At 43.8% G+C, this 144,179-nt stretch overlaps 4 protein-coding genes and 1 long non-coding RNA gene across 10 annotated transcripts in view; 2 read left to right on the top strand and 3 right to left on the bottom strand.

The window, feature by feature from the left end:
• RRM2 (ribonucleotide reductase regulatory subunit M2) overlaps nucleotides 1-2,066 on the bottom strand; it is a 12,093-nt gene extending 10,027 nt beyond the window's left edge. Inside the window, exons 1-2 of the mRNA XM_020796627.3 lie at nucleotides 1,837-2,066; nucleotides 1,046-1,123 (exon numbers count right to left, since the gene is read on the bottom strand). Coding sequence (XP_020652286.3) covers nucleotides 1,046-1,123; nucleotides 1,837-1,953 — 195 coding nt within the window. The 5' untranslated portion in view covers nucleotides 1,954-2,066. The remainder of the gene's footprint in view (nucleotides 1-1,045; nucleotides 1,124-1,836) is intronic.
• A 9,202-nt stretch (nucleotides 2,067-11,268) lies between these two features.
• Nucleotides 11,269-27,390, top strand: CYS1 (cystin 1). Its single transcript, XM_073001519.2, has 4 exons — nucleotides 11,269-11,303; nucleotides 18,863-19,462; nucleotides 24,577-24,623; nucleotides 26,826-27,390. Exons 2-4 carry the CDS (start codon nucleotides 19,070-19,072, stop codon nucleotides 26,920-26,922), a joined length of 537 nt encoding a protein of 178 aa, XP_072857620.2. The 5' UTR covers nucleotides 11,269-11,303; nucleotides 18,863-19,069; the 3' UTR covers nucleotides 26,923-27,390.
• Nucleotides 27,391-34,085: 6,695 nt separating this feature from the next.
• Nucleotides 34,086-47,039, bottom strand: KLF11 (KLF transcription factor 11). 2 transcript variants are annotated; one of them, XM_073001504.2, is made up of 4 exons: nucleotides 46,643-47,039; nucleotides 41,498-41,758; nucleotides 39,573-40,575; nucleotides 34,086-38,473 (listed from the first exon to the last, which is right to left on the bottom strand). In XM_073001504.2, exons 1-4 carry the CDS (start codon nucleotides 46,685-46,687, stop codon nucleotides 38,178-38,180), a joined length of 1,605 nt encoding a protein of 534 aa, XP_072857605.2. In that variant the 5' UTR covers nucleotides 46,688-47,039; the 3' UTR covers nucleotides 34,086-38,177. The 2 variants fall into 2 exon arrangements, with proteins under 2 accessions (XP_072857605.2, XP_072857610.2); XM_073001509.2 differs by lacking the exon at nucleotides 46,643-47,039 and adding an exon at nucleotides 42,907-45,879.
• Nucleotides 47,040-60,172: 13,133 nt separating this feature from the next.
• On the bottom strand, nucleotides 60,173-135,859 carry GRHL1 (grainyhead like transcription factor 1). 5 transcript variants are annotated; one of them, XM_078387961.1, is made up of 17 exons: nucleotides 135,613-135,769; nucleotides 121,310-121,496; nucleotides 116,896-116,960; nucleotides 113,750-114,143; nucleotides 111,795-111,871; nucleotides 110,132-110,288; nucleotides 109,514-109,625; nucleotides 107,486-107,580; nucleotides 76,373-76,531; nucleotides 75,423-75,510; nucleotides 74,099-74,238; nucleotides 72,941-72,978; nucleotides 71,338-71,426; nucleotides 67,107-67,192; nucleotides 65,841-65,869; nucleotides 64,454-64,518; nucleotides 60,173-62,788 (listed from the first exon to the last, which is right to left on the bottom strand). In XM_078387961.1, the coding sequence occupies exons 1-16, from the start codon at nucleotides 135,630-135,632 to the stop codon at nucleotides 64,482-64,484; spliced, it is 1,773 nt and encodes a 590-aa protein (XP_078244087.1). In that variant the 5' UTR covers nucleotides 135,633-135,769; the 3' UTR covers nucleotides 60,173-62,788; nucleotides 64,454-64,481. The 5 variants fall into 5 exon arrangements, with proteins under 5 accessions (XP_078244087.1, XP_078244092.1, XP_072857591.2 ...); XM_078387966.1 differs by having other exon boundaries at nucleotides 75,459-75,510; XM_073001490.2 differs by lacking the exon at nucleotides 65,841-65,869 and having other exon boundaries at nucleotides 135,613-135,859.
• LOC144587403 (uncharacterized) lies at nucleotides 77,027-81,907 on the top strand. Its single transcript, XR_013542553.1, has 2 exons — nucleotides 77,027-79,500; nucleotides 81,635-81,907. It is a non-coding gene; the product is annotated as an uncharacterized LOC144587403 (long non-coding RNA).
• Nucleotides 135,860-144,179: the final 8,320 nt, after the last annotated feature.

Here is a 144,179-nt window from a genome sequence, read left to right as displayed (position 1 = left end):
CAAAGACAGCAGCAGACAAGAGACTGCTGTCAGACTGGAACAATTTCTGGCAGACTTATCTGAGTTGTACCTGGGGAAAATCAGACCCTTAAATTTATGTGAAGAACCCGGTTTATAAGGGCGTCTCACTCCTTCAGGATCTCTGCCTTCCCCGTGTAGATTGCAATGAAACGAAGAAAGCAAAGCGGTCCGCACGGCCACGCTCCTGCCCCCCGTTTACCGTGGGTGGTTTCCAAACCAGGCTTAGGGAGCGTGGCAGGCCTGGTGACTGGAAAACACAACCGGGCAGGAGATGCCACTTGGAAAGGGAAAGAGATATCCTTGCTGCCTGTTTTGAGAGGCCATCTGCGTTTGCCTCTGGCCCAAGGAAGGGTTGCCTCCTGGGGAGCCATTTCCATCCCAGGCGGCCTCTTAGGGAACAAAGGGCAAAGTTAGGAACCAGTGCGCCTGAGCTTCTTTAACTGTCTGTCCCTCTCCTCGCCCCACACCTGTCCCCCTTATACCCTACCTACAGGTTTAAAGGGAGGGCCTTCCCCGAGTCCCCAGGAGCCGATGGGGCCACCCTTTCCATGCATCATGCAAGATTAAAAACAGCCACCGCCCTCCGCGCTGGGGAGCAAAGGAAAAAAAACCCTGAAGGACATCCTTTCCAGCTCCAAGGAACAAGGGGCCTAAGAGGGAGGGGAGCTTCTTTTTTTTTTTACGCCTCCGTCCCGACCAAACGTCAACACACCTGGATTTAGCTGGATGGTGGGGGGAGGGGAGGTGTAAAAAAAATGCAGCGGGGTCTCCAGAGGCCAGGCAGCCCCTCCCGCCCTTTTTTTTGGGGGGGGGGTTCCTCTTTCTTGGCCTAAGCGAGGCCTCTACTTGGCGCCCGAACCAGCGGGGCCGGGAGGTCGCGTCCCAACCCCCCTCCAGGCTCCCGATCTTCCCTCTTCGGGGACCACAACCACCACCACCACCACCCCGGGGCTCCCGATCTCGCTCCTCTGCCGGCTGATCCCCGCTTCTTCTTCTTCCTCCTCCCCCCGGGGGGCGGCCTTACCGGCTGGGCGAAGGGCTCCTGGAAGATCTTCCGCGCCGTTTTGGAGGCCAGGATCCGGGTGGCCTGGAGCGGCGGGGGCTGCGGGGATAAAGAGGAAGGAAGGTCGACGAAGGTCGAGAAAGAGGCCCGCGAAGCCGGACGGGCGGGCGGCCACAGGGGGGAGCGCGGGCTTGGGAGGGCCCGGAAGCGGCCTGGCGGGAAAGGGAGGGGGAAAGGCCGGCCGGCCGCGAAGGGAGGCCTCCCCCCCCTGGGCTTGGGCGGCAGCCGAAAGGGGCAGGGCTCCTCCCCAGCTGGAGCGCGAACCATAGGGGGGGCCTGAGACTCAGCACCATCACCACCCGCCATCATCCTCACCCTCATCCTCCTCGCAGCCAACCCCGACCTAGTGCCGTTTAGGGTTGTGAAGCCGCCGCCTCCACACACACACACACCCCGAGAGGTCTTTGGGGGACCCAAGAAAGGTCTTCGCCGTCCAAGGGCATAACTTTCGCGGGAGGGGGGAGAGAAAGAGGGACTGAAAGGGTCCCCCTCGGAGCCCCCGCTCAGGAGAACTGGCGGGCAAAGAAACCCCCGCTCCCATTCTCCCTCCCTCCCCTCCCCCGGCCGGACTCCGCGGGAAGCTAACCCCTTGAAGAGCCTGGGAGACGTCCTCCTTGGAGGGGTGGGGGCGCCCAGAGTCCCCCCCCCCGCCGGCCGGGCCCTGGGGATTCTGGGCGGGAAATAGCTGCGCCCCCTCCCGCCTTGCCCAAGGCTCCTGCCCAGCGGCAGACCCTCCTGCCCTGCCCGCTCACCGTGTTCTCCTTGTCGCTCAAGGCCAAGTTCTTCAGGGGCGACAGGCGGGCCTTCAACGACAGCTGCTGCTGCTGCTGCTCATCGCGAACGGAGAGGGGGTTGCGCGCAGACAGCATTGCTCCGGAGACTAAGGAGGGGAGCGAGCAAGCGAGCGAGCACGGAGAGTCCTGTTGAAACTTCTGAGAAGGCAAAGAGATCGAAGAGTCTCGTTCCGACTTTATATGCGTTTCGAACTTGGCGCCAGAACGCCCAGCTGTCCAATCGCGACTCAGCGCTGGCCGAGCGGCCTGTCAGAAACCGCGGGAAACTATGGCAACGTCCCGCCCACTCGGCGCATCGATTGGCCCAGCGTCCAAGAAACAAAAGGTTGCCGAACGCGGGAATGGGGGGGAATGACCTCCTTCCTTTCTATTGGCTGCCTCGGCCGCGCCCTTTTAAAGGTGCTCAACCGGGTTGCTCGCTGCACCGTCAATCATCCTGCTGCGTTTCTAATTGGTCAGAAGATGGCGGATGGGAATGTTCACATTGCTTTCCATCCCCTCCCTCTTTCCTTCCTCCCTTTCTTTTCTTTTGCAGACATGTCTTCATGGTGCTTTTGCGCGGGTTGTTTCCAGGCAGAGCTGCGGCCGGGAAACAATGCAGTGGGGTTACTCTCGAGTAAATGCTTTTAGACCATTGGTATAATGCTTTTAGACCATTGGGGTTACTCTCGAGTAAATGCTTTTAGACCTAGGAAAGCAGAGCATTGATTGGAAGAACAAAGTTATATTTTTTGTAAACAGGCTCAAAGGCTATATTAAAAGTAATGATGGGGAAAGCGATGGGGAGAGCATTTCCCTTTCCTGAGAGTGGTTTGCAAGTGACCAAGAATATCTGATTCAGCCTCTGTGTTGAAATGGTCCGCATGTAATCAATGCATATGATGCATCCTAGGGAGAGACACACAGCCCCTCCGTTTCCTTTTGAAAGTTAGTCTCAAGGAAATGTATGGGGTCACACTTTTAATCCCCTAAAACAAATCAGCCACAATGATCTTTCTCCTGCGTGCCATTAATCCTTAGAAAAAATGATTAATTAATAAAAGTATACAGTATAATGTTTGGAATGACCCACAGGAACTTGGTACAGAGCCTGAAGAAGATGAAGTTTCATGGAAAGATTGCTGTTGTTCAGTTTTTTTTGTCTAATACTGTAAAGGTATCTCTTGCTCCTGCATTTCTATCCTTAGAAAAGGCCTCTTCAAATTCCACCTTTCCAGGGTTCAATCTTAATATAGGTAGCTTTTGTCCCATAAATCAAATCAGAAGGATGAAAAGCACTCAGGAATTAACTTTTACAGTGAAAAGGCACAAAACCACATGGGTTTTTTTCCCCTCTAGTATTTCTGGCCATCTGGCAACTGCAGCAATTCACAGAATTCTCTCAGACTATAGTCAAAAAGGGAACAAATCAGTACAAAGAGATCAGTAAAACGGCATGGGGTGTTTATGTAATCAAGCTCAAACCAAAACCTCACATGGATAAGGCTTTAGCAAAGCTGTCCGTTTCCACTGCAACTGTACAGAGGCTATGAAATGCAGAAAGCCAGAAACTGGGTGGTGGTTTTTGTGGTCCAATCGCCACAAGATGTGCCATCAAAGCTATAATGGCCACTTAAGCTCTCCTGATAATTTAAAAAAAACTCATACAGTGGGGTCTTGACTTGAGAACTTAATCCATATTGGAAGGTGGTTCTCAAGTCAAAAAGTCTGTAAGTCAAGTCTCCATTGACCTACAGTGCCTTGAAAACCGATTAATCCCGTAACAGGCCGTTTTTGTTCCATTTTGGGTTTTTTCTGGTCTGTAAGTCAAATCTCAGTCTGCAAGTCAAACCTAAATTTTGCGGCCAGAGAAGTCTGTAACTCAAAAAGTCTGTAAGTCAAGCCGTCTGTAACTCAAGGGTCCACTGTAATAGAATTGGGTGTTTTGAATTATCCTTTTGTTAATGTTAAAAACCTAATCCAATAGACATTGGAAGCGGGAAGCCAAGTATTTTCCCTTCCTACATGTGTGCTTGCATGCTGTGTGAAAGGAAGGGGATAGGAGGAAAACTGCAAACATTTTTTTCTGTTAGGTAACTATACAGGATGGCCGCATTGCCAAAAAGTAATAACGATCTGGTTGATTGTTGCCGTGTTGTTGAGATGATAGGGTGATGAAATATATATGGACCGTATCCGTATTTGAAATATAATGGGGAGCATTCAACGATGCTTTGTGCATTGTAGGCTGTGTACAGAGGTATCTATCCTAACATCCAAAGATTAAAAAAGGTAAAGAGTCTTGTGTTCATGTCTGGTGAAACAGGCTGAGAACCTTGAAAGCTTATGCAGTTAAAATGTATTAAAATGCCTCAAGCCTTGTTCTTGTGTTAATTCAGTACTCTTATTAGTCAAATTCATTGTTTTCCCTTTTCAGGTTCCAGTGCTGGGAAAGAGACAGAAATGAACAGAGTGCAGATATTCCTCTAACAGGGCATATTTTATTTTCTCATTGCACTCTTCATGCTTAGCTACAACCACATTTAAGTCTGGGCTTGTCTGCACAAGCTGTTTTGAAACAAGCCGGTGCGACCTATATAGGCTTGCTTGGGATTGGGTAAAGGTCTGCTGTGCCATATTTAATTATAGAGATAGCTTCAGAAGTTATGCCTGATGTCCAAGTTAATTAATCATAAGTTCCCCACATGTTCACATAATGTGTGAGCAAATATATGTAATCAACTTTCGCTCCTCTTTTTGTAAATGCATTCAAATGTTCCGTCATGCATTTCAAGATGTGGTTTGAAAACAAGATAAATACAGAGTTGTTTGAGAATCTAGCTGAACAGAAACTGGAATGTATAATATGGTGCTTCAGTGAACTCATTAAGCATTTCACCTTCCTTGTAATTTGACTTGAGACTGAAAGAAATAGTCAAGGTTCAGAAGAAAGCAGTTGGGCCCATTTTGCTTCAAACTCTGCAAGCCTCTCGCTGAAGCACTCATTCAGAGAACATGGCTGCTCGTAAGGAAATAGTCCAGCATCATCCAACAACATCATCCAGAAGATGTTCATTTTGGAATTCATTTAAACCAGGGGTGTCCAACCTTTCACCTTCCCTGGGCCACATTAGAAGATGTTATTGTATTTTATCTCTGTTGTTGGCCGCCTAGAGTAGTCCACCACGACTAGATAGGCGGGATATAAATTAAATAAATAAATAAATAAATAAGATGAAAATTTGGTTTGGGCCGCATGGGGGTGGCAGCCCTAGCCATCCTCTGCAGCCCCGTTCCAAGCGCGCTTACCGGCAGCTGCGATCTCAGACAGCAGAGGCTACCAGCTTCGACTCCAGCGGCTTTATGGGGCCACCTATTGCCGGGGACGGCGCAATGCAGTCACGCATCCCCCCTGTCCCCTCCCCTCCCACTCCTTCCTTCCCTCTCTGCCCCTCTACTGTTGTGACATGCCCCAGCCACATTCCGGCCGCAAGCATCAGCAGTGTAACTTGAAACTTTGGAATTTCTTTAAAAATAAAAAATTGCACTGGGCCGCATTATGAGCCAATCTGGGCTGCATGTGGCCCTCGGGCCGCAGGTTGGACAAGCCTGATTTAAACCAAAAAGCAATCTAATAAATAAAAAGCAATGTTGTCTTTTGGAGTATGCTGCTTGGTGTGAGTTCATTGAGGGGATTTGGAGCCATTTATTTCTTGGTAAGTATATTTTTTAAAATATAAACTAGCTAACAAGTAACTTGTTTATAGTGAGCAACATAACATTAAGCCAAGGGGGGGAACCATAATACTGACTGGGAATTGCAGGCAGAATAGGTGGCCATTAGCCAAGTGTCTGCCATTTTCCTGGACTCACGGCCTTTTCAAGGCCTGGCCTGTCATTTGCCTGGATGACTGCGATGCCTAGAAAAGCCTATGCAATGTGTGTGTGCTTGTGTGTGCTTGGACTCCCGGGGGGGGGAGGCACCCGTCAGGATTTCTAGCCAATCCCAAATGGGTTTCAAGGCCTGGTCACTGGACAAAAATGGCAACAATATGGATCTACTACATCATGCTCCACTATTGTGAAAACTGGTTCTTAGTGGTACCCTTCCAGAATAAGAACCTCCACTGTGATGCCAGTCCAGCGAGCAGGAAATACTTGTGCAATGGGTTATAAGGTTGCATTTCGTCTATTTATTATTTGCTAAATTTGTTTCCCAACTTTCCTCCAGTGAGCAACAGAGATGTGATAGGTTCTTCTCCCCTCTCTGCCTTTTCTCCTGACACCAGCCCTGTGAATTAGGTCACCTGAGAGTGTGTACCTGGCTCTCGGTCACCCAGGGAGTTTCATGACTGACTGGGAATTCGAATCGGAGTGCTTCAGATCCTATTCCAGTGTTATAACCACTGCTCGCACTCATGTTTGTGCACGCACACTCTCTCTCTCACACACACACAGAAAGAGAGAGAGGGAGGGAGGGAGAGAGAGAGGGAGGGAGAGGCTAATGCATTTAGTATGTTGCTTTTCTGTGTGAAACATTTAACCCCTTCCTTTGCTTGTTGGCAACTAGTACATACATTGCTAATACATTACAGTACATTAAAATATGAGTTTTAAAAATCAGTTTCCAATACAAAAAGGCCAAAAAACCCCTCCCAGGGTGACCACACCATGACACTTTAATGACTAAAATGGTGTTCCTTCTTGCTTCTGAACCCTCATGGCCTCTGAAGGTAGTTTTCCCAAATAATGTTGCCCATAGTTATTGAAAAGAATAAGATGGTCACGTATTACTTGTAATGTGTTACTTCTGAGGGCCAGGAAAAAAACTGCAGGGAAAATCCATCATGAGATGTGTAAGGTTCAGTTTTGGTTCAGGCTTGCATATATGACATTTAAAGCCTTCTGAAGACTAGCAACAGAGAAAGCATAAAATGGCGAAATTCACTCATTGTTTATAAAGCGCCCAGCCAAGCCTTGGCCTTTTGCTGCGGACCCTTGTGAGTTGAGCCATGCAGGGCTAAGAGGTAAGAATTCCATGGCCAGGCTCTGACCTGAATCTTAGGTGAGAGCCTGGCCAGGAAACTCTTACCTATACAGGTAAGATTTGTGTTTGTTTGTTTTTAATCCTTTGCCAAAAGCAGTTCCCAAACTCTGTAAATTACTTCTGCAGAGCTGGCAGAAGATCATTTGCTATTTGAGACCAAAGATAATTGTAGGTTCTTCCCCAGCATTCTGTACAGACAAGCAAACTGGGTGGGGAGTTGCGCTTTTATTTCGCATGGACGATGGGACAGCTTCCTCCTCTACTGCACCTGAAGGCGGCAGGCAAGCTTAAGGGGCACCCGGTATGTCGTGTGGCACTCCCCTCCCCTGGCTTTCAACACCTTGCTGCTACCTGCCGGCTGGCTCATATGCCTGAGGCAACTGTCTCATGATGGGCCTTCAACACAGGGTTCAATTAAAAGCGAGCATGTGGGAGACAGTTGATGAAGGGAGACTCTCCATGTGTAGCTGTTGTGGAGACTCTCCATGCAACTGAGCCCCCTGACTTGGGACCACATGCTGCTTCCCCTGATCAGACAGAGCTTCATCTTGGGAACAAGCAGGGGTGGTTAGAAGTCAGAACGTTCTCCCTGATCCTGCTTTCAAGCTTTTCCCTCTCTGGGTGCCTGAACAGGGATTCTGCCCAGTGGTATTTCGGAAATAGGTAACACTCATGGGACATGGGCAGCTGCTGCTTTATTCTGCTGGGACCTTGCTACATACCATACTTTCTCTGGATATATATATTTTAAAAAAGCAACCTTGCAGATTTCTACTGTAAACTGGATGTTTTCCATGGGGAAAAATCTAGGTAGGTAACATTCACAGACTGTCCCTAGTTCCCTTATCAACCAACAAGAGAAGAACCCTCAAAGAAGCACACTTGATTTTGAGCACTAGAATCACATTGCAGGGCTAAGAAGAAAATGTCACTTTTATGATCACTAGTAACTATACCATTGCTACCAACAAAAGGAATAATCAGCAGCAGCAGCAGTAGTCACCAGAGGGAGCTCTCTGGATTCAAATAAGATTTCTACAGGGCTGGGAGTGCTTTTCAAATGTAAGAAACATGTCATTTATTTAACATGATTGGGGCAAGGAGGGGGAAAGGTTAACAGAAGGAGGGCAGCGAATTCGGAAGAGAAAGCAAAGGGGAAAAAAACTGTTGTGCCACAACTTGAGAAAGCTAACTCTAGTCTACGCTGACCCAAACTTGCTGTTTGACTTTGGGCTATGAATGTTTTTTTTTTCCAGCCTGACTTACCTCAGATGGTTACTATGACAAAAAATGGAGGGAAGAGAAAGCCATATCGAGTACTCTGTACTCACTGAAGAAGAGGCGGAATATTAATATAACTAATAAATAAAACTTAATGAAACAGCTAGAAAAGGAAGAAGCAGGAAATGACCTGAAAGAGAAAGGAAGCCTCGGATTATCAATCTACATGTAATTCTGGAAATGAGATGGCAAAAGAACCAAGGCTTCCTATCTTTGTATCTGTCCCCTACTTGATTTAATATAATTTGCTGTCTTGACTATTCTAACAAAGATAATATAAATGATTCCTTGTGGTTCTATGTGTGAAATCATTTGATTAAAATTTAAAATAAAATAGCTAAAATTCTATTATCTACACCCGTGGGCATATGTCTCTCAGCATAAAACTTTGAGCAGCAAATAGCCACAAATTGAGAAGTCAGCCCGTCTATTTGGTTTTACAGTATGTCACCAGTTGCATGGCTTAGCACGCAAAAACAAATGCCTTCACCGACTTATTAACTAGCAGCAATCTGCCACCGGCATGTACGCCTATGACATAGTGCCAGTAGAATTCTACAGTTCAATGCCAGCCACTATATTTTGTTTTTGCTTTTTAAAAAATATATATATTTCTGCTCGATTAAAAACCAAGATCTTAATATAACAATAATACTGCAGGCCAAGCTTACCATTTAAAATAATTAGATAGGCCATTGTCACAGTCTGTGTACATTCTGAGCTATCAAGTTGGAACCCTGGTAGGTTGTTTTCAAGGTAAGTGAAATCTTTAAGGAGTGGTTTGACCAATTCCACTTCCCCAACAAGCTTCCATGGCCTAGTGGGGATTTGAACCTGGTTCTCCAGAGTCTTAGTCTTTCACTCTATCCACCACATTACATTACACAGGGAATCCAAACTGTATCACTCTAGAATTCCACGCCAGATGACACTGTTGTAGCCTATCTGCCTAAAAGTACTGTACTGTATATTATAACATGCACATTCAGTGTGCTGCCCCCTGGTGGAAGAGGAACAAAACCCTTCAGTGATACCTTCCCTCTGTCATAAATATTTTTACACAAAGGTGCACTCCATTTTATAAAGGCTTTGCACACAAGTTGAACAGAAATGGGGTGTCATTCATAGAAAACAAGGGAGCTTCCCCCTTCCTCTTCTTTATGTTTGTAATGAATTCACACCCTGTAATTCTACTCCAGAGGCTGAGGATACACCAACTCTCCAGAGTAGATTTGGGTGGGCATGGGGTGTTGCATGAGGAATCCCTTACATACTGGCCATACATCAGGGCATAGCTTTCAACCACTTTTATAAACAGGAAATAACTTTGATCATACCGTGTTTCCCCGAAAATAAGACAGGGTCTTATATTAATTTTTGCTCCAAAAATGCATTAGGGCTTATTTTCAGGGGATGTTTTATTTTTTTCCATGGACAACCATCTACTGTACATTGATTTACATACAGTCATGTCATCTTCTTCTGGTTGCTGCGCAAGGGTGGAGGGCAGGGTTTCACTTAACTGGGGCTTATTTTTGGGGTAGGGCTTATATTACAAGCATCCTGAAAAATCATACTAGGCCTTATTTTCAGGTTAGGTCTTATTTTCAGGGAAAGAGGGTAGGTGCTCCAGTGCCTATGAAGAGTTTTTGAGGGTGACTCAATCTGTATGCCCTTTAGGGCTACACATCTTCTATTTGGAGTCTATTCCACAGGCTTAGCAAAGTCGAATTAATGGAAACTGTATGGGGTTCTATTTATGTCCTGAAGGTGATCTAGCTCTCATATAGGGAGTCTTCCTGGTTATTTTCTAATTATCTTCATTTGCAAGAAACAAGCTACATAAATTACCCTTGAAAGTCATTTCTCTTTCACATCATATAAATTTTATTTCCAAAGACTTTTCAACGCTTTTAAACTTGGGGATGGGAAAACTATCCTTCTACTTGCTTTCAGATCATACCTCCCATTGACTTTAAGACAATTGGCTTTAATGGCTCAGTCAGAATCTCACGTACTGCAGAAGTGTATCAAATATCATCTACCAACATGATGAAGCCTTGGCTTCTCTCTCCGTTTTTAACCATCTGCAAGCAGGGGAAGGTTTTACAGTACTTTGGCCCTGGTCACATGAGGGCAATAGTTATCCCCCAGTTAGCTCATTGCTTTTTTCTTCTGGTCACATGATGCACAGTCAAGATCGAGACATGTTCCCGGCCAGCTGTATAACTGCAGAACATTTCCCCATTGACAGGTTGTATTATTTTGTACCTTTGTTGTACCAGTGCATTCCTGTGTGCACAACCTGCCCAGCTTCTTTTCAGAATCAGAAGCCAGGAATATGGCAGCCATTACTGCAGCATGCACTTTAAAATAAAATAAAAAAATTGTGCCTGATACATCAATGTGTTGGTAAAAGTATGTCATGATGGGGGCCCACCACTGTTACATTACTGGCAAGTAATTTTTTTCCCTATGGGAAGATACATTGAATCATTGTTATGCCAGTGTCACCAGGTGTGTGTGTGTGTGTGTGTGTGTGTGTGTGTGTGTGTGTGTGTGTGTGTGTGTGTGCGTGCGTGTGTGTGTGTGTGTGTGTAATCACCAGTACTGCTGCACGGATATCCCAAATCTATTGTGTGCAATCCATTTCCGCAGGAGCAGCCAGTGCCAAAGGAGGACACTTTCCTAAACAGAAACCCCTTCCCGATTAATGTTCTCTCTAATTTCCACTGCCCCGTGCGAGTCTGTCCCCTCCATGTGGGGTTCCGTGATGTAGTCGGCCATAACAATTGAAATAGGAATAAATAAACTGGTACCATTAAAAGTTCTTGGGACGTTCATCCTGGGATATAAACCACATGACCATGGTTAAGTACAACAGAGGTATGGAAAGTATCAGAACTAGAAAATATTTCCCTTGTGTGACCAGGGCGGAGACATACCTTTTCTACTTCTCCCTGGCAGTTTATAACCAACTGTGGTAGTTCAACCATGATGATTGCATGCCTGGCTTACAATAGCCATAATAACTTTAAATGTTCACATCTCCTCACTTCTTTATTTCATTTTAACAGTTGAGCGACAAAGTGATGCAGGAGCAACTGTTTTACATAAGGTAACCCTTTTGTTATCTATGAAACGAAAAATTGAGTTATTCACTGTGTATTAATGGGTATTTGTGGAACTATGTGGTTGGTCATCAGGACACACTTTCAGAACCAAGCTATGCATTGCAGATAATGTATAACTGGAAGAGGGAATATTTTCCCCCCTGAAAGCACTTAAATGTCACACCTTAAGATTGTATCATCTTACAATTTGCAAATTAGTCTGGTTTGGCTTGTGATTGGCTTCAGCACCTAAGCATGATCTTAATTTAGAAGTCTGATTTCTGTCTATCTGGATCATGTTTCTGGAAAATTAGTTCATCCATAATGGAGCCCTTATTACCTATCCCGAATTAAAGAATCCCATCCACCCCAATCTATTATCAGTATTTCAGCTTTGAAATATTAGATCTGGACAGTGCTGTTTTTATGTGTGTGTTTTTACTATACCTCCACATCCACGGGATCAGTATCCACTGATTCACTTATCCATGGTCTGATAATATTAAAAGTATTTTTTTTTTTAATCCTGGAAATATATGTATTTCTAAAGATGAAGTTACCAGGACTGGCATGACCACATCAGGACAAGCCAAATTCAACCTATAGCCGCTTATCTCTCGGACTCACTGTGCCAGTTGGGTGGACGAAAGAAGTGAGCAAACTGCCCTCGGGATAAACAGGTAACTGCACCCTCCTAAAGAAGGACAGAAGCAAGACTTGTGCTTAGGATGACATTTAACTCTGCGTGCCTCCCAGGCTCTAGTTGCCTGGCAAACACTCCCTCGCATGAGTAGTAAGGTTGTTAGAAAGAGTGTGTTCGTTTGTTCGAGCTGGTTACACTTTAGCTTACGGCAGGGGATGAGGAATGTGATACAAGGTCACTGGAACCAAACATCTAACACACGTACAATGTCAGTGGATTTTGTCGCTTCCAAATGTCCATCTGGCAGTAAGAGAAGACCCACATTCCGGGACTCAGAACTCTCTGATGCCACCTGACCTTGGTTGAAAGGTAGCACAGGTATGGTGTGTGGGGGGTGGGAGAGGGACTATTCTTCCCCTGTTCCCATGGGACCTTTAAAAGGACAGACATTTTAGCAACATGCATGCATGAGTCAACAAATCTAAACCACGCATTAGGAAGGGGCTGGGAATGGCAGGTACAAGAGCCTTTTGCTTTTCACCTAGAATTAGATTTTTATTTAAAGCACGGTCAAAGTAAGTGGCTTTCCTCTGGAGAGTAGATCAGTAAGGTAGACTTCGTTAAATGAAGAATGACACTGCTCAAGTTGTCCATTAACAGGAAAGCTACAGTGTTGCTCTGCTGTAGTTAATCTAGCTAGTTTTGCCAGTAGTTCAAAACAACAAGTCCAGTTTTGAAATCATTAATAGCCAGGGCAGTAGACCTCTCATGCCTTTGATACTTCTCAGGAATTTGATCCATTGGCAGAGACCCAGCGAACCATTTCCTCTCCTGCCTTTCTGTTAAAAGTGGGTCCTTCCATCTGTTTCTGGGTATCTGGGTCATCCTGTCTCCAAGACAGAGAGAACCTAAAACAAAAGCTGGGAATGATAGCACACAAGTCGTAACGCCTGTAGTGTGTTAATGCTGGAGGTAATAAGGGGATAACACAGATCCTTCCACAAAATAATGACTAGCAACCTTATTTCCTTCTTTGTGTGTAAATAGTAATATTTATTCATTACTTTTTCTTTCTACACTTCTTGTTACTTTTTCTTGAGCTAAATTTCTTCTGATTTTAAGACTTTTTATCTTTGTAGTTAAATTTGTTTTCTCAAAAGAGGAATGAAAAAAACAGAAAAGGAATGAGAAATAGATTGATTGATGTGACAAGCTACCACTAGATAAGTGTTTTTAAAGCACCAAGAAATCCTTAGTTACTTTTGGAAGCTTTGTAATGAGTTATGTCACTTTTAAAAATAACTTGTCAAATCCTGCCTAAAAATTCTAGAAGGCTTATTGGACTACCTTTTATATTACTCCTAGTGTTTTTTAAATTACTTTTTAGTAGACTTTCTATTGTGTGTTTTTTTTCACAATGTTTTAAACCTTTTGGTAAGCTCTTTCAATAATTTTATCAAATGGTTGGTATAAATAAATCAATGTAAGGAGATACTGTGCCACTGGGAAAAAAATTTGAGTCCATCTTAATATGGGACATACAAGCAGAGTAGTTAAATCAATGGGACTTCCATAAGTTTTGATTTAGCAAAGTCTTATTGATTCTGTGGGGCTATTCTAGTTAGATTTAGCTCATAATGCTTAAATAGATTATTATGGAAAACAGTCAAGTTAGAATGACAGTTCTCATTGAAATATGAGAACAAGAGCTGGGAACAACCCAGCTTATTAGGCAAAATTCCTTATTCTGGCCTCTGAGATAAGCAGATTTGTGCTCTGGACTGCAATTCCCAGAATTCACAGCTATCCGGGAGTTGTAGTTCAAAAACACAAATCTGCACACCTTTATTTGCTGTGTTTCTAGTCAGATCGCTTAACTTCCATCAAACCATTCTCAGGTAACTTTAATCCTCAGCTTTATTTGACAACGCAAACAGCAACAGAAAATATCTAACTGATAAATGGGAAGATAATTTAAAGTCAGGAGACTGGCTGAAGTAAGACGATAATGAGGAGACTTGACCCTCCGGAGTGCCATAAGGAGAACAGCTGAGGAAAGCCAAGTCAGAGTGAAGAGACAACTTACAAAACAAGACAGCAAAGAGGCAGGCCTGACTATTAGTTAAAAGAGTGGTGCAAGAACAGTGAGATAGTTATTGATCGATAGTTACTATTGTCCTATATTGCCGACGTGGTGTAGTGCAGGGGTCCCCAACCCCCGGTCTGCAGCCCGATGCCAGTCCATGGGCTTCACAGGACCAGGCCACAGAGACAGATCTCCTCCCCCCCCGCATGCATGCATGGTGGGTGTGGCATGCTCGTGCTCATGTGTGAGTGAGCGGGCACGTTCGCAGATGGGCATGACATGCTCATGTGCAAGCGCACCATGCTTACCCATGCATGCGTGCAAGCACACCACACCCATCAGCTAATTGCCACGTCCACCCGCAAACATGCCATGCCCACCTGCAAGCGCAGGGGTGCCCCCACACCCCTGCACATGGACCCTACCCCCCAAACACGTCCAGGGTTTTGAAAAGGTTGGGTACCACTGATGTAGTGGATAGAGTGACAGACTAGGACTTTGGAGAACAGGGTTCAAATCCTCACTCAGCCATGGAAACTGACTGGGGTGTGGAACTGATAAAACTACTCCATAAATATCTCACCTTGAAAGTCCTATTAGTCACTATTCCTAGGACAGGGGTCTCCAAACTATGGCCCACGGGCCACATCCAGCCTATGTTGTTGTTTTGTCCAAGTAAATCATAAAGGTAAATCACATATGAACTTTATCAGGCATTAACACATCTTGGATCATGTAGGCAATCACTTTTATTCCAAACTGCTGTATACTTTCAATCAACATCTCTCTTAAAGTGCTTATAATTTCATTCCTGCTTGTTCAATATTGCTTAACCTTCTCAATTCCCTCTCCTAACACTCTCAGCTCAATTCGCCAACCCTCTCCTTCTCTCTCCTAAACCCTAACTGCCATTCCACATCTCCAACTGTTTCCCTGACTCCGCCCCTCCTGCCCTGTCCTTGGCTCCTCCCTTTTGAGCTTCTGTGATGGACAGGCAGGGAATGACGTCCCCTGTTGGCATTTCGCCACAGTCAGCAACCGCAAGGCTTCTTTCTGCTCTCACTTCGTCTTAAGCTCTCAATCTGTCCGCCTTTTTCATTTTTTCAAAACGCTGTTTCTGCTTTTAAATAATCCAAATAATCCAAACTTTGAAAGCTGCTTCATCATCATTCTCACCCTCACCATCTGCTCACAACAAATTCAGACTGTGAGTACCAACAGGGCTGCAAGCACAAGGCTACGAACGTATGTGAGTGGGAGCGTATTTGCATATTCAGAGGAATTTTAGATTTGCAGAAGTTTGGTGGTGTGTTTTTTTAACCGTACTCAAGCCCAACAAGCTGTTCTAGCTAACCTGCTGAAACCTGAAAGCCGATTCCCCAATTTTGGTGTGTTATGTGACATCAGAACTGACTTATAGCCACCTTTTCAAGGCAAGTGAGATACAGTAATTGAGAAGTTTTACCAGTCCCTTACCCTAACAAAAGATTCCACAGCTGAATGGGCATTCGAACCCAGGTCTCCTGAATTCTAATCCATCACTTTATCACCTACATCAGACTAAGTATTCCACTTCCACTTTATGTAGGCAAAAAAGAAAACCTGAGGAAAACCACAAGGGAAAACCCGAAGTCAGGGATGAAAACACTGGATTGGGGATATTTGCTTAATAGTATCCTGGAGAAGGGCATGCAGGACATTGCTGGACCTGAATCCAAAACAGGAGCATTCCTGCGAGGAAGTGAGGAAGCTAAGATTGCATTTCCCCCCCCCCCACAAGTCCCATTGATTATTCATTCGAAAGAAATAGCTTTAAAAACAGTTGCAAGTCTCTGGGGAGGGAATGTCGTGATGCTCCAGTGACTAGCCAATCAGTGCTGTGCACAATTGAGCTCTTTGCTCAAGAAAGGATTTTCCCTGGAAAGAATTCAGATACATGTGTGACAGTATGGTGGGGACCTGCTTCCAGAGCACAACTCCTTTTATCTGTGTCTGTCCCATCTCTAAATCAATCACAGATGGAAAGTTTTGATTCCATTAAATAATTTAGCGCAATGTTTTTATTCCTTGGTCTTCCAAAACTTGAAAAATCTGCAGACAAAACTTTGTATTTTCAGAACAGTGGAACTATGAGTCCTCTCCCTCAATTTTGGCTCCATCTCACATTTCTGATGGGTGAAGCTCAGCAAAGAATGAAGAGTTTTTGTATGCAATCCAGTCTTTCCTGGATAATCAGCAAATACTTGTTTTAATTTGTACATTGCCCTGCATTTGCCCTTGTGGTGTAACATGAATTATTTTCCTAGTTTCTTTTCAAATTCTTATAAATTATACCTTCCAAAAAAATTAAGAAGAAAAATAAGCTACTTCCTGTAGTCTTCTATGAGCTTTTTGAAAGCTAGAAATTACTTCTTCACATATTTGGAGATGGGATGGAAATGGTGGGCACAAGTGCCTTTTCACCTTCTCCAAAGACTAGCTATTTTCTAGACAGACCCAAGAACAGAATTCTATTTTGTCTACAAGAATTCGAAGTTTTTAAAGCATTGACCCAAAATGTTTCTATAGCATTTGCCTTAATATTTAACCATCAGATATTGTCCTCCATGAGCCCAATATTCTGTGCATATAGAATATGCCCTTTTGCCCCCAAAATAAGACAGGGTCTTACATTAATTTTTGTTCCAAAAAATGCATTAGGGCTTATTTTCAGGGGATGTTTTATTTTTTTCCATGGACAACCATCTACTGTACATTGATTTACATACAGTCATGTCATCTTCTTCTGGTTGCTGCACAATGGTGGAGGGAGGAGTTTAACTTTACTGGGGCTTATTTTGGGGGTAAGGCTTATATTACGAGCATTCGGAAAAATCATACTAGGGCTTATTTTCACCTTAGGTCTTATATATAAACAGGGGTATATATCTGATGAGCAAAAAGTTGGCAACACAATCCAACACGGGGACTTAGGTTCAAGATTGTGCTTCTTGTATTTAATGACTTCCAAAGCAATAAACCATGCCTAAACTGCACAAAAGAATCTAACCACTCATGGGGAAGACATCTCTCCACTTACATGACTGCGATATGAGGCTCAATTGTTTGTCCTTTCCCATGCTTTCATCTCTAGACCACATAGCAATAGACGAGAATGGTATGAAGTGTATTTAGTGCTATAATAGTATCTTCTTGACACACACCCTGCTCTGCACCCATAAAGTAGGCAGCTGCCCTGAGAAACAGCAGAGGCTCAATGGTTCAGTCAGCTTCTGTAGATGGCCTGGGGAAGAGGCACTGTTGTGACATTTTCCTCAGACCACAAACTGACTTGAGCCATTCCTGCACAGTTAATCCACATTCACAGCACCATCTTCCACATGTTGACTCAGTATGAAGCCTCCCCGAGTTCGAAGGGTCTTATTTCATTAGACCTGTCTTCAGAACTGCAGCCATGTTCTGTCTGGCTACCTAATTGTTTGGATTACAACTGTGAAGAATTGGTTTTTCTTCCACAATGTATCATGCCAGGACTGTTGATAGAACAATCAAGCACGAGGAAGAAGCCATTGTCTTCTTCTTTCTTCCTAATCTCCCTGGGACTAGCAGAGTATTTTGTACTTTTGTGCAGCAATAAACGTCATCCACAATTTCAAAAAAAAAAAAAAAGCCATGATGAGTGTAATAGACAAGTTGTTCTTTTAAACTGATTCTAGATTTGGCCCAGATAGATCAAAACTGACCAACAGCACACAATTACAGAACAGATAACAAGTTGACAGAAGCTGCAATGCAAATAGTTCTTAATGGTTGGAAATCAAAAGGAACCCTATTGAATGTCTTACCTATTTCTCAAATGACAGGTGGTTGTATTGCTCCTACCTGCCTGGATGTGTCAGAGCCTCTAATTATAGCTATATAACAGTATCAGTGTGACTCTGATGAGTCATAACGAGGAGGTACTTCTGATACATTCAGAGACATGTATGCTCGTCATAACATGCTCCAGAGAAAAACACTAAAATGCAGCGAGCAAGGCCACATCGTGTACTGATCCAAGCACGTCTACTGTGACCCTGTCTAGACAACTCAGTGCCACCAAATTGTACAAGATGTCCAAGGGCGTGCATATAGACATTCAGCTTCCATTCTTGCCCTGAGTGTAGGCCAGTGGCTCCAGATGTCTTCCTAATTAAGGCAACCATTGTATAAATCACCCTGCTAATTATTATTAGCAGATTGGTTGGCAGCATTGTAAAGACATTAATATTTATTAGATTTATGTACTGCCCATCTAGAACGGGTCTACTCTGGGTGGTTTACATATAATATAAAAAATAAACTAAGATAAAATTCAGATTAATCCAAGATTAAAACTTCTGGACTCACTGTACTGCTTTTGAGAAAAGAAATCTCTTTTGGGACACTAAAGAACAAGGAAAGGAGCTGAACTTCCTCCGGCTGAGCTGCAGTTCGGTTCCTTGGGAGACTTTTCGCGGCCGGTACTCTGACCGTGATGAATCTTATTTATTTTGCCATGGTTTCTGCCCACCAGAGTCTACCACAGATGCAATCTGCATGAGCACTGCCTTTTGGCATTTCCTTCTTTTCTAACCTCCCTCCCCCACCCCAAATTTTAAAATATTCAGGCACAGCTATTTTTGAATCCAGCTTCATTCTGAGGGAGAAGGAGGTTACACCCATTGGGTTTGGGTTTCGTTCAAGGCCAAATTCTTGGGACGGAAAAAGAGAGCTGGGCTCTTCGCCCGAGGTCAGCGACGCAAGAGCAGTTACAGTAGTTCTTCTATTCTAATTTCTCTTTTATTTTAATCCAGGAGGACAAGGGAAAGGGGGCGAGGAGCCGGCCCCGCTTCCCCCCTTGCCCCGCCGTGCCAACTTGGGCAGCTGTAACAGACGCAGCGGCTTTTTCGAACCAGAACTCCGGGCGGCGGCGGAGGGGGGTGGTGGGGGTAGTGGTGGAGCGGAGGGAAGGAGCGGGAGAGACCGGCCCGGGGCCGCCTCGCCGCTCCTGCCCCGCCGCCATGGGCACCGGGAGCAGCAAGGAGCGCCCCTGGAGCCCGGCCAGGCGCTGGAGAGCCGCTCGGCAGGGCAGCGGCGGCGGCGCTCCCGCCGGCCAGGGCCGGGAGGAAGGCCAAGCGGCCGCTCCTGCCGAGGCCCCCGGGAGCCAGGGCGACCCCTCGCCCCCGCGAGACCCCTCGCCGCTGCCGCCGCCGGGAGGGGAGCCCGATTCCGACGCGGAGCTCCTGGACCAACTGCTGGCCGAGTGCCGCGCCGGCTGCGAAGACGACGACGACGGCAGGAGGCAGCTCTGGCCACCGCCAGAGGGCCCGCCCCGCCTCGACGCTGGCGATTCCTGGCCCCGACCGGCAGGGGGCGACGGAGGAGGAGAAGGCGGGAGCCCGCGGGACCCCGAGGTCAGGAGGGCCCCGCGCGCGCGGGAAAGGGGAGGGGAGGGGCGTGACGGACCGTCTCCAGCAATTGGAACGGGGGGGGAGAATAGTCGGACGTGGAAGGGCTGGGCAAGCCGCTTTGGTGGGCTAGCTATTTATTTATCGCTTTCTATTGCTGTCCCCTGTACCCTGTCCAGAGTGACCCCACTGGTCAGACGGGCGAACATCTCGCTTTTAAACCGATCTAGGTAGTGTACAGGGGAGAGCGATAGAAAGCTGTAACGAGGAAATCAACAATTCTACAAGCAGGAGAGACAGATATAATTTATAGAGACAGAGAGAGATGAAATTTGCAGTCGGATTGCAAATTGACTCGAAATCGAATTAAAATCAAAGTTAACATCACAATGTTATTTGATTTTATTTGCGATTCAGGAAAACGAGGAGGAGAGAAATCAGAATCCATCCCACTCTGTTGTTGTTTCCTGCCAGGTTTTTGTTTTTTGTTTGTTTGTGTTTTTTTTGGGTGGGGCTGGATGTTCACAGAATTTGTCAGCTAGTGTGGCAACTTCGGAGTTGCCGCCCAAGAAAGTTATTTTTCTAAGCCTCCGCAGGACAGGGACAACAAAGTCCTGTGAAACTTTGAAGATGGCTAGCTTTTCCTTGGTGTGAGGTTGTGCGGCCTGCAGCCAGGTTCAGATCCACGCTCCCTCTGATGGAAGTGGCTGCACCCCAAAATGACTTAGTGCCAAATAAATCTTGCAAGGTGTTCAGGTGTGACCCTCACAGGGCTCTGTTGCTTTTTTTCTTGCTTGCTTTTCTTTTTTTCTCTCTCTGCCCCCCACCCCCAGGAATCAACATAGCTCCCTCCCTCCCTCTCTCCAAATTTCAGAAAGACAGTGTTTGTTGCACACGAAAACTCTTCATTTTCATTCCACTAGGAAGCTGGGAGGCGGCAGGGCTGCCCCAAGACTGTTTACAGAGCAGCAGATGATTCCCCACCCCAGTTCCTGGTCAAGGTGAATAGTGCCAAAGCCAGCCAAATATTTTGGCTTAAGAAGCAGACAAACCCACAGGTTTCCCTCCCATCACTGGCAGTGACACTAGAAAGAAAGTAACTAACTAATCACAAGTAAAGTAACTAACGATTTAATGACATCTGAAACGCCAGCTGGCATAGACAATGAACAGCTGATTTATTGCATCAACACCCGTGCCAAGGAGTTTGTTTAGCTTATAGAAATCAGTAGAAATGAAGTCCGTGAAATCAAAACAAACCTACACTCAATCTTAGCCAAATGTTACCATAGACCTCCCTAAATAATTCCATCTTTTGTAATCTTCTGAAAGACTGTAGGGAGGGGGCCTGTCTAATCTCTAAAGCAGGTGTCCCCAACCTCTGGGCCACAGATCTCTCACCCCCCGTATGCACAGATGCACGCATGCTCTCCACGCATGCACAGACACACAAATGCCTCCATGCACACAGTTGCACACACCCAGCCCACGCATGGACACACTGGCCCCTGCATGCATGCACAGATGCCCCACCATGCATGTCCACCCCTGTATGCACACTACTGCCGCATGCATACATGCACACACAGACCCCCCCCGCCCCCCCATGTTAAACTGGTCAAAGTTGGGGACCACTGCTCTAAAGCAGTGGTTCTTAACCCTTTTGAAAGAAACGCCCCCTTGAGCCATTGAGGAAGTTATCATCGCCCCCCTCCCCACGGTGATGATATCTTTCTTATTTATTTATTTATTCATTTATTCATTTATTCATTTATGACACTTAAATCCAATGACCCCTGAAAACAAAATTCAATTCCAAGAAAATTTTATTTTTATTTTTTATTTATTTATTTAATTTATATGCCGCCCACTCTACCCAAAGGTCTCTGGGCGGCTTACAACAAAAATGAAAGGCCCCCAAAAAGTAACATTTAATGATTTAGTTGCAAGCGAATTTTAAAACACAAAAAGAAATATTAAAAGGGCATAAAAACAAACCACAATGCAGGAACTAAAAATTTCAAGACGAAAACTCTGAAACTAAATTAAGACTGGAGGAAAATATATATTCATGCACACTGTAAAAAGGCTGCAGCCATCTTAACAGGTTTGGCTCGCTCCAGCGCCCCCCTAGCACCCCCCTTCTGCTCCAGCGCCCCCACGCCGCCCCTTTTTGTTCTACCGCCCCCCTGAAAAATGAAATTGCCCCCTGGGGGGCATTATCGCCCACGTTAAGAACCACTGCTCTAAAGGATGTTTTTTTCCCATGAGGAGGGTGTCACTGATGAAAACACCTGATTCGTAGTGAGAGTTTACTTCCCTTAGGGTAGCCACCCTCAGTAGTGAGACAAGGTAGATATTTGGGGGGAGATGCGCTTCAGCAAGTAATGAGGTCCCAAGCCCTTCAGGGCTTTATAAGTCATAACTAGCACCTTAAATCTGTCATAGTAGCTGAGAGGAAGCCAGTGCAGGCAAACCAGGATAGGGGGGATGCGATCAGACCTCCTTGTCTTAACCTGGCTGCTGCGTTCTGGACCTGCTGAAGTTCCATACCATCTTCAAGGGAAGCCCCACATGGAGAGCATTACAGTAGTCAGTTCTTGAGATTACCAGTGCATGGATCTGGGAACTCTTGTTCAAATTGGACAGTCAGCCTAAGATGAAAAAAAGGTGGACCTGATCATGGTCAAAATCTGATGTTCCATGGACAATCCAGGATGATACTCAAGTTCCAAATCCAACAGTCTTCGAGGGTGGACCATCCTAGTTGGTCCCGTCTCCTCGCAGAGGGAAGTCGCCAGTGTAAGACTAAATTTCAAGAGATAATAATTTGTCTGTGGCACTGGTGAAAAGGACACGTCTCTCGCCTTCAGTTCATGACCTCTTTGCCGAGAAACAAATACCAGATCAAGAGGATGGCCTGCCACATGTGCAAGACCAGTTATGAATTGTGAAAGGCCTGTGTGTCCGATTTGTGAAAGCGCCAAAACTCCAATTGTTTTTTGTATTTTGAATTAACTTTTTTAAAAATACAATGTACATTATGTCTTGAGAAATGTGGCCACACCTCCCATCGCAACCACTTCTCTTTCACTCTTCTGCTTCCCTTGCCTCCACCCACCCACTCTAGCCTGGCAACAGCTGGTCTTTACCCTTTTAGCTCAGCTGTCTCCTGTCCTCTTGCCACCTGAGGCCACCAGGGGTGAGCAAATGGTAGACAGAGAAAGGGGATTCTAAGATTCCTGCAGCTGAACGGTCTCTTTCACCACCACCCCCTTCTGTTTTCTTTCTTGCTAAATGGGACAATTCCAGCAGTTGCGGTCTGTTGAAAGCATGTTTTCTCAGAATCATTTCTGTAGCTTAAAAATGAAATGGTACTAGGAGCCCCATGGTAAATCTGCAGTAAAACTCAGCTCACCTCTTGAGTTCTATCCTGAGCTCAGGTTGACTCAGCCTTCTGTCCTTAAAAGGTTGGTAAATTGAGTAGCCAACTCGCTGGGGGGGGGGGGGGGAGGGAATGTGCAGTCTCCATAATTCAATGGAAAACTGCTTGGAGAATGCTTTAAGCATTGTGGGGTGGTATATATAAGCAGCACTCTGGTTTGTGAAATAATCTAGAAATGATATGAACAGACATGCAGATGTTAAGTGGCGTGCAGGATATGAAATTCAATACAAGAATGGTTTGCTTCCATTTGGGTAGGAGTTGGTTTGGTTGTACAGTAGCATTTATTAACAGCCGTGGTAAACATCCGCCAGCAAATGGCATAAAAGCAATTAGATTTTTTGAAACAAAATAACAGATAGGAAAAGATACTTCTTTAGACTACAGCACATTTTCCATCTCTGCTGAGTGAGTCATAATAGTGTAGAATTTGTCGCTATTTTTTTAAATAAAAATATTTTTAAATAAAAAATTTATTTAAAATTTTTAAATAAAAAAATTTAAATTAAAAATTGTCACTAATTTCTAGTTTTATGCAAGAGATATTTTTTGTTGGCTTTAGCTAAGCTTTTGTGAAACAGCACCACCTATTGACTGCCTTCTTACTCAACTTTCAGCTTTGTTCCTGCATTACTGGTATTTTCAGGAAATCTTAACCCCAGATGTATTGGGGTTTCGTGTGGATAATTTTTTAAAGAGACATGATGCCCCAAGGGCATCATGCAACAACCACAGGTCCTACTAAAAGGCTGTGGAGCATCACCACTGTGCTCTGTAACTGGGATAGATGCCATAGTGAATTGCTCCGAAATGTAGTGAAGAGTTAATATTAGCCCAAAACAGGAGGGCAAAGCAAATGCAAGCACAGAGTGGAAATTGTGTTGTTGTTGCTGGGTGTTGTTGCAACAGGTTATGAACAAGGTTCTGTACATGCTAGGATTTCTGGTAGGCGTAGTTGACTCATGATGATATCGGGGAGTGGAGTTTACGTTGGGTGATGAGCCTCCCCCTCTGTTGGTGGAACTCAGTTCAGACTTCCATCAAAGCATCTCTGAGGGCCGGGATGCAGAATGCAGATGGAGGTGGACTGCAGCTCCCGTCAGCCTTAGCCAGCACTTCCAATAGAGAAGAAGAAGGCTGGGCATTATACTCTAGCAACAGTGGGAGGACCACATATTCCCTGTCCTGAGTCAACAGAGGAGACTGAGATTTGAACCCAGGTGTTCTGAGTCTTAGTCCATCACTCTACACTGGGTCTATGGTTAATTAGTCATAGTTAATTGCTGATCTTAACAGTCTGTGGTTATAAACTTGAGCAAAAAAAAAAGCCTGTCAGTACTGTTAGCATTCATGGTCTCCACTTTTTAGCTCCTATGCATTGGAGGTGAATGGGGGGGGGGGGGGCGGAATGCCTGTGGGGAAGCTTCAACCTCTCCCCCCATGTGTGATGGCCCCATTCATTATTGGGCACACTTACACCTGAAACGGGGGAGGAGGGGAAGAATCCTAAATGGGATGTTACATATTTAACAAAGAAAAGTAGATGCACAGTTATTACTACAAAGCAACATTGGGGACAGAAATTACTGCACATTTTATAGATTTCACTAGTAGTGATCAATTTGCCTTTCATCATAATAGAATATTTAATGTTTTCATGTTCTTTGCATTCCAGGTATTTTTACCAAGATCCACCCCAGAGAGCAGTAACTTTGCTAACCAGTAAGTTACCTTCAAGCAAATGACAACCCCTCCAGCACTGTTCTTCTTTGCAAAAACAGTCATAGTTTTCTTTCCTGTGCTTTCGTGTCTGGAGGCCATGAAAGGAACATCCCTGAATAATGTGAAGACTATGGATACCTTTGGGCAACCTGTATAAAACGACAGCATCCTGTTGGCTGATCTCCTCTGGATTGCTTCTGATACGGACAAATCAGTTCTGTTGTCTAACATAGTCTAGCAGTATTATTTTCCCCGCAGCCTATTGGAGGTCCAAGGAGTGTTGGAAATAACATATTTTTAGTGAAATCTTGTTTCCACTGCTGCTCTGTATACTCTGAGCCAGTACAGGAAGGGAGAGCCTAGCTCCACCTACGTAGTACTAGCTGGGCACTTTCTTTCTCAACAGACAGCTAGACCTGTGTTAGGCCATGTGGCCTTTTCCCATTTAGGCCTTTTCTCCAGGTGAGCCACATTTAGGTACTGTACAGTATCTGTACATATGGGCCTGCCAGGTGGAGCTCCCTTTCCAGAGTCTGGGAGCAGCAACAGAGAAGGCCCTCTGCAGTGTTGCCTACAAAGGTGGTGGAACCAAGAGAAAGTCCTCTCCTGGTGATCTTAACACCCAAGCAAACTTTTAAAGGGAGATGCAGCCCTTGAGACAGCTTGGGCCCAAGCCATATAGGACTTTATACGTTAGAAGAAGCACTTTGAATTGTACCAGAAAGAGTTTGGCAGCCAGTGGAGTTGCTGTAACAGCTGTGACCCCTGCTACCCGCCCCATTCAGTGGACTGGCTGCTGCATTTCAGGCTTGTTGAAGTTGTGAGACACTTTCTAGAAGCAGCCCCATGTCGAGTGTGTTACAGTCATCCAGTGGGTTGTAACTAGGGTCACTGTGGCTGGAGCCGACCTTTCCAGGGGTGGGTGCAGCTGGCACGCTAGTTTTAACTGTGAAAAGGCACTCCTGGTCACCACCAAGACCTGGTCATCCAGGCTCAGAGACAAATCCAGGAGTACCCCCAGGTTGCACATCCGTGTTTTTGGAGGGAGCGTCACCCCATCCAGCACAGGCTGCATCCCTGTTGCTTGATCTGCCTCTCGACTGACCAGGAGCACCTCTGTCTTGTCTGGATTAAGTTTCAGTTTATTTACCCTTATCCAGTCCATGGGCTATTATTTACCTCCAGCCAGTCCATTACTGACCACCAGACACTGATCTAGATTTGTGATCCAGAAAAATCCAATAATCCCATGGCTGGTGACAAAGCCCTAGTATAGGCCTAGTGTGTGAATTCTTCAATAAGCAAAGCAAAGCTTAAAATGGGACTCTGTCTCATGTGCCTGGATAAGAGTTAAGCTCTATGAGTACATCGCTTGCTTCATTCAGATCAGCTTTCCCAGACCAGGCACCCTCCCAATCAGATTAGACTGCAGCTCCCATCCTCTCGGGAGGTGATGGAAGTTCTTGTCCAACATATAGAAGCACCAGGTTAGGGAAGTTTGATATAGATACTGAGTGACTTTCCCTCAGCATGAGCTCTTGTTTCTGAAGCAAGCTGGAAAACATTGATCAAAAGTCTTTGTTGTATACCTTGATCTTGCCTCCCCTCCCCCCACTCTCTTGTGTGATTTCAGTCTTCCTTTTTTTTTTAAGAATCAACAACAACAAAAAGTGAAGCCATTCTGGTTTTCAGCCATTCTCCATACAGTTCAGCTTCCCTTGCTGGGGAAGGGGACTCTCTTCTGCTCTTCAGACATTGAAGAGGCTCTTTTCCAGTTTTGTTCTAGGATAAATAGATATTTAATCTTACAGAACAGTTATTCTCCCTTGTTGTTCCTACAATATGCATGAATCTCTCCCTTGTTTAATTTTACTGTGTCCAGCAGATTGCTCTGAAAAATTATGGAAGGTGGCCAGTGTAGTCAACGATTGAATGGCTTGGAGGATTCTGAGAGTTATAGTCCAAAAGTAGCATCTCCAAGTTCTGATGTAGCAGATTGCCCAGCATAAACGGTGCCCCCCTGCTCTTTGGATTCCATTCCATTTTTATTTTTATAAAATATATATATTTAAAGTAGTGTGTGGATTAGATGCCAGCACAATTTAAAGGAGAAGCAGAGTAAGAGGGACAATGTCTTGCTAGTGGACATTGCCTTTATGCATTTGTATTCTATTGATTATGCTGTCTTTTATTAATTTGTAGGCACTCACTCAAGAAGCCTGAGAGGCAGGCCAAAATTGCCTACGATTACTCAGAAGAGGAGCTGATGGCAACAATTGAGCAAGAGTACTGTCGCTGAAGGCAGGGCTGCGTGGGCCTGACTTTAGAGAGGCACACGGTGGGTCAAGATGATTAAACAACAATGCCGGGTGGGGAGAGACAGGTCCCAGTCTGCACAGGAAAATGACCCTGCCCAAGAAGCTGACAGTGGAGGCCCTGTTCTCTGAAGCATGTGGCACAAAAATGGTGTTTGCACAACTTCTGGTGCTGTGGAGTCAGAATGCCGTTTTGGGGATGGGCCGGTTGGAAGAGGCTGAATATATTTTGGAGAACAAAACCTCAAAGCAGGGACACAGTGACTATCCAGTTTAATTTCTCTCTTAAAATTTGAAAATTGGAAGAGCCACTTTTCTTCACCCTTTGGGGAGATGCTCAGTGAGGGACTTGAATGCGTTATTATGACCTCTTATGCTCTTTGCCTCAGTTTTCTTGGAACTGTGAGCCACGGTGAATCTTTTCTGTCATAAAACCCAAATCTGCACATTAACGTATGTGCCTCTCTGTGTTGTTGGTGGATATTCGCCTCTTGGCAGTTGTAAATTCTCCTTAAAACTAGAATGAATTAGAATGGGTTTAATAATGCCGCCATCCTAATGAAACAAACAAACAAAAAACCAAACAGAAAAGGAAAAACGAGCTATAGCATCTTTAAGACAGATAGAGCTATTTAAACATGAGTTTTTGTGGGTTATCATCCACTTCATCAAATGCATTGAGCCAACCCAATATTCAAGTTTTTAGTGCACACACATAGAATCATGTCACAGGAATCAAAATGAGATGGGATACAGAAAGAGGAAGCACTTACCTATGTAGCTGATTTTCGTGCTTTTTACTGGGGTGTTGTAAACCCAGCCAGAAATGTCTTTGGAAAAAGACGCATACTTAGAAATGACATTTTGGGATCTCTTGAACTATTCATCCCGTAATTCCTTATTCTGGGAGTTTTTTCTGCCTTACGAACACCTCAGTGTGGCTTACTTGGGACAAAAGGCTAAATTGGAATGCGGTGAGGCTTAGCTAGGCCTAGCTTCAGCCAAACTTCCTGTTCCTGCCCCAATACTGCCTGGGAGCATTCATTCTGAACAGGAAGCTAGTTAGAGCTAGGCCTAGCTAAGCCTCACTGCATTTCAGTTTAGGCCTCTTCTCTCAGCTGAGCCACATGTAGGTGTCTGTAAGTGTGTGTAAATTGGGTAGGATTCCCAGAATGGAGAGTTAAATGATCAGTAATCCAAGAAATATGAGCCCCCCATTCCTGGTCCTTGTCTGCCTTCCCAGGCCATTGTTGTTTTGGAAAACAACAGGGTGAACTCCATTGGTTCTTTGCAGTGACCAGTGCAGATGAAAATATCCCTCAAGATGCACACAACCCACAATGACAGTTGAAATGTTATTTCTCAGCAGAGCAATAACTAAGGTGAGGCTGCCAGGGATGTGGAATAGGGAAATAGCAATCTCTGTTGTAGATCCATTCATTACTATTCTGCCTACTACCAGCCCAGATCGTTTTCTGTATACTTAGAAGGAACTAGACTGACTATAATGTACAACCCTCCAAAGCAGCCTCTGAAGATGTAGCAGTGAAACGGATGCCTTCACTCACGTCATGGTTTTACTCTTGTATGTTGAAAGTAACAATTATTTTTCTGCTCTTATCTAGAGGAAAGTGACTGCATGTGTCATCACTATTTCCATGTTTTTTTCTGCTGACAAGACAGTCTTGCAGAAACACTGAATGTAGTTTAAGAATAGCTTTCAGACCACTTCTGAACGCTTAGTGACAAACCTATGGGGAAGACTCAAGGAAGAATCACTCTATCACAAAACTCTGAACGGAAGCTGAATGGGTCAGAGCTAATGTTGTCAAGACTGAGTATGTTTATGGACAGTGCAAGGGTGATACTGTCTAATTCCAGTTTCTGTTGTCTCTGCCATACAGTGGTGCTAGTCCTTCCAAATAACTGGTGCTAAAATCCTCTTGAAGGTCAAGGATGTCACTGATGCAAGTCAGCCTTCCACAGGAACAGATCGCAACTACAGTACTCCATGCATAGTAGCTGTGGCCAATTCAACACTTAGCGGTCATCTTTCTGGTGACAGATCTCATGGTAATTAGCAAGGCTGGCCGTCAGACAACAATCTACCTTTCAGTTCATACTCTTAAGCTTTGCCAGCCCAATGGAGTCTGCTACAGCTTACGGTCCACTGGCGTCGGTTTGAGATCCCTGGATCACATCCCTGCCAAGATCAAGTGCTGAGGAGTGTTTGAATCAGAGGAAAACTGATAAAACTGCATGTATGCCAGAGGAGGAAACACAATAGAAAAAGGCAACATTAAAATACATATTCCAATTTAGATTCACAATGTCATCCTGAGCTCATAAGGCAAGTATACCAGAACTGATTTTAACTTTGAGTGATACTTGTATTTTTTTTTTTACTTTTATAAATATATGCACATCAGGAAACTTTAATTTTTTTAAATAAAAGTTAAGCATTTGATGATTCAAAAACTAAATACAATTTATCTCCCATTCTTGATTATAGCTTTGGTGCCCAAAGCAGTCTAGGAATGGAGAGCACTAGGGCCACTATGTTCTGGAAGCACACTGTGATGTTTCATTGTTAATGTATTCTCAACCCAGCCCCTGGTGCACAAAAGCCTTTGCAAAGTCAATATGACTCCATACAGAAAGATTGCTAGAATCACAGTGACTGATATTCAGTGATGGATCACAACTAGAATAGGCCGGTTGAATCAGAAAGGGTTTGACTAATCAACTTCTCCATGGGTTCCATTGATTCAATGGCATACTCTAGTTGTGACTTACTACTGGATTTCAGCCAGTATTTTACATAGACTACCTGTCCATGCTATCATATAAAAATTACTGCCATAATCACCACATTTTCCTTTCACATGGAAGTGTTTGCTTCAGATGGCAATTGTCTGTAAACAAATTTCCTTTGCAAGAAGGATTTACCCTTCATTTTCTTTGCCCATCCATCTATCCAGTAGTAAGTCGCAACTACAATAAGCCATTGAATCAGTGGAACTCAGATAGAAGCTGACTCACCAAATACCCTCCGATTTACTACTGGTTTTCAGTCAATGTGAATCTGTCAACCTGTCTTTATGGAGTCAGGTTGACTTTGCAAACAGATCTAGCTGTTCTGCTAAGTAGCATTCTGCAAACTAAATGTTACCTATTGTTTAGTTGTTAAGTCGTGTCCGACTCTTTGTGACCCCATGGACCAGAGCATGCCAGGCCCTCCTGTCTTCCACTGCCTCCCGGAGTTGGGTCAAATTCATGTTGGTCGCTCTTAGATGAAACTGTCCAGCCATCTCATCCTCTGTCGTTCTCTTCTCCTCTTGCCTTCACTCTTTCCCAACACCAGGGTCTTTTCTAGGGAGATTTCTCTTCTCATGAGATGGCCAAAGTATTGGAGCCTCAGCTTCAATGTTTCCTATACTAAAAAGCAAAACAAAAAAGCACACACACCCCAAAAAACTTTTTAATAGGCTATATGGATGTGAGGAAAGGTCTTACAACTCTGCTCTTTCCTGGGAACTGTAGTTCCTTATATTATCAAAATGTATTTGAATCCACTTTTTAACTTTTTAGAATGAACTCACTACAGCACCATTCATGTGGAACGAAGAATGGATTAAAATCTTATTTTTTTTTCTGTATCAGTTACATATGTTTACTTGCATGTTTTTCACACAAGGTTCAAGTGCATGTTGGCAAGACAACTGGCTTTACAGGAATGGATATAGAAGGGAAATAGGCTTAAGACAGACAAGGGGAACCATGACCTTTCCTGGTGTTTGGGATTAAACCGCTTCAAAAGCCCCACACTTACCATTGACCATGCTGTCTGGGGCTCCGAGGAGCTGCAGTTTGGAAGACCAGGAGGCCCAACATTTCCCTGCACATGGCTTTAAAGTACCCGAAACGTGGCCCAATTAACACTTCATGCCATCTTCAGCGAGCAACTTCTAACTGGGAGTGACTTCATACAGGATAAAATGAATGGTGGTGAACCGGAATGGGAAGGAACTTCATGATTTAACAGTCTCAGCAAGGGCAAACCTATTTGTACTTCTTCAGGCTTGTTGTGAGATCTGGTGTAGTGGACTTCTCAGGTCCTGAGAATCAGAACTTTTCAATTGGCAGGAAGGATGGCATAGTGAGTTGTGACTCCTACATCCCACCCACCCCAGTTTCCTTGTCCTTCCTGTGTTTAGTCTTAAAGACTTCTGGTTTCTCATAAAGTATTCAGGGCTCACTTGCCCCTGAATGGGCCATTAAGATCCTTAAGAGTTGCAAGAACACAAAAACCAAAACACCAAGTAGGGTTCAGAGAAACACAATGACATCCAGACAGGGAGATTTTCCCACCCCAACTGGCAACTCAACAAAACCTAGCTGATGGGGCAACATGACTTGCTGCCTGTCTGCCTTTGGGCAAATTGCACAGTCCCAGAAGGAGGAATTTGTTGACCACCTCGGAGTACTTCACATCTAGATAACTCTGGGAGGGCCATCATATGCTGGAACTGACAGCACATGATGATGATGATGATGATGATGATGATGATGATGATGATGATGATGATGATGATGATGATGATGATGATGGCATAGATGTTCCCTCAAATGGGCTGAATAAACTTCAGATGATTGTTCGTTGTGTGTATACTCCCATGCTGAAAGTAACATCTATTTAAATATCACCAACAGATGAAGCTGGTTGGAACATCATGGATTGTTTCCCATCAAAATGATCTTCCATTCTGCAAGATGAAGAGTGTGAAAAAGAGGACAGAGTGTGAAGAGTGTGAAAAAGAGAGTTCCTGTTGTGTGGAGCAGTGGTTCTTAACCTTTGTTACTCTGATGTTTTTGAACTGCAACTCCCAGAAACCCCAGCCAGCACAGTTGGTGGTGAAGGCTTCTGGGAGTTGCAGTAACCCAAGGTTAAGAACCAGTGGTGTGGAGGATGCACTTTCAACAGCTGTAGCTTGCGTTAACAGCTCGCCCTGGTGAAATTTCCTTTTCTAAGCAATGGTTAAATGTACAGGAACCCTATCCCCTTTTTCCTCTGGTCAGCCAGAGTTTGAACAAATTGTGTTTTTAATTCAGCTTTGAATGGCATCAACAGAAACGAGCCCCTTATCTAAAAGGCAAGGATGAAGAGTCATCCCAACTGAGAACAGAGGGACAAAGCTTGATGCAGTGAGATCGAAAACACAAAAGGAGGAGAGAAAAGGAGCCAGCTGCCAGCTCCCATTTTTTATTTACATCTGTACTTCCCCCCAACTTCAGTGTCCAAGACAGCCTCCGCCCTAAGCATAATAATGGCCACTGTCCAATAGAGCCATATGGATGTACTTGGGCTACAGAAGCATCCATTTTTCCTTGGCTGGCCTGTTCAGCAGCACAAATAGCGGTTAAGAGTGTGTGTGTGTGTGTGTGTGTGTGTGCACGCGTGCACGCGCAAGCTCTGCCCTCCTTTGCTGGATAGCAGTTGTGATGGCCAGGACTAAAACTGGTCAAAAAAGCTCAGTGTTGTGCTTTTTAGCCTGACCTCTTTCAGCCTGCAGGGGTGAGACTGCAGAAGAGTGTCCCTTCAGTTTCTCTTGCTTGGCTCTGCCAGGATCTTAACAACATTTTCCCCTCAGAGCTGGATAGATTGCAAAGTCTGGCGTCTTCTGGAAAGCAGTATCAAGACAGCTCCTGATAACTGTTACCAGAATGTGGGTCATTATGGCGGTTGGGGAGTATATGGAGAAAAAGGTTCATCTACCTCCAGGTGATACCCAGTGTGGGGTAGTGGACAGAGATGGATTGGGACTCAGGAGGCCTGGGTTCGAATCCCCACTCAGCCAAGGAAACTCACTGGGGGTGCATAATTGGTAAAACACCTTAAATGTCTCATTGACCCTGAAAGCTCTATTAGGGTCACTGTAAGTCGATTCTGACTTGGCAGCACATACCAACACAGTATGTCTCCTGGACACCTTACACAATCAGGTTATCTTGCATGTGGAAGGCAGGCTTTTATCACAGCAGTATCCCAACTCAACATTGTTCCTTGCTCCTATGTAAATGGTAAAAATTGACACCTATGAGGAAACGGAAGCAGAGGTCCTCAAGGACATCATATGTCTAATCCTTGAGAATCAAAGCATCCTGGCTTTTCCTTCTTGGTCACACTAGAATGTGACAGAAACTGACTTTCCAATGCAGTTTCGTGGCTGTTTTGTACTGTGGTGGGATTTAAGAGGATGAACACCGGAAGATGTTCCGTTACAGGACCAACAGGGGCTTGAGGTGCAGAAACCCACACACATCAGAATGGAAAGCAAGCGAGGGAGCAACTTGTGCCTGTTCAAATCCTGTTGGGCTGTTTTTCTCATCAGTCTTAGCCAGCATCACCTCTGGTGAAGAATCACCTGGATCCTCTGCACCTGGAGGGCCATCCAGGAGCCAGAGACTTAGGATGCAAAGGGTAGTGTTCTCTATTATAGAAACAGTGAAATCCAAACAAGCTGGAAGACAGAGGCCGACAAAGCAATAAAGACAAGAAGGGAGATGGGAAGAAAGCAGAGGTTGAATATTACTTACATTGCAAGAATCAAGGAAACCCAGCAGGGTCAACGGAAGCACCATTAGAGCCAAATAAAGAAGAGTTTGTATTTGATTCTTTTCATTCATAGTCTATTATTATTTGCATATTTCCTACACATTTGCAAGAACTGAAGTAATCTTGTGATCTCAGCTGGGAATATCTCTCTTTGGCGCCAATTTTCCCCCTGCCCAGCTATGTATGAACTAATTCTAAATTATTCAATGAGTTAGAATTGCAGAACAATGGAACTGGAAGGGGCCTGTAAGGCCATCAAGTGCAACCCCCTGCTCAATGCAGGGATCCAAATCGAAGCAGATCTGGCAGATGATTGTCCAATTCTCTCTTAAATGCCTCCAGTGTTGGAGTGCTCACCACCTCCTGAAGTAATTGATTCCATTGTCGTACTGCTCTAGCAATTAAGAATCTGACATTCCTGTTACATATATGAGCTAACAATATCAACAGCATTAACCACTGGACTCATCTTTCCCCATTGTTCTGAAGTTAGGCAAGGTCAACCTGAAAGGAGAAAAATGACAACAAAACTGTAATGTAAATATCCACTTTTACTAGAAGAGGAATTACAATGCAGCCCTTGGAGAAATACAAACAGTATTTGCATATACACACACAAATATAGGGATTTCACAATAAATGCTGGACAGAAAAAAAACAAGGTTTATTCATATAAAATATTAGGCACAATATTTTACTACGAAGAACATACGTTCCCATAACCTTGAGTCAGACAGGTAATAATCAGGATCAGATATTAGTAAAGTTTTGAAAGGGCCCTCAAATTATGTTTATTAATATTTTGTACTTATCAATTCGTTTCAGAGGGATGCTTTCCCCACAATTGTGTTGCTCTGATGTGGCCATTAAGATTTATTATGTATACTATAAAAAATTAACAAATGCATAGAGATTGAGTGCAGTTTCCACAATTTGTATATTATAGATGGGCAGGAGTCACAGAACCACATCAGTCACACACCATCAAGGCTGTGGGTGAAAAAAAGGCCCTATTCTAATCTTTGAAAGGAAGCCATTTCTGCATGAAAGCAAGATGCCCAGGGGACACAGGTCTTGTCTACTGGCCTACCAGTATTTCCTCCAAGCTTTTGTAACCACTAAGAGATTTCTAAAAAAAAAGGATTGCACTTCCTGAACTTCCACAATGAAACATGAACTCTGCAGCCTGCATTAAAAAAAGAGAAATAAATCAGGGGACATATGTGACCAACCATGATTTGCATGCTTGCTCAATTTGTGGTTCATCAAATGCATTTAACCACCATGTATATTTTGACAGGGCATTAGAAAAATACCTGCTTCTCCCTGCCACTTGATAAAAGACACAGAGATTCTCAGACACTTGGGAAATTGTGTGCAGGGACGGGAAATATGGGCGCTTCCAGCTGACAACCCAATAATGTTGGGTTGTCAGCTCCAGCTAGTATAGCCATGCAAGGATGACGGACTGTGAACACAGCCGTCCACCAACATCTGGCAGGCAGCCACTCAGCTCTGAATCACTGGTAGTCACCAAGTCTGATGGCCTGGTTTAACCTCATTTCAAAGAAAGCCTAATTACATCACTTGGACTGAGAATACGGGAGAAGCTGAAAAATTTTCATCAACTCAAAACATTATTTACTTCATGTATCAATGATAATTGCTGTTATTTGCTTTTATTTTCTTCAGGACAAGGAAACAGCTGTTTCTATTACAATCAACTTTATTATGAGCTATCATTCAATTCAATAGGAAAAGACACAGGAAGCTGTATGTTTAGGATGGACAAGGAAAGAGTTGTGGCTTTGCAGACTCTCAAACCACGCAGAGGGACCAACCCCCTGTTTTGTCCCTCCTCACCCTTCTGCCAGAGAGCCTGGAAGAATTTTAGCAGCTGAAATTGCTCCTAGCACGCTAATGATGTGGCAGGATAAACTTCCCTTCATAAATTTCTGCAGATGAAGCTGCTGTGGAGGTACAAAAAAAGCCGCTAGCACATACACACATGCCAGCAATCCTGTATATCAACACTGCCTCAGCATCAATCTAGTGCACGTTTTTACAATTGAGCTCAAATCACTTATTTTAAGGGGTACTGCCAATAAATTAACACTAGAGTAAATGTTTTTAGATTAGCTTACGGTATGGCAACTTTGGTTTAATAACAGCGCTATGTGATTACTACAACAGTAATGAGAGATCTATCTAGTTTCTGATACTAATAAAATGTCAGCTATTATTGTTGTTTAATCATTACATTGTGTCTGATTCTTTGTGACCCCATGGACCAGTGCACACCAGGCCCTCCTGTCTTCCACTGCCTCCCGGTGTTGGGTCAGATTCATGTTGGTAGCTTCAATGGCCAGCTACTATACCACAGACAAATACACCATGCTTTCATCTGAGATGGTAGCTGAAGGATCTAAGATGTCTCATAATTCATTTTTCTCTCAATACTCCCAAAAAGACAAAATAACAGCAGCTCTATAATTATCTGTCACTTCCTTGTTACATAGTCCCTGTGCTGTGGACAAGGAGGCCACAAGAACAGCATCATTATATTTTTTAAAGCATTTTTTTTGTTCAAAAGCTGAACATTGGAGGGGGGTGTTCATGAAATAGAAATCTCTGTTGTAGATCCATTCACTACTATTCGGCAGAATTTTGCAATTGTTATAAATTGCTCCCATTTTAAAAGCACACATTATAAGGTAGAGGGTTGCATTCAATGATAATCTTCCATTGACCAAACATCATTTGGACATGGATCCCCCCCTCTTACCCTGTAGTACGCCCATCTGTTCTTAAGGAATGAGAAGCACTGGGTGAGAGGAATGCTCAGAAAAGGTAACTCACACAATGAATGCACTGGATTTAATTTAGCACTACAAATGACTAAATGCTCCATATGGAAAATGAAGCTAACGTGGTTTTTGGTTGCTCATCCTCCATAGAACCAATTAAGCTACACCTGTGGTAGCGGGATGAGAAGTCACCCAATTATTTGCCAAGATTATTTAAAATAGGTCATGCACGAAATGCATGCTTAACTTTTGATTCCAGCTCTTAATTTATTTTAGAGCAATATAATAAGACAATGAAGTTGTTCCAATCCCAGTGCTAGCTGGGAGCTTCTTCTTTTTTTGAACAGGAAGTTAGGCCTAGGTAGGCCTCAAAGCCTTCTACTTAGGCCTTTCTCCCAGGTGAGCCATATGTAGGTGTCTGTCAGTCAGATATAACTCCAGAATGGAGAATCATGGCATCTGTAATTCAAAATATCCCCAAACCCCATCTCTAATCAAGGGAATAATGCAATCAGACTCAAGCCCTTATCTCCCAGTAAATGCAACAGAACATATTTAAAGAAGTAATTCACTATCCCCACTGAAGCCCATGAGGCACAAAAGTCCTGAACGCTGAGAGTTTTGTACTACTGACCAGAGTTTTTGAACAGACTCCTTAAACCAGCATGTCAAGTATTAACTGAGAGATGTGACTTACGTAATCCTCCACCTTATGAACTGGAGAGTACTGCATATTAAATTAAAAAGGACACTTCTAACATCACAGTATCAAAACACAAGGGCATGCTAGCATCCCTCTGTTCTTTCATTACTGAGACAAACTTTACCCTTAGGACCAGAGCCATCTCGCCTGCCCAGCTGAAGGCAAATGAAAATACTGCAGCAGAAATGAGCTCATGTTCTGGAACTATCTGCCTAACAGACACAAGAGGATCACATGCAGCCCTACCACTAATCATTTTACTCGTACGGGGGAACTTTACACAGCAAATGCATTCATTCCTGTGTATGCAGTGTTTGCATGCCAACACTTCCTGAGTAGCAAGCAAATGTCGCATACATATGGAACTGGGGCTAGGGAAAAACATGCTGGAGCACTATTGACCATACAGAATTATGACCCAGGCAAGGCCTCTGATGCTGATGAAGATGCTCTGTGCCACATCTAAAACAAGTTCACGGTGTGTATCTGGGCATCTTATCACCAGACATGGGAGAGAACGTCTGTGCTTAAATCTTGGACACAACAGAAAATCCTGAAGTGGACTCAGTTGCTTGATTGAGATTCAGATACTGTACTATTATAAATTCATTTGGATTGTGTTCAGCAAATAATAATAATATTACTATTAATAATAATAATGACAATAATAATGCAGTTGTGACCTGCAGCTGAACAAATACAAGACAGGTAGGAAAACTAGTATAACATTGGGAATAAAATCCACCCTGTTTCACTTCCTATATACCGCTGTTACTCAAGTGAAAATATGTTTTCAAAGAACAAGCCACCAACATTCTCCTGTGGAAACACCACACCCATTTTTTTTTTTGTTTCCCTGAAGTGCTAGTGAATGTCCCACAGTACAGAAGGTGGAAGAAGGGGGTGACAGAAATAAAACTGAGGTTAATGATTAAATAGGGCTTAAACTGAAGGGAGGGTACAGAAAAGAGGGAGGGACCTTTGCAGTCCTCCTCCCCACTCCAAAATTAGTGGACATTTAAGGGGGGGGGGGGGGGAAGAAATCTATCAAAGCTGTTTTGCTTGGAAATTCCCACACTCCTCTTGAATTGTTCATTTCCGCCAATAGGCTGGTTAGCCAGAAGACAGCATGGGGAGAAGCATGCTCAGCGTGCTCTCGCTTCTGGGTTTCTCTATCGTGGAGATTCTGTTCAGTTTGCCAACTTCCGTCTGCCAGCTAGGCACCTTCTTTGTGGCCATGTGACGACGCGCGTGTTTTGTCAGGTGATCACTGCGCATGAACCGTCGGTCACAGACCGGGCAAGCAAACTTCTTCTCCCCTGTATGAGTTCTGCGGTGTCGAGAAAGTTCATCAGAGCGGGCAAACTTTTTATCACAGCCTTCCCAGCTACAGGTGAATGGTTTCTCTCCTGGGGAAAGAGATTGAAGGGTGGGAGAAAATGAAGTGAAAAACTGAACGAGACAGCTGGCTACATCAAGGAGACTGCAAAATACGTTAGGAGCAAACCAGAGACCGAGATTGGCTTCTCCTCTAGCTGACTACGTGAACTGAGGGGCAAACTAGGTGAGTCATCAATAATGCAGTAAGGTGGTTATGTGGGTGCTTAGGAGCTTGGAAGGACCCCAAGCTGTATTCAGAGAATCATTAACTCTTTGTTCCGCTGTGCTCCTCAGCTAGACCAGAGTCGTCAGTCTTTACAATCTGCATCTGAAGAAAATTTCCAGTTGACATAAATGTGAATTTTTCCTCCCATGCAGATCAGAGATGCTGACTGGGACCACAGCTGGAAGCAATGGGGTTTAACTATATATAACCTCTTCACTCTCTTGAGAGGTGAGGTCTAAGACATGTAGAAGAGCCAATGGTGAGAACCCTAACACTAAACCATGTGAACGGTATCATCATGCAGAGCTCTATTCGGGCATTACTCAGCCCAGCACAAGGAACACACTTAGAGGAGAGCAGTGCTCACCTCGTTCTGTTGCCATGTTCTTCAGAGTTACAGTGCTACATCTGAAGACAAGATGTTGCTGCTCCATGTGAGCTCTACCTGCAGCTGAAAACCCTAGAAAATCTAGATTCTTGCTCCAAATGTAAGGCCTTCATGCGGATAGGACTGCTCTTCTCTATAGAACTGCTGCTGTGACGAAGAAAAAAAAGGATGACAGGTAGAAAAGGAGCAAGTTGCTCCTCTCTCAGTGTGTTCACAGCACTGGGCGAGTGGCAGAGGTCCTTTTCAGACATTCTGCTTAAGACTGAGAAGTCAGGAGGGGGCCAGCAATTTCAATTGCTTTCTAGATAGTCCAGGTACTGTTTAGATGATGCAATTTGGGAGACCAGAAAAGGATGCAGCTGTGCTCTCTTTGAGTATGTGAAAAACAGTCCTTTCTCCCATTAAATGTTTTCTCCAGTCTCACGTTTTCACCTGCTCAAAACTCAGTTCTCAGATATGTTGCTACACAGCCATTAAAGAGACATGTCGCCTTCATTCTCATTTAAATACAAACCTGTATGAGTACGGAGGTGAGCTTTCAGGTGAGAGCTTTTGAAGTATGTTTTCCTGCAGCCTGGAAAATTGCAAACGTAATTCCTTCTCCGGGAAAAGTCCATTAAAGGGGCACTGCTTTGACCGGAGGCAATGAAAACCGGCGCCGGGGCCAGAGGCAATAACTTTGTATTCCCGACGGACATCATGGTTTGTTGGCCTGGCGGTGCCTGGGAAACTGTAGCCTGTGGAAGAACCAACATAACAGTCCCCTGAGGCACAGAAGGTCCCATCAAAACAGGCTGGGAAACAGGGGCTGTGTGGGGTAAGATGGGTTTGACTGTGGCTGCAGGCTGAGCAGAGGGCTTTAGGAAGGCGGGGACCATACCTCTTTGTCCCTCCAAGGGGATCATTTGGCAGATCACCGGTGGGTTTGAAAGCGGGGTGGGCAGCAGGGAGGGAGTCTTGTGTGGTGTATCATTTTCACAATGTTTCGGAAAGGGATTCTGCTGCGGAGAAAGGCTGGGCCATTCGTGTCCTTTACTGGAAAGTCTAGAAGGACCTAAGTTGGGCAAATAAGACTCGTGGGCTGGGGAAGTAACACGAGAGAAGTTGTCTGCAATGTTCTGAGAAATTCTGGAATGTTGCTCTTCTTGCACTTCACGCCCCGCTGCAGGACTACCGCTGCTTCTGCTGCCCGAGACCGTTTCTGCTTTCACTTGCGCGCCAGGAATGCAGGAGGAACCAGAACTGTCGCCTGTGTGACGGATCACACTCGTTGCCATGGCTCTGCAAAGCGGAGGAACTGGCTGCTCAGCTTTGGCTGGCTTCTGGCTAGACTGTCTCTCCATGTTCAGGACAGATGGCTGGGCTGCAGCAGCAAGAGGACAACCTGGAGGCGCGACAATGCAGGCAGACATGTTTGCCTTGATTGTCTGAGATTTTGAGCAACTGGCTTGTTGTGACGAGAGCAGTGATGCAGAGGAAGGCTCGACAAAATCAGGACTGTACGGTGGCGTCATACACTACAATTTTTAAAAACAGAAAAATCGTATTAGGATACCAGCATCAAAAAACTACCACTTTAGGTATGATAATTTCCTAGCACTGATGCTTACGATCCTGAAAGTCATGCTCTCTCTTTTGGACCCTTAAAACATAGCTATTTTGAAAACAGACACTTGCATCAATTTAATTATCTGTTTAAAAGCACCTTTTTCTGAATGATCATTAATAAACGTACTGCTGCATGGCAAGATTCATATTTTAGACTAGAACTGTAATCCCGAGTGAAGTTAAAGAACATGAGGGGCAAACTGGCAGCCTTAAATAGACTTGGTTGCTTAGATTACACCCAATATCAGAAGACAAAAGGAAAGCCGCAGAGTTTCAATGCAGTTCTGATGAAATGGGGTAATCATTTCAGAAACACCTGCAATATCCACTGAATCTAATCAGGCTTTCCTACCTTCCAGTTCTAGGCTAACATTGTTTCTGCCTGACACTTAATGAATGGGAAATCATGTGGTGCTATAAAACAAATAATTCTGGGGCTTATTATCTAAACATAAAACAGTTACACTGGAAACAGATGTCTGGCCAATAACAGAAAAAGCATGTCACTTGTAAAGAATTGCTACTTACTGCAACTACTACTACTACTCTCTCAAGCCAAATAAATGGTATAGTATTAGCAGATTCTCTGCGTACGTTTTATGTATTTTCTCTTTAAAATATCCAGCAAGTATCCCATTCAGTCTTTATACACACAGAACTCAAATTGTAGTGATCAGACGAGGTCATGTGCTTGGTTTTGTATGGCTGGTGCTCTGTCGCAAAACCTTCTGCAGCTACAACTCCATGCACATGTAAACCCTCAACAGGATACTGGCCATTATATTTACTCCATGCACGTTAATCTTCTCCCACCATGTTTTTCCCCCTTACCAGAGTTGATAAAAAGTTATAGTCCTTGGACAACTCCGATGTGGGTTCCGTGTGCATTGCAAAATCTCCTGAATCCGAAACAGGAGTAAGAGGTCTTATTTTTAAAAGGTCACCCTTCTGTGATCTTTGACCCCAGGAGCTCATGCAGACAAGCACCTCCACTGCTTCTATGTCATTCTGCTCCAAGGTGCTGCAAGAAGACCTTTCACTGTCATGCCGCTGTCGTTCCCGTATGGATTCATAGATGTCCACAATGTCAACCTACAAATAAATAAGTCATGTGTTTACCAAGCATAAACAACGGCTGACGCACACCTGTTGTCTGCTTAAAAGTTATTTTCTATCTTTCAGGGGTACGGAATCTGTTGCCTTCTAGACGATGATGGACTACAACTCCCACAATCCCCAGTCATTAGCCATGCTAGTCGGGGCTACTGGGACTTGAGTCTTGCACCAGACAGGCCAAATGTTCCCTAGTCCTGATATATATTTCCATGTTCCAATCTTGCTAATGAAGTCTGCACACATAATCTGGGGAAGAGACCATAAAACAGGAGTGAAGCATATGATCCCTTGCACCTCGTTAAAAGGCTCTCGGACAGCACTGATGGGTAGGACCTCTGGACAGCTCCTGCCAACCAGAGTACAGAGTGCTCAGTCAGACGAACCAGCTATTTCAGTAGCTCCCAACCTTAGGTTTTCAGACGTTCTTGGACTACAACTCCCAGAAATCCTAGCCGGCACAGCTAGTGGTGAAGGCTTCTGGGAGTTTTACTCCAAGAACCCAAAGTTGGGAATCACTGAACTACTGTATTTGATTCAGTGTAAGTCTGCTTCTTCCATTCATAAGGAGACCTGCATGCATGGCCAAAAGTCAAGTAACTCAGATGTGCATATAGTCACATTTCCTGCATTGTTCTTGTTTAAGTGTGCTGACCTTTGTACACCTTCCGGTACACCTAACTATACAGTAATGTATTGTTCTTTCATCTACACTTTTGTTAAGAAAACATAAATACTGACAACACAAGATATAATTGGAAACTTAAGCCACTGAGACCAATGGGAATTCAGCAAACCTCGCTGTACTGCATTCACACTACAGCATCTGTAGCGGGGAAAGGAACCCATTCCAGCCTAGGGATGGAATGCCAAATTGGGAAGGGTCTTGAGAGCTGCAGTCCATCAGTTGGCTGAGTTAAGGGTATAGGATGGGGATAAAGCAAAGTGGGCCGGGCTGGGTATCTACTCAGGAACAATCCCTGGTACAACCATTGGCAGGTCTCCAAAGCAAAGTTCAACGTTATATGTGCCTACTTAGGAGTATGCTCCAGCATACTTGCTTCCAAATCTGTAAAGTACAACTCAGTTCTATATAAGATATTTAAACTTTAAATGCTTTTACATACCCTCTTGGGATACCCAGCATGGTGTCGTGGATAGAGTGATGGATGAGGATTCAGGAAGCCTTAGGTTCAAATCCCCGCTGAGCCATGGAAACTCAATGGGAGAACAGACCTGGTAATGCCACTCCTTAAATATTTCACTTATCTTGAAAGCCTTATTAAAGTCACTATGAGTTGGTTCCAATTTGATGGCACATAACAACAAATACGCTCTTTGCTTCTACCACTCACAGGAGGTAACATTAATAGAAGCTTGTTGACTATATGGGTACCTTTCTCATTCCTCCCGCCCCCTTTTCAGCTGCAAACTACCTTATATATAAAAGATTCTATCCTTGGTCTTTTTTAAAAAAATTTTATATATGGTCTTTTTTTGTATATATACAAAATTTAAATATATACACTATACAAAAACAGAAATAACTATCCCATTCCTCCAAACTCTCATATGCCTTAAGAGCATTAAATGGTAGTACCCAATTAAGTTAGCACTCTATAAATCTGCATGGGAAGCTGTGGGAATGGCTGAAAGAATCTGTATGATTCTTCCAACACTGAATGGAAGGGAGCCAAGTTTTTTAAAAAATTAATCAGTACAGTAAGTTTTTTCCATCAATGCTAATTTCCACATCTTATGTTCTCAAGGGCTTATTGAGATTTCTATAGTATCTTTCCAAGCCTGAGCAGTTGTTTGTTTAGCTGCTGAATACAGAAAGGTGATTAGTCCCCAAGATAATAATCGTTCGTGATGTTATCTTTGCAGTTATACTAAATACTTTATACTAAATGTCCGAAAATTATCCTCCATTGATAACAATTGCTATACAGTACTTCTCTCCTTGTATACAACATCATCACTATTTTTGGCCAGTGCAAGCAAAATATGTTGGTCAAAAGCAACTCCCTCCAGCAAACAACTGTTGTGAAAATTCCTCTCAACCTGACTCCACTCTAAGACAACGACATCAACAGAGGATGGAGTGCTCCTACCCGAAACTCTCACAACAGTGGATCAGAAGCCCAGATTCAGAAGGAAAATGGAGCCCAATGATTGAGTAATAAGCTGCACAATGCTTAGAGAGATAATTCTCAGGCTTTATTAGATGTCCACAAATGCTCTGCACATGTGCACGTGCACACACACACACACGCACGCACACGCACAGAGTACAAATGTTCAGTGAATAGCACAGGCTTTTGTTCAACACCCTGTTGTATACAAGTGAATCCAGTTGTACACAATTAGGCTTGGACATACACAAGTTGTCAGAAACATCACCAATCATAGAACCTGCATTTATACATGCAGGCCTTGGGTGGGCTCCAAATAGTTGCTTGTTTCATAGTTAAACAAAGCTTTTAAAAAAAGTCATTGCTCCTGCAATTAAACCAGTATCAAATTTGCACACAGTCTGCTTGGCATCACCTCTTTGAAAACATTTAAATGGAAATAAAACTTTGGAGAGAAAGAGGAATTTTTTAAAAAGCTGTCTTGAAACACAGCCAACTAATCACAGGGTTTCTTGTTACCTTTTATTATTTAATCTATAGGGGTGATCAAAAGCTGTGTGTAATCATTGCAGTGTAAAAGCAGAAGATACAAGCATGATTAAGGAACAGAAAAACTAAGAAAGGTTTCTACATTTGCTTGCAACTCATGAAAACTATGTCTTTGAGTCTGAAATAAAGCCCATGTTAAACAAGGCAGTACAGCTGTCAAGAAGAAATGATGGGAAATGCAGTCCAACAATATCTCTAAGGCCACACAGCCCCATCTTCCTTCTGTCTATCTGTCTGTCTCTCTTTGTTTGTCTAGAGGGGGATGGAGGTGTTCAGGAGAACAGATTCAAAGGCCATGCAACTGAGGAAGAAAAACATTCCAGGAAAACTTTAGATTGGCTTGGAACTCCTGAACACCATGAAATCTGCAATAAAGGGGGGGGGGGGGAGAGGCAGAGAGAGAAACAGAATGAGAGAGAGAGAGAGAGACTGACTTCCTGCTAAGCACGCAGTGGAACTCAGCCTGGCGGCATGTCCTTAAATCACCTCTTTTCTCCCAGACGCTGCAGAAGCAAGCAAGCAAGCCGGATGAGCTGGCACGCAGCACTGGAAGCAGCCCTGCCAACCCACCCTCACACAGAGCGGACTGGAAATTTCTCACCAGGCACTGGACTGGGGTGGCATGCACATTATCAGATCTGGGGGTGGGGTGGTTGGCTTTTGCTCTGTGACTCACCACGTCCTCCCCTTCCTCCCCCCCCCCAGTATGCACTCTCCAGCTTTGTTATTTGGCGGGGGGGGCGTGTGTGAGGAGCTGAGATGCAGATAAGGCAAAATTACGAAATCGGTGTCAATTGGACTGAAGGAGGTAAAGCGCCACCTTCTCAAGGGGAGGGAGGGGGGTTTGTTCTTCCCCCTCACAGGATCCAGAGCAACCACCCACTCCAAATATAGCTCGGGGTGGGGTAGGGACAGAGCGGGTGGGTGGGGGTGGGTGGGAGAGGAGGCGGGCGACGTCATGCATCAAAATAGCCATGTGAACAAGGGCGGCGTGGGTGGGTGGGTGGTTGGGGGTTTGTTCGTCTCTGGCTGAGCCCAGCCACCCACCCACCGACCGCTGGGAGGAAGCCCTGCGAGGCGTGTCCACACTGCTCTGGCGGGCCTGGCTGGGAATGCCAAAGAGGGCAGGAGGAGGATCGGGCAGCCTTTCCACAACAAAGCTCCCAAAACGACAAAGTTGACCCAGGGCAGACACCCAGGGAGGGGCCCGATTCCTCCGCAACCGATGGGGCGAGGCGGACTCTCCCTGGCACTTTTGCAGTCCATCTCTTGGGCGTGATTTCGTGCCAAGGCGGCAACTGGTGGATCCTGAAGATTCCTCACCCTGGAGCGCTTTCCACTGCTTGCGTCAGGAATGACTGGGTGACTTACTCACCAAGTAAAGCCTCCCCACCCGGAGCACACCAACCCACTGCTCTGGGCCCACAAGATGGGCAAGTCGGTCCCACTGCACTCCCGGGGACGGGGGGGGGGCTTCCCCCAAAGTCTCCTGCCGGGTCCTGGGCTGCCAGATCCCCAGAAGGGCCACCTGGCAGGGAGGCGATCCCCAGCCCTCCCCCCCCCGGGGGGCGCAGGTGGAAGGGGGGAGGAGGCTGTTAGGGTTAGTGACCAGACCCAGCGGGGAGGGTCCTCAAGGCCTCCAGGTGAGGGAGGGGGGCCAGCCACCCACACGCGGCCTCGAGGGCCGGGGGGGGGGGGAAGGGTGCAAAGCGGGCGGCTCGGCTGGACTGGGCTGCGAGTGGGTGCGCGGGTGGGTGAGCTGCGCTGCCCCCGCCACGCAAGAGGGCGAGCAAAGAGGCACGGATCGCGCCCATCGCCTTGGCACCTGGGCAACTTCCCGAAGAAGGGAAGAAAGGAAGCCTATAAAGCAGCCGAGGTTCATCTCAAACCCCCCCCCCTTTTTTGCTCTTTTTAAATTTGCCCCCCCACAGTGGTTCTCCCTCCTTCCCTCCCTCCCTTCTCCCCCTCCCCCCCCCGCGTGCTGCACCTCGGCACATCTGGCGCCTTGGGAAGTGATGGGGAATCACAGAGCAGAATGAATTGCAAGCGAGGAGGAAGGAGGGAGCCAGGATCCAGTCCCGCCGCAGGAGATGACAGGCGCCGGGATCGCTGCTCGGCGCTTCCCGGCGCCCGGGCGGCCAGCCTCCCCGGGCAGCCGGCGGAAGGGGGGGGGACTCACCGTAGGGGCATCTCCCATCTCCTGGGCGCCAGGCGAGCTGGGCATGGTGGTGGAAGCTCCCGCAGGCAGCCGCGATGTGACAAAGCCAGCCCGAGCGATCCCCAGCGCCGCCTCCTGCCCCCCCTCCCTCCTCCTCCTCCTTCCAGGGAGGCGAGCAGCCCAAATACCGAGGGAAACACACCAAAACACTCCATCCAGCAAAAGCAGCTGGAAGGGGAGGAAGAGAGCCGGGAGGAGGAGGAGGAGGCGGAGAGAGAGCGAAAGAGGAAAACGGGGAGAGGGGGGGAAGCGCCTCGCCAATCACAGCGCGAGCTGCCCCTTCGCCGGCCAATGAGCTCCCTCGGGCGGCGTGATGGCCTCGTGCAGCTAGGCTGCGAGCAGGAAAGGCCCCTCGTGGGCACGTTCCGTGGCGGCGGCGGCGGCCGCTGACGAACCGCCCTCTGGAAACTAGGGGAAAGGTCGGCGCGAGGAGAGAGCGCAAGGCGGAGCCAGGCTGGGCCCGGGGGAGGCCAAGGAAGGGCGGGGTAGCTGCCTGCCTGTCAATCAGTGACTCCGCGAGCAGTGGCGGCCAGACAGGGAATGCCCAGACGGGGAGAGGGGGAGAAGAAGAGGGGGTGTTGGAAGGAGGCGTGGCCAGAAGGAGATGGCTCGCTCGGGATTGGGCGGCCGGGGTGTGACATCACCGCCCCCGCCCCAGCAACAACAACGCGGGCTCTTCTGCGGGGGGGGGGGGGCGCCCGGCGGCGCGCGCCTCGAGGCCGAGCGGAGTCGTGTCGTGCATGAGGCGGTGGTGTGTCCTTTCGCGTCTTTGCTCCACACGCGATTGCCCCATTTTGGGTGGCGGCCACAGAGGGGCCTGCGAGGGGTGTGCCTCCTTCCAGGAAGTTGCGGCAGGCTTCGCCCCAGCCTGCCTTCGCCAGTGTACGAGCAAAACAAAAAGTGAACGGCCCCCCTCTCCTTCCCTCTTTATGAGGAAAAGAGAAGGAGGAGAAAACAAAAGTGGCCCCCACACCGCCTCCTCCAGTTCACAAGGGACGAGGGTGCAAGGCCGTCGTAATGGCGCACCCCTCTTCCAGGGGACCTGCGTGCCTCCCAAACTGTTGCTCAAGGGACCTTCAGAGAGGGATTTAAGTGGGTTGGTTTTTCAGTCCCGATTTCGCTTCTGTTTCGGTGCGCGTAATGGTTGGCCATCTCATGATCCTAAGAAGAAATCCTCTCAGCTTGTTGCAGAATGGCAACAGTTCTGCAAGCTCCTCAGTCCTGTGTTCCTGCACTGTCAGGATTTTTTGTTTCCAGGACCCTCAGTAGGATATTGGCCTCAGTGTAAAAGAAAGGTGTCAAAATACAGATTTTCAGTTCTCCACGCTTCCCGCTTTGTAGAACATGTCCCTACTTCTGTGGATCTGTCCATTTCCTTAACGAACCACATAGGCAGCTTCTGCTTTGCCTTAGAGTAGAAAAATAACTGACTAAAATGTAATAAAGGCTAATTCGCAGTCTAGTGGTTGGATGAGATTGAGTCTTCAGTGAGGTGCCATTCTTGTGGAAAAATACCTTCCTCCGATAATGGATCCTGCCCCAAATAGCTGATCCTTGTGTGCTCATTCCAGTAGTGCGAAACACACACACACAAAAAATAGCCATGTGATCTACAAACATTCATAATCACTTTATATATACTGAGATATAGGTACAGTATGTAAGTATGTTTGAAGCAATGGTAAGCAGAAAGGTAAACAGAACATATTTGCAGTAAGATACTACCGCTTAGATAGTGAAAGCTAACAAGTCAAAGTTGAGTACTTACAACATCTCATATCCAGAACATGAGTATGAAAGAATAAATATCTTTTCTGTCTTTGCCAAGAACAGAGCTCAGCTGGCACAACTATGTCTGTAGAAACATTTCTTTATACTAACTTGGAGCTGCCAGTGCCATGTAGTACTCTGTTTATATTAATCTGGATTACAAATTTACAAATTCTGTGAAATAATCCAAATGGTAAAGTCCCAAATAAATCTCCTTTTGGATGAAAGAGTAGAAAACTCATGCATGGAAACATAAAGATGATTCACAAGATCAAATAGACTAAACTATGTTTAAAAACTCGTGTATCTTTCTCTTTTTTTCCTTTTCGTTTAAACCCATAGGTAAAATAATTTGCACTGAATTTTCTCTTCTGCATCTACAACTTTAACATCATAGCATAGTCCAAAACCCACAGCTTTAAAAACACCCCCATCTATCTTAGTTGTTATGCTATATGATACTTCAAGGGTAGCCCACGTGTGAGAACATATGCCTGCACATAATAAAACAATTAGAATTGTAGGTTAAAATCATTTGATCTGTTGTGTGGATTATTCTCTCCTGTAACCCAAATTTCTTTGTTTCTGTAGCAGCTTTTAAAATCTGAGGAAAACTCTGTAATATAAAACACATAGTGTAGTAGCACCCCTTTTGGCCTCACTTTGAGCTTCATTAATATTTGGCTGCTTCCAATTCGGACTTTGTTTCATATACATATTTACTTGTTTTCAGTTGTTGATCAACTGCTTATGATAGGTATTTGTTATTACACAGTGGTATTTCTCAGTACCTTCCTTATATTTCATTTTGGGAGGTAAACATTACCAGTCATTGTCCAAGTCCTGCATTTGCGTCGAAATCATATCACTCAGATTCTCTCTACATAAGCAGAGTAAGGTGAGCTAGATGCGGAATGCTTGCCCCTTTCCACCCAGTAGCTTCATCAGGCTCCAAGGTGGTAGGGTGATGTAAACCAGATGGAAAAGGTTGAGCCCACTGATGTTAAGGCTACTACCAGCACCTGTGACAATGCTGGCTTTTTTTTTGCTTTGTTTTGTATATTGTATGACAGTTTCAATAATGTTGTAAACCACTGGATATCCATGAGAATAAAACTAGATTTTAAACTATATTTGTAATAATAAATGTGCAGGTATCTGTGTACCAATGTGGCAAGCTCTGGAGAATCCTAGGACAATTTTCTGAACTCAAAACTCACTGCACTCCACAGTAGCGCTGTAATTGGGTAGAAGTGACAAAAATCAAAACTAGACTGTGCCTCCATGACAAGGGTTGGGTTCCATGAGCCATAAGATCCCTTCCAGCTCTGCAGTTCTAAGATTATTCTAAGCCTATTTCTGGATTCATGAAAACTCCTGGATGGGTGAGCAAAGGACAGAGAAACTGCACTGTTGCCACTCCAAAGGTTTTTAGGAGCAGGCATTTGCTGGGAATGTTGTTTTCTGTCGGGAGCACTGGGAGGGCTCTGGGAGGGAAATTTTGAATCTGAGAAGCCACTGCAGGAAAGCGACGGGGCTTTCTACTTGGGTTTTCATCTCTGTCCCCTTATTCTAAATCAGCCCAGCAAGCCTTCGGTCCCAAACACAGGATGAGCTCCAAATAAAGGGGTCAGAGGTCACACCCAATATGTCACTGTTGGAAGAGTCCCCTGGTGCCAAGTGGCAGTCAGAAAATAGGGCACAGGTCAGAGCCCAGAGAGGAACAGCTTGACTTGCTTGGCCAGCAGTATTCAAATAGACATGAACCTGGGAATGGAGACAGCTGCCTCTTTACAAATGAGAAGTATTTTTGAATGGTCGCTGGCGAGCTGTCAGAGTGAACCCCCCCCCCCCCAGCAAGCCTGGCATTTTGAGCTGGCAGTTATATGAGCCAGATTCCATACGGTGTTGTCCTGAAAAGGGGGTCAGAGCTGTGTCAGGTTGCCTTGTACTACATTTGAGCACTTAATCCAAACATGACATGGACTATCCCCTCCAGTGATGAGTGGGAATGGCACCCAATTGAGCACTATGTGTGAGTAAAAGGACAGAGTCCTTTCAGTTTCCCCCTAAACACTGAAACCCAAAAGATCAGGGACATGTTCTGAGGTATTCTGAGGATATTTCAGGTTATATCGGACAAAGAGAACTATGTATTATTTTTACAGTGATGAAAATATTTTTCTGAGCTATGAGAAAACAAAACCATAAATAGTGGGTTAGAACGTGCCATAGCTCCCAAAAAGATAAAGTTTAAAAGGCCCCATTGTATTAAAAACATTTTTTTTCTAGTTCTGGATGGATTTGAGCTTGAGTTGTTTTATTTATTTGCAATTTCCTAAAAATTCAGAGGCCCCTCGTAATAAATGTAAGGCCTAATAATACTTTGATTAACTTGTGCATAAATCTGGAATTATTTATCCTAACTGGGAATATGGAGGTGGTACTGTCCAATGAAATCTAAGGAAGCATGAAACGCCCGGCCCTTGCTCTAGTCAAAGCCATAGTGGTGACGTCTCCCCAGACATCTGACAGCTCAGGTCTTCTCCCCCCTCCCCTTCATAAATAAGGGTTATGTGACCTCATCGAGAGAATGCTGATAATCATCATTATTCATTTTTAATGAATCTAAACTTCTGTGTTTCTGCATCAAGAATCACTGCTCTAGGGGAGTGATGGGTGCTGACATAAGTAAGATTGGCAGCTCACACCCGGATTTGATTGCACAGACAGCTTTCCCTGAAGAGCAGGTCGTTCTGTTTTGTAGTCAGGAACTGGAAGATGGAATGTTCTGTCATAAAAGGGCGACTAGACTGGAAATAGATGAATTGGTTGTGAGTGAATTATCAATAATTAAAGAAAGGCTTTTGGGAAGAAAATGATTTTTCAAAAGAGTACAGGGGGTAAGACAACTTTTGTGAAAAGAGGAGTGTTTGTTGTCAAGAGAAGAATCTGTGCCTGGATGGGTTTATTAGAATAGAATTTGGTAGCATTTCTACCAAAAAGAGTTCCTAAAATGATGTAGAGAAGGAAGGAAGGAAGGAAGGAAGGAAGGAAGGAAGGAAGGAAGGAAGGAAGGAAGGAAGGAAGGAAGGAAGGGAGGGAGGGAGGGAGGGAGGAAGGAAGGAAGGAAGGAAGGAAGGAAGGAAGGAAGGAAGGAAGGAAGGAAGGAAGGAAAAAATGAAACAAGCTAAAAGCAATTTTAAAAGAGCAACAGAATAAGACCAACTGCCTTTGAGAAAATCAATCTTGTAAGGGAGTTCTGCAGATGAGATACTCTTACAGAAAAAGCTGTGCCCCATGTATTCATCCACCTGGCCACTCGAGGGTGGCAGGACCAACAAATATGATATTTACCATGTGACTTTCCATTTTCTGGTTATTTTGGTAGGAAGGGCTTTTAAATCACTTGGAAATGTTGTTATAATGACATAGGATTATGATCAGCCAGACAGCTTGCTTCAACATTTTTGAACTGGGATTTTAGTTCCACTCAGTGCCAGGCAAGCAGGGGTAACAGAGGGAGGTCCCAAGGATGTCAGTGTGCCTCCTACTGAGGTGCAGGCCTTGACAGATGCCCAAGGGTTCTTAAGAGTGTGGAAATCTCTTGACAGAAACAGAGTTATTTGTAACTAATCCCTGCTCCCCAAAAGTAGGAATAAATACTCTGCACTATGATTTTTTAAAATTTATTTTTATTGCCCATTAATCATAGAAAAATGGGGAGGGGGAGGAGAGAATCAGTACAGAAAAAGATACCCACATTAAAAAAATCGCAAATATCTGTTGTTGGATAATAGGTACAATGTTTCAAAATGAATTGGCATGATCGACTGAACAGCACTGTCTTGCTCAATCTGTTTGGTTTTCATACCTGCTGCATTTTATATATCTTGGGCTGTGACTTCTTCAGCAAAACATTATGTTATATATAGCTTGGACACCACAGTGCCTTTTTAAAAAAAAGGTTCGGGTAAGTTGGCTAGTTGCTGGTGCTCTGACATATCTGACATGCCTCTTCAACATGCATCTATGTTCGATTATCTACTTTTGGTGGTGAACGAGGGAATTCTGTCTTGAGCAGTCTCTAAACTTCATAGATATAATGGTCTTTTAAATTATCCAGATTTTTGTTGGAAATTAACCAACAATCAACAGAAATGGATTCTCTGGGCTTCTATTGTGGCTGGAAGATAAATACTGCAGTCACCTTCTGTTATTCAATAGATGGATGATCTTACAACACTAATTGAACATGTGATATATAAATGGCAATTCTCAATAGATGTCTGAACATGCAGCATCTTTTATTGAAGTTAATCGATAGATTTTCTTGTTATTCTGCTTCATCTCCAGTATGTGTGTGTGCTCTTCCCCATCTTCTTTTGAGTCAAGTTTTTCTACCATGCCTTTTTTCTGCTACATTAAAATTGTAATGTAGGATAACTCATTTTTTGAGTTAACTGTTACGCCAGTAGTTACTTGAACAGATGCTCACTAAATGGTGGAGGGAGTATATCATAATGTTCAAGTAGTGGCTTGTGCTGCTTCTCGTGGTGCTACCCTTCATGCTCTGAGGCAATGATGATATGGGCAGGAGGACAGAGTTTTACACCACTGGGCAGCAATTTATGGCATTCATTGCTGTTTTTATTAATTAAAAAACAACTCTTTAATTAGATTGAGAAATGGGAATGCAAAGAGTTATTTTTTTAAAAAGAAGTAGCTGTAACTACTTTGTTGATTGACATAATAGTAGTAACTAATTACTTGTTAAAAATAAACATTCCGGGTTCTGATAGTGTTGATTTCTGGTAGGCAGCCTCCGTTTCCTTTCTTTCTCTCAGACTGCACAGCAGGCCTTGACAAATGCAGGAGAGCTCGCTTCCAAGTCAACATTTGTTACATCTGGCTTGAAAGTTCCAGTATGCCTTTGTTGATGTGTTTGACGATGTTTTCAAGTAAGTGAAGAAGTCATTCCAAGTCAAAGGGATTTCCTGGAATATTCCACTCTAAAAACACCAGGAAACTGGAGCTTAGTTGGAGCGGGCAGGGGGAGGAAGCAAATGAATTGAGCAATACAGATCCAAGAAAACATCGCTTCAGTTTCTTGTTTTCTTGCCTGACTTCTAGGATTTGTTCAGAGGGCAGCAGTAAGAAAGGCAGCTGTAGACTTTTTGTTCTTAAAGAAAGGAACTCTGGCTATGACTAGACTGGCCCTTTTGGAGTGGGCTGGTGCAGTGTAAAAAGGGTTGCCTGAGGTCAGAGGGAGGAGTGCTATGCCATTTGCTGCAATCTCACATCTCAATGGTTTATAGACCTCAAGCAATCCTATTTAGTTCAAGTCTCAGCCACTTGACGTCATTCACTTGCATGTTCTCACTGTATAGAGAAATATCAAACAGTTATTTGCTATCAGTTATTTTCATAGCCCATTTTTACTTTTGTTGGTTTTTAATGAAGGCAGTAGGTTAAAAAAGCCAAGTTTTTAACTTTATTTCACTCATTCTTTCATTCTTTCTATATTAACTGCAAATAATCATAACATTTCTTCAATCCTTTGTGGACCCCCTAGGAGGACACCGTGGCCCCTGGGGGTGTGTGTGTCTGTGGATCACAGGTTAAAAACGTCTGGTGTAGTGGATAGAGTGGACTAGGACTCCTGCCTGGATTCGAATCCCACCTGAGCCATAGCAGTGGGAAAGCGGAACTGGTAAAACTACTCCTAAAATATCTCATATGCCTACTAGGGTCACTCTCCGTCAGTTCTGGCTTAACAGCACATAACAACAAAGGCCAAGTAAACATGTTCAAATTGCAGCATCAAAATCTTATATTTTTTCCATGTGTGGAGGTGAAACCTTGCCATGAATAGCATCAAAACTGGGAAGCGTTACTTGTTTCAAGGGGGCATTTGATTCATATTTTATTATTTTCACAATGCTATGTCTCACCAATTGTCAGAGACTTTGGTTTGTTGGTGATGTGCACTTGCGTCCTTAACAGAGGTCTCTTAACTTTTCCAAGCCTGGGGACAAGGATTTGGCCTGTGAGGCCACACCTTTACTTTCAAGGCTTGTTAGATGATTAAACTGCAAGTGTGGCTGCCAAGGGCACCTGAACAAAGGGCTACAGCCCTGCCGCATGACTCCTGCCCACTGAGCCAGAGTGGAAGTACAAAGCTCAGTCGCCAGCAACACATCAACAGCATGCGCTCATTCACCCTCTTCCCAGTAATTGCAGAAGAACGAACGATAAGCCCAGCAGCCAGGAGTGGTCAGGAACGTTCTGTGAGGTAAATCGGAGGGGACGGCAGCTGTACAGTGTTCAAAGCCATTCATGTATGAATCGCCGAGATAATGTTTTGGTTTATGATGCCATAGCAAACCCCAGTACGGCAGCCTTCTCAGATAACACAGAACTGCTTTCCTTTTCATGACTTCTTTGTATACAGAAAAATAGTCATAACTTAGTCATGTTAATTCTGTAAAGTCTGTTGGTGAGACTTGCTCTGTTATGCACAAGTGACTGGGAAGCACATAGACGTTACCTGCATTTGTGCCACCTGCATGAATTTGGGCTCTGGAAGTCCTTTTTGATCAGCCACCCTACCTTCGCTTTTTTTAGAAAGTCTTCTGAAATATATAAATGTATATATTAGTATTGTTTGCAGTCCTGTTATTTGTTACAAGGAAAATCTAATTATGTTTTATTTGACATTTTGCTAGGGCTTACATTTTTTATATTAACGTTTTATCCTACTGCTGTTAGGACGGCACCTGTTTTATTCATGGATATAGGCATACAGAGAGTGACTGTGAGCTGCCTTGGAATTTTTTGGGACGGACAAGATATAATGTTTGTTTTAAATTAAAAAGCAAACACTGCCATTGCCTTGAAGAACTGATTCTATCGATGGAAATCATTGTTTTCAACATGTCTCAGGGTCAAAACTAGGCATAACCCTAAACTATATTTCTTCTCTTAAGTTCCACTCTTCCACCCATACAGCTGGAGCAGAAAAGCCACATGGGTAGTGTTCCCCCACCTCCCAAGCTTGGAAACACTCTTTTGTGTGTGTGTACTACAGCTCCCAAAATCTTCCAGAACCAGTGTTCTGCAGTTGAATCACCCCCTGGAGTGAGGCATACCGTTCACCCACATCATCCCATTCACCCTATAGTGTAGACTGAGACTATCCTGTGTATTGGGCTAAGGTTCCATCTGATGCAATGCAAAAGATTCAAGGATCTTGTGGAACTGTGGCCCTAACGAAGTATTTTCCTGATGTGGGCTATCCAGCATCCTTTTTCCTTTTAGCTTTAAATATGTTAGGTAGAGATGGGTACAAACTGCTGGTTCAGTGGTTTTTGTTCTGGTTAGTTTACCAGCCCCACCTCCTCCAGCAGGCAGGCACTCACTCAGAGGCAGCACGTGGGGAAGGGAAGCCAGGGCACTGCCTCTGAGTGGGTGGCCACCAGATGGGGTGGGGCTCTAAACACCCGTGGGGCTGGTAAGCTGGCACGAACCACCAAACCAGTGGCTCATGCCCATCTCTAATGTTAGGGCAATGAACACTAAGAGACCACTCTGCTCTTTTTGCTGTCCTGAAAACTCTTCCAGACCCTCGATGGTCAGGGCCAAGGCACAACAATGCCAAGAAAGCAAGTATTATTACCCCCACATGACATACGAGGAAGCATGGTGGGGAAGGTGGTCAAGGCAAAGGGGGTAGCTGTTTCTTGCCTCAGTTCACCCTTTGAGCCCAGCGCATCTGGTTTTTCCATGGACAAGGGGACACTTGCCAGTGGGTTCCCCTCCCCACTAGCGTTTGCTTACTCCTGCAAACGGCAAGTGCACTGCCCTGCAGGCTGGAGCAAGATACTTGTACAGTATTTATTCAGGCGACTGCCCAAGCAGGCCGATGATAATGACTGAGCACAGAGGTCAATCTAGTTGACACGGCTCCTCATTGCTTTCTAGAACAGGTAGATGTTATGAGACCAAATATTCTACCGGGAAAGAAAATGCCTTTTTAAAAAAATTATATTATTTTCCAATCAAGAAACTAAAATGCTCGTGTGAATGCACATACACCCACACAAACATATTTTATCATTGTCGGCAGTTTAAATGGCTTCACTTGAACTTCAAATAAAGCTTTGCCCTGTGGATTTAATGAAAAGGCAGCCCCTCCAGAAAAAAAATATCACCAAAGAGGGGAAATTTAAATTGGGCTGTGTTTAATATTAGTTCTAGACCAGGAAAGGCAACGTGGCATATAAATGTTGGAATGTCTCTCATATAAAACAGGTACCCATCCCACCTTTTTTAAAATTATTCAGTGTTAAAGGAAGCCAAAAGAGTGAACATAAGAAATTGTGCCTTCTCTGTGGTGGCCCCATCTCTTTGGAACACATTTCCAATAGAGGTTGGACAGGCTTCTTCCCTTCAGTTTTTTAAAAAAAAAAAAACAGATGAAAACTGAACTTTTAAAAGCAGCTTTTAATTAATATTGATCTTTTGGATTTTAAGTGGCTTAACTGTTTATTTTTATTTAAAGTTGGGATGCTTGTGGCAGGGGACTAATTATTTGTTGATATAAATCGTACATTTGGATTGTGTTGTGAATTATTAATTTGAATTTCCTGTTGTAAATTGCTGAGTGTTATACACGTCAGTTCGTTAAATGCATGCATGAACGAGGTGCCTGGGCTGGATTTCAGTCCTTCATATTGCATGCTATAGTGGATTATATCCAAAGTATAATATAGTCTCGATTTGAACTGGGTTCAGATTGCTGCTCAGGCACAAAGCTAAGCACATCTCAAAGGGTCACCCAGTGCGTATGGCTTCAGAAGGCTGTCCTGCGGTGCTTAAATAGGACTTGCTCCCTGGAAAGAGTGTACAAGATTGCGGCAGGTTCTGCCTCAGCACCTGCTGTCATTGGCCAGGTGAGACCCCAGGGAGAGGGCCACCAAAGTAAAGGATGTGAAAACTCTCCCTTTTGGTTTCACTGCATTTTTTCAGTCTCGCCTCTTCTCGTACACTTGGTTCATATAGGTTACAATGCTTATTTCCTCTTTGTCTGGCATTAATAGCTTGAATAGCGGAATGCATGCACCCAACCCCATTTTAACTATTGGTGTACTTTATTAGCTGCATTTGGTAAACATCTGCCCCATTAAGTAAAACATGTTTATGTGCATTTTTCAAGTACACACTTTTCAGCTGTTCACCTTTGTTAAAATGCATAATGATTTCGTGCTTATTTTGTCAGAAAAATGCACTGTAAGTCTTTCGAAGGCCAACATTCCTGAGGCAAAGATGTACCTTGTCTTGCAATACCCTTCAAATGGTGTGGAAGTGGATGCCTGAATTGTGAATGAGACTGATTTCCAGGCCAGAGAGGAACCAAAAGAGAGGAGGGATTGTTGAGAACCCCTTCAGCCAACCCAGAACTGGAGTCTCAGACAATAATTTTCCATGTAACTTTATCTCAGAGTTGTTCTGACCATAATGAAATGGGGAGACATTTATGTATTGTCACCATCGTTCCAAATATACACGGACAGTGCACTTGCGAAGATGGAAACAAGAATGTTTGTAAAGAACTTGCAGGGAGCTTAGTAATAAATGCATAGTGCTCAGGAAAGTGAGTGTTTGCTAATCCCTGCTGTTTACTTATTTGCTGCTCAGAGACAAGGTTCAGGTAATCACAGTCAACATTTTATAGCAGCAATAGTACAAGACAATCCAGTGAGGCACCACACCAGCCATTCTCAAATATGGCTTTCTAATAACAAAGACTCCACTTAGTTTCAACAAGGATAGGCCCATACGATCTGGTCTGTGGAAGCATGCCAATGTACACAGAACACAAAGCAAAGAAAAAGAAGATTATATACACATGGTTCTCCTAATTAACGGTGTCAAATCTGTTCTAAAGCCAACATCACGGGCAAGATCTATATGCAAAGTACCACAGAAACTGACTGGAACATTCATGAATCAGTTCAAACCTCCCATGCTAATAAATTCTCCCCAGTCACCCAACTCAAAATGTGAGAACAAACCAGAAGGTAAAAGACAACCCAAACTGACAACAAGACAATAATAAAACACATACAAAAACTAGGGCACTGCAGTTGTTTGTAAGGCACGTTTAAGTGTTTTAAGTATTGAGTAACAAAAATTATTTGATGGACAATACTGAAGGAAATGAGACAAAATGAATGCTAATGAAATCATAATTGTGTTGAACAGCAGCAGGGAGGCAATTCTGTCACAACTAGTAAAATACGTGTATATATGAAAAACCAGAAATGGAAATGAATGTCACATTATAATACAGGAATGAATCCTGCTTTACAAGAGTGCACAGTTTCAAAGGGCTTTTACTGAGGCGATCCATCAACAGCTACGCTGCCTTGCCTTGAAAACAGTGTCACTCCCATGTTCTTGTCATAAAGGCAAGAGGCCCTGTCCATAAATTACGTCTGGGGCAGGGTGATGATGTCACCAACAGGAGGAAGGAGGAAGTATTCAGCAATTAAAGAGTTCCTGCTTCTGTCATGCAGCTCTTCTGACTCTAATCAGGGTCATCATTACACATGAGCTGTGCCAGCCCTCAGGTGGAAACAGGGACTCCTTAATGACTGAAAAATCTCCCCCTGCTGCTCATACGCTAACCCCGATACAGGCAGAGGTTATAGAAGAAGGGGTTGACCACTTAAAGAAAAGGGGGCCTTCTCAAGCTTTTTAAAAGCTCCTTTCTTGGATACAATGTATGCACAGTATTGGCAGGTATTAGGATAGGTTGACACCAGTTTCTTGTGGTTCCACCACTACTTTGTCACTCTATCATACAATGCCCTCTCTAAGGGATTCTCATTTTGATAGACACTGCTGAGTAGAGATGACAGGGAATCATAATACAGTGGAGGTACTTCTTGGCATTGTGTTTGCCTCCCTCACTACTTAATCATGCAACTCATTTACATTTATGGTAAACATTGGTTAAATTTAACTGAATGGTTACAAATTAACATATAAAGTTTAATGGCTCTTGCGTTACATTAAATGTTCAGTTACAATGACACAAAACAGCATAGAAGTTCAGAGCCAGCTCTCCCTGGAGAACATCACTCAAAACAGCTACAAGTTAAAAGCCCGTATTCCAAGTATTCAGAAGTTCCGTTCCAACACTGCATATAAATATGAGCATTAATTCATCCAGATTTTACCAAAAATAAAAATCAGTTCCCTGTAATTTCATTATCTGTGGCAAATCTTAAAATTTTAAACAGAAACTCTTAATTTTTTTTTTACTTCAGTCTGTACTTCGCAGGTGTGAAAAATAAAAAGTTCACTCAACGAAGTACCTTCCTCTAAACTAGAAATAATAACATATTCAAAGTTTGCAAGGCTTAGGTAACAAGATTTATTTATTCTTTAAGCCAGCAGATGTTTTGCAAACACCTGTAAGAAATTTTCTTTAAGGAGAATTCTCCTCCATTGACTTCCACCTATACAGTCTACCTATGTATTTCTTTCTTCAGAGTTCAGCTGCTGGACAAGTTATATGTGAATTTTTAAAAAAAAATGGAGAAGAAAATTGAATGTTCATTGACCTGAGAAGTTTTTAACAAAATAAAATTCATAAACACTCCTTGCTTAAGAAAATCTCTCTCTTGGCATGTCATACAGAGATCATGGGTCCAGTCAACATGGGCCTCTTTATGACATGAGTGTCACTTCAGTTGGGCTTTGAGTGGAGCCTTTTCTGCTGTTGGTCTTTATTTATGTATGAATTTAAGATATTTGTACCCTGCCCATTGGTTCTTTAGGAGGCCCTATCTTTTGAAAGCAATATACAATCTAAACCCTATCAAATAAAGAGTCATACCACAAATAACAATCAGGATACATCAAATCAGTAGAGAAAAGCAGTGTGTGGATTCAAATCAAAGGCCTGTCAAAACAGGAACGTCTCGATAAGTGCACAAAGTGCTGATGGAAAGCAGAGCCTCCTCCATGAAGGAATTCCAGAACCTAAGCACTGCAGCCAAGAAGAAGACTTCCCTGTCCGAGATCCAAGTTCAATGCAAAGCACTGTGTGGCACAACCCTATATTCAGCCTCCTTCAATATAGTATTAGGATGATCAGAGCATAAATTAGCCTGGATGATCATGTGAGAAACTTTGAATTAACCCTCTATGAAGTGACTGTTTTGGGCATTGGTCATGTGACTTCTAGTACTATATGAAGCCAATTGAAATCTACCACATCCACTCAGATTAGTTCAGAAAAATGAGATGCCTCGTGTGGTGTCGTGGATAGAATGATGGACTAGAAGTCTGGAGAGTAGGTTCAAATCCCCGCTCAGCCATGGAAACTCACTGGGGGAGTAGAACTGGTCAAACCACCCCTTAAATATCTCACTTACCCTGAAAACCCTATTAGGGCCACTTGCAAGTCAGTTCAGACTTGACAGCGTGCAACAAGAACAACAGCAGCAACAAACCTATAAGCAATCATTTCAGAAATTAAGAATCCAAAATTCCACTAGTGAATAACATCTCTGGTGTTAAATATTGAAAACATTATTTAATACCATATGGCATCAAAACAAAAGATTGAGCCAGTTTCTGTCAGTGTCATCTATGTAAATCACAAAGAGCACCAAACAGCCATAAGGGTTAACTACTGTAAGTTAGAAGCATGACATATTATAATTCACCGAAACAATAACATTAAAGATAATATATGCACTGAACTGTCTGAATAACCATGGCTAAAATCCCGTTGCTTAGTGTACTAAATCACACTACAGTAGGACCATTGAATCAGTGAAGATTTAGTGAGTCAATTCCTACATAAATTCCACTGACTCAAATAGTTTACTCTAACTGCAACTTACTATGCTAAAGTGAGTTGCAGTTAGAGCAGGCTCATTTGAATCAATGTAACTTATAGAGGAATTGCCTTACTTAATCCCCAATGATTCAATGGGCCTATTCTAGTGTATTTACTGTACTGAACAACAGGGTTTGGGCCAGTATGTCAGACAGAAGTCAGAATGTAGTGGAGCTCTAAAGTGAAAAATCATCAGTAACCAACTTGTGTTCTGAGGTACAAGATCTCAGTAGAGACTGGAAAACATGTGACCCTCCAGATGTTTCAGAGTGCAACCACTGACCATGCTGGTTAAAGCTTCTGAAAGTTCAAGTCCAAAAGACTCCTTATGCCACCTTTAAAAAATTCACAAAGGTTCTTTATGGCTAACTTCTCATGAAATACATGCCTTGGCAGGGAAAAAAGAAACACAGGACTAATGCACTACTGCAACTCCATTACTTTACAAGGGGTAGTCACTTCAACTCTTGATAATAAAGATTAATTTGGTGTTTGGAAATTCCTTCTTAGAGGAGGCTGAACATGCTCAGCTCAAATTTAATTTAGAACTGAGACTGCTTTTCTCAGTGTTATATTTATATACATATTATCCTTTCAAATAAGTTTCACCATACAGTATTTGTTCATTCAATACTACACAAGGACAAACATACATCTATTATCCTGCATGGTATATATATATTTATATTAATTATATATAAGTGTGACTTTTATGTACATTATTTACAACCCTTCAAAATATACAGACACAGCTCAACAGTGGGACTGATACAAGGACGTTCTTCATAAAGGAAGGCAGTTTGACACCCCTAAGATGTTGTAGAAGAATATTATCATAATATGCCCCATTTAGATGTAAACATTGCAAGAATCTGGTTCCAGACTTTAATGGACTTCCTTTAAGCATCATTGGGAATCCTGAAGCTGTATATAGTGGGGGGAAATAACTCTGAAAGCAACTGATGAACAAACCCGGACACATATAATGGATAAGGTAATTCGCAGATAGTGTCACCACAAGACTCTCTTATAGTGCTTTGGTCAGATGTGCTGTTTGGATTTGCATTTTAATTCAGTACGTCTTCCATTCATCTACTCAAAGTGCAGTGCTGTAGCCAAAAGGACAGTATGCAGATGTATATAAATTTTGGTTTTTAAAACATCAAAAAGGGTATTAATCTCTGGGGAAATAAATGGCTTCTTTCCTAAAGGCATGCTTAAATCCTGAGGACAACAGCAATGAGAGGTTTGTGTTCACAACCTTCATTTAAAAATCCCACAGGAGGTCCAACAAAGCTAGGCTTTAGATCTCAGTAAGTGTCAGTTTGTACGTCCCAGCAGCTTCTTCGATCTGTAACTGGAAGGTGTCTTCATTGGAATAGTGCTTCACAATGTTGTCATCCATATTCACTAAGATACTAACAAAATAACAGAGTATTAAAACCAGAACATATTAAATCTGAAAAGAAATATACCAACAGCAACAGCACAAATCAGAAGTTAGATCTGTGGATTTCATGATCTACTAAGCAAACCTAGTAAAACACACTTCTGTAATGAGAAAAACAAGTTTCAGATGGAAACTGAACCCTGGCTGAAATCCTATCACTTCGCACACTAAGAGCTTGTCCACACAGCTGGGTTAGAGTGGGCTGAATTGTGCTAAAGAGAGTTGCTAGGAGGTTCGGTATGCCATTGGGTGTAATCCTCGTATCCAAATGCCATACAAACCTCAAGGGACCCTATTTGGTCTGCAGTAGCCTGCTGTCAATTTGCCAGTATTGTGAAGCGGCTGTCTTTACAACACTGCCAGATTACGATGAAGGCTTGCTTTGAGTCATTTCCAGTGATCACATGTACTTGAAATGGACCAAAATAGAGCAATCCCACCTGCACCAAAAAAAGGAGAGGCCCCTAATAGGGGCTCAGGAAAAGTGCTGGTAGGAACGCTTTCTGGGTTGTGCTGCTTTGCTCTAGTGAAGACACTGACTGATTGCAGCCCAGATAGTAACCTCAATGTCCATGCAGTCAGCCTTTAAGAAACATAACGAGTAGACCCAATTGAATCAGTAGGAATCTGGTGAATCAACTTCTCCTTGTTCTATTGATTCAAATGGCCCTACTCTAGTTGTGACTTACTTTAGCACAAGAAGTTGCATCTGAAGTAGGCCCATCTGAATCGCCACTGATTCAAAGGGATTTACTCTAGCTGCAACTCACTACACTAAGCAACAGGATTTTAATCAATACCTGGAATGTTGTTCATGGAAAACAAGCAGTCAATAGCAACTACTCCTCTAGCCAGATTTACAGCAGAACACAATTGTGTTGTTCTGATGGTCGAACCGCTTCGGTCTGTGCAACCAGAGGAGCAGAGAAATCCCCCCCCCGAAGATTGCTGGAGGGTGGCGGAGGAAGTCCCATCTTGCTAGCAATGGATGGCCACTGGTGTAATGCTGGATTTATGCCTTAGAATTTGCAGTTGCAAATCTAATCCAATGAATTAAAGGAGTTAAATGGCACAATAAGGAGGAACAATATCATGAACTTGACTCCGCTAAGGTCTGTGGATAACTCACAAGTTGAGTTCTGAAAACGTTGTAGATGAATGCAAACATGTTTGCAGTTTGCTCATCTCAAGCCTCTTTCGTCAGTTATATAGATTTGAGTGCTTCAATCAATGCTCACAAAGCTACAACCTGGTAAACAGAGCACCATGACTTAAGAACGAGGCATTCTTCGATTTCAGCAGTTCTACTATTGCTACAGATGCTATATGCATTAAATGGGGTTAAATGCACAGTGCATATCTCCAGCCAATTTAGAGTAGGAAGAAGGCAGTTCTTTGTATTATAAAGCAGTGGTCCCCAACCTTGGGCCTCCAGATGTTCTTGGACTTCAACTCCCAGAAGCCTTCACCTCCACCTCTGCTGGCCAGGAGTTCTGGGAGTTGAAGTCCAAGAACATCTGAAGGCCCAAGGTTGGGGACCACTGTTATAAAGGACAGGATGAAAAACAACTTGGAATTTGTTGTATTTTCCATGCAAAGCCACAACAATGCTTTTAAGGTTCAATATACACACCCTTTTTTACATTTCTTGAAGACTTTTCCTATTTTATCCAAAGGGACCTCGTATTTGTCAGATATCTAAAAACAACAAAAAAGCAAAAATTTAGTTATTCAGAGGTATTTTTAGACTGTACAAAACACTAGAAAAGATACTAAGTTGCCATTGCTTTAGAATCCAAATTGTTTAAATGGAGTATTGATCACCCATTCTAGTTTTACTCAAACTTCATCCCAACAGCAAATACTAATACCTACCGTAGTTTTAGGTTCTTCAGATGGTTGATATTTCCTCCCAGAAGGCTTAGAGAGCATGCCCAGTCTGGAGGCTGAAATCTGACACACTAAAGGTTTGCAGGAGGTTTTCTTAATTCTAGTTTAGTGTATAATAGTAACCATTTAAGATTACGTAGCTTAATGTTGTGTACTTCTGCCTTGACGGTTTCCCCAAAAATAAGACAGGGTCTTATATTAATTTTTGCTCCAAAAACGCATTAGGGCTTATTTTCAGGGGATGTTTTATTTTTGTCATGCACAACCATCTATATTTATTCAAATGCAGTCATGTCATCTTCTGATTGCTGCACAAGGGTGGAAGGTGGGGTTTCATTTAACTAGGGCTTATTTTTGAGGTAGGACTTATACAGTATTACGAGCATCCTGAAAAATCATAATAGGGCTTATTTTCAGGTTAGGTCTTATTTTAGGGGAAACAGGGTAGCTATGTACTGCAGACAGCTAATTATGTCAATCAAGCCCCCCTCCTCTTCTTTTCTTCCTAATGCCAAGATCACACACAAGGCACGAGCTTGGAAACACATCATGCATTCAAGAAATTTCAAGCTGTTGTGATGGAATCTGAGATGAAAGAAATGGGACCTGAATTGCCAAGGGGAAGGCTAGTCAGCCTTGCTATGTGGACATAACCCTAAGGCTTATTTTCCTTCAACTTTGTCACCCTCTCTAGTCAGATAAGACAGAAGCAGAGGAAACAAAGACCAAGGCGCCAATGGTCACCTTCCAAGGTTTGATGCTGCCCCACAAACACACACTCACAAACACAATAAGCCAATATGTGCTTTTGCAGACAAAACCATAGAAACAAAACAATGTTCTTTACTGCAGAGCATGGAGTTAAGGAAAGAAAAGTGTCCAGAGCAAGATCAAGGCTGGAGTTGCAGTCCCCAATGCATACACGTGGGAACCAGTCCAGTTGACCCCAGGGGGATTTACCATCAAACAAACACGCATAGAATAACCACATGAAACAGCCCAGTAAGGCTTGCATATTCGCGCCCCATACTAGTACAGTACTATGTATCATTTGCATTTGAGGTTTGAGGTTTTTCAAGGGTGAGGATTGTTTCAAAGAAGAACATACACATGCCTGAATGGATACCTACGAGTGTGAAGAAGAAAGTACAAAACCAGTCTTCGTCCATTTGTGCAGCATGAGATGGGAAAGGAGAAACAAATAAGCTTTCATCACATCCTAAGTGGTGGGACCTGGCAGTTGAGGAGGTCACAAAGAGGTCGTCACTTTCTAGCCCAAGACAGGAGCTTGGGAACTCTCTGAGAGAGTACCCATTTATCCAGGGAAAATGTGTTTTTGTGTGTTTAAAAAATGTGTTTTTGTGTGTTTAAAAAATGTGTTTTTGTGTGTTTAAAAAATGTGTTTTTGTGTGTTTAAAAAATGGACAGGAGATACTTTGACTTTACCGGAGCAAGGTGGGAGATAAATGTAACAAACCAATAAATTACAGAAACACTGGATCTGTGTATCTTGTAAGAGTTAGGCTGGTGCCTTACTCCCAAAATCTGTGTGCTGCATGTGCAGAAGATACACCAAAGGAACCAGTTCCTCAGCCCCTGCACAGTTCATGAAGCGCATCAGTGGAAAAATCTATGGCTAAAGTCACTCTGTGTTCTTTTTACTTCCTCCAAAGGGCCATTTGGCATGTGAATTTGCTCGTTTTTAAAAAAAGACTCTCTCAGCAATTAAAATATTTGCTCAGGCTAAAACAAGGTCCAGAACTGTAGCAATTGTTTGAGTATGTTGCAACTTCAGGTTTGGGGAAACAATCTGCTAGCCTTTACACCACTGATGCTTCAGATACAGTGGTGCCCCGCTAGATGCTTACCCCGTATGACGTCGAAATCACTTAATGCTGAGTTTTTTGCGATCGCTATTGCGATCGCAAAACAATGGTTCCTATGGGCTTTTTTCCCCTTGACGTCGATTAGGTGCCTGCTTCGTGAACTGTTTGTTCACAAAATGATGCTTTTTCCGGCTCCACAAAATGGCTTCCCTCCCTTTGCAAAATGGCTGTTTTCCGGATCCCTGCTTCGGAAGACAGTGATTTTAAACAGCTGATCGGCGGTTCTCTATGGGCAATCTTCGCTGGACGATGAGGTAGTTCCCCATTGGAATGCATTAACCGGTTTTCAATGCATTCCAATGGTTTTTTTTTCGCTTGACAACGATTTCGCTTAACAGCAATTTTCCTGGAATGGATTATCGTCGTCAAGCAGGGCAGCACTGCATAAGTAGGACTGCACTCACGGCTGGTGCCTCTACTGCATATATTTTTACAAAGCAAGTATCTGGGTTTCTAGAACTTTTTTTTAAGTTTGAAGGGCTTGAAACAATGAGGAACCTTCCAACTTACCGCTTCCATGAGGCCCTTCAGAGACGGAACTTTAAGCATAAGTGCATCAAAGACTTCTTCTGATTCTTTTCGGACATATAGCAACACTTGGGCAGAAGAGAAAGGAGAGGGGAAAAAGAGAGGAAAGTCATCTTAAGAACAGGCATCACACTTTTTCTAATGAAATAACAGGGGTGCAAACATGTGAAGCACAGCTCTTTGTGTGGATTTGATCCACGCCCAATAAGAGTTCAATACTGTACTTTGCCAGCTGGTGTGGGAAGAAACAACACTGTGTCGAGTCTCTCAGTGCTCATCCTCAGAAATGTTTTCGAGGCATCCCATTTGTGTTGTGTGACAGAGGCAGTGGCCTTATTCTGGCCAATCTTTATCAGAAGGGAAAATATGGAGGCAGTGAAGCCTGCATTGATGGTGCCGCTTAAGAGGGCCCCAGGCAGGTTACAAGATTCAAACAAGCCGTATAAAAGCTTGATGAGGGAAAGAAAAGAAAACAAAACAACCGCCCACCGCCTGTCCCTCCGGCAGCCAGTCACTGAGAAAGAAAAAAAACCCTGTTTGAAGGGCAAGGCCTTTGCTTGCCTGCAGAAAGACAGGAAAGAGCGAGAGCGAGAGAGAGCGAGAGAGACTCCTCTGCTGTTTTGCAAATCTTCTAAATGCCAACAAAATCCAAGCCTCACCTGTAGCAAACACACAGACACATGTTGGGCAAGGGAAGTGAGAGGACAGTTTGGTTTTAAAAACCAGCAACAAACAACTCCTCAGTATAACGAGAAATGCCGGCAAGTTCAAAGTCTGCAGGCACTAGGACCCAAGAAACGGCGCCTAGCTTGGTTTCACTTTGACCGGCCTCCTTCTGTTGCTTATCTTCAGAAAAGGAAAGCCTCCCGAAACGGTGGCTTTCCTCTAAAACAAGAGGGCAGGATTCTGACACGGGGACACGGCAGGCTAGAAAAGCCAGCCGCCCCACCGAAAAAGCACGCTGCACGCTGTTAACCACGTCCAGTGCGGGAAGGATGTCAAACACAAGGGCGTCTCTGATGGCGTGTGGCCCACGGGCCACAGGTGTTTTCTGCCATACACTCTCGCTGCGCAGTCGAAGCGTGAGACGCCTGCATCCCGCCAGCTGTACAGGCCTCCAGGTGGCTCCAAGCCCTGTTGCAAATGTTGATACTGGCTTTCAAAGCTCTCAGTGGTTCATTTCCAGGTTACTTGATGGACAACCTTCACCTGTACTAACTCACCCACGTCTAGAGAACAACAGTGGAGGCACTGTATGCACCTGCCAGAGCTGTTCGGGTGGCAGGTACGAGGGACAGGGCTTACCTCGGAGCCCCCCCCCCCCGGCCTGGCATGGAAGTCGGCTCCAAGGGATGCCTGCCAGGCCTCATCAAAAGAGCCTCGTGGCGCAGTGGTTAAAACGCTGTACTGCAGCTAAAACTGTGCTCACGACCTGGGGTTCAAATCCCAGGTAGCCGGCTCAAGGTTGACTCAGCCTTCCATCCTTCCGAGGTCGGTAAAATGAGTACCCAGCTTGCTGGGGGGGCAATGTGTAGCCTGTATAATTAAAAATTGTAAACCGCCCGGAGAGTGCTTGTAGCGCTATGGGGCGGTATATAAGTCCAATAAATAAATAAATAAATAAATAAATAATACAGGCCTTCCAGCAGGCCCTGAAGCCTTAACTGTTTGCCTGGGTTTAAGCACCGAGTTACAACTTTGAAAGAAGCCTCTGTGAAGAAGGGAGTGCCTGATTTTTAAATATTCACTCCCCCCTTTCCCCCCCTCCTCTTCTCCCCTCCTTCCTTTTCCTCCATCCACTCTGGGTTTATATGATTAATCGGTGTCACCTGTTTTTTTGGATTAATGTTGTTTCTTTTAATGTTTTTATTTTTGTTTTCTATTATATGTCTTGTAACCTGCCCAAGGTAGTGCTGTGACACTAATGGGAGTGGGATACAAATTTATATATATATATAATCATGGTTTTTTTATCACAGTTTTATTGCATGTCATGGTTTTGGATTTTGCTGTACATTGCCTTCAGAAGATTATCCTTAAAAGCAGCTTGTAAAACCTTTAATTGATATGTAATTAATCAAATCTGCATTCAAATAGGGTAGAAATACATCAGAGTTCTTTTTAGAAATAGGCATATTTTTCAATCAAACAGATGGTGGTGGCTGTTTTTTGGTGCTTCCCGGCCCTGCCTCCTTCAGTGGGTGCCCCACGCAGAGGCAGTGCCTCAGCTTCCCTTGTCTGTGTCCCCTGAATACTGCCTCTGAACGGGTGCCCAGCAGAGGAGATGGGGCTGGGAAGTGCTGGACACCCGTTGGGTCGAAAAAACAAACCAGCACAAACTGCCGAACTGGCGGTTCCTGCCCATCTCTAGTTCTTATGCATTGGAACAGTGTTTCCGAGCCTTGGGTCACCCAGGTGTTCTTGGACTGCAATTCCCAGAAGCCTTCACCACCACTTGTGTTGGCTGGGGTTTCTGGGAGTGGCAGTCCAAGAACACCTGGTTGACCCAAGGCTGGGAACTACTGCATTAGAGGATGCTGCCTCAAGCACAAGGACAAAGTTACCAAAGAGGAAAAAATTATCCTTAGATTCATAATCACATAAAGCAAAGAAGTTCAGGACGATAAACTGTCCTTAAATTACCTCTCTGAATAACTGGCACCTGTTTGCCACATGTGATAGCAATATCAAACCTGCGATTTAGATTTACATTATACTAAGCTGATACCAGTTAACAAGGGTGAACTTGGGATACTGATTGCTGGACTGGTAACTTTCTTTGAAGTACAGAGCTTAAAATAAAGGTAGAATTGGAAGTGGAGTCTAAAAGAGCAAAATATACCATATTTTTCCATGTATAAGATGCTACTTTTTCATAAAATCATTACACTAAAAATTGAGAGGCGTCTTATACACAGAAGTAAGCTGAGGAGAAAACAAAATGGCCTCTGTAAACAGGCTGGCTCCAATCACGAGGCTAAGCTTCCTACAGTCAGCTTCCTCCAATCATGAATCTTATGGAACTGACGTCAGCTGATGCTGAAAAAACCAATTGGAACACACCTCCTTGGAGGTGGAGCCTGTGGCAGTGCTCAGATTCAACACGGTAATGTCCGAGCATTCTAAGCCCAGAGACTGAATACTCAAAGCTAAATTTTCTTAATTTTGGATCAGAAAAGTGGGGGCGGGGGGCCACCGTCTTATAAACGGGGGCATTTTATAAATGGAAAAATACGGTAAGCTGGAGACTTATTTAGTGATCCACAAGGTATCGGAAAAACAAGCCAATCCACCTTGTTCACCCTGTGGAAAGTCACACAGAGAAAAACATTTTCCTTTGTGAGAAACATTCCTTTGGCTGCTTTTGTACTCTACGCTTCATCCACAAGTAAACAATGTGCAGATGCCACATTGTTTTTAATGAGTGCCCACAGCAAGGTGTTTGCCTGGAGAGCACACCTGAGTACATACATGCCTGGTTCTTTCCCACCTACCTGTTGTATCTCTTAGGCAGAGGAACAATCTTAACTGAATACATGAGAAAGCTTAATAAGAAATATGCATCTGACACCCAGATACTCAGCTGAGAGCACGGGAGCAAGGAAACCTAATAGGACAGGCAACCCCTGATTTATTTGTAAGCAACCTGAATATGCCCTCAGAAATTACAAACCGGGAGAGACAGAGTTTGAACATTTCTGAAGAGGAGTTTGGAAGGTTCTTTTTTTAGCCATGTTATCTGGCGAATTTTGGCAAATGCAATCCCAAAAACACAAAATTTTAAGTGCTGGGGAGAGATACATTTACCTTACCTCATGCAAGGAAAATCCTCCCACAGCATCACTGTTTTAGGAATACTGTCCGCTTTGCTACAAAGCAGAGATGAATATGAATCCAGTCTGGATCTGCATTAGGCGCTCCTGGGATGGGGATATTCGTATTCATTAATGAATATCCCCATCTCTACTGCAAAGTCATGTTTCGGCTCCCCAAGACAGGGAACAAGAGGTACCTGTTTTTGCCCAAGTCCTTCTGCATAGGAACTGCCTCACTGCGCAGCTCTTAGTAACTTCCTGGAGGGGAAGTGACTCATGCCACTGTAGTGAACCCACTCCCTCTGGCACTGCAACACATGGTCCTAGAAGCTGCACAGGACCACTGCAAAGGACAATTCAAATAGGTTTTCCCCTCCCCAACAGATCTGTGGCCTTACCTCGTTTTGGTTCCTCTATTCGAGACAGCTTAATTGGGCTGGCAGCAAAATCATCTTCATTTAGATAAGGCCCCCTCTTCATGGCAGAGCTGCAAGAAAGTCAGTCAGCCGATCAACCGTTCTGCCAGTCACAACTATCTATAGTCTTTCTGTACACCACAATCTGCAGGGTTTGCCCTAAAAGCAGAGTACAATAGGGGCCCCCTTATCTACAGGATCAGCACCCATTGATTCACTTATCCAGTCTGAAAATATGTGAAAGATTAAAAGAAGAAGAAAAAACAGAAACATATTTTCATGTGTTTTACCACAACTGGCCACTATCGGGAGCCAGAGATTGTGCTATAAGTAGTGAGGAATACATAGCATGGCATCTGGCACCCTCTAGCGACCAGGTCTGGCAATGCTTTTGCAAATAATTTTCCTTTTACCATGCTATATATTGCCCCCTTCAAAACTATTATCCACAATTTTCAGTATCCACGGGGGACTTGGAATCAATCCTCAGCAGATATGGGGGCCCTACTCTACGTTTCAAACCACCATCATCAGAGAGAAGTGAGCAGAGTAAAACCTGTTGGAAGAGCTAGTCTGTTTTACAGACTTTCAATTACGAAGGTAAGAAGCCAAGAAGTAGAGGAACTCCTCCTCTCACTTGTGAGTTCTTGCCTAGTCTGCCTAATACTGAGATTCTCAATCTAGAGCAGTGGTTCCCAACCTTGAGATACCCAGGTGTTTTAGGACTGGAGCTCCCAGAAACCCCTGCCAGCACACTGGTGGTGAGGGCTTCTAGAATATCAGGGGATGTTGACTGTCTGTTTTAGTCCAAACATCGTGGATTTGGCTTTCCAATGAAAAACAAAAACAACTTGGCCTGGTTTAACTTCCTGTCTAAATCCTTCATTCTATCCTAACCATTCTCAGTGAGAGGAAACCCCCAAAATTTGTAGGCATCAGCTTGGGAAAGGTCATTTTACCCCATCAGAAGGATAGAACATGCCATTCTACTGCTATTTCCACACTGACAAAATTAAGTGAAAAGGGGAAATTTCCAAAGGCAAGAAATGGTTAACCACCCCTATCCAAAACCAACACACTGTCTTTTACTGTCTTGACAGCAGAATGGTGATCCCAACTTTGCACCCTCCATATATTTAACTTTTCAACTCTCAACAGCCCCAGTTTACATGGCCAGTGGCCAGGATTCTAGTTTGGGGAAGACTGGTCTATTCTGTCACTCCAAGCTCTCTAGCCAGAGTGACCCTTCCCCTCTGTGCTTAAATCAGTCTAGGCCCTGAGCCATTGACAAGGTTGATGCTTTGCTGGGTTCAGCCCAGTTCCAGGTCAACATGTATATGAACCCTTCCTTTGTGTATTGCTCCCTCCAAAATGACTGTGTCATCTTTAGATACAAGTTCAACTTGCTCTTTCACCCTGAAATATCTCCTATCCTGCCTCAAGGGTCATGATTTAAGCAATCTTTTATGATAACATTGACTTCTTGAGCCAAACTGATTACCACTTAATCAGAACAAGGAAAAACAGTAAAAGCCCCAGCACAAATGACAAGCACCAAAGCATGAAAGTAAGTAATAAATGTTACCCTTCGCCCTCCAGTTCGTCAGATGCAAGAGGAAAGACCTAGGGGATGGGAAAAACAACAACAATAACACATCTGTTTTTGAAATATTGGTGAGTTAAAATTGATAGCTAAACAACAGCATAGCAAGAAAACTATACCCTTTGTTTTTATAAGGAGATGCAGCAGTTGGGAGAAAAGAAGGTTAGAAACCATTTGGAACTGGCAACCCTCTACTCCTCTCTCTGCTTTGTTCCTTGTTCTAAGGTCCCACCAGGACATATTCTACCTTGCTGCTTCTTATGCCTGGTCAGATTCCTTCCCATTGAAGCTGTTCTCAACCTTTTGTCTACCTTCCACATCCTTTCAAATTGTCTAGCCGTGAGCTTGGAAATAATGCATTAGTTTAACACATCAACACTAAAAGCATTTCTTTCACAATAAACAGAAGGAACTCGTCTAATATTTTGCAAATAAAATTTTTGAAAGGAACATTAAAATTGGATTCTCCTCCTGTTAATGCAAAAGTAGCGATTTTAGCACCAACATGTTGAATCTAATAGATTCCTTCAAACCTTGGCTTTAGTCCTGCTTTTCATACACGCTCTGTTACCATGAAGTTTTTAATATATTCAAATCCATGCTGCTTAATCCCCTATATTCAAATCCTTGCTACTCAGCCCCGATTTCTCCCTTTTCTTGTTGTTCCTTTCTTCTCTGTGATGGCATCAAGAGTTTGGAAATCTATATCAGAGGAAATGCAATCTGCCTTTGCTGCTAGTCTTCTTGTGATGAATAAAAACCCTTTTTACTTCAGAGGGCATCATGAGCTCTTGAAGCTGATATTTAGCCAGGATAGCTTTTTGGAAATTAAACATTTCCTACTTCTGTCCCAAGGCACCCCTGACTTCCGTGCAATTCCTTTCATTGTCAGGAACCCTTGGGAGCCATGACACTCAGGAGGAGGAAGTCTAATTAGGAGGAAGAAATCTAATTACCAAAAATAGCTATCACCAGGATGATTTTACTCCCAACAGCGATTTTATGTAATACACTATTGTGATGGGGCAAAATTACCAACTTATTTATTTGTACAACTGGACATGGAATAGCTTCCTATTTTTATTTCTTTCCTTTACTACAGCCCTCCCTGCACCAATATGTACAAAAAGGGAATCATACATGAACTCCACGCTGAATATTGGAATAGTGAACATCAGGTATGAAGAGAACTGGCTGAGTATCAAGGTCCATAAATGGCTTGAAAACGGTGATGTCGGTTCGCTTGTGGGAGGGAAGCATGGGTACTTTGACATCAGAAACTGGTGGGGAGAAAAAAAAGGGGGGGGGGAAGGCTATTAAATATCTCACACACAAGGACAGCCTTCCTTAACATCAGCTTTCCAAACCATGTTCAAAAACATTTCACTAAGCTGAACAAACAATAGTACATAGATCCTGAGATTGGATTTTACGTTTCTCTCCACAACTCATACGAAGATTGTATTGTGGGCTGGAAGGAAATAGCCAATTTCGTTGGTGCTGCAGAACACCCCAGCCTTGCCTTTGAACCCATTTCTTAATCACGCTTAAACTGGAGTGTTTTGAGAATGAGAAACACAAGGAAGTGACCTCCGTTCTCAAAGCGCCTCTGCTTGAACAGGCAAAACTGTACATACTCACATACCCAGGAGAGAAATTCAAAGGGCAACGCTTCCAAACATCTTTACAAGAAACACTTAGAAGGGGGAAACCCTCATCCCCAAAAAGCCAAGCAGGACTGCTGACCATCTCCTGGGAGGAGAAGCCTAGAAAGGAGGGGGAGGAAAGGCTGGAATCCTGAACAGGGAGCAGTCTGCACTGCCACGCTTTCAGGTACCACTGGCTTACTTTGAAAGCCATGTGGAGGATCCTGCCAGGCTCCTTACTTAGCAGGAGAGAAATTAATAATAATATTCTACAGCCCCAAGGTATGCCTGGGTCTTTGGGAGTTTGATTCCTCACAATGCCTCCTTGACAGGGGGTGGACTTGATTCCAGCTCTGCAGTTCTACATTGATGAAGATGATGATGATGATTCTACCAAATCATACCCACTCCAAACAAAAATGCTGTTTAATCCCCTATATTCAAAACTCTCCAGCACCACCTTCTTCTCTCCAGGACATGCTATCATTTATGGGTTGCCTGGTGGCCCTCCTTTTTCTTGGTGCAGCTGCACAAAAGCTACTTCCTGGCTTCTTCTTCTTCTCCCTCCCCCCCCACCTCGCCCCCCCCCCCGGCTGCACCCACGCTGAAGACATTCACCCTTCAGCCCAGAGATAAATAAAACACCTCCACTGTACCAGTAGGCCAATTGTCAGCTTACGTTAACTCCTGTTTAAAAGAGGAAAATGTTGTTGTTGTTGTTTAGTCATGGCTCACATTTTCTAGTAGGCTCAGTAGAAATTTTCCTATAAATTAGAAGGCACTTGATTCTTTTTTTCTCTCTTCTTTTTCCTACTTACAGGCATTCAGCTGAGAGCTGGGGTCAGTGCACTTGCCTTTTCTTTTGCTTTGTTTTCGTTCCTCGTCCCTTATCTTCCTTTCTGCTCCCTGTCAGGTAATGGAGGAGAAAAATGCTTTTAGACCCTCGACCTTCCTCTGCCCCAGCAACACTGGTCCCTGTCCCATCAGGCATGACAGACATCTGTCAAGCCGCAAACTCTTCCCCAAATCGAACAGAGATGTCACTGCCTAGCAGAGACTGGAAGCCCAGCACACAGGTACAGAGTTCAAATCAGTGAAGGCCATACAGTGGACCCTCAACTTACAGACAGCTCGACTTACAGACTTTTCGAGTTACAGACTTCTCTGGCTGCAAAATTTAGGTTCAACTTGCAGCCGGAGAATCGACCTACAGACCAGAAAAAAACCAAAGTGGAACAAAACGGAACAAAAGCGGCCGTTTACGGGATTAATCGGTTTTCAATGCATTGTAGGTCAATGGAGACTCGACCTACAGACTTTTTGACCCGCAGCCACTGTTCCAATATGGATTAATTCCGTAAGTAGAGGGTCCACTGTAGTTCAAATCAAGTGGGTTTCTTCGAAGTCAGAAGGCTTTTAATTGAAATAATATTAGCTGTGGGTCCGATGGCAATTTTTACATATATTTTAATTGTATTTTAATTGTTCTGAATTTTTATTGTATTTTAAATGTTGTAAGCTGCCCAGAGACCTTTGGGTAGTGTGGGCGGCAAATTAATTAATTAATTAATTAAACAAACAAATAAATAAAGGAACCTGTAGTAATGAGGACTTCAGAAGTCATGAGAAAATGTGCCGCATGCAGAGCCCAAGCTTTTTTAGAGCCCATGAGGTGATCAGCAAAATACTTTTTGATGCCTGACGGAACCAGGAAACCTGAGAGAGAGGCCTTAATCCACAGCTTTTTGTAGGTTCCTGCAGCTTTTACCTTGTCACAAAAGACTTTAATCTGGCAGTAAGCTCTGTGGACAGGTTTGTTGCTCCTGTTGTTGTAGCTGTAGGTGTCGATCTGAAGATTCAGAGGAAGGCCTTTGACACCTTTCTGAGAAGAGAAGTCGGTGCTGAGGCAATTGACAGCAATGAAGACCTGCAAAGAAACCAAACATGCCGACTGTGGGTTTTTTGTGTTGCAGTCTTTTGTTACAGAAGGGGGGGGATTAACATGGCATTAACCCAGGAACATGGAGAGATACATTGCAGTTGGACTGGAAGGTTAAGAGTGCAACCCACTGCCTATCTATTCAGACACAAGGCCCATTGCACTCAATAGGACTTTGGGGTTATCACCCAAACTCATTTGCAGACAATATAACCTCCAGTTGCAATTATTCGTGTTTCCCCACAATTTCTTTCGTGTAATGTTCCTTATCACAGAAAATCTGTTAAAGTGGAAAAGACGGAATTGCTGTAGAATGTCTTTTGACAGTAGTACTAAGAGCCATGTATCGTGAAGCATCCCGACTGCCCAGGTGAGGTTGTGCAGGATTCCAGCATAAGGCAATGTTTTTTCAATGAGGGTTTCACAAAATATTTTGCATATTCCCACCTCAGGTACCTCACTTGTCCAAGCTGCTTTGGCCAGCCATTATAAGGTATATAATTTTTATATAGCCTGAACATAATATGTGTGTGTGCAGAACAAGATTAAGATGACGTCATTCCTTCATCCCTGGCTGATGCAATTCTCTGCAATATGAAGATTGCCACACCTGTGTGCATGAAGTCACCTTAGACGGGATTGGACCAGACTGATGCCAGAATTGTATTTAAGAAATGAACTCTGTACAGTCTTCCTCTTCTCCTGTATACTGATGTCTGCATGTCATGCTGCTGGTTTGAATACTGAGCTACTGAAGTGCTGTATGTATGTATATCCTGTATATATTTTGTAAATACACTGCTGAAAAGAAGCAGCTGTTGTGTGCGTTTATCTGCTCTTTACTCTGCGAGAGACAAGATAAAGTCACAGACGCACACTCCCTTAACAGAGGTTATGGGCCCAGCAACGTTCCGCTGCGCTGCAAACGTGAGTAAATGAGTAAATGAAAGAGGAGGAGAGCCTAAGCAGCAGTGATAGTGAAACCAGTTCGTCTGTAAACCCGGGGAAGGGAAGGATACAGAGAGCTGCAAGGATGGCATACAGCACGGGAGGAAATATAGGTGGCCTGGCCATAAATAGACTGAATGAAAATAATTATAGAACGTGGGCAATTAAAGCGGAGATGTTGTTGAGAAAGGAGTCTCTGTGGCACTACGTTAGAGCCCCCCCAGCGCAGCCCAGTGAGGAGGAAGAGGCAGAGCATGAGAGAGCTCTAGCCACGATCATTTTGGCCATTGAAGATTCGCTTCTGACCCACATTCAAGGACTGACAACAGCAAAAGCAGTTTGGGATAAACTAAAAGGCATTTATCAGAGGGAGACGACAGGCACAAAGATTTCTCTTACCAGGAGGTTGTTCCAATGCAGGATGAAACTGGATGAGTGTGCTTCGGAACACTTAAAAAATATGAAGGACATGTTTAATCAACTGCAATTAATGAATGTTGTCTTCCCTCAGGAACAGCGCGTGTATATTTTGCTAAGTTCTCTGAATGACGATTACTCCATGCTAGTAACAAGTTTGGAAAGCATGCCGGAAACAGAGCTTTCAGAAGAATATGTGACAAACAGAATTCTGCAGGAGGAACAGCATTTAAAACAGAGAATGCTGAACAAAAAGGCAAGCCACGTGCGTGCTGACCACGAGAGACAGAGATACTCTGATGGCAGTGTGCCCAGGAGGAGGGCGGACGGAGAACAAAGAGGAAGAGTGATGATGACGAAAGCCTGTTTCCTCTGCGGATCCACCAATCACCTGCAACGGAACTGTGACAAAAGCGGAAGTCCTCCAAGCAACAGAGACGGAAGAAAGAAGGTCTCCAAAAGGTTTCAACAAAGAAACGACATGAGGCCGGTCTCCTTGGTTACCAGAGGAACGAGGGACAAGGTTCACAGCAAAACAAAAGCTGTGGAGTGGCTAATTGACTCGGGGGCTGTAGGGCACTTGACTAATAATAGAGATCTGTTTTGTCTTTTAGATGAAACCAGCCTCAGAAGTGTGATGATGGCGAATTCACAAGAGACGGCCGTCGAAGGACAAGGAACTGTTTACATTCCTTCGTTGAATACTGAGATAAGTGGGGTATTTTATGCTCCTGAATTGTCGTTTAATATAATAAGTGTATCAGCGTTGGCTGAGCAAGGGTTCACTGTCACTTTTGAGAAACAGGAGTGTATAATTAAGAAAAATGGTAAAATAGTTGCAAAAGTGAAGCAAGAAAATAATTTGTACATGTTAAAGAGCCAGACACATGAAAGTGCACATGTGATACATACAAACAAACCACAACATGATAACTGTATACATTTACTGCATAGGAGGCTGGGTCATGTAAATTTTAGATCATTACAGAAAATGGAACATTTTGCCAGGGATGTAAACATAAAGGAATGCAAAAATTACTTGGACTGTGGTGTCTGTAAAAGTAGCAAGACAAATGTGGCCCCAAAAGGGAGGAAAAGTGACAGAGTCACAACCAGGCCATTTGAATTAGTTCATGCAGATTTAATGGGACCATTTCCTCCATCATTAGGAGGAGCGAAATATGCAATGGTTCTAGTGGATGATTTTACAAGGTTTTCTTATTGTTATACACTAAAATCTAAAACAGAAGTGTTTGAAACATTTAGAAAATGGTTGTTTTCAGTAGAGAGGAAATTTGGCCACAAGGTGGCGCAGTTGCAAACGGATCGAGGTACAGAGTTTACAAACACTAGGTTTCAAAGATGGTTAGAAAGTCTGGGAATTAGACATAGAAAAACGAGCCCATATAGCCCATTTCAGAATGGTGTTGCTGAGAGACGCAACAGAGTGTTACAAGAGATGAAAAATGCATTGTTGGCAGACTCTGGGTTGCGTCATGGTCTGTGGAGTGAAGCGATACTAACCTCTAACTTTTTGGTTAACAGAATTTATTCTTCCTCGATAGATGACACACCATATTTCATGTTATACGGTAAGAAACCATGTTTAAAATATTTGAGGGTGTTTGGATGCACGGCTTGGGTGCATATCCTGAAACAACTCAGAAGAAAAGGTAAAAATAAAACAAGAAAAATGACATTTGTAGGGTATGAACCCAATTCAAAGGCATACCGGTTTTTTGATGGGGATAGAAGTGTGATAATCTCTAGGTCAGCCAGTTTTAATGAAGGGGAAAACTGGGACCAAGTACATGCAAACTCACAGTTATACATCCCTCTACACGAAAGAAGAGGTCAATTAAGACAGACAGGAACACATAAGCAAGGCGTGAAGTCCTGTGCTGATGATGAAGAAGGAGGAGCTACTACAGATGATGATGAAGAAGAAGAAGAAGAAAAAGAAGGTAGTGATGAGGAAGGATACGATGAGGAGGAAGCACACACTAGTAGTCAGATAGAAACACACACAAATTCACATGGTCCCAGGAGGTCCCAGAGGGCAAATAAAGGTGTGCCACCCAGTAGATATGGAGTGAGTGGTATTACAGTGTGTAATGTTTATATTGAGCCCAGAAACTATAAAGATGTTTTGAAGCTTCCTGATTATGAGAAGAATAAGTGGTTAGAGGCCATGGAGGAGGAGATGAATTCCATGAAGGAACATCACATGTTCACTGAAACCAAACTACCAGCAGAGCATAAGGTAATAGGTAGTAAGTGGGTGTTCAAAAGAAAATTGCAAAATGACGGAAACTACAGATATAAAGCAAGGTTGGTTGCACAAGGTTTTACACAGAAAAGGTTTATACATTATGATGACAGTCAAGTCTGAGACATTGAGAACAACGCTTGCCTTTGCTGTCAGTAAAAATTATGTAATTTACCACTACGATATAACAACTGCATACTTAAACGCAGACTTAAAGGAAGAGTTATATATGGCAAAAGCACCGGGTTTTGAGGGTACTAAACCAGAACTAGTGTACAGGCTAAACAAGGCAATTTATGGTTTGAAACAATCTGCTAAAAATTGGAATGATTGTTTACACCAAGTTTTGATGAAACTAGGATACAAGAACGGTCTAGCAGACCCTTGTTTATATACCAAGAAAGTTGGGAATGATTTAAATATACTTCTGGCGTATGTTGATGACCTATGTTTTATAGCAAAAGATCAGAGACAAGTAGAGTTGTTTGAAAAACAATTAAAAAAAGAATTCAAATTTAAAAATCTAGGACCAATACAAAATTATCTGGGTGTACAAATAAAGAAAACAGAACATGGACTTGAATTAAGTCAAGAACACAAAATAAAACAAATGTTAGAAAAATATTGTATGGGAGAGTGCAAGAATGTGAGTACTCCCATGACAGTGGATTTTCAAAAGGAAGATGAAATAAGTAAAGATTTTGAAAATAAAGATTTATATCACTCAGCAATAGGGAGCCTAATGTATCTAGCGAACTGGACGCGCCCGGACATAGCGGCGTCAGTAAACATACTCAGTAGATATATAGAAAAACCTAGTGAAAAACACTGGCAAGGATTAAAAAGGATTTTTAGATACCTAAAGGGAACATATAATTATCATATAACTTTGCAACCATCAAAAAATTTAAAACTGTCAGCTTATGTGGATAGTGACTGGGCCAACGATGAAAAAGACAGAAAATCTATGACTGGATTTGTCATAAAATTTGGAAGTAATATAGTTGGTTGGAAATCACGAAAGCAGAATTCTGTAGCAATCTCAACTTCTGAAGCAGAGTTTGCTGCATTGTCAGATTTATGCTCTGAATTAATTTGGTACAAACAATTAACAAAAGACTTAAAGTGTAAAACAGATAATGCAATAAAAGTAATGGAAGATAATACCACTTGTATACAAATGGCCAAAACAGATAGAGTAAAAAACAGAAGCAAACATGTTGATATTAAATATCATAACGTAAGGGAAGCTGTAAAAGGAAAACTAATTGAATTAGAATATTGTAAAACTGAAGAAAATATTGCAGACATATTGACTAAACCGTTGTGTGCTCAAAAGCATGAAATGTGTATAGATGCATTGGGAATGTGTAATGGGTTCAGGCAATTTAAAAATTAGGAGGAGTGTTAAGGTATATAATTTTTATATAGCCTGAACATAATATGTGTGTGTGCAGAACAAGATTAAGATGACGTCATTCCTTCATCCCTGGCTGATGCAATTCTCTGCAATATGAAGATTGCCACACCTGTGTGCATGAAGTCACCTTAGACGGGATTGGACCAGACTGATGCCAGAATTGTATTTAAGAAATGAACTCTGTACAGTCTTCCTCTTCTCCTGTATACTGATGTCTGCATGTCATGCTGCTGGTTTGAATACTGAGCTACTGAAGTGCTGTATGTATGTATATCCTGTATATATTTTGTAAATACACTGCTGAAAAGAAGAAGCTGTTGTGTGCGTTTATCTGCTCTTTACTCTGCGAGAGACAAGATAAAGTCACAGACGCACACTCCCTTAACACACTCAATAGGACTTTGGGGTTATCACCCAAACTCATTTGCAGACAATATAACCTCCAGTTGCAATTATTCGTGTTTCCCCACAATTTCTTTTGTGTAATGTTCCTTATCACAGAAAATCTGTTAAAGTGGAAAAGACGGAATTGCTGTAGAATGTCTTTTGACAGTAGTACTAAGAGCCCTGTATCGTGAAGCATCCCGACTGCCCAGGTGAGCTTGTGCAGGATTCCAGCATAAGGCAATGTTTTTTCAATGAGGGTTTCACAAAATATTTTGCATATTCCCACCTCAGGTACCTCACTTGTCCAAGCTGCTTTGGCCAGCCATTCCCCATTGCAAGAACAGGAATGTCTATGAATGCCGTGTAGCACACAGGCTAGTTTCAGATAGCCTTCCCTCATTCACTGGTGCAGTGTCCAAATTTTGTGTCTTTATTTATGAGCAAGGTGATTAAAAACAGTCACTATACAGGTCCAGAATGGGGGAACCCAGCCTTTCAGTTGTTGTTGGACCTCAACTTCCATCAGCAAGCTGCCATCCAACATCATCTGCAGGGTGGCAGGCTTTACACCCCCCAGTTTCCTGCACATTGGCTGATTTCTTTTATGTAAGTTTGTATGGCAACGCAATGGTAATGTATTTGGACTTTGCAATGTAGGAACAAAGCTTAACATGAAAGCACAGTGAAGTGAGAGAAAGCAACTAAAAAGCAAAACATTAAAACAATTAAAAAGTTTTATATAGCACTTAGTCTTTAAGGGAAAGGAGTACGACAAGGCTGTATATTGTCTCCCAGCTTATTCAACTTATATGCAGAATACATCATGCGGAAGGCTGGACTGGAGGAATCCCAAGCCGGAATTAAGATTGCCGGAAGAAATATCAACAACCTCCGATATGCAGATGACACCACTCTGATGGCAGAAAGTGAGGAGGAATTAAAGAACCTTGTAATGAGGGTGAAAGAAGAGAGTGCAAAAAATGGTCTGAAACTCAACATCAAAAAAACTAAGATCATGGCCATGGTCCCATCACCTCCTGGGAAATAGAAGGGGAAGATATGGAGGCAGTGACAGATTTTATTTTCCTGGGCTCCATGATCACTGCCGATGGAGACAGCAGCCACGAAATTAAAAGACGCCTGCTTCTTGGGAGGAAAGCGATGACAAATCTTGACTGCATCCTAAAAAGCAGAGACATCACCTTGCAAACAAAAGTCCGAATAGTCAAAGCTATGGTTTTTCCTGTCGTGATGTATGGAAGTGAGAGCTGGACCATAAAGAAAGCTGACCGCCGAAGAATTGATGCCTTTGAATTGTGGTGCTGGAGGAGGCTCTTGAGAATCCCCTGGACTGCAAGGAGAACAAACCTATCAATTCTAAAGGAAATCAACCCTGAGTGCTCACTGGAAGGACAGATCCTGAAGCTGAGGCTCCAATGCTTTGGCCATCTCATGAGAAGAGAAGACTCCCTGGAAAAGACCCTGATGTTGGGAAAGTGTGAAGGCAGGAGGAGAAGGGGACGACCGAGGATGAGATGGCTGGACTGTGTCTGCGAAGCCACCAACATGAATCTGACACAACTCCGGGAGGCAGTGGAAGAGAGGAGGGCCTGGCGTGCTCTGGTCCATGGGGTCACGAAGAGTCAGACACGACTAAATGACGAGTCTTTAAGGTGCTACTATGTCTTTGTCTTTATTTTTATTTATACTTGATTATACGGTTACTGGTTTTAATGCCAATAAAGGTTTTTGACTGACTGATTGATATTTTTATTTCATTTTATTTTAGCATTTGTTTTATTCTGTGTTCGTTGTTGAAGTGCCCTTACCAAACAACCATTATCATGCAAACACAGTGACTGGGCACTATTACTGCTTCAGCATTTACCATGTGAATACACTTGTTCAACTGGAAGCAGATATAAACTAAGTTAGGTTGTTCCAATAGTAAGTGGCATCACTTACAGTAGTTTATTGCTATTTACAGCACATCTCAGCTAAATGTTATTTTTCTTCAAATAAAAATTAAAATCAAAACTGATCAGCAGGGAGTGGGCGACCTCTTGTGGAATAAAGCAGCTACTGCAATTCTAAACTGCCATTCATTCCATACAAGGCACTGCAAATGCTTGTCATCATGTCATGTTATCAAAAGAAGAGGAAAAACAAGATAAATAACAGTTGTTCTTACAATACGAAATGCTACAAAAATAGTGTAACACAGATGTAGTGTACTAGCATGTGAAGTTTTACAAAATAATGTTCCAGGGTGACACAGAAAGAGGCTTGTGATACCTCAAAGAAAGACAGATTTAATTTCACAGAAGATCCTGACTCTGCAACATCTGGACAATAACAATGCCCTTCAGGAAGTAGAAATTAACACACAAAAGCTCATGCTAGCACAAATCTTTCAGTCTCGAAGCTACTGCAAAACTCCTGTCTGTCCTCCTTTTTCCTTTTCCTTTCCTGGGCGAATTGTCACTAAAATGTAAATAATAGCATCCTCCGCCCATACAGGGGCTTTTATGCATTTTTAAATACTCTGTCCTGTGTTTGCTTGCACACAGTGTGACTGCAGTTAGAAAACACAGAAGACTAGGAATGTCCCACCAGTTTATATCCCCACATCAAGGGGTAAAAAACACACTTTATAAATAAACATTAAAAATGCACACCCTGTTACGTATTGAGATAGTAATACTTTACAATCTCTGTTGCACATTTCTACCTAGAACAGTTCCAGGAGCCAAGACACCCACCGGTCCTGTGAGTAGAGTTCACTCACCTCTATTGATTAATTATGTATGGCTCGGGGGAGGGGAGGATTGGCATGGGTTGGTGTGCTTGGCTGAGATATCATGCTGAGTTATTCTGAAATCAAAAATCTTTTCTTTCTTTCTTTTTTTCTTTGACCTACAATTAGAGGACACATGGCTATCAAAAGGGGGGGGGGTCTGGCCACATTCAGCAGCTGCTCTAATTGTAATTGCTGCCTACTTATAGATTCCAGAGGCTGAAGGCAAAAGAGAGGAGGAACAGATCCGTTTCCTGCCCTGCTTGTGGGCTTCCTGGAAGGTTTTTGGCCCCTTGCTATTGCGCATAACTGTGTTTGCAATACAAAGGGTAGAGCTGTTCTGTTCTCAGAATAGCCCGGATCCATGATTCTGAAAAGCATCAACCTGCTGAGGAAGTTTTTGTGTTTAATTAAAAAATCTTAACAACGCTGCATACTGTTTTCTGTTGTGAGGACCAGAAAACTGTTGTGTGAAAATTACTAGCCTCTCTGGGTGCATGCTGCTTCTCCAATGCTTTCTGAGATGCTCATGGCTAGGAAGCGTCCTTTTTGAACTGCAGTTCACCAGCTGGCATGACCACTGGGGACTGGAGTCCAAGAAAGGGATGTATCTAAGTTCTAGTAGAGTTCAAGTTATGTACGCGGGGTGGGGTGTGCTTAATGGAATTTAGACGCTCATACGCAGAATATTCACCGTTTTAGCTCCATCACACCCCCTCCCAGCAGTGAACCTGAAAGAACAGAAAGTAAAGTCAATATGTACAGGTAGGAAGGCAAAGATGCCATCCTACATTGACTCGGATTATATTATCTGGATGGCTTCAACTTGCTTGGTGGTAAATGCATAAAAGCCTCATTATTAACAGCCCTTCATCTCAGATACATTACTGTCCCACTAGGTTCAAGATGTGCATTTTGATTCTTTACTTAAAACAAAACAAAATAAAACAAAAAGCCCCCGTTTGGACTGAATTCCACCTCCCTCTCTGAAATGCCATTTTGCTTAAGTCCATTTCAGAGAAGAAGCCATACCTTAAAGGAAAACAAGGGTAGGTGACTTACACCAACTAGTTCCCCACCCAAAGACTGTCAGAGGAGTATGTAAATCCAAATGTTGCTGAACATCTTCAGCCTGTAGAGCAAGATTCCTCTTCTGACACCTAGTCTACTTTTGGAGGTTCCTTCCGCATTCCTAGCCGTATGAACACACAGGCTTGTTTTTGGAAGGGGGAAAAAAAAAGATCTAGGTAGCTCTTTAATGGGCGTTTTAACAAAGCGGTGGCTGATGATTGGTACATGTCCTTGCAGGAGAGTAGGCGTGCAAGGATGTGATTTCTATCCTACCCATGCAAACGGCTCAGAGAGTTCTCAGGCAGTCACTCCGATATGCAGAAAAAAAAAGAATGATCTGAGTAAAGAAACATCTCTATCAGATAAGGAAGATTTGAGACAGGTTTGCAGAGCACTGGACACAATTCTATGGCACTTTCATGCTGGCATAAGAAAACTGGTGTAAATGGCAGTGGCAAATTGCCACAAATTAAGAAGCTGGCACAGGCATGTGCTGTTGCACGCTGCTGCTAAGTGTGTTACACCAGCAGGCATTAGTAGGATTTTGATCACTGTGTTTCATGGACAGAATGAAAGCAAGACCCTGCATATGCAAAGCTTTACAGTGCACGCCATCCGTACGCCATGCTGTTTAGAGTCAAAGATACGATGTGCTGTATTAAATAATTCACAATGCAAAACGGACCCCCAACACCTGTAGACTGTGCAGGTTATCTGAGTATTTATGTACACCCAGGCACATCTGTTATCTCCTGGGATAAAAACCTACGTGCCCTACTCAGACAGATGATAAAACTGAGACTTTATTTATCAAAAGACATTTGGCCGAAATCCTATTCTGTAAATTATGCTCTACGTAAGGCTGATGATGTCATCAACTGCTGCAATTTTTCAGAATTTTTTTTCTGATTCCCCTCTTGAAAATTCTGTAATTCTAGTGGAATGTAGGTCCTCACCGGGAAGCCATTAGGATCTGCAAGATGAGGATGAGTCTTCAGTTTCCAATACCACAAATGGGGAGAAATCAGAATTTTTTTATTTCAGAAAAATTGCCACGGCTGATGACATCATCATCCTTAAGCAGCACAGCTGCACAAACAGGATTTTAGCCATTGTTTCAAAGAATGTGTGAGACACTTTTTTTCCTCATTACCCTAGAAGGTTACTTGGCTATCATAAAATATCAAAAATGCAGGAGGATCTGATTGTGTGAAGTGAAAAATAAAGGTTGTTGCAGCTGATCATTCAAATAGGAAAAGAAATGCAGAAAGGCGAAGAACTTGTTGGCTGAAGAACTCTGGTTTGGATGCATCCACAGCATCACGGTTTAAAGCTGCCTCATGAAAAGCCAGAATAACCATGATGACGGCCAACTGGTAGGAGGCGAACAAGCAGCAGCAGCACAAAATGAAATAACATAGAATAACCCCAAAAACTAAATGGTGATTGGGGAGAAGGCAGGATTGCTCCAAAGATAAGAGTAACTTCTCTTCACAGCAATTACTACAACATTTTGTTTTTGAGGAAGAAGGAACAATACTGAGGTTGCCATCCTGTGCATATTCACCAGGAAGTAGCCCTTGTGACCCCAACAGAACTTACTCCAGAGTAAACAAGCTAAAGATTGCAATGCCAGTATCAAGGCTACACTCCTTTTTTTTGAAGATGCCAAGGCTGGTTGACTCATTCTTGTGCCTCCCTTTTAGTTTCATCCCAACCAAACGAGTATCTTCATACAAGCAAAAGGCAGCAACGCCTTATTCTAATGGAACACGTCAATTACAGCTTCAGGAAAACTTCGCCAGTCTAAGAAAAGGGCGAAATAATGATTTATCACTCTTATTCACATAATAAGTTAGCATTATGCAAATACAAAGGCCTTGAGCTCAGCTCTGATTATGGGAAACTGTGTACTTTCTTCAGAAAACAACCGGGGGGAAACATAACCACAGTCGAGGGTAAAGAAAAATCACGGAGATGTTATTTGTTGAGAAGACTACTCTTCTTTGATTTAAACCCTCTTTGACAAGCGAAATAAAGCAAAGAAGCATATGATGGTAAAGAACAGGGTAATTCCCTTGAAACAGACAGATCTTTTAACAGTCCAACCTGTTCTGGTACAACTGAGGCAGACGTTTTCTGGAAGCTTTGTCATGGCAACTAGACTTCTTTCTCACCTGAATGACTGAGAATCTTCACAGATGGAGCAGAAGTATTATAAACAATAAATCTATATTTTATATAAAACTTTAAAAAAAATTTAAGCTGCTTCAACACAAAAATCTTATCCCACTCTTGTAAGGTAGGCCAGTGTTAACACTGTAGGGCACAAGATGGGAGCAGAGGGAACAGAGCATGAATGTAGAACACGTAGCCCTCCAAGATGTTATTGAAGTACAAATCCCATCTGCCCCAGCGAGCCTAGGCAATGGTGAGGGGTTTTCCAAGTGGTGATCCAACAACATCTCTTGAGGACGAGGCTCTTTAAACCGGGGGCTACCACCTAGCAAATTCATAGCTTTGGCAAGGCTGATACAAGGGCCCTTTGTGGCTATCAGTTCCTATGCCATCGTAAGAGGCAAGAACCAGGTCTATTACAACTAAGGTCACATTCTCCCATCCCAAGTCCACCCACTCTATAAGAACGAGAGAACCACTGGGCCCTGGTGACATATGGCAACAGCGGACGTAGGTTGAAAAGCTCTTTGGATGATCAGGCTTAGCGTCAATACAAGCAACAGAAGGTAGCTTCAAGTTTCTTACTTATGTTCTATCAAGTCAAAACTGACGTATAGCGACCCTAAATAGGGCTTTCAAAAGAAGTGAGATAATTAAGGAGTGGTTTTACCAGTTCCACGTTCCCCCCAATGAGTTTCCATGGCCAAGTGAGGATCTGAAGCCTCTTCTCCAGAGTCCTAATCTGTCACTACAACCCACCGGGTACACACTGAATAGCTTCAAAGCCCTCCCAAAAACTACACACCAGTGATGCCATTCAGGGTAGCAACGGTGGCTAGGAACTCACTCCTCGTGTTCGTTCTCCCACAGTGCCCTGGGGCACTTGCGCCCAGTATCGCTCTCTTCTAAGAAAATGAAAATGGTGAGTCACTGCCAAGACATAAACTCTGCCATCAAGCAAACCTTGGGCTGGCAGACTGATTTGTGTGGGTGCTCACAATCAAAGGCTTTCGCACAGTACTCTTGTGGGAGGCCCTTTTATACGGCAGCAAGTAGAGAGGATGACACAGACCAGAGAGATACGTGGGGGGACAGAGGTCATTTCTAGGATTATCATTCTAAGGTATCAAATAGCTGTTTAAAAAAAAAAAAGATAAATCTCATCTGCTTCCAACAATGTTGCACCTCAGTGCTGGCTCTCACAAAAATGTTTAGCCGTATTTATACAAACAGTCTACTTTGTGTGGTGAGCCCAGTCAGAACCAGCTCTACCATGAGGATGGCTGAGGAAGTAGCCTCAGGCAGCAGATACCGAGGGGACAGCAGGGGCAGCATCCAGGCTGTTACTGCTGTCCGGGTCACCCAAGCCGTTCCCCCAGGTCACACTTTTTCTCCTTGTCCCCCAACCGGCCCCAGTTCCAGGAAGACACTCTTCCACCCTCCTATTGAACTGCCAGTTCATAGGTGCAATGGGAGAGAGTTGCTGGGTAAAACTACCTTGTGCTTTGCATCAGAGAGCAAAATACCTGGAGGTTAGCCCTGAGTCTACTCCCATGAAGACATACTCTCTTCACCTGCCTGAGTCACAGGCATCCTTCAGCCATAACTGAAATCTTCGTTGCCAGTTCGTGGTGGCAGAGGGAAGGGCACAAGTGCCTTTGCTGTATCAGGGCTACGGTGACCTGACCTGACCGATATTTAGCATCTTAACTCTCCAGGAAGCCCTTTGTGTCACCGTGCCTTGGGCTCTCTTGTTTGTTAGTTCTTTATTTTCCACCCACAAGGAGCAGCAAGGAAGCTTCTGCCAAGATGGCAAAGGCCTTTTCTGGCTATGGTAGTAACATCTGGAAGGATGGCCAGAGCAGAGCTGTGACAGCTCTGAAACTAGGACAACTCTCCATACCGCAGGCTGATTGGATAAGAAAGCTGAATATTGGAATCAGAAATGCATACCAAGAGATCTTCAGACTCCATATTTATCTACCACAACACACTGATACAACAGAGCTTGGGGCTTTTACTGAGGAATCTGAACAACCGAAACCATTTCCCCTGGTTATTGATGCAGCCATAAAAGACTCAGAATTGTCCTGGGCCATCCAACAGTGGATGCAGGCCCCAGCAACTCTGATTGGCTTACGCTCAGAAGTTCAAAAAAGGCACATTCCCTCCCTTCTTCCACCCAGCTACGTACTTCTGTGGCCTGATCACAGGGAGACCTTCTGGGCTTGCCTCTCAAAAGAAAACTTGGGTAAAGACAGTATATCAACCCGACCCCCTCCACAAGAACGAAGCAGAAGCCAGAAATGACTCGCGGAATTCTCCTTCTTTGTTTGCTGTAGAAATGGCCCGGAAATTGCGTTGGCAGGTTATCCTATAGCTTGGTTTTACCTGAATTTTAAGTAGGATCCCCACAGCTTGTTTAGCCCATCAGCTGGCCTGGGGGGGGGGGACAAAAGGAAGTCTCTAGCCCTTATAGAACTGAAGACACCAGGCAAAACATGCAAATCAGTATTTTGCTCCTGCTGCTGATTCACGGCTACTCTGAATCTTAACTTTCTAGGAATATTTTTGAAGCAGCAATGAAGAAATTAAAATGTTCTTTCCAAATACCCATTCTACATGTATTTGCCTTGGGCTGGCTCTCTGAACAGCTTGCTTCGGTCTATGTTCTACTAAGTCAAATGAGTCAAGCACAAAGTTCCCTCTAAGGTGTGCGGCTGCGCGAGTGCATGTGACTCTGCCCCCCCCCCGTGTGGAACACCTCTTCCTCTATGCACCCACAGCAATTGTTCTGGTTGTGATGGAACGGGGGGGGCTGAGTCACACCCACAGTGAGGAGCAGAGCTGAAAATTAGAGGGAATGTTGGTCATGTACCTAATGAATGTGAATAGAAGCCTGGTACAGCTGTATTTATTAGGAAGTTCTTTTCTTGGACTACAGCTCCCAGAATCCCCCAGCCCAGTGGTTCCCAAGCTATGCGCTGTGGTGCCTGCTCCAGGTGCCACGGAATCCCCTTCCCTGCCAGCAATAATTATTTTAATATGGCGTCTCTTTTCTCTGTTCTCCTACCACCGCCCTCTCATCCCCTCTCCGGCTTTTCATCGCCACTGCCATCTCCTGCTTGCCGAACCTAGCCGCCGCCACCACCACCACTGGTCCTGCACAGCGAATAAAGAATAATGACAGATGGAGGCAGTAGTGGCCAGGCTTCCCCTGTCCCCTCCCCTCCCCTCCCCCCTGCAAAAGTATCCTGTTCGGGGGAACAGCAGCCAGTGGCCAGTAAGTCAAGGGAGCCGTGAGCTGAAAAACTTTGGGAACCACTGCCCCAACCACTGAATGTCTGTTTGGAATCTTGGATGGCGTCACCTGAAAAATAAATTGTCCAAGGTCTGCTAGGAACAATATCCCCCGATGACAATACAGTTCCATAGCAATGAAACAAACAGCCACTCACAGTAAGGGGCTTAAGGAAGGTTTTATATCAAACAGCAGTGAAAACAAAACATGGATTGGCACTTGCTTTGAGAAAGAGAGAGAGATGTCAAAGCTAGGCTATTTTCTAATTGCAATAAAATATTCAAGCTGCATTTGTGAAGAAAATCACACTCTGTTTTCTACCCTGACATCTGCACATCGCTCTTGTTTCCTGCAGGTCACGTAGCAGGTGGTTCCAGTTGTGTTTCCATGGATCCTCAGTAAAAACCGATGGCCAAAACCAATAGCCAGGTCATGAGAACATCCCTACAAATCCCTGTGTGTAGTAAAATGCTGTTCTTTCTTTCTTTCTATGCTGTACATCTGCAACATACATGGAGGCTCTACGCAGTTCCCCCTCCTTACTTTGTCACATGTCAAACGTTCCCAATCTCTACACTGTGCACCTCTCCAAGACCAGTGGTTCCTCTATCAGTGATGCCAAGGCTAAACCATATTGGCACAAAAAGAATGCAACCATTTAATCGCTTAATTTGCATAATGTACAATGTTGCACACTATGCAAACAAGGCCACTTCAATGGCCTAATATGCAAAATAGGACACCCAGATTTGGAGAACTGGAATAATACAACCATACCTTGAAATGCTTAAGTGGCTAAGGGTGAACAGGAAGGTGAAAGACTCATGACTAACAATGAACTATCCTTCCTTTACTTGACTCTTGACAGCACCTAGTGAACTAGAGAAAAGGTGCTGGGAAGAAAGAGAAAATACAAAGGAGAAGAACTCTCTCATACATAATGCTGCTTGGTTTCTGTATAGACCTGACCTGTCTCAAGAGTACTTTTACACAAAAGAACACACCTTTCTTTTTGCTTTTCATGGCCGTGCGCAAGCCAAACCTGGGGTTTTTTTGGATGGTGTTCTTCTAACTGAAGATCAAACTATTAGTTAACGGAATTTTTTTTTTTTTACAGTTTACCCGTTATTCATCCCATGATGGAATTTCCTCAGAAAGATATGCCTCAACATATTTGCAAATTGAGCCTTCATTTATTTTCCATGACAAACTGCAATGCAAAGCATGCTAAATGCAAGATGTATAGGTTAAAAAAAAGCATGTGCAACGACAGACATCTTTCACCGCTGGGAGGAACACCTCGGCAAAACAAACACAATAAATGTATTTGGCAAATGGCACTAACTTCTGGAAGCAAATTGCCATAGGTTAAGAAATCTCTGTCAACATTATCTATTGCACATTGAGTCGTGCAACTCGGAGAGCAACAGATAATGCCTGCAGAGATTTCTTAACATACAGCAATTGGTTTCCAAAAACGGGGTTGCAGTTTTTGTGAAACTGTGCAACAGGATTGCAGCCACTATCTAGTCTGACCCTGTGTCTGTGTCTGACCCCTTGTGCATCTCCTGTACTCCCTTACCTTCCTAGCACTTGGAGGTACTGGTCTCCTGATGCGCACACATCCCCTGCTAAAGAGAAAGGCCTTCAACATTCATAATTCAGCACAAAACGGAGTTGACAAACAGATGTCAGAGGTAGTCCATCATTAGACCTGAAAGAACGCTGGTGTTGAAGAGAGGTGATTGAGGTACGTAGTTCTCCTTATGCCTGTGAAATCAAACTTCAGAGGAATCCAGTGTTTAAGTTCTGAAGACCAGCCACCAAACGAAGCGAGCTAAACTGCATAAAGCCAGAGGTGAGAAGCACACACACTGTGACACTCAGGAAACTCACATGGTTTAGAATTCCCATCTTCTACTCATGGACTATCTGCCACACGTATTTCTACCTTGAGTGGGACATTAAGTGGCTGAAGAAGGTGCTTCGTTCTCCCAGTTCCACAAAAAGCGCATGAAATAGGACAAACAGCTACACTCTGCAAGCCTGTTTGGCTATTTTGTTCATAGCCAAACATCTCCTCCTCGCTCTAGTTTTAGCCACCTTACAAGGAAAGGAATTTAAAAGCACTCATTCCAGGTAGCTGCCCCTCTGAACCCAGCCTCAGAAAACACTTCAGGAGAACAGCACCGCCTGCCAGCTCTTTCCTTTGGGGCTTTTAATCTTTAACCTTCTTTCAATGCTCTTGAATGCTCTCTAGGGCAGTGGTCCCCAACCTTGGGCCTCCAGATGCTTGGACTACAACTCCCAGAAGCCTTCACCACCACCTCTGCTGGCCAGGATTTCTGGAAGTTGAAGCCCAAGAACATCTGGAGGGCCAAGGTTGGGGACCACTGCTCTAGGGGACATCGGCTACTGGCCATCATCTGGGGATGCACTGCTATGTGTGGGAGGAAGAGCCTAGGAATATAATCACACATCTGGTTTATGTTACAAAACGATGGGGCAGAGATCCGTTGTAAGACATCAGGGCAAGGTGGGCCTCCCACAGAGCCATGGCTCATAGAAAGCAGAGTATGGGGGAAGTTACTTTTGCAGAGGACATCTCCCACAACCTCCCAGCCAGCATGACTAAGTGTCAAGGACACTTCTCTACTGAATTACATAGATCCGAGCAGCACTGTTTTGATTCTATTGGAGGGTTTTAAATAAATAAATACATAAATAAATATTTCAATAAATGTGGTGCTGCTATTTGTCTCCAGGAAGTGGACTGAGAAAGGTGGGTCTTGGGCTTACTTAAGGCCCCCTTGTTATTGGCAAGGTGGTGGCCCCTGATGATCGGATGGCGGCAGCTTGGACAACCCTCCCTCTCCTGTCATGGTGACTCTATGTTGTGGCCCAGGAGGGGGCTGTGGCATCCGGGTTCCTGACACAGGTCAGGGGAAGGTATATGTTTGTGTGTGAGTGAGCGAGTAAGAATCAACTGCTTATGCTTTGTAGTGATGTTGGGGGGGGGAATAAAAGTCATACGCGGACTTTGAACTACAAAGAAGTCCTGGGGCCACAAACCCCAGCGTTGTTGGAGGGAGAAGTTGAGTTGTAGTCCATACAATAACAGTAATACCGATATTGAATGTTATAGAATGACTGGGAGAGGAAGGGGGAAAGGAAAAAGAAAATAAAAACTAAATCAATTTGAAGATTTGATGGCTGAAAAGTCAGATACACACATATTTTGATCTCCTTCTATAGGCCCTCTCAGGAACAACCTCCTCTTCCATCCACACTAGGCTAAGAAGGGGGATTTGCCGCAAGTGACATGACCAATATCCATGCAGGTTCATCAAACCATTGAGTGCAAAAGTCAGCATTCATCTTCATAATAAAAATTTTTTAAGAAAGGCTTCACTCTAAGCGCAAGGTTTTTTGTAGCTCTTTCCTCCACCTTCTTCATGCACACAAGGCCTTTGTGAAAAGGAAAGGAAAAAAGCAGCAGAGCAAATGAACCATGCAATAAAAATTGTTGAAATTGGCTAGGTCTCCTCCTGATAAGATCAGAGAGCTGGGAAAGAATTGCTGCTCTGTCTAAAAAGAGTAATCTGATCAAGAACCACCCTCAAGTCTGTCCACTTAAAAAAGCAAGAAAAGTTAAATTAGAAAGCTGGCAACCCCAGAACACAAATACGAGACATCGCTGTTCACATTTCACTAACTTGTAGTAGCTACGAGATTGATTTGGAAAAGAAATGGGATGTTCTGTAGGATCTGCACCAGCTTTCCTCCAACCTTGATTCCTCAAAAGTGCTGCTGGACAACAACTGCCATTACCACCTGAACCAGCACAACAAACAGTTAGGCACAACAGGCATTGTAGTGCAATATGTGCGGACCCCATTTTACTGCAGGACAGTCGTTCTCCTGGAGCTCCAACTCCTTTTGAAAAAAGTGGTTGCAGTTCACGCTTGCAGACTGCAGGTGGAAAACTTGAATACAGTGGTGCCTCACTTAGCGATGTTAATCCGTTCCAGAAAAAACATCACTAAGTGATTTCATCGCTAAGCGATTTTAAAAAGCCCATAGGAACGTATTAAAACGTTTAATACGTTCCTATGGGCTAAAAACTTACCTTAAAGCGAAATTCCTCCATAGCGGCAGCCATTTTGGGTGCCTCTACAGCGAGGCAAAACAGCGGTGGCCATTTTTTTGCAGCGGCCATTTTGGAACCACCGATTAGCTGTTTAAAAAAGTTCGCTTTGCCATGATCACTTCCCCGCGATCATCGCAAAGCAAATTTTAGCCATAGAGGACATCGCTAAGCGATCGCTCCAGCGATGGGCAAAAGTCCATCGCAAAGCGATTTCATCGCTCAACGGAGCGATCGTTAAGCGAGGCACCACTGTAATTCAAATGCAAGTAACAGACTAATCTTCATCCTCTTAGATAAACAAACTCAGCATGGGAGGAGAGAAAAAAGAGATTTAGGATGCATGTGCGTGCACATGTGCAAATGTAGGTGCGTGCACACACACAAAAACACACACACTTCTTCTGGAAAAGAAGACTTCAGCTAACCTGGTGGCATGTCTGGAGGCCCCAGGCTCAGTGGGCATGAATGTTCAGTGAATGGCCTTCTGTTGGTTCTTGGCTGCAAAATGTGGCATTCTGGAAGCATCCTGGAATGGCCCATTTGGGGTTTTGCATCTAGCCTTGGATCCCTCACAGTCACTGTGTTGATGGACTCCTGGATCAAGGCCCCCCCCCACTAACTGAGCTTAGAATAGGTCTGAGTATTCCTACCCCTTCCAAAGAAATATTTTGACTTGTTATGGTCATCTGCACTTACCTCAGAGTCAACCCCATTAAACATAATGGTACTCGCTTTTGAATTGCCAAACAGTGGGACTTGCATTGTAAGACAGAGGCATATAATTGTTGCCCTACCTTCTATGTACTTGTTGTGCGCTGCTCACAAGTGCCACCTTCTGTGCATGGCGCTGCTACCTGCCCTGTCTGTTCTTTGGGTGTGCAAGGGGGGGGGAGAAGGAGGGAGGGAGAGGGCACAGGTCTTGGTTCGTTTGATCCAAGTCTGCAAAGACAATTTAAGGGCACACTTGGTTCCTTTGCAAGAAGCCGCCTAGAGTGGTCTTATAGGCCAGATGGGCGGGGTATCAATCAATCAATCAATCAATCAATCAATCAATCAATCAATCAATCAATCAATCAATCAATCAATCAATCAAATAAATAAATAAATAAATAAGAATAGGAAAAACCATCATTCATTGGATCCTGTTGATGGGGCTTCTATGGCTACCAAATGTCAAAAATCCCCTTCCTAAAACTAGTTCAATAGGAAGTCCCTATAAGGATCAAGGACGTGTGTGTGTGTGAGGGGGGGGGAAGAGATCTAGGGTGAGTACCATATGGCTCTCAGAGATCAGTGTGGCCCTTGCAGGTTCCTGACCCCCGATACCCCCCAATTTCCATTCTCGTGGAGATCATGCTATACCCGTTTCACAAGGAATGGCATTTTAGGCATCTGACACCCTGCCATTTGGGCTGGAAGGATAAACACATCAGGCTTACCTGGTGAGACAGGAATATTTATTTAGCAATAAAGGTTTGGAACACCTTCCTTTGCCCATCCCCTAATTATCTCCTCCTCTGCCTTCAAATCTTTCCTTAGCTAGTCCACTGCCAAATTAAACTGTGAAGGCTCTCCATTTCCTCCCTCCTCAACCACGGCCCAGATCGTCTCTCCGATACAGGTGGAAAAAAAGGCAAAGGCACTGTGGCTCTCAAGCACTGAAGTTAAAAGCTCCAGTGGGCAGGTGGTTAGGGTGGGGCTAAGGAGGTGGAATTCAAACCCATTTTAAGCAGGAGGTTTCCTCCTCCCCACCTGTGCCCCTACTGCTCTTACATGCTGGGAAGGGCGGATACTGTCCACAGTCTCCAGTATGACTAATACTGATTTAATCTACCCCATTTAATCTGCTTCCTTTTGGGAGTTATTCTCCTCAGCTGAGGTGAGACAATGTGAAAAGTGGCTTACAAAGGGCAGCTGTCAAACGTAGGCTTGGGTCCACAGACACTGGCAGGAGGAGAAAGGAGGAGGAGGAAGAGGTAATAACATGATGTTGTTATGGATGGTGGGATGTTAACAGTGTATAAAATTATGCATTGTATGGAAAAAGTACCTATAAGAGAGGGAGGATCTGGACCACCCAGGGAGGATCTGGACCATTCAAGGCAGGCAAAGAGAACAATTTTTTCCTGTCATGCATAACAGGACTGCAGAATTCACTGCCTAGAAGACATTCTGACAACCCTCAATGAGAACAGGCTAAAAGGGACACTGGACAAACTCATAGAGAATTATTTATTTATTTATTTATTTATTTATTTATTTATTTATTTATTTATTTATTTGATTTTTACCCCGCCCCTCTAGACCATGTCTACTTGGGGCAGCTTACAAAATAAAACAAAACAGTATAAAAATATATAAAATCATAAAAATTACAACTACAGTTTCAATTTAAAACAATTAATTTAAAGAGAGGATTACCAAGATGGAATAGCAAAGAAAAAGAGAAAGAGAAAGACTTAATTGACTGGAGGGAAGGCCTGCTTGAATAACCAAGTTTTTAACTGGCTTTTAAAAACACCCAGCGAGGGTGCCAGCAGAATTTCTGTTGGAAGGGCGTTCCACAGCCGAGGAGCCACCGCCGAGAAGGCCCGGTTTCTTGTTTTTTCCTTCCGGGCCTCTCTCGGCGTCAGACCCCTCAGCCGCCCCTGCTGGCTATGTCGGGTGATTCGGGTAGATCTGGGTGGGAGAAGACGGTCTGCCAAATATTGAGGTCCCAAACCGTTTAGGGCTTTATAAGTGATCATTAGCACTTTGAAGTCAACGCGGAAACGGATGGGTAACCAGTGCAAAGCAGCCAGGGTGGGGGAGATATGCTGGTGTTTTCTCACCCCACTAAGGAGCCTGGCTGCTGCATTCTGGACCATCTGAAGTTTCCGCGTCAGCCTCAAAGGCAGCCCCACGTAGAGTGCATTACAATGGTCTAATCTCGAGATTACGAGCGCATGGACTAGAGTAGTGAGGGCCCCCCGATCAAGATATGGTCGCAGCTGGGCAATCCGCCATAGATGAAAATAGGCGGAGCGGACCACGGACGCCACCTGGGTTTCCATGGTAAGCGCTGGGTCCAGATGTATTCCCAAGCTGCGGACCTCACTCTTTGCGGCAAGGGTCGTCCCTCCAAAGGAGAGGGAGTCACCTATGCCGCTGACGGAAGGGCCGCCCACCCTCAAGACCTCCGTCTTGTCCGGGTTCAGCCTCAGTCCATTTGACTGCATCCATTCCAGTACAGTGTCCAGGCAGCGCTGCAGGGACCGGACGGCATCCACTGAAGTTGGTGTAAAGGAGATGTAGAGCTGTGTGTCATCAGCGTACTGATGACACGATGCCCCACACCCCCTGATGACCCCGCCCAGCGGCCTCATATAGATATTAAACAGCATTGGGGAGATGATCGACCCCTGTGGAACCCCACAATTGAGATTCCACGGGGCCGAGACTCTCTCCCCAAGCTGTACTCTCTGGGGGCGGTCCTCCAGGAAGGAGCGGAGCCAGGCGAGTGCCAGGCCACTGACTCCCATCTCGGAGAGCCTCCCCAGGAGGATACCGTGGTCGACGGTATCAAAGGCAGCTGAGATGTCGAGGAGGACCAACAAGGACATGTTGCCCCCATCGGCCTCCCTCAACAGGTCATCCAACAGTGCGACCAGTGCCGTCTCTGTACCATAGCGCGGCCTGAAGCCCGACTGAAATGGCTCCAGAGCATTGGTTTCGTCCAAGAGCGCCTGGCTACCATGTGGCTGTGGCTCTGTGTGCGTGGACCTTCATTCCCTTACCAGAAACGGTATGTCGCAGAGCACAAATTGCACCCATGTCCTGCTTGGGGAGGCCAACAGGCCTCCAGAGAGCCACCACGAGAAGAAAACAATGGGCGAGGGAGGCATTTAACTTGAGCCAGCAGCTCTGTTTCCACAGAGGACACTTACCCGTGCATGCTGCAAGCCAGAGCCGAGCAGCCTTCGGCCCACGAGGGCTCTCCTTCCAACTTGAAGCTTCTTTCGCAGTTATCTCTAGCCAATAAGTAGCTATAAGAAGCTATTTATTTAAAGCGTGGAAATTATTCTCTGATTGGCAGCACTGGAAGTGGTTGTATTGGATCTCACTCCAGAGTAGACACACATAGATTTGAGTCGTACCGTAGTTTGTATGGTGTGTAAGGAAATGGACTAATGGGTAAAATTCTACATGGGGCCCAAACTGCTTAGGCCCCTCCCTTTAGTGTTAGACTACGCAGTGCTGGAATGTACCCACAAGGCCTTTTCCCACCTTGGAATTCAGCTCCTAGGCTGAAAAGGCTCTTTCACTCTGGCTCTCTTTCACTGACATCATCTCAGTATTCCCTACAAACAGTTCCACAAAATGAGGCAGAAGACATTGTCCTTAAGTCGCAGATGCAGGTAGAGGGAGAAATGAAGCTGAAGGAAAGTGGCTTACCTAAGGGCAACTGAAGGATTTAAGGCTAAGCTGAAATTTCAGGTAGTGGGTTTCAGGTGACAGCCAATGCATCTTACAATTCTGATGATAACAGCAGAATGATCTACAGAAATTCACAACCATCCTTAACACCTTTACTTAGCAACTTCCACTGAGTTCATTAGGACTTCTCTGAGTAAACACATTTAGGACTGGAGTTTCAGTCACAAACTAAAATCATCACAAATACAATGATGTTGTTACAGAGGTTCCCAATATCACTAAGAAGGAGCTATCTAGTCCTGATCTGACAGCAGCACAATGAACAGTACTATACAAGTGTTCCTTCCTTCCTTTATTTATTTAATATTTCTTTTAGTCTTTATCTTCTAGTTGGAGACCCAAGCTGTGTACCAAAATAATTAAAATACACAAATAATTAAAAACATACCAACTACAATTTGAAACTACAATACAGTATATAAATATTTGAAAACATTACTTAAAACTAAAGTTTGAAAGACCTCCCCATCTCAATTGCCTGCAACTTTAGGAAGGCTCCCCCAAAGCCTTCCTAAAGTTGTTGGCAAAAAGGAAAGGAAGAAAGGGGACAAACAACCGCACTTCCTGATGGAGGAAGTTCCATGACCTGGGAGCAGCCACGGACAGGGTATTCATCAGATGCACCTGTAAAAGCAGTGGAACCTGGAGAAGGCACTCCCCTGAGGATCTTAATACTTGTGGGGCTCATTCAAGGGGATCCAGTCTTTCAGACAGCCTGGACTGAGCTGTAAAAGTCACAACCCACACTCCAAATAAAGCCTGGAAATGAGCCCGCAGCCAGTGAAGCTGTCACGACGGGGTGTGGTGTGGTGGTCACCTCATCCCCAGTAACCAGTCCCTGTCAACAGTCTGGCTGTAGCATTTTGCATCAGTTGATGTTTTCAAAACATCTCCAGAAGCCACCCCACGCAGAGCACACTGCAGTAGTCCAAACCGAAGGTAACCAAAGCATGTGCCACTGTAGCCAAGTCAAGTCAATCAAGAAATGAGTGCAGCTGGTGCACTAGTTTTAATTGTGCAAATCCATCTCTGGCCACTGCTGAGACCGGGCAACTAAACCCAGAGGGCTGTCCAAAGGTACACACAAACTATGAACCTGAGTTTTCAGGAAGAACATAAACTCATCCAGCACAGATTGGGTCCCTATTCTCTGGTCTGCCTTTTGACGAAGAACACCTCTCTGTCTTGCCTGGATTAAACGTCACTTTATTCACCTTCATCCAGTTTGCTGCTGACCTCAGGCACTGGTTTAGGACAGAGATCGTTCCCTTGGATTTAGATGGAAAAGATAGAGCTGGGTGTCATCAGCATCCTGGTGCCACGGAACCCCAAAAGTCCGGGCAACCTCTCCCAGAGTTTTCATGTAGATTTCAAATAGCACAGGGGGGGGGGGGACAGAACAAAACTCCGAGGTATGCCACAGGCCAACAGACAAGGCCTTTAACAGGTGTCCCCCCAGCACCACCTTGTGGGTTTGCTCCCCAGGATGAACCAGAGCCACTGCAACACAGCATCTCTGAATCCCTTCCCAGACGGGTGGCCAAGAAGGACACCACAGTCAATGGTATCAAAAGCACTGAACTAAGAGGGACACATTCCCCCTTGTCTAATTCCCAGGGCAGGTCATCCATCAAGGTGACCAAAGCGGTCTCTGTTCCATAACCACATCTAAAGCCCAACTGAAATGGATCATTTGGCATACAAAAAGGGGAAGCACACGGCACCACACCCTTCCATGCTCATTTGCTGTCACTCTGGAGGTAGCTATGGAGGGCGACTATCTGCACCAGGGAGAGTCCTGCATCCATACATGATTCCCAAGTTTTTCCAGGGTGCCAAACCACTGGAAAAGTCTCTTCAAATGGTGGAGGTTGTCCTCTTTCTGTGTAGGAGGGTGAGGGAGACGATGATAAAGAGGGTGAAGTTAGCTTTGAGTGTTGCATGAACTTATAATTAAACATCATTATTTGTGTTTTTTGCCAAATAATAGTCCTGTTATATCCCCAAATTTTTCTAAATGATTTTTAATAATATCTATACTTTCTAATGGGTTTCTAATGGCCAATAATGAGTCATCAGCAAATAAATTAATCTTAATTGTATCATTTTTTTCCTAATCCTTTTATTAAATCATCATTTCTTATTGCATTAGCGAACAATATAATACAATCATATATTCTATAACCATACAAAACAATATTGGTGAAAGTGGACAGCCTTGTCTTGTACCTCAGCCTAGAAAAATAGGTAGACATGGTCTAGAGGGGCGGGGTATAAATTTAATTAATTAATTAATTAATTAATTAATTAATTAATTAATTAATTAATTAATAAAAATCCGCTTTGTTAAACCATCATTAACTATTACTTCTGAAGTATTATCTGAATATAATTGATCTATAACCCCTATAAATTTTCTGCCAAATCCCCCACCTTTTATAAACAGCTTTAATGTTCCACACAATCAAAGGCCTTAAATAGATCTAGTGATAAAATAGATCCTCTTTAATGTAATTTGCTATAAATCTATTTAATCTATCTGCTAGTATAGCAGTAAAAACATTAGCATCTTGATTTATTAGAGATATAGGCCTATAATATCCAGGATCAGATAATCCTTGTTGGGTTTTGGGATAAGAATCATTAATGAATGTTTCCAAGAAGGGGGCATTGTCTCGCCTTCCAATATTTTATTATAAAACATTTTTAGTTTAGGTATCAAAATGGAACTAAAATGTTTATAATATTCTGGACCCAATCCATCAGGGCCAGGTGTTTTACCATTTCTCAGCTTATTAATAACTTCAGCAAATTGTTCTTTAATCTCTTCTTCTAATATTCTTTTATCACATTCCATAATTTAGTTTTTAAATTTTCATTAATATAGTTTTCTATATTCTCTTTCATTACATTATTTCCTTTATATAATTTCTGATAAAATTCTTGAGAAATCTTCAACTTATCTTTTATTATATTGCACCTCTTACCTGTTCTATCTTTTAATTACCCCAATCGTATTTTTAATCTTTTTTGCACATTCTATCTAATAAATTTGAATTTTTATTGCTAAATTCAAACAAATTCCTCTTTCTATACATCAAATCTCTCTGGACTTTCTCTATCTCCAAGTTTTTTAGTTCCTTTCTCTTTACCTGAATTTCTGCCAATATCCTTCTCTCTCTTTCTAAAAAAAAACTTGCTTTCCAAATTTCTCAAGTCTTCCAGTTTTTTCACATTTTTCTCCTTAATTTTTTCAGTTTACAGGATTCCCTTATTGTAATTCCTCTTGAAATTGCTTTCATTGTGAACCACAACAGGCCTAATTTTGTACCTCCTGCTTCATTTATTGTCCAAAATTCTAACCATTCTTTCTTTATCTTTTCTATTAGCTCTGGGTACTGGAAAATGTTAATATCCATGCTCCATTTTTTAGAGTCTTTATAATCTTTTTTAATCTCAATCTCCATTGACATCAAAGCATGATCAGTTATTTTTATGGAACTGATCTCAGTATTAACTATCTTAGGAATTAAATCTTGAGATGTGAATATAAAATCTATTCTGGAGTAACTATTATATACTGCTGAAAAATAAGTATATCTTCTTTCATCACCTTTCATTACCCTCCAAATATCCTTCAAGTGATTATTTTTTTTTACCTTCTTGCTCAATATTGTGTTTCTCTGAAGAGCATCATTCTGGTCATAAAAAGTTTTATCCTTTTATCTTATCCATAACAGTATTAAAATCCCCTGCCATAATAACATAACCCTTCTTTACCTTCTCCATTTCTTTAATAACCGTGTCATAAAAATCTCCTTGTTTATTATTAGGTATTAACACATTACATGTTAACCAAAGTATATTCTTCCAAACCCATTTTACCCTGTATTATTATAAATCTACCATTACAATCTTTTACTACCTGTTTCACTATACATTCACAATTTTGAGAAATTATGATTGCCACACCTCTAGATTTAGATGTTCCAAAGTTTTTTTTCATAAATGTCTGTATTATTCATCTTAAATTTGTTGACTCCATCTTCTGACTGCCTCTTGCAGAAAGGCAATATCCACCGTATTTTTCTTCAACAATGTTTCTATTCTTCTTCTTTTCACTATTTAACCCAGGCCTTTCACGTTTAAAGTAGCTAGTCTTATTCTCTTACCCATTTGAGTTCAAGATCTCTCCTCCTAACAGGCCCTGTGTGCAACCCCCCCAACAAACTAACAAAAATACACTAAAATTAAACTCAACATTACTCAAACATACAGTATTTTATCCCTAACAACCCTCTGAATAGTTATCTTTTTTCCCAGATATAATCAAGAAATGTTTGCAAATAAATATGGTTTTAAAATGTGTAATTGTATTAAATATTTAGGTATAAATATAGTTAAAGTGACTCAAAAGTTAAAGGAGCAAAACTTTAATAAATTTAAAAAGTGATATTAAAGATAAATTGCAGGAGTATTCTAAATTGAAATTATCGTGGTTTGGGAGAATCGCCATGATCAAAATGAAAATATTACCAAAACTTACTTTTTTTTCAGGATGCTCCCGATTCAATTAGAAGAAAAAGATTTAAAGTATTGGCAGGGATTAATTAATGGATTTTGTAATCAAGGTAAAAATCAACAATAAATAAAAGATATTGGTATAAGGCTTAAAAATTGAGGTTTAGGTATTACTAATATAAAAAATTATTATATAGTGACTCAGTTAAGATTTATTGGAGATATACAACACAGGCAGGTTAATTTGGTGGGATATGGAATCCTCAGAAAGTAGATCCTAGAGTGGTCCTCGCTTGACCAGATAGGCGGGATATAAAATAAATAAATAAATAAATAAATAAATAAATAAATAAATAAATAAATAAATAAATAAATAAATAAATAAATAAATAAATAAATAAATAAATAAATAATGGGAATATTGAAAAATATTTGTTTAACGTAGTAAAAAGAAATACAATAAATCAGATGAACAATCTTTTTTTAAAGAAACTTGTTAAATATTTGGAATGGAAATAAAAAGAAGTTATGCCCCTTTGCTTCACCACTAAAATTAGTGACTGAAATAGAAAATTTCCCAGCAAACATGAAGAGTTTAGCTGATTTGTTTAAGGACAAAAAAGTTGCCAGATTTAGGGATTGGATGATTAAAATAAGATTCAAGGGCCAGATTATAGTTAAACTTCAAACTAATAAACTATCATGGTATAATTATATCCGATTAGATAGTTGGACAAATGAATGGTTGAAAACTGATGGCAAATGTAGAGAATGTACTAAGTACGAACAATTCTATCATCACATGAAGACATACAGAAAGATGCTTTGAGGAAGGGAGTAGTAAGCAGAATTTATAATCTAATTTTGGAAGAAAAGAAAAAAGAAACAGAAACAGATGGTTTGAAATCAATTTGGGAAAATGATTTAAAGACAGAAATTAAAACAGAGGATTGGACAAAAATTTGGAAGATGAGAGTTTTAAGATTAATGTCAGTAAGAATAAAGGAATTTATAAAAAAATTAGTTTAAGGTTGTATATGACTCCGGTGAAATTGAATATCATAAATTCAGACTATTCTAAGGCCTGTTGGAAATGTGATGAAGAAATTGGGATATATTATCATATGTGGTGGGAGTGCAAACGGATTCAGAAATTTTGGAAACTGATTTTTAAGGAAATATGTGATATATTTGGAAAAGATACTGAATTAAATTCTAAAATTGTTTTGTTGTCAATTTTTGATAAGACAGAATTTGATTATTGCTCAAAGGAATTGATTTCCAATTTTATGACAAGTGCTAGAATATTAATAGCTAGATTGTGGAAAGTTAAAAATGATATTAAATTAATAGATTGGTATAATGAAGTATGGGACATTGCATTAAATGATAAATTGACTATTGAACTTAAGATGAAAAGAGGGGAAATAAGTTCAAAAATTTTTATGCTATTTGAAGTAGATTTGTTGAATTTGTATTAGTGAAAGGAAAGGGAAAAGCCTTTAAACAACAATCAATACATTTTGGAAAGGAGGTTCATATTAAAAGTATTGCTCCAAAGGGTCCCGTGGGTATGGGGGAGCATTGTGGTTTAGAGTGTATTAGTAGGTATTTTGTATTTTTGTTTTGGAAATTTAAAAAAAAGAATGTTGCATGAACTTGATTAACAAGAGCTTGAACCAACTGAATATTGCTATGGAAACTACAGCCTGTCGATCAGATCCTGAGTAATGCTGGAAAGAACTTGGGAAGACTCAGAAATAACTTGTTTGCTTGCTTGCTTAGTGCATTTCTTAGTGCAAAGCACTACTGTAAGCTGTTCACAATAAGACAACTCAACAAAACCTTCCACCCCAGATACCAACATGAAACACCTCTAAGTAGTGAAGACAATAAATGTGCACCTCATACCCAGTGGGTAACATTGGGTCAGTCGAGGCAACAAAGAAAGAAGGACAGCACTTGCAAGTAGCCATTCTCTTATAATTATTTTTCCTCTAGCAATTAAGAGGCAATTACATTACTTGACTGTTATTTAAGGAGGATAACTTCTTTTTCTAGTATAGCTGTTACTTTTCAAGTTTTTCTATCCAGTTATAGATGGTGATGAAAATGACTAAAAGCAATTCAGTTACTCTGAAGAGAAACAACTAATTAAAGAGCTATTTTTTAAAAAGTCCTGGCCCATCACCACAGGATGATGGTCTGGAAGCTGCTTTAGCTGACCGTCCTATGATCAACTTCACTCAAGCATTAATAACCATATGTAAACAGTTTGCATATCGATGTGAAATCAAGGCATCATTTGGGGGAAACCCTAACAGAAGTGTCATAACTCTCAGGCAAACACTCTGCTTATCAAATGGAGGAGAGTGACTCAGAAAATCGGACACACCAGGACACTTTGATGGGAGGAGATGGACTGGTTGCAGAGGATTACAAGTTCCAGCCTGCAAACACACCTCTGTTTAAACTTAGATCGCTGAAAACGGTGTTTGAATAGGTGCAGCAGATTTTGACAAACTGCCAAAAAAAAAAAGTTTTCTCAGCCAGAGCCACACTGAAAGAAGGGGTCAGACAGTGAGGCTTCCCTCCTCCAGCTAAACATGCACCTGTACATGTCTGATTGTTATTTGGGTAACAGGAAGAAAAGGGAGTCAGAAAAGGGATACCATCCACTTCTCTTCCAGCCTCAAATAGTCAGAGCCAAAGCTTAGGAAAGCTACTTTTTTGAGTTTACAACTCTCAGGATCAACCAATGGCCGTGCTGACTTGGGGATTCTGAGAGCTGTAGTCCAGAAAACCAAAAGCTTCCCCAAGCTCTGATCTATGGGACCTTCCACAAACTTTAAACGTATTCAAGCACAGCTGGGCAATCTTTCAGTGGCTGCTCCTTCACCAAAAAAACCAATACAACTCTTGGTCACTGCCACATTAAACACACACATGGGACCCCACACATTTCTCTCTCTCCAGATATCAAAAAAAGACCAGTCTGGGCGCCTACCTTGGCTTCATCATTAATGTCCCAACTGAAGGAGATTGCATTGTAGGCAATCTCTTCGATGTTACTGATGGTGTTGAAGCTTTCCTTGTAGTCCGCTGGAAGAAAAACAGCCCATTAAACCGGAGGCAGATTATGTTAATCCTCGGCTCACATGTTCATAAGGAACTAGCCAAATTAAAAAGAAAGCCACTTACTGTCTTCCACATTGTGTGACAGAAAAGAGCTTAAACTTTGATATTGCAAAAATTACTTTTTACCCTACGACTTTGAGAATTCACCAGCTAACACGGTTTTTGGGGGGGGGGGGAATTCCAAGTAGGCCAAAAATGTAAAATTTACAAGTTGTGACCTCTGTCTGCACTAGCGGCATTTAATAATAATAATTCAGTTTCTTTTGAGAGAGAGAGAGAGAGAGAGAGAGAGAGAGAGAGTGTGATGAAAACTTCTTGAGGAGACGACACCTGTTACCTTTGCCTTGCCCCATGATTTTGTTTGAGAGATGTCATCCAGCCAAGAAAAGATATATGTGTGCTCTTCATAAAAACTCCTTCCATAATAAAGGATAATTTGCCTACGCGTCTGCCTTTCAGTGCCAAGTGATTAATCCCCACCTTTATTCACAGGGGGAAAGGAGAGGGAGAGGAACCTAGCTTTCCAACCAAAGGGACCTGGAAGGGGGCCAAAGACAGCTTGGCTGGAGGCATGCAGGTATACCTGCCGTGTCATCTTTCATCGCTGTGCCCCGATCATGCCCAGAGCTTTACTGGTGCTAAAGAGTCTCACCTCGGTCTTGGGATTTTATTTTATTTCATTTCATTTTTTGGCAAGACCAGGGCTCCCCTTCAGACAGACGAGTAAAGAGCAATAGCAGACCTGTTCATGGACAGAGTGCCTACTGCCTCCACGCTGAGCAACAGCAACAAAAGCATATGTATTTGGGATTAATGGCTAACCAAATCCGAAGCAGAAGGCATGGACTACAGGTAGGCTTAAGTCCCCAACACCTTTTGCTTCAGGAATGAAGAACTGAACCTATGAGTTTGGGGTGTCTCCTGGGGAGGAAAGGCAACATGGGCTTTAGCAACTCCAAAGGAAGCTCACATCGAAGACAGCAATGCGTGTGTGATGTGCTGTCCTGTCGGAATTAACTTACACTAATTGCAATAGTGCTTTCAAGGTGCGTGGGATATTTAAAGATTGGTTTTAACAGTTCTAACCGCCGCTGCCCCCAATTGAGCTTCCGTGGCCGAGTGGGGATTTGAACCCAAGCTTCCTCAGTCCGAGGGACGTGGTGGCGCTGTGGGCTAAACCGCAGAAGCCTGTGCTGCAGGGTCAAAAGACCAAGCAGTTGCAAGATCGAATCCACACGACGGAGTGAGCTCCTGTCGCTTGTCCCAGCTCCCGCCAACCTAGCGGTCCGAAAGCATGCAAATGCGAGTAGATAAATAGGGACCACCTCGGTGGGAAGGTAACAGCGTTCCGTGTCTAAGTCGCACTGGCCATGTGACCACGGAAGATTGTCTTCGGACAAAACGCTGGCTCTATGGCTTGAAAAACGGGATGAGCACCACCCCCTAGAGTCGAACACGACTGAACAAAAATTGTCAAGGGGAACCTTTACCTTTACCTTCCTCAGTCCGAGTCCATCTCTCTTGCCCACTCCACTTCTTTGAGTTCCCAAGACAAAAATACTTGACTGGATGAACCAGTTTTTTTTTTTTAAAAATCATCATTGTTGTTGTCATCCTCATCCTCAATTTCCTCCTGTTCCTCTTCCAATGATAAGTAATGGTCTTGGATCAAGAGACCAACATGTCCTGCATGTTCAGGAGCAGGGAATGGGTGCCGAACTCAGAAGATTAAGACAGGCCATAAATATTTCTCAACCCACATGGTCCTGAGTTGTGAGGAGAACTGACTGAAGAGGACCTTGGACTTACTGGGCATGTGCAGGAAAACAAACAAAGAGCGGAGAGCGGAGTCCCTGCCAAGCACCATTTTGGCACCTGCGCCAGGGGAGCTTCTTACCGATGTCAATGCACCTTTGTTTAGCTGTATGCTGCCTGGAGTGCCAGTACTTCCAGTGCCGGAGCTGATCCTCTCTTGTTTTGTCTTCAGCAAATACGACCATGATGACACTCTTCAAAAGGGAGCAACAAAGAAAGGTTGACCAGAGGGGCCCTGGGCCAAGTCCCTCAGGGAAGAGAGGGGGAGAGGTGGCATTTACGCTTGTGGCCTAACCTCCTCACTCCCCACTTTTAAAAATAATTTCACGCTGTGACGTGGACAGCGCTGCTTATAAGTGGAGCTAACCTGCGGTTCAGCCCTCTTAGTTGGCATCTCCTTGGTAACTCTGAAATCTCCACACCCGGATGGGTGGGGAAGATAACCTCCCATAATGGGAAGGATGTCTTGAATTAGCAGTAGCTCTCCAATAACAAACAGAGAGGGCACGCAAGGCAGGGTGCACACACAGGCATGTGTGTAAATCTATGTGTGAACAATTTGGCAAGAATCCCAACAACCGACAGATTCCAAGCATCACACAAGAAATCTGCTAGCAGTGCCCTGGCTTCCTATCCGCCACCCTCTGCCACTGGGCCCACCATCCTCCTCTACCACCTAGTTTCTAAGGACACAACTCACTCGAACTTTACTGATGGGTTGATGGATTCCTTCCCCACCACTGATCTCCTTCAAGGTGATGGGATAAAACTGGCCCTTGTTTAAGTAGGTCATGGTATTGTCTCCTGGCTTCTGTCGAAGTGATTTAGAAGCTTCCAGTGTATATTCAAAGTTGTTCCTGGAGAGTCAGAAAGGAGGGGGAGGAATTAGAAGGCAATTACATCTGGAAAGAACCTCAGTTTAGCAGTCAATGGACTGTATGAACAACACATACAAAAGATAACAAGACAGGCCACTGCCTTTCTAAAAACAAGAGAAAGGGCCTCTCTTCTCCTGTTATGGCCAATTCCTATGATAATTACACCCACCACTCCTATTCTCCAACAGAAGGTATCCAGAGATGTAGTGCCTCTGATGCTGGAGTCAAGAGATAGCTGTCTTGACTAGTAACCAGGCACAGGTGCTGTTTATATGATTTATACCTCGCCCTCTATCTCAGAAGAACTAGCCAAAGCAGCCTCATGGTACAGTGGTTAAACTGCAGTACTGCAACCAAATCTCTGCTTAGGACCTGGGTTCAATCCCAGCTAGCCAGCTCAAGGTTCAACTCAGCCTTCCATCCTTCCAAGGTTGGTACATTGAGTATCCAGCTTGTGGGGGGAGAGGAGAATGTGTAGCCTGAATACAGTAATTAAATTCTAAATTGCCTAAAGAGTGCTTTAAGCACTGTGGGACAGTATATAAGCAGCATGCTTTTTGCTTTCTCTCAGCCTGCCTTAACTTGCAAAAGTTATGGGGATACAATGTGGTAGGAAGTGTATGTTGCCTTGATCTAGGCAATGATGGCAAACCTTTTTGGGCCCGAGTGCCCAAACTGGGGGGGAAAAAAAACAGTGGGCAGCGGCAGAACTGGAAGTGGCGGTGGAAGGAGGAATCCCAGGCATGGAGGTGCCTCAAGATCCCACTCCAGATCCGCCACCAGCATCAGCTGCTCTGGATCCTAGCCCACCGCCTCTTGAAGCGCTAGGACCACAGCTGCAGCCACCTTCTAAGGGTTGGCTGCGCAGGGGGGAGTAGCGATCCGGCAACTTATGGCTCGCGTGTCTGCGGAAAAGGCTCTGCATGCCAGCTGTGGAATGCGTGCCATAGGTTCTCCATCGCTGATCTGGGTGAGAGAAAGCTGGGCTATAAATGTGTGTGTGTGTGTGTGGGGGGGAACCCAGCTTCTAGCTTGCCAAGCCCGACAACATTCACTGGGACTTACTGCCCGGTAACTTTAAAACTATATTGCAGCCCGAGTCCTCCAACATGATGGAAACCTAGGTGCGTTCAGACCATCAGACTCCAATGGTAAGTCCACATGGTCCACAGCTTCCCAAATAGTTGGACAGGAACACCCAGTCCTTTCCACTGAGATCTCCCTTGCTTCATTTCACAATGTATTTCTAATTATTTATAGTATATGTCAATAGCTTTTAAATGTACAGTGTACTGTGTTTTTAGTTTTACATGTTTTAACATTGTGAGCTTTCTTGCGTGCCTTCCTTGGAAGAAATGCTGCCTACTAATTGTGCCAAAACAGCGTTTCCAAGCCGGAGACGAACCGAAATGGAGGCCTTGCCCTGAGGCATCAGAGAGAGAGAGACTGCTGGACAACAGCTGCATGTGAAGGAGAAGACATTACCCAGCAATGCTTTCAAACACGTAGTCTTCAGAATTCATGCTGGCCATTCGAAGATTCAACTCGGCAGGGAAAAAAACCTGGAAATATTAATAAACCTTTCAGACACTGGCGGCAGATTTGAAAGAGGCTGAAGTCCTAAATTAATCATTAATAAACATTTTTGCCCGTGCTTGGAAACAAGAAGTTAGGATTCGTATACTGTAGATAACCTGTAACAAGTTACTCTTTTTTCATAATAAGGATGTCATGAAGCAGCATTTCAAAAGTGACATAGTAGGGAAAACATCACTAAATCTTGGTGGAGTGGTGTATTTTGGAGGACAGGTGTACTGGTTTCTAATTACTTTTTGAGATCATTTTACGACACATTTTGAGTGAGATTTCTCAAGTTTTTTTGTTTTGCCCTTTTCATATCAATTCTAAGATTTCCCCCAGGAACAAAAAGGATCACATAAAATTATCAACAGATTCTTTTGAAAACACTGCAATAAGTAACAACGATTAACTACTTGTCTTCACAATGTAAAGCATAACTGCAACAAATGACATCAAATAAGTGTTGGCAACCTCTTATTATGTGCACTAAAACAAGATGGCAGGGAGCACTAGGTGACGCAAGAACGGCCAAGCTGGAAGGGTCTGTTTTACAACGGTTATGATATAAGGTTGCACTGTCATAATTCCTGTCCCCAAAGATTTTGTTTCCTAGGTAAAGGGCACCAAATATTCTGCCAAGATTCCAGCTCCACAGTAAGGCAAGCAAAACCACAAAAAGCATGCAAGAGAAAGCATTCATTTGCACACTTTAGTTCAAAGGCAGGTTGTTGTTCTTTAACATGGTGTTTGGATTTCTTTCAGGAACTAGAAAGAAGAAGTCAAAAAAGAAGCTTAGTTCCACCACGGGTATTTCAATTAGGTACTCAGATGTTTAGAAATGTTCGCACTTAAGTTCAGACACATATTTCTTTTTCTGTGATGTTGTCTTGAAAACAGACCCTTACACACAAAGTTCGGGGTATTTCTGCCTTGCCTGTATTATTACCAAACATTCAAGCTAAAGGAGCATGTCCTGTAAAATGAGCCATGTGTTGTCGTGAGTGATTTCGTGTTGTATAGTAGTTGCTTTTGTTTTAAATTTAGCGTATTATACCCATAGGATGTTCAGAGACAGCTTTTATTTCTAATCCACCGGACTGAGATTTCTGGTTTATGTAAGAACCAAATAGGAACCTGATACCAAATAGGAACCTGATTTCAAGACAACATCACAGAAAAAGAAATATGTGTCTGAACTTCAGGGACATGGTGGCGCTGCAGGTTAAACCGCAGAAGCCTGTGTGCTGTAAGGTCTGTAGATCTGCAGCTGTAAGAGCGAATCCACGCGACGGAGTGAGCGCCCGTTGCTTGTCCCAGCTCCCCCCAACCTAGTGGTTCAAAAGCATGCAAATGCGAGTAGATAAATAGGGACCACCTCGGTGGGAAGGTAACAGTGTTCCGTGTCTAAGTCGCACTGGCCATGTGACCACGGAAGATTGTCTTCGGACAAAACGCTGGCTCTGTGGCTTGGAAACGGGGATGAGCACCGCCCCCTAGAGTCGAACACGACTGGACAAAAAATGTCAAGGGGAACCTTTACCTTTACCTTTACCCATGCACCAATGAGGGAGAACAGACAAAATAAGAGGGGCTGAGGGGGAAGTGGTTCAATTGTTACTTAAATATAGGGCTGAGGGTACTCCATGCTTTTAAAAATGCCAAAATTCAAGATATCTCCTAACCAGCAAAGCCAGTGAGCAGGACAGCTCAGACTACATGTTCCTCCCTGGAGGTACCTCTGGATTCATCACTGCTAGTTCAGGGATTCTGGGGAGCTGTAATCTGAAAAATGTCAATATCTTAGTTCTGCCCTTGTTTTACATATTGTCATAAGCAAAACAAACTGGCTGCAGCTGTACCTCTTGCACGCCTTCTTTGAAGGACTCTGAGAAGGTAGAATCTGGAGTGCGCCGCTGGGAATTCTGAGTCTGGGTGCTGGAGCTAAACTGGTCTGCACTGAGGGTTCGGTCTAAAACCACCACCCGATCAGGGGGGGCTTCCGAGTGATAAACGGCTGGAGGGACGCCCACTGTGAAGCTGTGTGGCTGTGCTTCTGTCTTGATTGAATGGGCAGGCATGGAGGCCACAGAGACCGTGACGGTCGTGTCCGAAGTCGTCAGGTGGCCCCGCTTGTCCACACCCATTTGGGAAGTGTGCGGGAGGACAATATTCAAAGGCATATTTTTCAAGACTTGCACTCGGTTTTCCCCAGGAGAAATGAGCGACTGTTCCGTCATGTTTGGTATACTGTTCCTAAATAGACAAAGAGATTTGGTCAGGTGACACAGAAAAGCCTTGGGAGGGGGCATCCATTTCTAAACCAAAAAGTATAGGACCTCAATCCTGCCTGGTCTCATTGTCCTGGAAGGATTCCCATACAGCGGTGCCTCGCTTGACGAGGCTAATCCATTCCAGCGAAATCACTGTAGAGCGAAATCATCGTCAAGCGAAATAAAAAAGCCCACTGAAATGCATTGAAAACCGGTTCAAAGCATTCCAATGGGTGAAATACTTCAGCGTCCAGCGAAGATCCTCCATAGGACAGCCATTTTCTGATGCCTGTGCAGCGAAAAATCCATCCTGAACACAGCGCGGAGCCATTTTGAACAGCCGGCGGCAACTTTGAAAACCCGATGATCAGCTGTTTTGATCGTTGTAATGCAAAGAATCGGTTCCCGAAGCAGGGAACTGATTGTTGCAAAGTGGATTTTGCCCATTAAAACATCGTTTTGCGATCGCAATAGCGATCACTAAAACATCGTCGTGAAGTGGATTCGTCGTCAAGTGGGGTAAATCATTAAGCGGGGCATCATTGTACTGGCTTCTGCAGAGCTTGGAAAGGTTAACGTTCTGTACTATGGTTCCCAGAATCTCCCTATCCAGAATGGCCAGTGAAGAATATGAGGTATTTGTGAAGATTCTCAATTATCCAGTTCAGGTTAGCTGAAAGTCGAGTCATGGCAACTGGGCTTCTTTCTTGTCAGGTTGAAACATTTCACTACTCATCCAAGCAACTTCTTTGGTCTGAGGAGAGTCGGTAGGAGATCCCTGATATAGCTATCCTCCATGTTGGTTATCCCCTACCAACTCTCCTCAGACTGAAGAAACTACCTGGATGAATAGTGAAACATTTCAACCTAATAAGAAAGAAGTCCAGTTGCCATGATTCAACTTCTAGATAATCCTAGGTTTTGTAACTTTTCTAAACATTGCATATGGAATGTTTAGAAAAGTAACTTTTCTAAACATTCCCTATACAAGAAGTCTAGTTTGGATTCTAAGGATAATAAAGTCTTCACATGGGAGGACTTTAAAATAGTTTTAGTAACTTCCATGGTGAACACAGGCATTTTCATGTATCGAATGCCAGAGAGGCTAGAACCCATAACTAGAGATGGGGGTATTCGTATTTATATACGAATATCCCTGCACAGCTGGTTAACAAGGGTCTGCTCCTGGGGCTGGACTGTCCACTCACACATCCAGTGACGGCCCTGCTCATGCTTCCAGTCACTCCACAGCTTCATTCTCTTCCTGGTCAGCTAGCCACTCCTGGGAGGGAGGATGAGTCTCCCTGAAAGGTTGCCAAGTGGGTAGCTGAGCGGCGCTCCGGAGCAATTGGAAGGAAGAGAGGTGCCACCATCATCGCCACCAGATGGGTGAATGGATGGTCTGGCCCCAGGGGCCGGACCCTTGTTAACTCCAACTGAGCAGGCTATTCCTATTCATATATGAATACCCCCATCTCTAGCCAAAACACATTCATTTTGAACCCTATCCTTCACTGTCTGTTTTGCAGACAATGCCAGTTAATGTCAACTAGTTGTTTTGAGTGTCATTTATTGGGCACAACTCTCTTTCAGGGCGACTCATCCTCCCTCCCTCTGAGATGAATTTTAGCATGTTCATGCCTGCTCTCTAATGTTATCTCCTTCCAATTGGGTTGGCATGGGTTAATCCATTTTTGGCTATCAGCCAAGCTATCCAGAACTGTCGTTCAGTGGTCTTCACAGTTCCCTGGACCCCCCACTGCAAGCCACCATAAAATCAGCCTGCTGAGGTGCAACCACTGTTTTCTACCCTAGGCTGAAGCCATCCATGTGGGCAACTGAGTCCTTTGCAAGGGATAACCAACAGAGAATTATCTTTTCAGTACAAGTGTCCTAGTTCCAACCAACCAAAGAAAGCTGTGCAATTTCTCAAAACCACATCAGTACAACTGTGGGCTCAATGTTAAATAGGTACATTTTCTGGGATTTTACACAATGAGATGGCAGGCAGTCACTGGAAACCGACAGGTCATGGGACCTGGTGATGAGAAGGATTCAATCTACTGTAGGAAATTAATCCAGGCCTCCTAGATGTGTAAAGAGAGGTGTTTGTTCTATCCCAAAGAAATCCCATCGTCAGAAAACAAAGACATATATCCCCGTAAGGGACAGTTCTGCCAGACCAACAGGAAACGTGCCTCATTCACTCCATAGGCACTGGAAGACACTGAACTACATGTTCAAGGGTTACCTTGCATGTGCTCCCATAGAGGTAAGCAGACCTGGGCGAAGTGCGGCCCTCCAGATGTTCCTGAACTGCAAATCCCAACATTCCTCACTGTGTGGGCTAGGCCCAACTCTCTTCACACTATTGGCTGTGTGGGCTAGGAATTATGGGAGTTGCAGTTCAGCAACATCTGGGGGGCGCATTTTGCCCACCCCTGAAGGTCTATCAATCCATCCAAACAACTGGGTGGTCACAATAGTCAAAGGGGAGTAGTGACTTTTGAACTACAGTACCCAACAATACTCAACTTTGGGGCTATTAAGAAGACAAGATCTGAAACTAATCCAATCCCTCCAGTTTTAAAAAGAAATCTTTCCCAGACCAACTATGAAAAACAAATTCTGAGTTAATTAAAATGTCCTTCTTTTTTTTCTATAGGGAGATAATGGGCAAGCCATGGCTTTTTCTTTTTCTTTTTAAGCAAACACTTCAGTGCTGGATACTGAACCTTTTGCCATGATCCTGATCCGAATGATCGACATCTGGTTTCACTGCTGAGGCTCTCCGGGGAACCTTTCAAAGTAGAAAACAGACAAGTAATTAATTAAAACCAAGCACGTTTTTCATGAATGTTAAGTATAATCAGAGCAGAAAACAGGGGAAGATAGATAAACATCGTCCATTACAGATAACTATTAAAGTCAGAGGCATCCAGCTTGAGAACAGTTCTGTTTGCTGCCAAACTGTAACTCCAAGTCAAGATCTGATTCCCCAAGCCTACAGTATAAGTCAAGCTCCAAGCACAATCCTAAATCTGATTCATAAAGAATTCTGTGGCTTAGAAAATCCTCTGTTGGGTTTTGTATCAGGCCCAACAGAGAATTTTCTAAGCCATAGAATTCTTTACGAATCATATTTGGGATGGTGCTTGGAGCTTCAGGAATCAGAGCTTGACTTGGGAGTTACAGTGCAAAAGAGAGAGAGAGAGAGAGAGAGAGAGAGAGAGAGAGAGAGAGAGAGAGAGAGAGAGAGAGAGAGCGCACTCTGTAGAACACTATGATTTTAACTTCTCCCTGTTATGTTCCTCACAACATTTTACTTTTAAGGCACCGCTTTCAGTTCTTTTTATGATAGCCTGTGAAAAAGATTGCCATGAATGCAAATATAAAAATTAAATCTTAAATATATTTTAAAACAACAACGACCCCAAAGGAAATACACACAAATAGCAATCAAAATTTTGAAGAGACCTTAAGCTGACAATTTGTACCATGAATACTAAGATGTACATCAGGCAGTTTTAACCATTTTTGAACGTTAGGGTGAAATTAGGCTGCTGTCCTACAGCAACGAAAACGGCTCTATCAGCAATATCTTTGCATTCAAACACCTCCCCCTTGCACATACAAGTCATTAAATGACAGTGGAAACACCCTCTTTAATCAAGAGTAGTTAGAGGCTGATGACACCATTTTAAAAAAGCAGGAATGCTATGCAAAATAGATTTTACACCACAAATTCAGCATATCAGGTGCAAGGCTCTCTCTCTCTCTCTCTCTCTCTCTCTCTCTCTCTGTGTGTGTGTGTGTGTGTGTGTGTGTGTGTGTGTGTGTGTGTGTGTGTGTGTGTGTGTGTGTGTGTGAGAGAGAGAGAGAGAGAGAGAGAGAGAGAGAGAGAGAGAGAGAGAGGGAGGGAGGGAGAGAGAGAGAGGGGGAGAGGGAGAGGGAGAGGGAGAGAGAGAAAGAGACTTAATTTCGTATAGGATGAGTCTGGGGGCATCAGGAAAACACAGACTGCCAAATAAAGAAACTGCAAGAAGTACTTTGTCCAGTTGCAAGTCAACCATGGTACATCGTAAAGGGCTGTCACTCTCAGAATATGACTATTCCACCATTCATCTATACATTGTAGGAACTATAATTATGAAGATATAAAAAGCTAACTCAAATTATGCATAAAGACATAAAGACAATAAGGGCGGTTCTAACAGATGTTGGGTTTGTGAGCAGGAGTCATTTCACTGGAAGATGGGAAAAGGCTTTGGTAACACCTACTGGTTTTCTCTAGCAGTACCTCATTAATTTGACAGGGAAGAACCCAACTAATGTTTTGCCAAAGTAATCTTTCTGTATGCTTTAAAAACAAACAAACAAAATTTCCACACAGAAAGCAAGTTCAATTGATTACAACTTGGTTTTTTTCCTAAAGAAACGTCTGAGGCATACGGGCTGGATTGTTCAGGGATGACGCCATGTCAGTTAAAGGCTCCCACACCCCCAAATGCTAATCTAAAACCACTCTCACCCCACACAGCTTTCCTTTGCAAGTCTTTCATAAGTGGGTTTTTTTTTTCTTACAAGGTAAGAGCTGAACGAGGTGACATCACTGGGTCAGACCAGTACCCCCTCAAGTCCTGCAGCTGGTCTAACAAGTTTTAGATATTTACAATCAGCACACACTAAAGCGCAGAGCTGCCTTTGCAGATTTTTCTGGAGACAAGGAGACACCATTCCCATACAGTTGTGTTGTTTTGAAGACTGGACAGGTTACTTTTGTGGACCACTACTCCCAGAATTCTCCCACAAGCGTGGACACCAACGGAGGGACTGGCAGTTTTACACAGACAAGATTGTTTCCGTACATTTGGGCTGGGGGCCAAGCTTTCACTCCTGCACCAACCCATCCTGAACCGAAAAGTGGCCAAACAGCTACAAAGGCATGGCAATGCTGCATTTCTCAGAATGCCTGGGATTTCTGTGAGAATGGGGTATGCTCCCAACAAGGGAAAAAATAACCCTCTTGTGACTTGCAGCAGATCACATCTACAAGTGTTGCAATTCTGTACTGAGTACTTGTAGCCAACATACAACCGTCCATGCAGCCTCTCACCAACCCAGCACCCTCAAGATGTTTGGGGCCATCATTACCACCAGCACCCGTCAGTATGGCCAATGATCAGGAGTGGAGCGTATCCAGAGCGTGGAAGGCTGCCTTAGAGCAAGGCCAAGGAAGGTTCCTTGGGAGACCTTCCTCTGACATAACACGCCAAAAGGACAAGAAAAAGCCATGTGAACTTGAAAATGGTTCTGTTCAGACATGGCTCTTATTGATAATCTGTCACCTCATGGTTTCAAATTGTCATTTTAAATCCAGAAATGGTTCTACTGCACAGGGCGGAGAGATCATGGCTTTCCAGATGTTGTTTGGCCCATTATTCTGGGCCCATCATATCAGATCATAGACCATCCTTCTTTGCCATGTTTTGCCAGCTCCTGCTGCATTTGGCAGGTTGGAACGCAAGAGTACAAGGCCCCATCTGGTCCAGTGTTTCTCCATATGTTTTGGACTTCAGATCCCAGAAGCCCCAGCCAGTTATGGCGAATAGACAGAGATTCTGGAAACCAATGTCACAAACATCTGGAGAACCAACAGCTGAGAACCCCACTGGCCTTGACCACCAATGCAAGTTGACAATGAGATGCCTCAGAGAAATCCACAAGCAGGACTTCAAGGCAGTAACAGCTGTCTTCTCTTGCTTCCAATTCTGGTCCTGAGAGCCATGCTGAAATCTGTCATCTGGAGGCTGTTCATAGCCATTATAATAGCCCACACTTTGGAAAAGTTACTTTCTTGGATCAAATCTCTAATAACTTTCCCCCTCCAATGATCATGCTCCCTAATGGCCACTTCTACCCCCTTACACCTCCACCTCATATGCTGAGTTTGCATTGTTAAAATCATTTTGCACAGCATTCTTGCTTTTTAAAAATACTGTCATCAACAGTTGCTGAAAGTGTCATCAACTACTGTTGCTTAAAGAGGATTATCCCACTATCATTCCATTCTGCAATTTAACTAACTACATGTTGTATGAAGTGGGGGACAGGGTAAATATTTCTTTTTATTGGCTCTGTATGTCCTGCCTCTTGGCTTCACTAATGGGTGAGTCCATACCAGATGACTATGAGACAATTTAGTTCAGGCAACCAGCCTGTGCTGTTTTCACTATCACCTCAAAGTCCGACACGTTTTCAGAGAAATGACTGGTGCAGGTGATGATGAGAGATGACAAGTGAACAACGACAGCACTTCCTAATTATGAAATTATAATGCAATTACTATGGTAAGGACATCACAACCCAAGAACTCAAACCAGGCTCGTTCAGTTCCACAAATGACAATGAAGTTTTCACCTCAGGGGCATTCAGATAAGTACAACACTTAAATCTAGTTTTTAAACCAATTTTTTTTTAATTCTCCTGTCTCCCTAATAATAAAGACAGTACCCAGGAACAAAACATACTAAAGTTGTGTGTTCTGTGACATCAAGTTCGAACTGACTTATAGTGGCCCTAATCCAGCTTTCAAGGGAAGTGAGATATTTAAGGAGTAGTTTTACCAGTTCCACATTCCCCACCCCAATGAGTTTTCCATGGCTGAGCAGGGATTCAAAATAATAGGTGAGGAAAAACTCAAATGCCTTCACCTATTCGAAAGAGACATTCTGGAACAAATTGCTCAATTATAACTTGAAAACTTACCCTAATACAATTTTGTTTTTATTTTAAGCCATTTCACTATTATTTTCTCATTACACTATTTGCAGCTACTATGAAAACAACTGGTTTCCCAGTGTAGTGTAGTGGATAGAGCGATGGACTAGGACTCTGGAGAACAGGGTTCGAATCCCTACTCAGCTGTGGAAGCTCACTGGGGGAGTAGAACTGGTAAAACCATGCCTTAAATATTTCACTTACCTTGAAATCCCTACTAGGGTCACTTTAAGTCGGTTCCAACTTGACAGCATATAACACATACATAACTATATAATGTTCTCCACAAAATAAGGGTTCAGCCTCCCCCGCATTTCATTCAGATCTGACTGTCAACTAAGCAGCCCCAATGCCCAAGGAGTGATGTACCTTGTAGTAGTCATATAGGAGACCCAATGCAGCAGCACTGTCTTCATCCCCATTGATGCTCATCATGGCTTTGGTCGCCACAGTAAGTGGATTTTCAAGAAAGGACTTCCAGGCTTCATCCTCACTGGTAAATGGCCGCCTCTGAGAGTAAAGGGCTTCATTCTGGAGAACCAAGATTGGCCTTTTGCTTGAGAGAGAGAGAGAGAGAGAGAGAGAGATCAAACAGAAGGTGATTATACAAGTGTGCATAATATCCATGCACGTGCCTTAACCACTTCTAACCTACATTAGGGGCTGTGGTCATCCTCCATTCCGGTTTTAGCTTCACAGAGGACATTCTGGAAATTGGCCTAGGATTCTGAAGTAAATTCCCAGAACACAGAGCAGGCAGCAATAAATACATACATTCTGGACCTACAACACTTGAAGCAGTGTGTTGGGCTGGCCTTATGTACCAAAACAACAACACCCTCTGCTCTCTTGCCCAATCCCAAAACACTCAGCCTTGCATACTCATGTGGCGGAAAGGGCCCAGAGAGAGAGAGAGAGAGAGAGGCTTGTCTTATTGGCTACTCAGAACCAAGGAACATGGAGTTGAAGCTCACGTAATACATGTTATCATTCTTATCTCTTTTTTTCTTTTCCCAAAAGCAGAAACCATCACTTGCAGAACCTCCCGATTTTAACTACGGTTTCATAACCCAGATTGACAAATTGTGATGCATGTTCAGGGGAAGGAGAGCTCGGTTTTAATTAGGCTTCTCTTTCAATATTCTTCTTAGCATTATACTTACAAATTAAAGGCTTTAAGCAGGTTAAGACTTGCCTAGATGTATAACTATCATTATCAAGTCAGATGACTAGTCCATTTAACTAATTGATTTCTAGGGTTTTCAGACTGGGATTTGAATGAGCAAAATAAGGGTTTTTATCAATGAGCTCTGACATTCCCCATATTTTACCCCAAACCTACAGATAGAAAAATTTATATAATAGTCTAAATGAGGGATGGGATTCATATGGCCCAAGTACCATAGCCTCCTCCTAGACATCCACCAGCTAACATCTCCCTCCCTCCACCCCCCCACCCCCACCCCAAATATCAGAATAGCATTTTCTGGCAGGGGAATGAAGTGCAACCTCACTTAAAACTACCCCTCAGCCAGTCCACTCCTGCCTTTCCTTTTAGTAGAGACCACACAAGTTAGAAAAAAAAGGGGGGGAGAGACAGTGTGTACCCAATTTTGGTACTAGCGCACAAACACAATACAGGGATGTGTGTTCCCCCCCCCCAAAAAAAAAAACTGGAAAGGGCTGTCTGATCACTTCTGTATTAGCATGGAGTGAGAAGTTGCATGAAAAATGGCCTTCAGAGTAGGGTTGCCAGATACAGTGGTGCCCCGCATAACGGGTGCCCTGTTTAACAAAGAATCCGCATAGCGCTTTGTTTTTTGCGATCGCAAAAGCGATCGCATTACGATCTTTTTAATGGCAATGTTTCGCTTACCGATTTTCGCATAGCGATGTTTTTTTCTAACAGCTGATCGGCGGTTCCAAAATGGCCACTGGAAAAAAAATGGCCTATTTATCTACTTGCATTTGCACGCTTTCGAACCGCTAGGTTGGCGGGAGCTGGGACAAGCGACGGGAGCTCACTCCATCGCGTGGATTCGATCTTACGACTGCTTGGTCTTCTGACCCTGCAGCACAGGCTTCTGCAGTTTAACCCGCAGCGCCACCACGTCCCCTTCGCCACCACGTTCCCTTGTTTAACGTGTTTTAATGCATTCCTATGGGCTTTTTTGTTCCGCATAGCGACGAATCCGTATAGCGATGATTTTTCCAGAACGGATTATCGTCACTATGCGGGGCACCAGTGTACATGAGTACCATAAAGGAGGACATATAAAGACAAATAAGAGGACAGTAGGGAACGTATTCAATGTTTCATTTTAATTGTTCTGGATTAAACCCGCAATCAATACAATTTTATTACAAGAGCTGCCAATAAATGTCTCTTAGTGAACCGACCAAGAAACAGTCATGTTAAAAAATAAAAATAAATTCAATGGAGGCTTTTTTCACAATACCAAAAAACATTATTTAAGCAGCCAATTGTACCCGAAACCACCCCGGCCTGGCTGCGGGATCCCCTAGCCGCTCGCGCTCTGCACAGGCTCAGAGGCAACCTTGCTAATCTGGACACCCAAACAAGGCTCCGGCTCAGGCAGGGGGAAAGCTGCGCTGGGCAAAGCTGAATGAGGCAGCCTCCCCTCCCCAAGGGTCATAAATTCAAGGCTGGGGAGTGTGGGAGTTGGGAATCCCTGAAAGGGACTTTGAATACGCACAGTCCAGCACTCGCCTTCCATCAATGCACTTGGCCGCTGCTTGCTTCTGCCTGGCTCAGCTGGTGGTGCTCTGCTCAAGTTGCCTTTCTGGGCTCCACCTGGGCTGGGCGGGCATGGTGGATCGTCAAGCAGCTGCTGCCATGGCAGGAGTGGGCGAGGGCTGCACTCCAGCGCCAGGTAACGGGGGTGGGCAGGCAGGTGGGGGTGGGGAAAGACAGGGGGAGGGGGGTCCTTCCACCTCTCCCGCTCCCATCCAAAATTATAATATAAAATTACAAAAGCCTGACATTTTAAAGGTTTTTTATCTTTGCCTGCCGGACAGAGGACATTAGGCTAAAAAGGATGACACGTCCTCCTTTTGCCTGATATCTGGCAACCCTACTCCAGAGTTTCTGAGCTTGCCCACCCCAATTTCAGAATAAATCTGAAATTGAATATTTATTATTTCAGAATAAATCTGAATCTTTATCATGGAACTGACTTAATGTACAGTAGGACCCCCCCCCCCCATATCTGTAGGGGATATGTTCCGCTATCTACCGCAGATACCTGAAACTGTGGATACAAAGGAACCCTATATAAAACATACAGTGGAGTGGTCCAAAGGCCATAAGGGAGCAAGACAAAAACCACGGGGGGGGGGGCGCCCTTGTAGGTTGTATAGGATTGTGGCAAACTGTGGATAAGTGAAACTGTGGATACCAATCCTGCAGATTTGGGGGTCCTACTGTACTTCTATAATCATAAATTTCTTCTTGTTAGAGGCACACAGTAATACCACTGCTTTATAAATGTTTTGTCATCCTTGTGAGCCAGTAAGATGATGTTTTGCCACACTTGTGGCCTACAGTGGCCCGGACCTAGTCTCACCTTCTCCAATTACATATCACGAAGCAAAGAGGACAACAGAGTACACTGATCTGCATAAAACTGTATATGCCAATTCAGATGTACAGCTGCAAAGTGCAAAATTATACATTATTTTTATAATCTAGCCCAAATGACAGTGCCTCTCACCAAAGAGGGCAGGATTGTGACCAGAAGATCTGAGCGCCCACTGTCCCATTACTGCTAGCTATACAACACCATCTCAAGATCTGTGGCCACCCTCCTTCCTCTTTTTCTGAAAACCAGACTTGAAGAGGTCTTCAAACAGAGGACACTTGAAAAAAAACACCCTGACCTCTTGTTTAAAAGAGGACTGAATCCTCCATAAAAATGGTCATGTGGCCTCCCTCCCTGCCAGAAACATCTAGAGTAAAATAGATTCAACCAACCATACAGCAAAAAACTTATTCCTTCGCAATTTACGTACCCCCTGCACAGAACAATATTGAAATCAATACCAAACTTGTTATTTTACTCATGCAGTCCAGAAAGGTAATACAAAACTCAAACGTTCAAACGAAACTTTTCCTTAGCAGGATCTTGCTATGGAATAAAAACATCAACAGCTCATCTGCCTACTTAAACACACTTATATAAGCCTCTCAGTGTACAACACTATGCCCACCAGCAGCAATATCCAGAAGCTTACTTTAGCTTGGACTCAGTTGGAGACAAGCTTCGGTATCATACGAGAGTCACAGGTATGCCTTTCAGATTCAATATGTCCAAGCAAAATGTTTAAAAGACTGCTTGCCAGAGTCTGCCTAACATGTACATTGTCTACTAGTAGATGAATCAATAATGACAAGCTGGCTTTAAACCCAGTTAAAACACACTTATCCTTGAGCATACACAAAGGATAGCTGGTATTTAAGACAGAATGTGTGCTCTGTTTAAAATATTGCTGAGAGGGGTGGATCCACAAAAATAAAAGATACCATCAGTCTCTGAAGCAATAAAAGAGAGGGCCTATAAAAACCTACAGTTGTATGCTTATTCTCCACATATACTCACCACATTCTCTATTCTCATGTATTTGACAAAGAACCAAGCTGATTAAAAAAGTTGATGCCACAACCCTTTATATTTGCCACTGAAGAGATATAAAGGCTGGCCTGTGAGATCTGGGGATTTTATGAATAGGTCACAAACCACTGGCATTTTGATCCCTCCAGTCAACCAACCAACCAACCAACACACAAACACAAATGAAAATGGGGGTTTCAACCAACCAGCAGGCCTCAAACAAAAAGGAATGGTCAGCACCTCTAGAAATACATACAGGAAACACCAAGAACTATCCCAAGGTGAAAGCCAATAAAATTGCTTGGGCTTGGTCCATTTCAGAGGCCACACTGAATACAAAGTCTATACCAGAAGCCTGGGCCTGCATAGCCTCCTGTGGTTGCTATTATTTGGGTGAGTGTCAATTGCTGTGCCAGAAGAAGATAAGATGCTTAGGAAAGTGCAGTTGGGAACACAATCCCTAACTCTCTGGTCCACTTCAGACCAACTGTGGGAATCAGGTCCTTTTGCTCAGATTTAGGGAGCCACTTTAACAAAAGCAGTTAATAGCAACATGTTGTCAAGTTTATTCCAATTTACTCTAGCCCCTTCATGGGGTTCTTTGTTGTTAAGTCCTGAAGTTGTGTCCGACTCTTCGTGACCCCATGGACCAGAGCACGCCAGGCCCTCCCATCTTCCACTGCCTCCCGGAGTTGGTAAAATTCATGTTGGTCGCTTCAATGACACTGTCCAGCCATCTCGTCCTCTGTTGTCCCCTTCTCCTCCCAACATCAGGGTCTTTTCCAGGAAGTCTTCTCTTCTCACGAGATGACCAAAGTATTGGAGCCTCAGCTTCAGGATCTGTCCTTCCAGTGAGCACTCAGGGTTGATTTCCTTCAGAACGGATAGGTTTGATCTCCTTGCAGTCCAGGGGACTCTCAAGAGTCTCCTCCAGCACCACAATTCAAAAGCATCAGTTCTTCAGTGGTCAGTCTTCTTTATGGTCCAGCTCTCGCTTCCATACATCGCTACTGGAAAAACCATAGCTTTGACTATGCGGACCTTTGTCGGCAAGGTGATGTCTCTGCTTTTTAAGATGTTGTCTAGGTTTGTCATTGCTTTCCTCCCAGGAAGCAGGCGTCTTTTAATTTCATGGCTGCTGTCACCATCTGCAGTGATCATGGAGCCCAGGAAAGTAAAATCTGTCACTGCCTCCGTATCTTTCCCTTCTATTTGCCAGGAGACGATGGGACCAGTTGCCATGATCTTATATTTTTTTTAATGTTGAGCTTCAGACCACTTTTGTGCTCTCCTCTTTCACCCTCATTACGAGGTTCTTTAATTCCTCCTCACTTTCTGCCATCAGAGTGGCATCATCTCATGGGGTTCTAAACACAGAATATTCAGAAGGGGTTTCCCATTCCCTTCTTTTGGGGGAGCTCTGGAACCTTACAGCTTGCCCAAGAACACACAAGCTGGCTCTACTCCTGACAGGCATGGTAGTGAACTCTGTTCTCAGGCTTTGACTCCATAACTTACAGAACTATCCACCTAGATAGGGTGCCACGGAACATGTCACCAAAAAGCAGTGGTACAGACTTGTACAGAATTTGTATTTGCTAATGTATGTGTGTACATACAAATTTGGAGACAGCTGGTATAGTTTCAAGAGAAATAACAGTATGTCCCATTGTAGTGGTTTTACCAGTGTCACTCCCTCAGTGAGTCTCCATGGCCAAATGGGGATTCCAACTCTGTTCTCCAGAGTCCTAGTCCATCACTCTATCCACTACACCACACTGTGGATCAAAAGTATGTGAGATCCACACAATACTAGATGCCCAGTTCCCTCGCAAAATCCTTAGTTAAGGATAGCAAAGAACAGCACTATTATTCCAAACTATCTTTGCTTTGCCCAAGCATAACAATTTCCAAGGACTTGTGAAAAAAATTATTTATTTATTTATTTATTTACTTATTCATTCATTCATTCACTCACTCACTCACTCACTCACTCACTCACTCACTCACTCACTCACTCACTCACTCACTAGATTTATATACCGCCCATCTAGAACATGTCTACTCTGGGTAGTTTACATATAACATAAAAATAAACTAAGGTAAAATCCAGATTAATCACAGAATCTAAGATGGGAAAGGAAGAAAAGAAGAAAAACAAGAAACACAGAGAAAAAAGAAAAAGGGAGATAGGCTAGGTAATGGCTGTATGGAAGGCCTGCCTATATAGCCATGTCCGCAAGTTAGTCTTGAAGGCCCTCAGCGAGGGAGCCAGGCGGATCTCTATAGGTAAGTTGTTCTAGAATTGAGGGGCCACTGCTGAGAAGGCCCGATTTCTAGTTTTTTCCCACCGGGCCTCTCTTGGCATTAGGCCCCTCAGCTGCCTGTCCTGACTGGAGTGGCTGATATGAACAGAACGGGGCGGAAGAAGGCGCTCTGTCAGGTATCAAGGGCCTAAACCATTAAGGGCATTGTATGTAATAGTTAGCACCTTGAAATCAATGCGGAAGCGGATAGGTAGCCAGTGTAAAGTGGCCAAGGTGAAGGAAATATGGTGAAATCATTTCACCCCTGTTAATAGCCTGGCTGCCATGTTCTGGACCATCTGGATCTTCCGCATCAGTCTCAAAGGAAGCCCCAAGTAGAGAGTGTTACAGTAATTATTCTTGAGACTATAAGCGTATGGACCAGTGTGGTGAGCGCCCCCGCGTTTAGATAGGGACATAGCTGGGTGATCTGCCAAAGACAATATCTTTGGCCTACTACAGGCATATCAACCTTATGGATAACAGCAGTTTTACAGCTGTTCTAATTTGCATCATAACTAAAGCTCCCCGGTGATTAGCAGAAGAAAAAGAGAGATCTCCCCCTTGCCCAACCCAGGTGCATGATTAACACAGATTTTAATCTAGAGCTACTCTTTCCTTTCATTAGGCAGTACATGGCAAGGCTGATTCAGCCAAGACAATGCAGAAGAGCTTTATTATTCTGACCATTAACTACCACACCCAACAGTGTTCATGCAGCAGTATCTAAGGATAATCTAGTTAGTTCTGTGCCCTCAAGTCGGAACTGACTTATAGCAACCCTCACAGGGCTTTCAAGATAAGTGAGATATTTAAGGAATGGTTTTACCAGTTTCACTCCCCCAGTGAGTTTCTGTAGCCACATGGGGAGTCGAATCCTGGCCTCCTGAGCCCTAGTCCATCACTCTATCCACATTAAATATCCATCTAAGGACAGCAGGACAGATGGTATTCATACAGGCATTGTTCTGCTCATCCTATGTGTAGTTAAAGCATACTGGGTTGGATCCAGAGCTTGGAAACATTGTATTTTTAAAGACGGCAGCTAACTCCACGGATTTGCCAGCCACCGTCAGCTATGCTGACTAAATGCTTGTGGATATTGTAATCTAAAAAATAAATTTTCCAAACCCTGGATCCAGATACTCAGATTTAGCATAGACTCACTGAAATCAATGAGAAATTCCCTGTTGTGTAAAGTTGTGCCACGTCCTGTGCTGGGATTGGAACTGCTGACAATCAAACTATCTTCCTGGACAAGAAGGTCTTCTCAGGGTGTGAATTTGCCTTGCCCATCCAGGCCAGGCACTGGGCTCCCCCACAAAGGAAGGAAGGACTTTCACAGACCTCCTCTTCGGATAATATTCTGTTTGTCCCTGTTTGCCTTTCATGGTCCCTCGTCTCCCATCTAATGTCTGCTTATATTTACCTCTGATACTCACAGGCATTATGTTCAGGTTAATTATCTGGTTCATTTATATTTGTTGTATTAAGATGCCATCTTTCCTCCAACAAACACCAAGACATTACACCTCACCTTCCTCCTCTACCCTTCATTTCACACCAATCCTGCAATGTAGATCAAGCTAAGAAATCAACATTGCTCCCCCAGGGTCACAACAAATTAAATGAAGCAAAAGAAGATTGCAACTAGGATCTCCCAAGTTTCAGTTCCACTGCAAGCACTACATTACAGTGGCTCTGTTGACTATGCTTGGCCTACGACAGTTCACACTTAATGTGGCCGGGAGGGAAAGGTTTCCAATATAGTTACCCCTCAACGTAAGAAAATGCTTTAGCCCCTATATGTACTCCTGTCGTACATATACAACAACACACAGTTTCCTATCTAACTCCAGAATTATGTCTGCTAGGGATAGGCTGTAATACGGACACAGAATGAATCAAGATATATGTGTTCTCTTCACATGATACACAGATACTCAAGACCTAGATATATATACCTCCCACAAAGAGTCAGTACCTGGGCTTTTAAAAAACATGTTATGTGTGATTTCCCCAGCAGGTTCAAGCAGCACTGAAAGCACTGAAGACAGCAAAGTTACTGGGGTGGGAGAGGAACATAAAGAAGGGATCCATAAAAAAAAGAGGGGGGGAATCACCATCACCCACATCAGAAATTGAATAGGTGGCTGCTTGAAAACCTGGCAAACTCTGACTACATGTCTTTCTAAATCTCCTTTCTCACTGCAACAGCCCCAAATAAAATGCATAAATGCCTTAAAGGTAACCTAGCTCAGATTAAAAGGAGCATTAAAAATTATCTTTAGAGTTATCAAGAAAGCACAGGGTTTGGCAGTAACTCGATCCCTTCAGAGAATTATAGGGATGGTTTGGGGGCCTTCTTTCTTTCTTTCTTTTTTTAACAAGACCATACTTTCTAAAAAGGCAGCAAAATGTGTGTATTTCTGACAGCTGCCTTGTGTCAAGTTTTTTCAAATCTAAAAGGTCTACTGGAACAGTGAACTGTGCATACAATACTAAATGGTATTTAGCAAGACCTGGAAATAAGTCTTCTATTGTGCGCGTAATTACTTCACAACTGCTTGCTTGTTTTCTGCTTCAATAAGCAGAGAAAAGAAAACATTACCGCACTTATTATTGGGATAACACAGTTGTAACACTGAGCAGTCAGTCTCATGTGGCAGAGAGCGCTAGTCTCATTCTTATGCTAGCCCTATTCTTGTCCACTTTTGTTTGCACATAGAGTTTGTCACTGCTTACCTTATTAAACAGGACTAGTTTGGGGGCCTACTAAACAATGGAGGGTTGCTTAGTTTGTCAGTCACCTGCATTAAGAAACCCACAGTTGCACTGCTTAGCTCAGCAGCACAAATTATTTATGTAAATCAGGGCTGGGAAACATGTGGCCCTTCCACACATTGTTGGACTACAAAATTCATCAGCCTAAGCCAATATGCAGCCAAAGGTGATGGATGTTGTAGTTCACCATTAACTTAAAGGGCCACTTGCCACCCTCTCTGATTAAGACAAATCTCACATTAAGAAAAATAAAATATAACCATGCCATCAGTCAAGAGGAAATTGCAAGGCTAGTGTTTTTTTAAAAGAACAACTAAAAATGGCACTTTAGTTAGACTGTGGATTTGAGATCTTTTTCGCAGGAACCGCATTCACAGACTAGTGCTGGAAGTGACAGGTAACAGACAAAAGTGGCCAAAGAAGAGACAGATTCCCCACCCCCACCCCAGAAGGTACTTTCATTTAGAAACATGTGCACAATAAAGAGCTCTGAGAGCTTCAGTAATTGTGAACAGCCAACAGAAATGCACTCCCCTCCCTGCTCCAGTAAGGAACCCCACCAGGGATGAATAACAATTGTATCAGAGTGACATGAAAAAACTGAGGAAAGTACAGTAACTCACTTGGAAGAGTCCAGTTGTGAACCCAAAGGATTATTTCGGGCAAAGGGGTCAAATCCTGAGTCATTTTAAAGTAATCCATGACATGTTTTTGTGAGAAAGAGTTTCACAAGGACATCTGTTCATAGGTTTGCTGAACCCTTACTAAAGAGGTGAGGCCCTGAACTGAAAAAAGACTTTTAGGTGAAGTGACACTTGAGCTGTAATACAACTGAACATTACAAGGTAGACACATTCTGCTAGCCAAAGTAGTATTTCATGCATTTGGTGACTATCACAAAATTATCTGCCATGATATAACTGTAAAATAACTTAGAAAATACGTTAGCCATCTGATCCATGGGAGGGGGGAAGGGGAGAGAAATATGAATTGTGCCAGCATTTCTCTCCGGCTGCCATACTCACAGAAATAGAACATTCTTAATAACCCAAGTTTAAAGCCAGTAGTTGTCAGGGAAAAATCCAGAGGCTGACTTTGAGCTTATCTTTCACACTGTCCTTCAAGTCAAAGAATCATTCTAAGGGTCCTCACCGTTTTAGGGATGGACCATTGCTCCACTCCTAGTTAATCCTAATTTGGGGATCAGTGATAGATTTCACCCTAACCTTTGTATTACAGGCAGCATACCACTCAAAGGAATTGCTTCTTCCAAGTCAAAATAGTGAGTAAACAGGGCAATTCTGAGTTTGGAATGAGTGTTCTGACATTTCTGAAACCCTGCTAGGTGGAAGTGAACATGGAGCACTTGCCACTTGACTGTGAATAAGCTCCCTCTCCCCCACCCTACCCCTACAGACCCAGATTTTCACTGTTTTTTCTCCAGTCGCAAGTGATGCTAGAGTAATCATTGACACCTCTGGGATTGGCCTCACCTTCCCCTTGTTAGTGGTGCACATGGTGATTGTTAGATGCTGCATGTGCAGAGTCTTGCTCTTTCCACCCCCAGAGTCCACTCACTGGCCAGCTACCAATTGCAAGTCAGTGCAATGAAACACTCTGCAAGAGCTGGACATGGTGGATGTTGGACTGGACCTCGCCCGCTAATATCAATGGCAAAACTCAGAGGGCCACTTCTGGTACATCCTACAGTCTCCAGGATACTATCCCGGGGGCCACAGAATCACAGTCTTGGCTCTAATCCTATGCACACTTAACTGTGAATAAGCCCAATGTGATCACAGTGGGACTTACTTCTGCGTGTACATGCACAGGACTTCGCAGTAAGGCACCCACAGAAATGTCTACATTCCTCTACTTGCTGCAGTAGTTAACAGGGATACTGGTTCTTAGTATGAAATTGTACAAAATGACACTTAAGTTCTGAAAGTGTCCAGTTGGCAGTTACCATTGCAAGTGTTACCCTCTGCTTGCCATCCGACACCTGTACACAATAAAAGGAAGCTCCCACAATGGCTAGTCCTTGGCTTTCAGCTAGAATACACAGTGAAATAGAGACTCCTGTACACATGAATTCAGCTGAATGCTTTCTTATGCAGGGACTGTTTGCAAGTCACACTGGCACCGAGACAAGAGTTGATGCTGCCAAGCAGGAAGATGCCCATATGCCAGCACACACACACATATTCAGCACTTGACTGATCAGCCTTTATTACTTGCACAGCCCCTTCAAGGCATTCAGTTTAATGAAGCATCAAATTAGATTTAAAGCTTCCAAGCCAAAAGATGACAGTTTCCCAAATGACGCAGCTGTGTATTCTCAAAAGATACTCCTAATGAACAAAAGGATTTACAACCTTAACCTGGAATTAATTTTGCTTTAATATTAAAATTCATCAAATGCCTTTCTTCACCTTGATTTCTTTCTTGCATTCGGAACAGACCCATCAGATTAACAATCTGTTCCGAAAAATGGGCCAGGTTGTGTCATCAAGTGTGTGACAGAGAAGGGAAGCAAAAAGCAAAGCAATACAATATCTGCCTTCTGTGCAAAACATGCAAAAAGGGAAAATTCCTTCATTTACACAAGTCATTCCTTTCTTTCACATTATGGCTCCAATCCCTTTGTTTACACCAGCATGGAATGAGCGGAGACCAAATATTTTCAAAGGCATCGGTCTGGACTCATCACACAACAGCTGAAATATGGAATAAAGACATCCCCAGAGGTTTCCTCTCCCCTTCCCCCCCTCCCCATATCCCTCAACAGGGCTAAACCAACACAGTCCAATTACCTGGACAAATCCACCTTCCCTGGAGGATGAGCTTCATAAAAATCCATCAGGTCCTTCTCCAAGAGCACACTGAGAAGAGGGCCTTCTGATGTCCACAGAACAAATCTGCACATCAGGGTCTAAGCGTGGCTCAGCTCCCCAAAAACCATCTTTTTTTTTTTTTAATAATGAGGGTGGCAGTGTTCAAGCCATTAGAAAACACACACACACACACACAGGTGTGACTCAAGGAGTGACACCTCAGTGAAGGGAGCGCTTCCCCTGCCCAGCCCTTGTCGTCGTCGTCCTCCTCCTCCTTCTCTTCCGAGGAGGTGGGGAGAAGCACACCTTGCGCTTCATTGGGCTCCTCCAGGAAGCCAAGCCATCCAAGGGAAGGCTGCGGGCAAGGCCGGAGGGTCGGGATCGTCGCGGTCTGCCCCCCCCCGCCCCGGCCTCCCTCACACAAACACACACACTCACACGCACACACACGCCCCTTTTGTGGTGGAAAGGGGGCTGCCAGGCAAGGAATTGTTGGACGCAGCCTTTAAGGAGGCCGAGGAGAGCCTTGAGCGGGGGTAGGTGGGGGTGTCGTCGACTGTCTTCAGGGGCGGCATCCGGCCTCAAAGCCAAACGCCGCCCCCCCCCCCGCCCAGGGGTGGCTTTGGGCGGCAACGCGGGCCACCCTGACAGAAGCGCCGACGCCATCCGGGGACGGTGAGGGGCCGAGCGCTCCAGAAAGTCCCAGGTTCCCCACCACCACCACCGCCAGACACCCCAATGGTGTGTGGCCTTCCTCCAATAAAGGGAGGCCATGACGCGAGGGCGCGGCCTGCCTTGAGGGGCGAGAGACCCCCTCCGTCGTCGAGGTTTCGCCAGAGCCGGCCGGCAGCTCCTCGCGCGCGCCACAGGAGCGCACTGAAATCCACGGGCTGTTCACTGCTCAGCGTTGGCGGGAGAGGGTTCAAGCCGCCGTCCCCGCCCCCCGCCCCCCCCCCAGCGGACCCTACGAGCCCAGCCACGGCCGTTAGGGCTCCGGCCCTCGGGGTAGCCCCTCGGGGCTCCGTCCCCGGAACTCGCCGGGGCTCCTTTCTTCCCCAGCCCAGCCGAGCGCGCCAAGGCAGGCTGCGGCGGGACCCTGGAAGGCGGCCGAGCCTGTCACACCACGGGCGTCTTCCCCGCGCACGCCCGAGAAGGCTCGCCCCTCTTTCTCGGAAGGGGCACCGCCGGAGACATACACAGCCCGGCCGGCGAAGCGGCGCTCCTCGTGAGCAGGGGAAGCGGAGAGCGCGGCGCAGGGCGAAAGCCTGCAAGAGAGGAGGACGCTGTGTGTCCAGGTGCCCCGGAAAGGAGGCGGGCGCGCAAGACCCAGCCTGGGGATCACCCTCGGTCTGGCGCACCGACGGTCGGGTAGCCCAACGCAGCCCGTGTTTCTCGTAACCCCCCCCCCCCGCGCCCACGCCAGAGTCCTGGACGCGGGTCGGCCGCCCTCGTGCTCGCCGTCTAATAAGTAAGTGGCTTCAAAAAGAAAGCGGGGGGGCGGTTACGATGTTGGGGTCGGCTGATGGCGGAGCCAGCGCTTCTCCGCCACTCTGCCCTGACGGCTGACTCTGCTACGCGAGGCAGGGGCTTCGGCTTCAGTCGACCCCAGCAGGCAGTCCAGCAGGAGTGTGTGTGTGTTTTTTCTTTCCCTCATTCGCGCACTCCGGAGTGGGAGAGCGAAGTCCCTTTCGATGCCCCCTCCCCAAGGCTCCCTTAACCCGCGGGGCCGCAACTCCCCCACCCCCACCCCCCCAGGCCGCCGCATCAGAACCACAAGAAGAGGGGGCGTCCTGGAGAGGAATCCAGCTCCCACCTTTCCTGCCTCCAACTCATTCTGGAGAGGGACCTGCCTGACCGCGGCGAAGCCAGAGCCCTAAGCCCGGACACCCCCGATCACATCGCGGGAGCCCCCGCCACCGCCGCCGCCACCGCCGCCCGCTCCCCATGAGAGCAACAGGAGTCACACCAGACGAGAGCCAGGGGATGACAAGCCTGGAGGAGTGCGGGGCGGGGGGGTGGAGTGCGGGGTAGGGGCAGGCGCACCGGTCGGACCTGCCCGGGCTCAGCCCCCGTCCCTCTCCTTCCCGTCTGCCCAGCTCGCTCGCTCGCTCACTTACTTGTCGTACTCTTGTGTCATGTCTGGCACTCCGTGGGTGGCAGAACTGGCCCGGCGGGTTGGGATGGGATGGGAACTGGCTGCGGCCCGGGCGAGCGGCGGGGAGGGGAATCGAGCCGCGAGAGCGAGAGCGCGCTCACACCGCCTGCCTGCCTGCCTGCCGCACAAACGGGTTTTGTCGGCTTTTCTCGCTCGTTCAGGTGGCTCGCCGGAGCCGCAGGTGGACGGGCGACTGCGCCCCGCTTCCCATTGGCTCTCGCCGGCAGGGTGGGCGCTGGGTGGGGCCGCAGTCCCGCCGCGCCGCGCCCTGGTGGCGCCTCCGATTGGAGGAGGCCGGCCCGGAGGGGGCGGAGCCAGGGGCTGTTTTCTGTCGCGGCGTTCCAAAGCCAATGCCGAGTGTCGCAACGTTCCACTGGCGCTCGGAGGAGCCGGAGCCGCCGTCGAGGACAGCCCCGGTGCCAAACGGCGCCCACCGGCTCAAGCCAAAAGACGAGGCGAGGCGTCGTGCCCCGAATGCCCCCTACGCCATTCTGGCAGGTCAGCTAGAAACAGCCCACAAGCGCCTGTCCTCGTCGTCCGTAGAAGATAAAAATAAAATAACATACATTTATGATAAAATAACATACATGTGTGATAAAATACACTAATAAGCACGTCGATTATTATCCGTTTGCCGCCCTTTCCTTGCACAGAATTTTCCGGCAGCGGACTCGCTCAGTGGCAAGGTGATACAGTAAGCGAGGGAAGCTTATGAGACTCCTGTCTTCTTGCTTCGGGGGTCGTGATTCAACGTTCCCAAACCCTTGTTAAGGAGCGCAGGGGAAGGAAACCGATCCATCACTGCTCCTCCTCGATCCTTCGCTCATTTATGTTCCACCCCTGGTTGGAATGTAACCCCAAATTGACAGGGAATTTGCAGCGGTGAAAGGATCGGCCGCTTGGTGCCTAGGGTTGGTTTAGCTCCCTTTATTGAATACGGTCCAAATCAATTCCCCAGTTTCACTGCTGGTACCTGTATTTATATCATTGGTATTCTGTTGATTTATTTTAAAAGCTCTTTATCCCACTCTTCTGTTCAACAAGCCACCACCACCCCAAGTTTTGTCCTACTTTGTTCTTTTGAAAAACTGAACAACAAAAAGCAAACTTAAAAAAAATCAGAAAGCAGCAGAAATAGTATTTTTAGAGGGAAATGAATTGTTTTTACTCCAAAGTTGACTGGCCATGTTGGCTGGGGAATGCTGGGAGCTGTAGACCCCCCCCCCAAAAGTAATTTTTTTATCTTTGCTCCATAAAGAGTGTACATTTCAACAGCATACACATTTCTTATGGCTTTCACCCTGCAAGGGAGAATCTAATTGCTGAAGTAGTCCTGCCTTTGGTCCCCCCACCTGCTAATTTCTGAGAGCCCAGGCATTCAGTGTCAATTCCTGAGTAGCAATCTCAAACCATGGACAGATTCATATGAAAGTGTAGCATGCAAAGCACTTCACAACATAAATTTATTCCCTGGCATGGTTTAGGTATTGAACTGGCCTCTGGCAGATATTACTTTCGCACATTTCACTTTGATATTTGCATTTTGCATGAAGTAGAGGAAATACTGATCAGATATAGATATAGATAGACAGACAGACAGACAGACAGGAAGATCAATCTACACACAAACACACACACACACACACACACACACACACACACACACACACACACACACACACACACACACACACACACACACACACACTTGTCCCTTGAATTGCACAGGTCTGAGCAGCTTGGCTTTGGTTGTACATGTTTCTCCAATAAATAAATTACTATAAAATAACTCATCTGCTCCTATTGATCTCCAGGAAGTAGCCTGAGAAAGGTGGGGTCTCAGCGAGGCCCCTGTTGTTGGGGGTGCGATGGCCCCTGGTCTGATGGTGGCAGCCAACTGGCCCCCTGTCCTGGCATGGTGGCTCTATCATGGGGCATGCCAAGAGACTGATGTGGGTCGTCTATTCTCTGTCTGTGTGAACATGTTAATCAGCTGTTTATGGTTTGTAATTATTTTTGGAGGAGCATGAGAGTTACACACAGATCTTCAACTACACGGTCGTCAAGAGCCCTTAATCCTGACATTGCTGAAGGGAGAAGTGTAAAGAAAGATAGATAATGTATTCGCGAAGGCTAGATAAATCTGTTGTATAGCTTATCCTGTTTTTTCTGCCCACTAATTTCTCTCAAACAGACTTCAGAGACTTATTACGATCGTGAATGCCAGTGTGGTATAGTGGACAAGGTTACGCTATAACTGGGGAGACCTGAGTTCAAATCCCTACTTGGCCATTAGCATTCCTTGGTGGGTGGCCATAGTGAACCATTCCTCAAAAATCTCACAAACCTGTCAGGATCATCATAAATTAGATATGACTTGATGGCACATAATAGCAATACAACTAAAATTGACATTTAAAATATTTAATTAGGATTTTTGTCAATATCATTTGGCCTTCCACTGCAAGCAGACCTTACTACTGTATTATGAATCTGGGAGAGATTAATGCTTATTGGAAAATTCATTACACTGTTACATGAGATACTGTTTCCATACAACTCTCATCATGTTATATATGATATTCTGAGTGTAGCAATGGGTTAAATTCTTGGTTTGTTTTTAAGTGTGTACTTGTACGATCCCCCACCCTGCTTCCATTATTGGCCAGGTCAGTCAGTGTTTCGTATAGTGCACTGGCAAAGTAATAGTACTGTGTTTGAGCAGCCTGCTGCCTCCGGTAGCAGATGCTGATGGCAGACAAAGTGACATGTGCCCTGCACCTCCTGGGTTTGGTTGTTGTTGTTGTTGTTGTTTTGCCATTTGTGTCTTTAATAAAACAGGTACTTACACATTACTCACTCATGACTGCCTTCATGTGTTTTTCAGCATAGAAGCACAGTCTACAGAGGGAATCAGAACTGGAAAAATTCCTTTTTGGATTACAACTTGTAGCATCTCTCAATAATGAGTTACAGTCCAAAAAAGTGATTTTTTTTCCAAGCTGCAGAGTTGTTCTCTGTGAAGTGGGTTTTTGTTCTATCTTTGTATATCCCTTGCTTTTTCTTTCCCCCTTAGTCCATTAATTAAGATGTTGATGATTCGGGGCACAGTGACCTCTGGGAGGCATCATCTGCTCCATTAGCCTGCCTGACCTCAATCCAGTAATTGTTCCTCTTTCAGCACAGCTTTCTGTCCAGTTCAGTTACCTACCTGATACAGTAGTAACTACCCTGTTTCTCTGAAAATAAGACAGGGTCTCATATTAATTTTTGCTCCAAAAATGCATTAGGGCTTATTTTCATGCAATCTGCAAAAAAAGTCAGCCACTAGTAACTGATATCTCAATGGCTTTAATAGGACCTAAGCTGGCTGGATTGCTCAGTGGTTTAGACCAGAGGTTCCCCACTGTGCCTCCTGCATGTGGAGCCAGCCTGGGTGGCCTTGGGCAAGCTGCATGGCCCCAGGGATCTCCACCAGAAGAAGGGAGTGGCGAGCCACTTCTATATATTCCCTATATGGAAAACCCTGAAAAAAGGTCATTGTAAGTCAGAATTTACTTGATGGCCCATGGCTACAAATAGGAGATGGACTGATTCCCTAACAGAAGCTACAGGCCTTAGTTTGCAAAAGCCCAGCAAGGCTGTTGAGGACATTGTGGAGATTGCCCATTCATGTGGTCGCCATAAATGGGTGGGGCGGGGCGCGACTTGAGGGCACTTAACATGTTTTATCCAACCCATTCTCTTTTAAATCAGGATTGTGTAACTGTGGTCCTCTTAAAGTGGCTGTTGCCCTTGGGCTTCCATCCACCCTACAGTATTCAGCATAGTGGGTGGTGAGGGAGCTGGAAGTTGCATTAATGTCTGCAGGACTCTCAGTTTCTGCTTTTAAGTTAAGATGTTTATTTATTTATTTATTTGGCTTTTATACCGCCCATCTAAAGGATCAGAAACAAGAGTGTGGTGTAGCAAACAGGTTACCCAATCAGGCAAAGGTTTAGGAATGCTCATTAAATGCCAGCTTCCTATTTGCTTCCAGATAATTACCAGATACTGGATGTGGGCTGAAATCCTGAACACACAGATGTAGGAGTAAGGCCCTATTAAACTCCAAGGGGCTAATTTCAGAGTAAACATGGATAGGATCCAGCTGCAAATTTCATAATTTGGCAGGAGCATAAATTAAGGGATCTGGCTGTTCTTTTGCAGTTGCCCTGTCCTTTACAAATGTACAGAAATAGAGGAACGCCAAGCACCACATACCCATAATGCCTTGCTTTGCCATTATCTCCAGAAGTAGCTTGTATCAATGAACAGGTCTGATGGTTTAAAAGGAGCAGGCTTTTTAAAAACTGCATATACAAACACAAGCCCCATCAGGAGCTCTTTGTGGAGGAGAAGCTATGAAGAAAACTTTGGGTCAACATAGGAATCTCACCACCATCCAGGTGGCCAGACTTGTTTTTGGTCTGGGTGAACTTCTGCAGATGTTTCTTTTAGCCCTTGTCTATGCCTTGAAGGCCAGCTGTGGTGGGTCATTCATACCTAGAAAAGCAGCAATTGTGAGAGGTACTTTGGGAAATTAGGTTTCAAGCATAATTCTAACTCCAGAAAGTTGCTAAAGAACCTAAACACTCCAGGGTACTTCATAACTTCCCAAATCTCTCCACTGGGCACACAGTATAGGAAAATATTGTATCCTTCTCTCTGTGGACATGCTAACTGAAGAAACCTCAGAACTACAATCCAAAAAATAAAGTTTTAATAGCTGCAGATCTATCCAACCCGAAATATATTACACTTCTAGATGTAGGCAAGTTGCTGTACACCATTGGCTGGGGCTTTCCACCTTGTGTACATGTAAAATATGTGTCTACAACGACATAGATCTTGATCTATCAGACAAAACCAATGAAACTGTAATATATGTGAAGCCACTGGTCTGTAAAAAAAATCAGTATGACCTATTTGAAGAAACAGTGGTTCTCCAAAGTCTCGGCACTTTTGCTAGTTGTTTCCTAGCAAAAATGACTAAAAAAGATCCTTCACATCAGAGGTAGTTCTCCTTTGACACAAATTACACGTCTGTTGTTTCCACTTCAACAGAACTAGCAGATCTAGGACAAGCCATTTTATAGAGGTGATCTCTAGAGTTGGCTATGGAAAAGAGGTCCCTCAATCAAAAGTTTTGTGTGTGGCCTTATTGTAACTCTGTGGTAGAAATAAAAGTTAGAAGATCTTATTCTGAAATCTGCATGGGGTGGGATTTCCATGTTGTTTTGTAACATACAAGCTACAGGGAAGCAGAGGGAGGAAAACTTCTTGCGGGTTTCAGTCAAGAAGACCAAGACTTGTTTTACTAGAATGCAGGTTTTAGAATCTACTGAAAGTGCTTTACAGTTTGCTTTACACTTACTCTTGATACTTTGCTCCATAAGCAACCTTAATTTCAATAAATCTCTGGAAGTTGTTGTTCCCACATGACTGATGCTCTGGTCAGGCTGACTCACTGGTGAAGAAATTTCCAGGGAAGGAGCATGTTCCTAATGTTGCATCTACTGGGAGGTGGGGGAGCGCACTGATTAGTGAGCCAGTCACAAGTAAAATGTAATAATAACACTGTCCTAATTACACTGGAACTGAGAGAAGCTGTTTACATCATTCCATTGTAGTGGAGGCATACTTTCAGATGGAAGTTTTATATGACAAACTGCCACCATGGATTTGGCAGGTTTCTTCAAACTCTTGCTTTCTTCTTTGTTCGCACCCGAAGGACCCCAGGACAACTAATAAATATGCCAGATCATTTTTTGCCCAACAAAAGGCAACATGAAGGACACGTGGGGCAGCTAATCCTCCATGTTACATGTTGAGAGACATAGTGTATGCCAGTATAGATGTGTGGTTGCCTGAATTGTGTCAGTACAAAAGCTCAATTTTCTTAGGTCCACTTTGGTTCTACCAACTCCACTCTGCAGCCCATTAAGTAACTTCTAAGCAACCAATTTTTCTGAATGACTGGGGCTAGATTTTCCTGGGGTTCCATCTATTTTAGGAGAGGGGTAGTTATTTTTTCCCCATATTATAGTCCCAGCATTTTCTGCTGTTCCCCCAAGATTCACCCAAAACTTTTTCTTGGATTTTAATCTGGATGGTGTGAGATGGTAGCTGAAGAGTGAATGCGCATTTGGTGTAGATGCTTTGAGTCTTTCACCATTAAGCGCCACCTCTTTCTAAATGTCACTAGGTGGGATGCTTGCTAAATAACTGATTTTATCAATAGAGGTTGGCTTCAGGCATCTAGAAATGATTTTAATGGCTTTCTTCAAATGCTACATCTACCTGTTTTGTATGGGCCGATTTATATGACACTAGGCTGGCATATTCACTTGCAAAGATGCAGAGAAACAAGGATGTAGTTTTTTTGTGTCCGTGTGCCCCAATTAATTCCTCTTAGCTTTCAAAGACAATTGTTCCTTCTGTAGACCTTTTTTTGCTTTTTGCCAGTGCTTTTTATAGGTCAAGGTTAAGATGTTAAACAAAACAGGAGCCAGTCCACTATATTAGGGTAGGTGATTCCTTTTGAGTGCTTCATTGGGTAAACTGTCCTTAAAAATTAACAAGAAAAGCTGTGATCTTGCAAAAGTGTTGCTCGGCTTTTAGTTAGCTTACAGATCTTTTGTTAGGGAATTTTTGCAGTAATGCTTGATGATACTGTGTTGGCTGAAAGATCAACAAAAGCTACCCCTATAATTTTTCTCATTTCAAAGCCATCTTCAGTATGCTGCATTAAATGTAGCGTTTGTGCTGTACCATTCTTCCCAGGTCTAAAACCTGGCTCTTGTGGGATAAGGAGGGGTTCCACGACCTCCATTAGAAGATAAAAGTGACAAATTAGTGAGATTGGCCTGAATGATTGATTGATTTTTATGATTGATTGGTTTTAGGATCTGTAGGTACTTTACCAGGTTCCAAGATAAAAATCACTCATGCTTTTCTTCAAATTTTCTGAATCTTGAGAGTCAAGACAGTTCTTAGAGCAATTAAGGAGACATCTTTTTGTTCCTGTGCTGAAATGCTATCTGATAAAGTGGAATGAAATCCTAAAATTATTAACTGCCTGGTGTTTAAAAACTAAGAAAAAGAAAGCACATAGACACAACTTGACAGATTTAGTTGTTCACACTCTGTGCAAATTGTTATCCTTATTTGAATCAGAACTTAAACCTGAAAGAAGCAACTAGAGACTAATAACCTTACAAGACCATTCAGCTTAAGCAAACTGGAAAAAGCTATTTGACTTGCAAAAATGGCAAGGCAGCAGGCCTGGATGATATCCATGTAAAACGAATAGACAGACTCAGATTGATAGATGAGGACAAAGATTTGCACAAAAAGTGAACAAGTCTGTCAAGTGTTGCCTGTGTTTTTTTAAAAAAATAAGCATCAGATGGTTAATAATCTTATGATTTTGTCCCAACCAATTAAATGGCTGTTTCAATTATTTTAGCGCAGAAACAGGTAGCCTAAAATAATCAAAAAGAAAACAAGCAAGCTAGAGCAACAACATTTGGAAGCTTGAAAGAGCGGCACAATGGAAAGGTGCCCAGCCGCAGACCCTTTCCTGCCTGTAGCCAGAGCAATGGCACTTGGAGCCCTATGAGAAACGTGGGAGACGGGCGCCTGATGGCACCACAGGTTGAAACCCTGGAATAACAGGATCTGCTCGTACTTGCTTATTGCCCAGGAAGCAAAGAGAACTGAAGGAACATGTTATGCTGAACTAACCAGTCCTCTCATGTAGGAACTCTATTCTGTAGTTGTGGCATTAAACACTATTCCAAGATGATGCTAATGACAGAAAGGATGCAATCTCTAGATGGAAGCACTAGCTTATGCAGAATGTGCATGATCGATTATAGCCCATCAGCACCAGGAAAAACTCCTGAGGAACTCAAGCTGTTAAAAAACCTTCACAGCCTATAGCCCATAATATACAGTATTTTCAAATTCAGTACTCACTAGCTGTTAGTCATTGTTCCTGCATTTTCCTTGTTGAGTGCCTCAAGATACTTATCTCCTTTATCAACACTACACTTGTATGAGCTGGGCATGTGGGCAATGATGACCTGACCTGTATGAGGGGGTGCTGATTGTTACATACAGCACTGATGTTACCTGTCTGTCATGGGTTTGGAGGGAAAGTTCCAGCCTATGGGGAGTGGAAGGCGGGACATCAGGAGGAGGGGCTGTACTGTATATATATGTGGAGTGTGTGTGGAGTAGAAGGAGATGCTGGAGGAGAGCTGAGAGAAGAAGCTTGAGTGGGAGTCTGTGTGTCAGACAGGGTACTACTGTGTGTCAGTCAGTACCAACCTGATAGGTTCAGGTGTCTGTATGGTTAGCCAGAACTGATAGGTTCAGGGTCTGTGCTTCAAGTTAAGTGTTCTGTGTGAACCAAACTGTGTGTATGTATGATTGAGACTAAGCCACGTTACTGTACCTTATTCACTTGATCATTTTATTTTC

This window comes from Pogona vitticeps, chromosome 1 (assembly GCF_051106095.1).
Source record: "Pogona vitticeps strain Pit_001003342236 chromosome 1, PviZW2.1, whole genome shotgun sequence".
NCBI lineage: Eukaryota > Metazoa > Chordata > Lepidosauria > Squamata > Agamidae > Pogona > Pogona vitticeps.
Note: the sequence above shows the minus strand (reverse complement) of the source record. Positions and strands in the feature narration are given on the sequence as shown.

Excerpts from the sequence above, each read along its gene's own strand:
- CYS1 (XM_073001519.2), top strand. The coding sequence starts at position 19,070 with ATGGGCACCGGGAGCAGCAAGGAGCGCCCCTGGAGCCCGGCCAGGCGC. Across the intron at positions 19,463-24,576 it reads GGAGCCCGCGGGACCCCGAG|GTATTTTTACCAAGATCCAC; the intron begins GTCAGGAGGGCC and ends TTTGCATTCCAG. Across the intron at positions 24,624-26,825 it reads AGCAGTAACTTTGCTAACCA|GCACTCACTCAAGAAGCCTG; the intron begins GTAAGTTACCTT and ends ATTAATTTGTAG.
- KLF11 (XM_073001504.2), bottom strand. The coding sequence starts at position 46,687 with ATGCCCAGCTCGCCTGGCGCCCAGGAGATGGGAGATGCCCCTACG. Across the intron at positions 40,576-41,497 it reads ATAACTTTTTATCAACTCTG|TGTATGACGCCACCGTACAG; the intron begins GTAAGGGGGAAA and ends TAAAAATTGTAG. Across the intron at positions 38,474-39,572 it reads TCACCTCCGTACTCATACAG|GAGAGAAACCATTCACCTGT; the intron begins GTTTGTATTTAA and ends CTCTTTCCCCAG.
- GRHL1 (XM_073001490.2), bottom strand. The coding sequence starts at position 135,632 with ATGACACAAGAGTACGACAA. Across the intron at positions 110,289-111,794 it reads GTGTTTGAAAGCATTGCTGG|GAACAACTTTGAATATACAC; the intron begins GTAATGTCTTCT and ends CTGACTCTCCAG. Across the intron at positions 64,519-67,106 it reads TGAAGGGCCTCATGGAAGCG|ATATCTGACAAATACGAGGT; the intron begins GTAAGTTGGAAG and ends TGTTGTTTTTAG.